Source organism: Amphiura filiformis, chromosome 13, assembly GCF_039555335.1.
Source record: "Amphiura filiformis chromosome 13, Afil_fr2py, whole genome shotgun sequence".
NCBI classification, from domain to species: Eukaryota; Metazoa; Echinodermata; class Ophiuroidea; order Amphilepidida; family Amphiuridae; genus Amphiura; species Amphiura filiformis.
Window position 1 is genome coordinate 54,587,191 of NC_092640.1, and position 126,203 is coordinate 54,713,393.

Below are 126,203 nucleotides of genomic sequence, written 5' to 3' on the forward strand. Positions count from 1 at the left end.
TCTATGGTGGATTTACTATATACCGTTACATGCAGGATACTTTTGAGTCAGTACTATTTGGGTATCATCTCTATGGAGACTACATATAGGATCCCATCAACGATTTTGAAATAAATCAAAAAAATACTTCACAAAATGTAAAATGTATAGCCTAATTTGTTGTACACATTGACACCAATTTATAACATCACATATTGTTAGATTCAGTCACTATGGTTCATTATGTGAAAATAGAGGCCTTTTTAAAAGTTGCATCTGAGCTAGAGTCAACTCTCAAACAATACATAGGCCAGGTCTTCATGTGTTTGTTAAGGAAACTTGACTTCTATGGACTCAGGTGCAATTTTAAAATGGCCTCTTTTTTACACAATGAACCATAGTGACTTAAAAAGACCCTTTCATTGATTTGCTCAACCTTAACCGAAGGATTATAAAAATCATCAAAATTCAGACTTTGGCACCTTTGTTATAGTGTCACAGATGTGCCAACATAGCCTGCTAGTGGTTAAACCGATAAAATGAGCTACTAAAATACACAAATCTGTAATTCTAAGTTGAGAAATTAACGACATGTATTTGAATGGGTTTCAACTTTGTCATTACTGCTGTTTTCCTTGGCTCTTTGCCAAATTTTTCAAAAGCAAAAATACCTAATTTTTTAATGATTAACCCTTCACTCTTAGGCAATTTATAAACAATTTTAATATTTTTACACCTTCGCTGAAATCACTGAAAATGCCTTTAATACAATGATGCTATAAATTGGTCCAGATGTATATAATAAACAAGGTTACAAATATCTTTTACATTTTGTAAAATATTTGTTTAATTTATTTAAAAAATCATTAGGGGAGCTTATATGTTGTGGATCCTGTCAAAGAGGAAGTCCTATTAGAGCAGTTTTCGAGTGAACCAAACCTGCCTGCTTATCATATTAATCAGTGACAAGGTTATCTCTACATTTGACAGGTACTAATTGATGTAATAACATTAACACCTGTAAAATTCAGAGATAACGTTGTCACTGATTGATTTGATAATCAGGCAGATTTGGTTCACCCCAGAAGAACTGCTCTGACAGGGTTTCTTCTTTAAGTGGGAATGTGATCTGAGTTACCTGTTGCTGCTGGTACAGCTGATGGTGCTGTGTCCAATGCAGCAATGTCAGAGACAAAATGGATAGGGATTAGTATACATATAATATTTATTAGAATACAAAGTAAACCTTTAGTGATTATTAATTTTCATACAAATAATAATATCTTGTCAAAATTAGAACCTTCTTAGTCAACAAGTCATCTAATTAATAATAATAATGTTGGTTCTTTTTTTAATTTGTGAGATTATTGGCCAATTGTACATAAATAGAACGATTTGATATCTTTTACTAGAGAGTGACATCGGAGTTACTTCCGTGTGTACTGATGTATGAAAATGAAATGAAATGAAATGAAATGTACCACTTTTAATTGCATGCGTGAACATGCCAGTTATTTGAGTCAATGTGTGCAATGGGCTATTTCATTTAAAATCCACACTCTCCCTGTGGAAGATTTTGGAAATATCTTCCACAGTGGGAGTATGAATTTTGAATGGAATGAACACATTAGCAGCTCCATTTGAAACTCACCCTCCCTCAGTGGAAGATTCAGGTTGAATCTTTCTCAGAGGGTATATGTAATTCTAATGGAGCTGCCTCGTGTGGTCTTTCCATTTGAAACTCATACTCCCCCTCCAAAATCTTCCACAGGGGTAGTGTTGATTTCAAGTGGAATAGCCCAATATTTTAATACTACATGCATTGGGGTAGACACTGATGTCACTCTTGAGGAAGTCAAGTGGATTATAGACCCAATAGAGAAGTTTTTAAACTTACACGTTGTTTCGCTAACTTTTCAAAGAGGAAACAAAACAAATGTGACCTGCTACCATAAAATGAGCGTAAAGTCTCAAGTTGGTAGTTTCGAGACATCCCTGGCTGCTGTGTTGGTGTTCTTTGTTTCACATGTACTTGATAAAGCCAATAGTAATAGCCATAGACGTACATGTCTGTATGTCTTTTGTGAATGGGGTAACAATGGGTCACGCTGCTGGTTTATACAGGTGCACTGCAAACAAAGAACTTCAACTCGATCAGCAGCCAGGATGTCTTGAAACTACCCAATTGTGACTTAATTCTCATTTCGTAGAAGCAGGACACAAATTGGCATTTGAAATTGGGCTAATCAAGCATCTTCTGCAATCATTTTGTTGCGATGTTCGATGGAATGCATCAATGACCCTAATTATCATAATTAATACAACTTCACAGTCATCTACACATGGATGTCAATGTGTTGAGCCAGCTGTTTTGTGCGCCCATCTATGCGATAAATTTATATTGTGTGTGTATGCCACCACTTTGTGATCAATGAAATGTGCACTGATGACATCACCACATGTTACTCGCTAAAATGAAAATTCTGCGGAGGTCTTAGACCCTTATGCGGGATCCAGGGGCAGCACTTTGCCAGAACTGGGATTTCAGTCCACATTTTTTTACTTATATTTAGCATTTGGGTGCTTATTTGAATTTTTTAACAAAATTGCACAAAATTCGGACAGAATTCTAAATTAATTCTGTAATTTGATATTCCAATGCATCAAAGATTTTACATAAATCACATTTTTTTTTCAAATCTAAGATGCCAAATTTAAATTTTATTTCAACCATGCAAGACTTCATGACTACAAGAGGTTATTACTACATATATATATATATATATTTTAATTAAAAATCATATTCCATTAAAATTGATAAAGAAGTTAAGATTAAATATATTAACTGAAGCTCAGAAGATTCCTCAGAATATACACATTAATGTGAAGGAATTTGATCAAGCATCAATTAAATATTAACGATACCTATATGAGGGAAAATGTTAACGATACCTAGTTATGAGGGAAAATTGAAGAAAATTAAAACATGATATCGATTTACGCTAGCAGCAACTTAAAACAAGGTGATTATGTTACATATTGTTAGTTAGCATGACAATTATGATGCAGCGTTAGAGGAGCCTCAAGACAGTTCCTGAGGAAGTGATTTTTAAGTTTAATACAATTTGGATTCAGAAATATTAGATTAAAACAGCTTATAAATTGTATTTTTTCACTGCTTGGTTAAGGTTTTAAAATACCAATCAACCCATCATTTCTAAAATCTATTATAAATCAAAATCTGTTTTCAAATGCAAATTTAGGGCTATCTAAAGATAATTTTGCCTCAGAAATATCAGATTAACAACTAATATTTTAAAATATATTAATAAATATTTCTTCACCGTTTATATAGGGTTTACAGACTAGCATTTCTATAACCTCAATACACAGATTTGGAGTAAAGGTCATTAAGGGGTCACTTCCAGTGTAAAACCAAAGAAGTTTTTTTTATTAGCAAAGAAACACATAGGACAGTCACACCTGAATTGTCGTTACCCAATGTATATGGGGTATTTTTTTTTGGGGCCAAAGGTCATAAAGGGATCACTTACAGTATAACATGAAATACATTCATTATGCCACTTCTCCCATAAATTATGTAGGACAGTGACAACACTTGCACACATGCATTACTATTACCTGGTGTCTATGAATCATACACAGATTTGGGGTCAAAGTACATCATTAAGTGTCTCTTTAGTACAAAACCATATACCTTCAAAAATTTATCATAGCACAGTGATGGTATGTTCAAACATGAATTGATGTATACCCAGTGTACACATAGTATTTTTTATTTGCGATTAAAGGCCATTAAGGGCTCACTTACAGTCCAAGACGAAAAACCTTCAAAACACCTCTTCTGCCATATGCCATACATTGCATTGGCTAATGTTTATGGATGGTTCTTAGACTTTGGGGTCAAAGGTCATTAAAGGGTCACACCACTGCTGTGTTCGTGGTCTTAGACCACAACCAGATCTAGTTCTTTTTTCTTTCTTCTGATGATCTTTACATTTGCTCTAAGACTCGCATGCTTACACGATTTGATATAAAATTGGATCGGTTGAGCCCATATTTATTAGTCGAGCTTTGAGTTTTAAAATATTGACGAGACATAGTCGAGTCCAATATTTTACAACTCATAGCGAGACCAATAAATATTGGGCGTAAAGCATCAATTTTATCATTATTATGTTTTGGATCCAATATTATCACAACTTGGATCCATCAAAACATAATAATGACCTAACTTGGTCACAACCATGACTGACCATGACCATACATGTCACATGAAACTTGTGGGATCAAAGGTCACACAGAGGTCATAGGGGTCAAAAAGGTGCTTTTGACTCAAAATGCTACTTCTCCCACAAATTATGTACGACAGTGACACTACTTGCACACATGCATTGCTATTACCCAGTGTCTACAAATCAGACACAGATTTGGAGTCAAAGGTCATGTGTAAAAGGAGTCACTCTGAAAAAAAACCCGAAATACCTAGCACAGTGACGGTATGTTCACACATGAATTGCTATTACCTATTGTATATGTGGTATTTTTTATTTGGGTCAAAGGTCAATAAGGGTCACATCTGGTCCCACACGAAATACCTCCAAAATGCTGCTTCTGTCACAAATAACATAGCAGAGCGATGCCACATGCACTGATATTTTGATGTTAGCATGGAATGTCCATGGGATGTTCAGAGATTTTTTGGGTCAAAGGTCATTAAGGGGTCACACCATGGCTGTGTTTGTGGTCTTAGACTACAGCTATGTCTAGTTTATGTTTTACTACCTCACACTCTGGATTCCCTGATTCTGACTCTGGATTCCATGATTCTCACACTCTTGAATGCAATGATTCCCTGATTCTCACACTCTAGATTCCATGATTCTCACACTCTGGATTCCATGATTCTCACACTCTGGATTCCCTGATTCTCACACTCTGGATTCCCTGATTCTCACACTCTGGATTCCCTGATTCTCACACTCTGGATTCCCTGATTCTCACACTCTAGATTCCATGATTCTCACACACTGGATTCCATGATTCTCACACTCGGGATTCCCTGATTCACACACTCTGGATTCCCATTCTCACACTCTGGATTCTGGATTCCCTGATTCACACACTCTGGATTCCCTGATTCACACACTCTGGATTCCCTGATTCTCACACTCTGGATTCCCTGATTCTCATACTCTGGATTCCATGATTCTCACACTCGGGATTCCCTGATTCTCACACTCTGGATTCCCTGATTCTCACACTCTAGATTCCATGATTCACACACTCTGGATTCTCACACTCTAGATTCCATGATTCTCACACACTGGATTCCATGATTCTCACACGGGATTCCCTGATTCACACACTCTGGATTCCCTATTCTCACACTCTGGATTCCCTGATTCTCACACTCTGGATTCCCTGATTCACACACTCTGGATTCCCTGATTCACACACTCTGGATTCCCTGATTCTCACACTCTGGATTCCCTGATTCTCACTCTGGATTCCCTGATTCTCACACTCTGGATTCCCTGATTCTCACACTCCCTGATTCTCACACACTGGATTCCATGATTCTCACACTCGAGATTCCCTGATTCACACACTCTGGATTCCCCTATTCTCACACTCTGGATTCCCTGATTCTCACACTCTGGATTCCCTGATTCACACACTCTGGATTCCCTGATTCACACACTCTGGATTCCCTGATTCTCACACTCTGGATTCCCTGATTCACACACTCTGGATTCCCTGATTCTCACACTCTGGATTCCCTGATTCACACACTCTGGATTCCCTGATTCACACACTCTGGATTCCCTGATTCACATACTCTGGATTCCCTGATTCACACACTCTGGATTCCCTGATTCACACACTCTGGATTCCCTGATTCACACACTCTGGATTCCCTGATTCTCACACTCTGGATTCCCTGATTCTCACTCTAGATTCCATGATTCTCACACTGGATTCCTGATTTCACACTGGATTCTGATTCTCACACTCTGGATTCCCTGATTCTCACACTCTGGATTCCTGATTCTCACTCTAGATTCCATGATTCTCACACTCGGGATTCCCTGATTCTCATACTCTGGATTCCCTGATTCTCACACTCTGGATTCCCTGATTCTCACACTCTGGATTCTCACACTCTGGATTCCCTGATTCTCACACTCTGAATTCCATGATTTTCATACTCTGGATTCCCTGATTCTCACACTCTGGATTCCCTGATTCTCACACTCTGGATTCCCTGGATTCCCTGATTCTCACACTCTGGATTCCCTGATTCTCATACTCTGGATTCCCTGATTCTCACACTCTGGATTCCCTGATTCACACACTCTGGATTCCCTATTCTCACACTCTGGATTCCCTAATTCTCACACTCTGAATTCCATGATTTTCATACTCTGGATTCCCTGATTCTCACACTCTGGATTCCACGATTCTCACACTCTGGATTCCACGATTCTCATACTCTGGATTCCCTGATTCTCATACTCTGGATTCCTGATTCTCACACTCTGGATTCCACTGATTCTCACACTCTGATTCCCTAATTCTCACACTCTGAATTCCATGATTCTCACACTCTGGATTCCATGATTCTCACACTCTGAATTCCATGATTTTCATACTCTGGATTCCCTGATTCTCACACTCTGGATTCCATGATTCTCATACTCTGGATTCCATGATTCTCATACTCTGGATTCCATGATTCTCACACTCTGAATTCCATGATTCTCACACTCTGGATTCCATGATTCTCACACTCTGGATTCCATGATTCTCACACTCTGAATTCCATGATTCTCACACTCTGGATTCCATGATTCTCATACTCTGGATTCCATGATTCTCACCCTCTGAATTCCATGATTCTCACACTCTGGATTCCCTGATTCTCATACTCTGGATTCTATGATTCTCACACTCTGGATTCCATGATTCTCATACTCTGGATTATATGATTCTCACACTCTGGATTCCATGATTCTCATGCTCTCCAAGGTTATGGAAAGTAGACAAGGAACATTCTAACTGATTGGTTTCCTACATGATTGTTTTTTTTAAAACAAGACATTTCACCTCTAAAACAAAATACAACCACTTAAAAAAGCCATTTTGTAACATTTGCTGAGGATGACGCCCTCAATATTTTTCATAATTATGTTTTTACACAATTGTAATATTTTAGTAAACTAACATACCCTGCACAAATGAAGACTTTAGGTGCTGTAGTTTTGTTAAAATCTAAGAATTTGAGTAAGCCGTCTAAACCAGACGGTTTATTATTACGATTGAAATGATTTGAACGCGTATGTGATGTTCATAACACATGGCGTAGCCAGCACTTTTTCAGAGGGGGGGGGGGCAAGACAAATTTTAAGGGGTCACCTTTTGGCGACAAAATCAGATAATGATAAACAAATGTGCTTGTGAAAGCGCGTGAAAATTTTTTGCCATATTGAAGCTAAACTGGTGAAATATGGTACAGAAAGTGAATAAATTTGTGCGGAAGCGCAAAAAATTGGCACTTTAGGTTAAAATGGCAAAATATAATGTAAATTTGGTCAGAAACACAAAAAGTCTTAAATGTCGGGCGGTCACCATCCCACAGGGGGCAAGACTTTTCACAGGGGGGCAGTTCCCCTGGCTACGCCACTCACGACCGGACGCTTAGTGACACGTATAGCGTCATCAGCACTGGTAGTAAATTCCAATTTTCTTGGCTTTACCTCAGGTGTTCAGCTCAAAATTAAAAGGGACCATATCTGTCAGTAAAAGCTAACATTTTATGGAAAAGAAATACTAAAATCTATTTTTTATGGAAATGTTACAATATGGCTTTAAAATCAAGCAAATATGGTCATTTTCAGGGGGAAAAGCTACAACAATAAATGACAAAATTAAGGAGGGGGCACCACAAAAATCGATGAATATGCATCTGTGAAGAAAAATCGGCAACACTGTCGCCTGTTACCTAGTTTTAGGATTGATGGTGGTGAGATATTGTTACCAGAAATAACATTTACGGACCGTGCTAAATATGACATCATTGGCGATGCTACGAGAGAAAGCAGATAAAAATACAGCAATAAATATAATAAATAGCAATAAATTCTGGAATACAGGATTGGAACAGGATAAAGTTTGAATCTTTGAACAACATAATCCGAATACCCCACAATTGAGTCTTCCAAGTCTTTGATCTCTTTCATCCCAGCTTACACCTTAGATCGTAAACCCAGGAAGTAAAGATTACAAGTCAAAATGCCATGTGTGATCGACATAATGCTGTATTTCAGTATGCATTTTTAGGATTTTATAGAATTCTTCTTGTTATATTAATGCCCACGCTTCTCCAGCTAGTAAAATTTGTGAGTTTCTTATGCTGAAAATGTAGAACTTCTCTTGATTACTTGATTAAAATGTGCAACTTCACTTGACACATACATGGAGTTCAACCTCCTTAACCACTTCTTAACCCTCTTCACGCCGGTGTTGACTGCAGACGACAAGTTTCAATTTTTTTTTAATTCAAAAATTTTGGAATTGTACATTTTTTATGACCATATTTGGAATCATCATGAAAAATGTGTTAAAATGAGTACAAACAACCCTAGTATTGGTTCAGCGGTTCTTGAGTTAGCTCTTGAATATTTTGAGAAAATATCTCAAAACTTTTTATTTTGAAGCCTATGACTAGCATGCAGAGCATTAATAATACAATGTAGTCTCCTTAAGGGATCTAAAATGAGCGTTTATTGCGTTTCGACAGTATTTTTTGTGTGACATGAGAGCACCTCAGACCTATCGAATTGCATTCTGAATACGAAGCATGTCTTTCTGATATCAAATAATTTTCATTTTTTGAAAATCACAATATAATACAAATTTTATGACAAATTATAAAAATTTGATATTTTTCAAATTTTTGATATATAACAGTCCTCGAAGTAAATTATATAAATCTAATGATATATTCTTAAAGTGTATGTAGCAGGAGGAAAAGCCGACGGTCAATTGAAAATTTTGACCTTTCATATTGAAAATATGGATTTTTTTTCCCAAAAGACCTAATTTTTTTTGATGTTTTGGGAAAAAAAATCCATATCTTCAATACGAAAGTTCAAAATTTTCAATTGATCGTCGGCTTTTCATCCCACCTACATACACTTTAAGTATAAATCATCAGATTTATAAAGTTTACTTCAAGTAGTACTGTTAAATATCAAAATATCAATTTTTAATGATTTGCCATAAAATGTGTATTAAATTGCGAATTTCAAAAATCAAAATTATTTGATATCAGAATGACATTCTTCGTATTCAAAATGCAATTCGATATGTCTGATGTGCTCTAATGTCCCACAATAAATACTGTCCAAACGTTCATACCCCAGCCCTTAAGTTAACCATTTATTTCCAGATCAAAATTGTCACTTTTTGTTATGGAACCATGAAACAATACTGATAAAATGTTACCTCAACTAAATCGTAAAGCTAAGAAAACAACACCTGCTAGAATTGGATGAAAATAATTAAATTGTAAAAATTTCTTCAAATATGAAATTACACCTTGTCATATTTTGTACTTGTTTTTTTGTCACTCAGCGTGTCATTATAGTGCAATGACTGCGATCTCGCAATCACACCGATCAGCTTACAGCTCGGTTTAAATTTGTCAAGAAAACTTTCACTTGTTTCTTGTGCTTGATGGCCGATATAAGGCGAAAGAGGTTTGTTTCATGGGAGGATGGAAATACAATGCGGATGCGTTTTTTTTTCGTGACTGTTTTTCGACTTTGGAACTTTTGGATGAAATTGCTGGATAATTTCTTAAATAACAACCACAATAACAACAACCAAAAAAAAAAAAACAGTGTATGTATTCAATAATTACATTTATAACACTCTAAACACAGATAACTAAATGTGACACGATCAAGGGAATGAGTCGGATGTCGCTAACATTGATTTTGAGATATTGGCAAAGAAAGTGTTAAAATTCTTTTGTTTTTGTTTTCAGTGATTGATAAAGTGATGTAACTTCGCAATGAAAAGTCGAATCAACTTGTGGTTTTCAGTTTCTGAAAGCTCTAAACGTCCTCTTTAGAAATATATGTAAAACTCATTTTCAACCAGGATTGACATGTGACTCATTCCCTAGATCATGTCACATATGTTTTTATTAGTAACATTCTCCATTAAATGAAATTTTTACTATAGTTACGTAACATTAAAAGAGGCTTTAATAATTCTCCTGAAAGAATTCAAACCATAAGACAGATGCATGTAAACACCAATATAATATCTACTATCAAGGCTGTGTAGCTTGAAACCTGTCATATATGATATCATCTATGTTTGTCAAATATTACTCAAATTTATAAATTAGCTTTTAAAAAATTATTCTCTCTACTTCTAATAAGTCTGTTTCCTATTACCTATATCACAGCAAATCTTCTGTCAAAATTGCCATTATATGCTGTTGGAAAGGTTAAATTTATAGAAAATTTTGAATGGATATCCCAACCATTTGGAAATATCTTTATAAAAATGCCAGGATTTCGCCAAAAAAACTGTGAGGTTTAACAAATTGGACACATTTATTGTGCACCGTTTCTATATTGAGTATATATCGTCTACATTGCACTCTGAAGCAAATTAATAATTTATCGCCATTGGACACACATTTACCTTGAATTAGGACTTATTTTTTAACCCTGAACAATAAACAATGCCAATTTCATAGAATATTCTATTTCAAGATTCCGAATCAATTTCACCGCTGTGGTGTTCCTGGTATTTTGTTATTTTTCATTGCTCCATTGACTTGTCATTTTTTTCCCTTCACCATCAGGCTATTCCAGTTGAAAACCTTACACCCTATAGAATGTCCTACACAGTTAACCCCATTTGAAATTCACACTCCCTGTGTCGAAGATTAAGGACATGTCTTTCATAGGGGGTGTATGGGTTTTAACCAGAATACCGCATATAGAACACAGTATGTAAGCCCATCCTTTACCATTAACTCTAATTAATGTTACATCTTCAACTTTCTCAGTTGAAAATCAAACAGTTTTCATCAATAATCAAGTGACGAAACAAGAAGAAACAGTCCCGGAAGATTTTTAAACATTAATATCCTTGTGAGCATTTAAAAAGCTTTTCATCAATTTTAATTAGCCTAATGTATCTGATTTACGTCACTTCTTTGAAAAGAAGACATCTTACGCTTCCCACAATGCATTTCTTTCATTTCAATTTTCAGAACTTATTTAATATCTAATATCTAGTGCAATTCAGATGGGTTGTTAGTGACAAAATGTACCTCAATGAACAGAGCATTTCCAGACCTTGCAAAATATGTTTAGGTAGTCTAATCCCGAGGGGGGCACTCCCACTTTGGAGGTGATGCGTATGTAGGGCTGTTAAGACCCTTTTTTCAGCGTCGCTGTCACCCAAAGACCCCATATTTTTTACAAACACATGCTCTGTCACCTGAAGACCCCTTATTTTTCCATTTGATCTGTCACCCAGCAAATTTCATTTATCACTGATTTTGTTACTTATTTTGAAAAAACAAAACAAAGAAATTTGAAGCCATTTAGAACTAGAAATTCAAGGTTTCTGTGGCGCTGTTTTGGCTCTCACCCAAATGTTCCATTTGCAAAAAAAGGTCATGTTCTCACCCAATGACCCCATATTTTTTACATTTTGCTTTCACCGAATGCCAAAATTCATGCTCTCACCCATTGACCCCATATTTTTTACATTTTGCTCTCACCGAATGCCCCTTACTGCGAAAGTGTCAGCCCTACACCTATATATATCCATTTCATATAGAATTGCCCCTCCCCTGGGTCTAATCTCAACATGAAAACAATGGGCACCTGTACAATGTAATAGCAGCGTCATTTGTTGTAATGGGTTGATGCAGTATGTTGCAAAGGATTCTGGGAAGGGTACAGTATATTCTCCGACTTCCTTGTATAAGGTTACTGTAAATGTGGCTATTTTAGTAAGGGATTTATTTTCAAGATATCATTATTTGACCTGACATCAATTCAGTTCAATTATACACAACTCACACAATTCCCAAAAACCTCAAAAATTCTCTTGAGTCCCATTTTTTTCCATTGAGTTTTTTATATAAAGTTTATTGCACCTGACATCAATTCCGCAAAATAACAACTTGCACAATTTCCAAAATCCTCAAAATCTCTCTCAAGTCCCAATTTTTTCCATTTTGGTTTGGTGCTCTGGTTACTGTTATCTGCCGCCATGCAGTTTGATTCCACCGTAGACTCTGAAGACAGAGTCTGTGAGTCTTTAATAGAGGTTATCCACTTCACTCATGTGTGACTTCTAACAAAAGATGCTGATTCCCGTAGTATTCCTCATTCAAAAGAATTCAATACACGACCTCGGAGTTACATGCATGACTTTGGCGGGCTATTTTGAAACAGTCATGGTTACACATGCAGGTACTTCTTTTGAAAGTCCTAAACAAGGTATAGCAGTCGCTGATAGGATATGCAGCTTATAGAACACGGATAACCTCTATTCTGCTCGCTCTCCACACAAACTGTCTGCCAATGATAACATCGCACACCCTTTCTGATTTATTTTGCCTGGGGAAACCCCATCAATGCAACCACTGTTTTCAGAGGTGCCCAGGGGTCAAACAAAATACATCAAAATCTTTTAAAAACACATACATTGAAATTAAATATGAAATACAGATAATAAGATGCGCATGTATACAATATACTGATTGGCCAATAGTCATGATCCAATTAGATTGTTACATTAATTGACTGTTGGTTTGCTGGCAGACTACTGATAATTTTAATTAATGAAAGGATTAAAATCCTTTCATCTCTGTGGCTTTGCATGTAGGATGGTAAAGGTTGATATAACATTACGCTGCAAAAAAAGGTCATAACGTCCTATTGATGTGTTGGGTCATCTTCCTGATGGTATCACACTACCAAATGACAGCCCACTAGAGATCTGTAGCCTTGTTTCAAGCACAGTGTTTGAGTTGAGGCACCAGGGCTCTGGGATAGTAATTTTGTCCCTTCCTTGATCATGATCCAATTAGATAGTTACATTTGACTGTTAATATGCTGGCAGACTATACCAAATTTAATCCTGTCAATCTCTGTGGCTTTGCATATAGGACAGGAAAGGTTGTTATAACATCAAGCTTCAAAAACAGGGTCATATGTCCTATTGATGTGTGGGGTCATCTTCCTGATGGTATCACACTACCAAATGCCCACTAGAGATCTGTAGCCTCGTTTCAAGCATATTGTTTGAGTTGAGGCACCAGGGCTCTGGGATAGTAATTTTGTCCCTTCCTTGATCATGATCCAATTAGATAGTTACATTTGACTGTTAATATGCTGGCAGACTATACCAAATTTAATCCTGTCAATCTCTGTGGCTTTGCATATAGGACAGGAAAGGTTGTTATAACATCAAGCTTCAAAAACAGGGTCATATGTCCTATTGATGTGTGGGGTCATCTTCCTGATGGTATCACACTACCAAATGACAGCCCACTAGAGATCTGTAGCCTTGTTTCAAGCACAGTGTTTGAGTTGAGGCACCAGGGCTCTGGGATAGTAATTTTGTCCCTTCCTTGATCATGATCCAATTAGATAGTTACATTTGACTGTTAATATGCTGGCAGACTATACCAAATTTAATCCTGTCAATCTCTGTGGCTTTGCATATAGGACAGGAAAGGTTGTTATAACATCAAGCTTCAAAACAGGGTCATATGTCCTATTGATGTGTGGGGTCATCTTCCTGATGGTATCACACTACCAAATGATTTGCCCACTAGAGATCTGTAGCCTCGTTTCAAGCATATTGTTTGAGTTGAGGCACCAGGGCTCTGGGATAGTAATTTTGTCCCTTCCTTGATCATGATCCAATTAGATAGTTACATTTGACTGTTAATATGCTGGCAGACTATACCAAATTTAATCCTGTCAATCTCTGTGGCTTTGCATATAGGACAGGAAAGGTTGTTATAACATCAAGCTTCAAAAACAGGGTCATATGTCCTATTGATGTGTGGGGTCATCTTCCTGATGGTATCACACTACCAAATGACAGCCCACTAGAGATCTGTAGCCTTGTTTCAAGCACAGTGTTTGAGTTGAGGCACCAGGGCTCTGGGATAGTAATTTTGTCCTTCCTTGATCATGATCCAATTAGATAGTTACATTTGACTGTTAATATGCTGGCAGACTATACCAAATTTAATCCTGTCAATCTCTGTGGCTTTGCATATAGGACAGGAAAGGTTGTTATAACATCAAGCTTCAAAAACAGGGTCATATGTCCTATTGATGTGTGGGGTCATCTTCCTGATGGTATCACACTACCAAATGACGGCCCACTAGAGATCTGTAGCCTCGTTTCAAGCATATTGTTTGAGTTGAGGCACCAGGGCTCTGGGATAGTATTTTGTCCCTTCCTTGCTTGGCTAATATTCATGATCCAATTAGATAGTTATATTTGACTGTTGGATTGCTGGCAGACTACCAAATTTAATCGTTTCATCTCTGTGGCTTTTCATGTAGGAAGGAAAGGCTGATATAACATTACGCTTCAAAAAGGTTATGTGTCCTTTTGATATATATAGGTCTATGTGTCACATCATCTTCTTGATGGTATCATGGACACGACCAAAGGTCAGCCCCATAGAGATCTGTAGCCTTGTTTCAAGGCATCATGGCTCTGGAATAGTTAATTTTGTCCGTTCCTTGATTGGCTAATCCCAGGGGGGCACTCCCACTTTGCGGTGACACGTATGTAGGGCTGTTAAGACCCCCTTTTTCAGCGTCGCTCTCACCCAAAGACCCCATATTTTTTTATGAACACATGTTCTGTTATCCGAAGACCCCTTATTTTTCCATTTGATCTGTCACCCAAAGACCCTTATTTTTCAATTTGAACAGCAACTTTCATTTATCACTGATTTTGCTACCTATTTTTGAAAAAAAACAAAGAAATTTGAAGCCTTTTTGAACTAAAAATTCAATTTGAAGATGCGTAAATGAGTGTGTAACGTAGCTCACAGTAACATAGTTCACTGGTTTTTAATGCTTTTAATGTGATTTGCGAACGTTAGAACGTTATGTCGGTTAATTCTAATATAAATGGGGTTCGACCACTGGTAGCTTTCACATATTATTAGGAAATACATGTAATACAAGTGCATACTATAGAATCCTGGTAACGTAGCTCACCAATCTTAACATGGTCGGTCGAAATTTCAATGTTTACAACATTTCTATGCCAAAAATGCTGCAGCATCATGATTTTTACTGTGATTTTTAAAAACCTACAAGTGTTTCCTTTCAAAAACCGCAAATTACATTGATACCTCTGTTTTACTTCTTTCCAATAACGTGTGTTAAAAAGGGGTAACATAGCTCACAGTGTTTTGGTGGAAAGTGCAATTTAGTTTAGAATTACACAAAGACGTTTTAATCACTAAAAAATAATGTTGATAAACAATATGATGGTGCGTTAGTCTAATTAAAAAACAACAAATATGTAAAGAAATCGCATTTATTCAAAGAAAAATATTCAGGGTTAGATGTGACACTTGAGCAGTGGAAACACATTTTTAGCGATTTTTGAGCCTTTGCAAGGGTTAATCAAGCTGAAGAAAGCATTTAAAAGTATGGAAAACTATATATGTCCGTGTAGATCTCGTTGAGTTCTACCAGTAAAACAACATATTTGATGCCCTAAATGCTCGACAAAGTGTTTGTGGACCAAAGAATGGAAAAAAGGCTATTAGCACCGGATTTTGTAGAATGAGCGATATTCATGATCCAACTAGATAGTTACATTTGACTGTTGGTGACATGTAAAACTGAGTCATTTTTAAGAAAAGTTGAACAATGATGGCGCTATTCATCTTAAATCTTGTTTGCATCTTTACAAGGGGCAGACACTTGTAAAATGACATTAGAACATCACCAAAAATAGTTAAAATACTAACAAATGACAAGGGAATTTTCAAAAACTTTTTATCATGAAATGTAAGATATAACTGATATTATTGGGCTAATTTAAATTTATAATATATGTAAATAGCGCCCTCAATTTGCACACAAATGTACAGTTGATAGAATAAAAATTACAAAAAAAGCAAAAGAAGATGCATAATTTGAGATAGAAACGAAAATCGATGTTAAAAATTGCTTCAAAATATATGTGCATATGTGACCATCCACCACAACTGAGCCCGGATGTCGCCAGTGCCACTATTGAGATATGCTCCATTGAACTTAATAAACAATAGGAAACAAAGGATTTATTGACTGTTTTATTGATTTTTCACTACTTAAATGTCAAGTACTATAGACATGATATACATCATTTTAAAGCTAATTTCAAGCAGAATATTTTGGTTGAATATCTCAAAAATGATGATTGGCGACTTCCGCAGGGCTCAGTTGTGCTGGATGGTCACATGTACAGTTTATTAGTGTGATAGCTGTTGGTATTATTCAGGTCTAGAATTGAACATTATATAATGTTTTGTAATTAAAATTAATAAATGACCACATTTAAACAACCGTGGCAGACTTCTAATTTGAATCCTTTCATCTCTGTGGCTTTGCATGTGGGAAGGAAAGATTGACATAACATTACGCTAAAGGTTATGTGTCCTTTTGATGTGTCACATCATCTTCCTGATGCTATCACCATCACTACCAAAAGTCAGCCGCATAGCTAATGTATAGTCTCGTTTCATGGCATCAAGGCTCTGGGATAGTAATTTTGTCCCTTCCTTAAGGGATCTGGAATGAGCGTTTTGAGCGTTTCAACAGAATTTTTGTGGGACATGAGAGCACATCAGACATCGAATTGCATTCTGAATACGAAGAATGTCTTTCTGATTATCAAATAATTTTCATTTTTTGAAATTCACGATATAATACAAATTTTATGACAAATTATTAAAATTTGCTATTTTCTCATATTTTTGATATATAACAGTCTTCGAAGTAAATTTTATAAATCTAATGACATATTCTTAAAGTGTATGTAACTGGGAGGAAAAGCCGACGATCAATTGAAAATTTTGACCTTTCATATTAAAGATATGGATTTTTTCCCAAAAAGACCTAATTTTTTGGTGTTTTGGGAAAAAATCCATATCTTCAATACTGAAAGGTCAAAATTTTCAATTGATCGCCAGCTTTTCATCCCACCTACGTACACTTTAAGTATAAATCATCAGATTTATAAAGTTTACTTCAAGTACTATTAAATATCAAAAATATCAATTTTTAATGATTTGCCATAAAATGTGTATTACATTGCGAATTTCAAAAAATCTAAATTATTTGATATCAGAAGGATATTCTTCATTATTCAGAATGCAATTCGATATGTCTGATGTGCTCTAATGTCCCACAATAAATACTGTCCAAACGTTCATACCCCACCCCTTAATTGGCTAAAATTATTTTTTCCTTTTTTTGTTTCTTTTGCTTCTCAATTTATTTTTATTCTGATCTCTCATGTCTTGTCCACCTACCTCTGATGTAACGTAAACATATCATATTACTAGCCATCTTGGTTGTCATGGTTTTGTGGCAGGAGAAAAGAATACTACAGGCAATCCTTGAAATAAGCGGGCGCGGGGAGCAAATTTGCTCTCGTAAAGCCACCAATTGCTCCTGGTCCTTGTAAAATTCACACGAACCAGGAGCAATTTTCTAAAACAAATTGCTCCTGGTTCCAGTTTTGCACTTGATGCAGTAGTGCTGGTATGCTGTACTGTTTATGCAGAAAAGAATTGAGTATTTGAAAATTGCTCCTGTTTCTTCAGAAATTGTTCCTGGTTCTTGTAAATCCCAGTGAACCAGGAGCAATGTTCAAAAACAAATTGCTCCTGGTTCCAGTCCGCTTATTTCAAGGCTTGACTACGGGGCTTATCATAGATTGAGAACTTGATTGTTGAGAGTTACATGATACAAATTGAATCAGCTATTTTCTCAAGTTATTTTTGTCCACTTCCTCTAGACTTGGCAACATGACAGCTAGTTATGTGATATATTTATGCTACAGAAGAGATAGGACATAAAAGATATCAAAATAAAAATAAATCGAGAAGCCGTTGCAGAACTATTTCTTTGTAACTTGTGCATCTTTACAAAATGAAAATGAGTTACATGTAAAACTCAAGGAATAGGGTCTAATGTATTATATAAAATAGATGTGACTTTATTTTTGCTTGTTCTCAGTTTTGAGGACTGAGATGGGTCCCCACCCATCAACATGGACCCCCTTGACAAAAATCCTAGCTACGACACCGAATATAATCCCTGTTGGAAAATTAAAATGGTTTTCTTGAAGGAATTGCCTTTAAACTCATATCCAACAGTAAAGGCAGTAGTAAAATTCCAAATTGTCTTAAGGTTATGATGGCATTAAATTGGTCAACAGAGTGAGCCCTCCTGATTTTTGCATTTGAATATTATGGCCTAATGATATTAGGACCAAAGGGACCGTTCACAAACACTTGTTGGGGGGCCTGATGCAAAAAAATTTCATCGCAAAAATTTTTCCTTTACAGATCTCAAAAGTTTCAGGCCCCCCTTTTTGACATGAAAACTATGGGTCAACCCCATAGAAAAGCATATACTCAATTTTCACAGGACAATTTGTGGTCATTTTTTTCAGGGCCCCCCTTAGGAGGATCAAAAATTTTAAGGGCCCCCTTTTTGCATCAGCCCCCCTTAACAAGTGTTTGTGAACGGTCCCTAATGATCAAAATTGAAAAAGATTTTTATATTAGTGACCGTTCCCTTCGTCCTCATTTATATTCAATTCAATGCAAGTTTGACAATGTATACTGCCCATGGGAAGTTACATGGCATATGCATGCATGCATGCCACGGAACACGGATATTCTTGTGCTGTCTGCAACCTTCCAAGCTATCACTAGGATCCACAACATGCTCATCTATCAGTGTGCAGTTCTTTAACCCCAATACATTTGCACATTCATTGAATGACCTTTGAAGATTTGGGTACAAATACTCATACTCTGCAACTTGAGGTCCAATTTTGCACTATAATTATGTAATTGATGTTATTGGACTATGCCACTGGGATGAGGCTCTTGTGGTCCATAGTGTATATTGCAGCATTGAAGACAAATTTACCATCAGTCACTGAGAGATGAGCCCAAGGGATTCTTGGTGGGCGGATAGGTATACAGAGAAATACGGCACATTTGAGGTGCATTTTCAGGCATTTTTGGTATAACTTTTTCCAAAAATTCTGGAAAAATTGTAGATTTATCATTGTTTTTTAGCAAAATTTGTAAAAATGTTTCCAGAATTGGGGCAAATTTACTGAAATTTTGAACAGAAATATCAACATTTTGTACTTTTTTGGGAATTTTTGAGGTACGTTTTCGGAATCCCAGCCGCACATCCTTACCCAACAAACTTATTTATTTTTATGTCTTTATTAAAAGTTATTGACAAATTCAATACCAGATGAATTACTAGCAAGCAAGTTAGAAACCACTGACATACATGTATGGAATACCATCCTGAAAAATAAACACAAATGAAGTTCCTCTCTTACATATATTCATGACATAAATTTAAACCTGCATGCTCATGACAATTTGATGACATGGTCATGTGCAGCGGATTGTTAGCTCCAATCTGATACCGCATTTTCTACCAAAACTCTAAATTGAAAACGATTGATACCAGTATATGAAATTTGGTACATTTTCAAAGGTTGCAAATCAAAATGATCCAGCCCCCTGTTGACCATTTCCAAGTGCCTGGTTCATTCAGTTGTTTTAAAATTTGAAATATTTGGATTTAATTGCTACAATGCTTTTCTTGCTGTATATGCAGGGATGATATGATCAATTTAAGCTAGGGGTCGTTTAGAGCTCTGCATGCTCCTTTTTAATTTGGAACTTTTAAAAATCCACCAAATTTCAAATACTGCATGGTATCAATCTTTGTCAATTTAGAGCTTTTGGTAGCAAATGTGGTATCAAATTAGAGCTAAACAAAATGCTGCACATGATTGTGACAACCAAATCGTCAAAACATATATTAAGTAGGTTTACATTTATGACCATTTACTTAAAGAGGAAGCCCCATCAGAGCAGTTCTTCTGCGGTGAACCAAACCTGCCTGGTTATCAAATTAATCAGTGACAATGTTATCTCTGAATTTGACAGGAGCTATTTAATGCAATAACTGATTATGCCTAAAACATCAATTATAGTACCTCAAATTCAGAGCTAACCTTGTCACTGATTAATTTAATAGCCAGGCAGGTTTGGATCACCCTAGAAGGACTGCTCTGGCGGGGCTTCCTATTTAAGTGAGGACGTTCTTTATGTGCTGTGTTTATAAGCGCATCATGTCATACCTCTTTCTAATAGTGGTGTGTCAGTAGTGGCATCCGAGTCTGAATTGGCTTCGTCATATTGTTTTTTGTGTCTCTTCCGATGATGATGGCGCTTTGCTGGCTTTGGCATGTGAATGCCCACATATGTGTGTTTACGATGACCTGCGAAAGTAGAGGAAAAAAAGAAGGAAAGATAAAGAGAAAAACCTTGTTATTTAACATGTACTGCTTTCATACCCTATTAGTTGGTGGAATGAACCAAGATAATGGATCAAGTGCACCGAGTCGGGCTACATGTAAATGAATATGCGCAAAGTGGCAAATTCCTTCTGTGCAATTCACACCTTAAATTAGATGCAATGTTTTATTTGAAGCTCAGCTAGATCTGCTTACACTCGCCCAACAATGACCAGACAGTTGGGGGCCACAGGCATTGGATAAAGGGGTAACTGGTGAAAATTAGCGTGGACAGTGTAGTAACTTCCCTTGAATAAGGCAATTCACACTTTAAACTTGATGCAATATTTTACTTACATCTTCAAGAATATTACATTACATCAAAATATATACAAATACAATACATATGGAGGAAAAGGCTGGAAGACCAAAAAGGCCTGAGAGTTAGCCTTTCCCTAAAATCAAATGAAATTAGCAAAACAGCAACTTTACAAAACATAACCAAAAGACAAGACAAGGGAAGGGGACATGCTCGCGGAAAAGATTAACTTTAATTAGAGATAATGTTCGACAGATTTTGAAGCTTTCAGATATTTATCTAAAGAATTCCAAAGAATGGGACCTCTCGTACGTATGGCATGATCAGAAAAGACTTTCTTACTTTTGGTTAAATTTAGGTCATTTACATATCTTGTCTTGTAGTTATGTGTCAGAATGTTTAGTAAAATAATTATCAAATGAACAAGGCAGCTCATTTATGGAGTACCTGTACATGAATGTACCTAATTCCAGTGTGCACATATCTTCAATTTTCAATACGTTATAGTTAGCAAACAATGGCACTGCGTGATCTCTATAGTGACCGATTCCCACTATTCTTATAGCCCATTTTTTTTTTTTTACAATTGTGACACGATCAAGGGAAATGAGTCGGATGTCGCTAATATTGATTTTGAGATATTGGCAAAGAAAATGTTAAAATTCTTTTGTTTTATATTGTTTTCAGTGATTAATAAAAGTCGTATCAACATGGGGTTTTTCAGTTTCTGAAAGCTCTAAATCCCTTCTTTAGAAACATGTGTAAAACTCATTTTCGCCCAGGGCCGACATGTGACTCATTCCCCTTGATCATGTCACAATTTAATTTAAGTAAGCTTTACTTCTATGCTCTTCTAGAATGGGCTATTTCAGAAATTAAAGGCACACCTCCTAAAGAAGACATGGGATTCCCAAAATTGTTCATTATTTTTTGCTCTGGGAATTCCCCAAAATATGGCCATTATTCTCATAACCCTAAAGAAGATATGGGAATTCCTAAGAAAAAGATGCCTTTTTAGGTTTGGGAATTCCCAAAAATTTGCCTGTCTTCTTTAGAGCACTTGGAATTCCCAATTTTTTAAGCATTTTTTTTCTTCTTCAAAATGGGAATTCCCATTTTTGGGATAAAATTTTGGTCTGGGAATTCCCAAAATTTATGGTACAAATTCACATGTCTTGGGTGAATTAATTGCCATTAATTTCTGGAATAGCCCAATACATGTAACCCTAGGTAGATCAGTTACAGTGGCATAACCAGGACTTTTTCAGAGGGGGTAAAGGGAAGTGGGGGAAATTTAACTTTCAAGGGGGCAAAATTTGATGAAAATGCAAAAAAAATTTGATGAAAATGCAAAAGGAGAGCAGACTTATAATTGCCTCCCTTGGCTACACCACTGTTCAGTTGGGAGGGGATGGGTAGGAATTTACAGTGGACCAAATGGTAACTGGGCTAAACCAATGTAGACAAGGTGGTGAATTCCTCTCTATACTGTGCAAATGAAATTGATACAATATTTGATTTACACACCAGGTATCTGCTTCCATACACCCAATATAGGCATGTACAGATGGTTATAGAATTCTCGAGGATCAGCGTCCCTGAGAATTGTCATTCCTAGGTCCATCCCTAACTGCATGTCCACACAATTCCAATAAAGAGGAAGTCCCACCAGAACAGTTCTTCCGAGGTGAATCAAACCTGCCTGGTTATCAAATTAATTAGCAACAAGGATATCTCTGAATTTGAGAGGTGCTAATTGATGTTTTAATGTTATTGGATCAATTAGCACCTGACTAATTCAGAGATAACCTTGTCACTGATTAATTTGATAACCAGTCAGATTTGGTTCACCCCGGAAGAACTGCCCTAGTGGAGCTTCCTCTTTAAGGACTAAAATCCTCGAGATGTCTGACGACATCAGCTTTGGAATTATAACTGGAAGCTTAACTGTGACCTACATGCAGTGCTGAATTGAATCATATAAATCAAGTTTGTAAGTTAACTTCAACAAATTGGCTCTTCAAATGGCAGTAGCACTCAAGGGCCACTTGAGGATCACTCTGGGAAATCGTGACAGTCCTTAATTTCTTGGGGATTATTATGGGGACAAACTTAGGGGTTGGCATTCTCAAAACAGTTCACACAGCCACTTTTGCTTGAGAACCATGTTGCTTAAGTGAAAATCCCTCCTTGAATATGCCTTATAAAACCTTAAAGGGAACTTGATCCACCTGATATTTAGACAAGACTAGGCCACAAGTCATACCTGTAATTTAGATACTGCCATTGATTCTCATTATAAATCCTTCAAGTTGAGAAGAATGGGTTGTATAAACTATAGAGTCAGGTCAAGCATAGATCATCTATGGATCAGGAGCAGTGGCGGCATGCAGGAAATTTTTTTCGGGGTTAGGGGGGCATTAGGGGGGGGCAAAGTGAATTTCAGGGGGGGGGCAAAATCAACAAATTTTGCACAAAATTACCCCAAAAAGTGGAAATTTTCTTAATTTTTTTTTTGGGGGGCAACATGGGGAGGGCAAGAGTTCTGACTGGGGCATTTTCCCCTCATGCCCCCCTGGCACCGCCACTGGTCAGGAGTTGATAACATGTGACCCAGGGGGTGGTTCATTCTGGTTGAAGGTATACAGGGATATAATGTAGAGACCAATTGGCCCAACTGGGTGCATTTGGGCAACAGCACCACACAATTTGGGCAAATATTGGTGATTTTTTGGGTTTTTTTTGTCAAAAATACTGATTGGATGCAAAATCAGCTAAAAAATAGGTACAGAAAAAGGGCATGTGACCAGTAGGGTTAGGTGTGTATGTACAGAAACCTGAAATTTGTAGCAAGATTTGACCAAAACTGGGCATTTTCAGTATGCATTTAGCAAAATCAGGGATATGAGACTCAATCGTGGTGAAATACACATGTTTTTTAGAGTTGAATGGTTGGCTCCAGCACTGCAATCACAGATTATAGAAGATATCTGTGATTTGATAGACTCCACCACCCACTGCCACCCACTGTAACTACGACCCTAAATGACCATCCGCCACAAATAGGACTTGATCCATTTAATATTTCCTACAGTTTTGCTAGCGAACGGCGTTGCTAAGCATGAAATCCCTCCATGTGGACATGCCTTATATAACCCTATTGGGAACTTGATCCACCTGATATTTAGACAAGACTAGGCCACACACAAGTCATACCTGTAAGATACTGCCATTGATTCTCATTATAAATCCTTTGAAGTTAAGTAGAATGGGTTGTATAAACTGTAATGTACATGTATTTAGGGTCAGGTCGAGAGAATGATGATTATGTGACTGGCCAATACAAATGAGCTGTACTGTGGGCATTTTCACTTTTTGAAATATTGGAAACACAAAACATTTTCAGCTGAATCCCTGAGCGATGAGCGATTGGTATTTGACCAATGAGGCAGCATGCTTGTCCAAAGCGCAACCAAAAGCCCTCTACCTCATTGGCTAGAAACCAATTGCTATCACTCAGCGATGTGGTACGAATTCAGATTTACAGAAAAAACAGAGTCATAGTGTTACACCCAAATTGTAAAATGTGCAAATTTTGTTGATTTGAAGCTTGAGAGTACACAACTGAATACTTGGGCATGATTTGTCGTACATTTTACCCCGGACTTTTACCCTCAAATTATTTTGATACAACCTATTAAGGAACTATTTTTTAATCCCCTCTTTTAAAGGAGGATTTTGTGATCCTAGCATCCTCTTTTTATGACATTTTTCAGTAGATATCCCCCCCCCCAAATAAGCTTATTCCCAAAATTTCAGTTGAATCCAATTTTGCGTAACTTGCTAGTTATGCATGATTATGTGTATTGCATTGCTCCATAGGTCACTGTTTTAATTTCTTTCTGGTATACCAGAACGAAATTCAAATTTGACGATATTTTTGCTAAACAAATTAATCTGCAAGAAATTTTTGGTACAAACACTATGAAGCCAGAGGTTTCCAGTGGTATAAAAATCTCAACTTTTGTGAGAAAAGTGGGGGATGAGGCTGTGGATCACGAAATGCCCTTTTAAGAACCCAAATTTTTTTTGATCCCCCATATTTTCCAACCCCTCCACCAAAGTATTTGTGAACACTCCCTTAAATGCATCACTATGACTATAAAAACACTCAGATGCTAAATTCATGTACCTCTAATTCAGAACACAAAAATCTAGTCAGAGCCCCTGGCAATAATTTCCAGGTTTTTTTTATTCAAGTCTTTCATGCTTTTATTATAAAACCTTATATATTTTTTTCAAAAATAGAAAAACTCATCATGCATGGATGTCACATCAAAATACAGAATTTGCTTGCCAATATTTTTATTTCAATCATTCCAACAGTATTTGTGAGTTGATCAGGCAAAAAATGATGACAATATTGGGGAAAGTAAATTTGATACAGAGCTTTGATTTACGATAAGGATATTTCATCAGCCTGAATTTATTGTAAAACCAGGAAGGTAAATTAACTCCAAAAATCATTGGGTATTTAATTTATTGTAACATTTGTTGAGGAGGACATCCTCAATCTTTCAGTTTCATTTTCCACACAGACTAAATTGACCATTCTCAAAACTGCAGACTGTCACTAGAGGTATAATTATCTCTAACATGAAAATACGAAGCACAAAGTTTGCCATTTGAGGAGAGCTAGAGCGATTGCTCCCCATCTCTCCCCTCAAATAAAGCTAAGGAGAGCTTTTTATTGCTTGCCTACCTTGTCAGAATTAATTATAGTGTAAGCTGCTATCTACTGAAGATAGCACAAAGTCAGGATTAATTGTATGTAGTATTAGCTGCTATTTACTGAAGATAGCACAAAGTCAGGATTAATTGTATGTAGTATTAGCTGCTATCTACTGAAGATAGCACAAAGTCAGGATTAATTGTATGTAGTATTAGCTGCTATCTACTGAAGATAGCACAAAGTCAGGATTAATTGTATGTAGTATTAGCTGCTATTTACTGAAGATAGCACAAAGTCAGGATTAATTGTATGTAGTATTAGCTGCTATCTACTGAAGATAGCACAAAGTCAGGATTAATTGTATGTAGTATTAGCTGCTATCTACTGAAGATAGCACAAAGTCAGGATTAATTGTATGTAGTATTAGCTGCTATCTACTGAAGATAGCACAAAGTCAGGATTAATTGTATGTAGTATTAGCTGCTATCTACTGAAGATAGCACAAAGTCAGGATTAATTGTATGTAGTATTAGCTGCTATCTACTGAAGATAGCACAAAGTCAGGATTAATTGTATGTAGTATTAGCTGCTATCTACTGAAGATAGCACAAAGTCAGGATTAATTGTATGTAGTATTAGCTGCTATCTACTGAAGATAGCACAAAGTCAGGATTAATTGTATGTAGTATTAGCTGCTATCTACTGAAGATAGCACAAAGTCAGGATTAATTGTATGTAGTATTAGCTGCTATCTACTGAAGATAGCACAAAGTCAGGATTAATTGTATGTAGTATTAGCTGTTATCTACTGAAGATAGCACAAAGTCAGGATTAATTGTATGTAGTATTAGCTGCTATCTACTGAAGATAGCACAAAGTCAGGATTAATTGTATGTAGTATTAGCTGCTATCTACTGAAGATAGCACAAAGTCTGGATTAATTGTATGTAGTATTAGCTACTATCTACTGAAGATAGCACAAAGTCAGGATTAATTGTATGTAGTATTAGCTGCTATCTACTGAAGATAGCACAAAGTCTGGATTAATTGTATGTAGTATTAGCTGCTATCTACTGAAGATAGCACAAAGTCAGGATTAATTATAGTGTAAGCTGCTATCTACTGAAGATAGCACAAAGTCAGGATTAATTGTATGTAGTATAAGCAGTATAAGCTGCTATCTACTGAAGATAGCACAAAGTCAGGATTAATTGTATGTAGTATAAGCAGTATAAGCTGCTATCTACTGAAGATAGCACAAAGTCAGGATTAATTCTATGTAGTATAAGCAGTATAAGCTGTTATCTACTGAAGATAGCACAAAGTCAGGATTAATTGTATGTGAAGATAGCACAAAGTCAGGATTAATTGTGTAAGCTGCTATCTACTGAAGATAGCACAAAGTCAGGATTAATTCTATGTAGTATAAGCTGCTATCTACTGAAGATAGCACAAAGTCAGGATTAATTCTATGTAGTATAAGCAGTATAAGCTGCTATCTACTGAAGATAGAACAAAGTCAGGATTAATTGTATTATTTATTCCATCATCTTTATTCAAGCAATTTAAACATACAAATTTAAAAGAATAAAGAAACCAACAAACATCCAAGACAACTGGGGCCTTTACTGACCACCAGGCATGGCGTGAACGAAATACAAATTACACATACACAATCATTAAAACACCTAAAAAAGATACAAAAAAAACAAATTAATGACATTGATCATCAGGCGACAGATACGCCACCCTGGTAGGCTATCTGAGGATATTGACATTCCACTCTTTTTCATGTCTTGCCTGAAAGATGGAAAAAGAAGACGTGAGAGCCATTTTGGAGATGTCATTCCTCAGATCTTTGTATTTGATGTGCGACTTGGCTACATGCAGGAGGCGGCGAAGACGAGTCTTGTTCGATTTTGTAATTAGACCTCTTGAACCAACCTCGAATGGAATGTAACTGCAATTGTAGCCAGTGTCAGAAATGTCGCCTACCAGGGAAGCATATCTGTCAACCTTAAGCTTGTGAGACTTATCAATGTTCGTTTCAAAAGGCACGGTGAGTTCTAACAGAATGATTTTTTCTCCTCCGGAAAGCGTTAACACAATATCGGGTTTTTGAACTGTGGGTATGGCGTCAGGGGAACCGTCCCCCTGCAGTAAGGTACCCTTCAATGTCCGCCGTGATGAGAACACGTTTATTGAGAAAAAGTTGGCTGTTCTCCAGAGCGGTAATTATGATGCAGATGATGTTGTTAAGACGCCAGAGGTACCGATCAAGCATATGGTTGCAGTTGTTCAAGATATGAAGAAGGGTACCCTTACATGCACAGAGGGGCAGTTCCCGTTCAGTCGTTTCCCCATTTATAGAGATTTGTGAAGGTGGGAAGGCTGTCAATAGCAGCATTGATAGCAAATTTAGCACGCTCTCCGGAAGACTGTACATAATAGATTTCCAAGTAAGATTTGTATTACATTCGTTTAAAAGTTTAGCTGTATCCCCCTGAATCACGAGTGGTTCCACAACCGACTTCCAGTAAATACTGGTGTCCTCTTTCAGAGTATGTTTGATCTTGGGTTTTGTTATTTTCCAAAGGTGGAGCTGATCGCCATCAGTAGATCTTTGATGGATCTGATCACATAAGGCGACGGTGGAAGATTTTTTTCCAAATAGCTTCTCTTTGCAGTTTCAGATCAAGAGCTTTGTTGGTTGTGGAGTCACCCAGACATCGGGTTCTGCTATACGCTAGGCAGTGCGATGTATAGTAGATATCAGATACCCTGGGGATATCAAGCCCCTCGTTCATATGGACCAGCGCTATGTTGGAACCGTTTTGGGTATCCCAAGCCATTTTTGACAAAATATCAGTCTTTCTATCTAGCATAGACAGATAGGACTTTGTGAGTTCGTTCAACCGTAAGGCAAAAACGCATAGATGGTAAGCAATATCTACTATAAATAGCAACCTTAAACTCATTTCTTACCGGACAATTGTCAATATTCAGAAGGCTATTTTCAAATTTGGCCTTGATCATTTCATAAGTATCAATTTGACTGCCAGAATGAGTAATCAGAGATCCCAAAAAGCGCTGAGGATCTTCTTTAACAGGAGTTACAAGCGCCCCATTAATATCAAATTCAACCACTTTAGGAACACCACTACATATTGACAGAGAACGACATTTACTAGGTTTTAAAGTCAAACCCATACTCTGGGTTTTGCATTGAAGTTCATTAATGATCTTTTGATGTTGAACTTTGTTACTTGTTAGGATATTAAAGTCATCCGCATATGGGGTTGTAATAACTTTAGTACCGTCTAAGTTAAATCCACGCTTGTCACTTAACATTTTCTAAGTATTCGAGGATGGGATTAAAACACATCAAGAAAATAATGGGTGACAGAGGATCCCTTGAAATGTTCCTCTCCTAAATTGAAATTCTTCCGAACTCCAGTCAGGGCATGAACGGAACCACTAAGGCGCAGTATAAATTTTCAACGTAGGTGATGGTATTTTCCGGAAGATTGAATCTTTTCATGGAATGAGTAATTAGAGTATGACTGACGCTGCCGAACGCATCCGCTAAATCAAAGAAGGTCACGTGCAAGGTTTTTTTCCTTGATTTAGAGAATGCGATGGCTTCCTGGAGAAGAATGTTATGTTCAATACAGCCGTTAATCCCCCTTAAAAACGCTTTTTGGACATCTGGGTTAATATAGCAATTTTTGGTTAGATATGCCCCTGTCCTGTCGGCATGTAGTATAAGCTGCTATCTACTGAAGATAGCACAAAGTCAGGATTAATTGTAGTGTAAGCTGCTATCTACTGAAGATAGCACAAAGTCTGGATTAATTGTTGTGCAAGCTGCTATCTACTGAAGATAGCACAAAGTCTGGATTAATTGAATACCTGAGTGGAAGAAGGGCCCAACTCCAATTTTTTACAAAAATGAGTTAGACCCAGCATTTTATTGCCAACAGACTGTTCTTACTTGTGTGTTAAAGATGAGCCAAAATCCACTCTCTAAATAGTCTTCCACGTACACTTAATCATGGTTTTCATGGAAGAAAGGCCCAACTCCATGGAGTTGGGCCCTTCTTCCACAAATATTGAGTTAAAGAGGAATTTTGTTCATTCATGAAATCTGCTTTTCACTACAATATTTTTTTCCCCTAACATATTACATGCTTCTACTTGCGCAATTAATGGATAATTTCCAAATTTCTGTAGCTATTTATAACACACCTGCTTACGGAACTGGCACTTGCAGTATATAAGTGGAAGAAGGGCCCAACTCCATCTCGTATTAAGACCTGTACCGTTGCCATGGAAACATTATACATAATTTTGAATGTATGTAATATTGTATGTTCATGTATTAAAGGTCCCCTGAAGATGAAAACATTCTGTCTATAAAACTTTTCCAAATATTAAGTTTTTTCTTAATATCTCAAAAACAGTTTTGATGGAGTTGGGCCCTTCTTCCACTCAGGTATTCAATTGTATGTAGTATTAGCTGCTATCTACTGAAGATAGCACAAAGTCAGGATTAATTGTATGTAGTATTAGCTGCTATCTACTGAAGATAGCACAAAGTCAGGATTAATTATAGTGTAAGCTGCTATCTACTGAAGATAGCACAAAGTCAGGATTAATTGTATGTAGTATAAGTAGTATAAGCTGCTATCTACTGAAGATAGCACAAAGTCAGGATTAATTGTATGTAGTATAAGCAGTATAAGCTGCTATCTACTGAAGATAGCACAAAGTCAGGATTAATTCTATGTAGTATAAGTAGTATAAGCTGCTATCTACTGAAGATAGCACAAAGTCAGGATTAATTGTATGTAGTATAAGCTGCTATCTACTGAAGATAGCACAAAGTCAGGATTAATTGTAAGCTGCTATCTACTGAAGATAGCACAAAGTCAGGATTAATTCTATGTAGTATGTAGTATAAGCTGCTATCTACTGAAGATAGCACAAAGTCAGGATTAATTCTATGTAGTATAAGCAGTATAAGCTGCTATATACTGAAGATAGAACAAAGTCAGGATTAATTGTATGTAGTATAAGCTGCTATCTACTGAAGATAGCACAAAGTCAGGATTAATTGTAGTGTAAGCTGCTATCTAAGAAGATAGCACAAAGTCAGGATTAATTGTATGCAGTATAAGCTGCTATCTACTGAAGATAGCACAAAGTCAGGATTAATTGTAGTGTAAGCTGCTATCTACTGAAGATAGCACAAAGTCAGGATTAATTGTTGTGCAAGCTGCTATCTACTGAAGATAGCACAGAGTCTTTATTAATTGTAGTGCAAGCTGCTATCTACTGAAGATAGCACAAAGTCAGGATTAATTGTTGAACAAGCTGCTATCTACTGAAGATAGCACAAAGTCAGGATTAATTGTTGAGCAAGCTGCTATCTACTGAAGATCGCACAGAGTCTTTATTAATTGTAGTGTAAGCAACTATCTACTGAAGATAGCACAAAGTCTGGATTGTAGTATAAGCTGCTATCTAATGAAGAAAAATATCAAAACTGTACAGCTCATCTCTTTCTACCTTAGGCCACAAACTTATCAAGCACCCTCGTATGATATATCAAGCTTGTAACTAGAAAACACTGTCCTCGTCTTATTTGATGCAATCCTATTTACTGATGCAAAGCCTGTCCACACTTGTCAATACTCACAAAAGGTATGTGCAATGTATATTGGCTGTTCACCATTTACATACATGTATGCCTTGCTCTTGAGTAGTTTGAGAGATTTGAATTCTGGATTGATTTCTTTTAAATCATTATTATCTGGATCCATTTTAAGACATACCCACATACCATCACATTGAAGTAGCACTGAAGTTGTCAACAGAAAAAAAGAACATACCATGTGCATACTAATCATGATGGTGATGATGATGATGATAGTGATGATGACAATGATAGTACAAGTGATGAAGATGATGATGATAATGTTGATAATGACGATGATGATGATGGTGATGACGACAGTGATAATGAATGTTGATGACAATGGTGACAGAAAAGACAATGACAATGAGGATGAGAATGAAAGTAATGATATGAAAAATTCAAAACAGAATACTCTCTCTCTCTGATCCATCAAGTTGATGGCTCTGCAGCAAAAGAATGTATATCCATTTGGGTGCTGTATCATTTTCTGTATGTGTTTTTGTTTAAGGCAGGCCTTGCTGTTTAGATTTTAAAGTCTAGTGGTTAATCACTCGCTAGCATGGCGCTAGACGAGTGGTCGAATTTTCTTAAATACCACTTATTTGGGTATAATCAAGTAGAGCTAATACAATATTTATGTATTTCTGTTGAAATGCGCATGAAGGGCACTAAAATGTGTGACTTTCTCTGTCTGGAGGGGGCACAGACTCGATTAAATGCTGAATTGGCTGATTCGATGGCTGATTTTGGGAGATTCGCAGCCAGTGATATTTAGTGTTTATGGTGAGTGGAAAATCGCTCACTAGAAATCGAGTTCAGGCGAGCGGTGGATGCAAATCACAGCCAATCACACACAGCAGCTATTGGAGATACACCTTTCTGCCGCTGAGCCATCAATGTGAATAATCCTCACATCTTGTATATAAGGAAACAAGTCTTTCCGATGTAAATGTCAAAAAGCCCCAAAATGCATGTGACAATCGCATCTTGTTCCTACAGCATAAACTTCCAGGGTCGTTCCTGACTTGCCAATTGCTTGCCACTACCTGTGATGCTTGTGACGTCAGAATACTACGCATGGAAATCCAACCCCGTAGAAATCAATACGGTTTGATGGCAAATTTTCGCAACGCTATTATTTTCACAATTTTCACAGTTAATTTCGAAACCACAAATTTCAAAATCTGCAAATGTATTTACGACTCATGGGTTTTAGCAAGTAGCTGTTTGATACCAGCGAATAAACAAAACCACAAAACGGTTGAGAACGGTTAAAATTATGAAAAATTCTTACCACTAAAATATCAGACTATTTGGCCTACAGCATTTGAACTTGTAATGTCTGATACTATATCATGATGTTAACTGCATAGCACATAGCCTATCTTGAGTAGATTTTAACTGAAATCGGAGACACTCAATACTATCTTGGATTTCACAAACTCACCCAATTACATTGTGTCACAGCTCTTTCAATTGTCAGACTACATGTAAGTTCAACCAATTTTGTACAGAAAAATATTTTTAAGTCTTTCAATTTTCCTTTCAGTTCACAAAAACATATGGCTAGATTTGTGAATCAAGGTAATTTTTTTTAAATTAAGGAATCGGATAGCAACGTTTGCACAGTATTTTTATGGGACCTGAGAACACCACAGATACACAGAGTTGCATTCTAAATACGAGGAATGTCCATCTTATATCAAATAAGTTTGATTTTTTGAAATTTGTGATATAATACAAATTTTATGACAAATTATTAAAGATTGATATTTTAACAGTCCTCGTAGTAAACTTTTTAGGTCTTTTGGGGGAAAAATGTACATCTTCAATAAAAAAAAAATGATGGAAGGCTTTCTCTCCCAGCTATCATTGGAATTATAAAGTTAAATTCGAGGACTATTAAATGTAAAAAATATCAATTTGAAATAATTTGCCATAAAATTTGTATCATATTGTGGAGTAAGTCACATAATTGTGGCTTTAAGGCTATCATCTGGCTTACTTTTGTCTCTTAAAACAATGACGTCATTTAAAGTTAATTTGATGTACATTATGGACAAAATAAAGTCCTCTGAAGATGCAAACACATGCATGAAAGATGGTTAGTGTACAAATCATGATGTCAACCAATTCAGTACCTGCGTATAATGTACGTAGGTACTGAATTAGTACGTCGTTCATGTATTTAAGAATATTCAAGTCACATCTCCATGATATCTCTCAACCAATTTCAACTGTATAACTTCAAGCAAACATTTACATCAGGAAATTCCAGTTGAAATCCATGCTACGAAGACACAATCTTAATCTCCCACACAGGGGGTGTAAATTTCAAATGCAGTACATCATCTATTCAGGTATCTCCATTTGAAATTCACACTCCCTGTGTGGATGATTAAGGTTACATCTTCCATAGGAGGTGTATGCATTTCAACTGGAAGTGCCAATTACAGGTTCTCCCAACTGATCTACAAACATTTCACAAACAAGGATAGTCTCTAAGAGTTGTGACATTTTCTCGAATGCACAAACATATCACATGGGAAATATTTCTCAGTATCAGACTTATGACATTTTCCCCAATTTCAATTTGAAAGAGAGAGTGAGTTCTTGAAAAAAACTTACTTTGTTTTTAGTTCTTGAAAACTATTCATAGGGGGTGTATGGATTTCATCTGGAATAGCCGATTACAGGTTCTCCCAACTGATTTTGCAAACATTTCACAAACAAGGATAGTCTCTAAGAGATGTGACATTTTTTCGAATGCACAAACATATCACATGGGAAATGTTTCCCATTATCAGATGAAATTTTCCCCAATTTCAATTTGAAAGAGAAAATGAGTTCTTGAAAAAAACTTAATTTGTTTTTAGCCCTTGAAAACTATTCATAACCTCATGAATATATATGCAAATATACTTAATCCACTCACAGATATTCAATTTTAAGTATACGGACGCAGGTTATTGAAAAGTAAAGTGACTGTGTCTATTATTGTAACAAAAAAAAAGTTATTTTGTTTATAGTTCTTGAAAACTATTTATAAACTCATGAATATATGTGACATGATGTAGGGGAATGAGTCACATGTCGACCCTGGTCAAAAATAAGTTTTACATATGATTCTAAAGAGGACATTTAGAGCTTTCTGAAACTGAAAACCCCATGTTGATACGACTTTTCTTTGCAAAGTTACATCAATTTGTCAATCGCTGAAAACAATATAAAACAAATTAAATTTTAACACTTCTTTGCCAATATCTCAAAAACAATGTTTGCAACATCCGACTCATTTCCCTTGATCGTGTCACATATATGCGATATGCTTAGTCCACTCACAGATATTCAATTTTAAATATACGAATGCAAATGCAGGTTATTGTGAAGTATTTTGACTGTGTCTTGTGATGCAGAACATAAAGTGTACGCTTCACAATGACTGTGTTGTGTGACGTGTTATTCGTTCCAACAATTTATGCAATGTAAAAAAAAGAATAATTTTTTTTTTTGAGGGCGTCCTCCTCAGCAAATGTTACAATATCGATCTAATTACTCTTGTATATGCTGTGTTTGTACTGTGGAAGCAGATGACACGGGGGGAATTTGATTACATGGATATGCAGCCAAACCCTTACTCATTTCTAAGGGGTCATTTTACCAAAAATGGAGACCCATATCAATGGTTTTTTTTCAAAAATAGGGACCATATTACGGATTTGAGCTTTAAAATAGTTAAAATAATGTATTTTTGGCAAGTAGCACAGAAATTTTTTTAAATGGAGAGCCATATCCGAGGATTTTTTTCTTCAAAAACAGAAACCAATGTCTACGGATTTGTTGTGAAAATCCTACCGATTGGAGTAGGACATCCGTGGCATTGTACCTTACATAATGAATACTCCCCCCGGATTCAAACACACCTGTCACACTTGTCTAAATTCCAGTTGTAATCCCTACACCCCCTATGGAAGACAGGACCTTAATCTCCCACACAGGGAGTGTAGATTTCAAATGGAGTCACATATTCAGGTAACCCAATTTTGAATTTATTACACTCCCTGTCTGGAAAATTGAGGTTATGTCTTCCACAGGGGGTGTATGTATTTCAACTGGAACAACCCATTTAGGAGCAAACGACCCTGAATAGGTGGCTCCATTTGAAATTCACACTCCCTGTGTACAAGATTAAGGTTATGTCTTCCATAGGGGATGTGTATTTCAACTGGAATAACTCATTTAGGAGCAGACGACACTAAATAGGTGACTCCATTTGAAATTCACACTCCCTGTGTAGAAGATTAAGGTTATGTCTTCCATAGGGGGTGTATGGATTTCAACTGGAACAGCCCATTTTGGAGCAGACAACACTGAATAGATGGCTCCATTTGAAATTCACACTCCCTGTGTAGAAGATTAAGGTTATGTCTTCCATAGGGGGTGTATGTATTTCAACTGGAACAACCCATTTAGGAGCAAACGACCCTGAATAGGTGGCTCCATTTGAAATTCACACTCCCTGTGTACAAGATTAAGGTTATGTCTTCCATAGGGGATGTGTATTTCAACTGGAATAACTCATTTAGGAGCAGACGACACTAAATAGGTGACTCCATTTGAAATTCACACTCCCTGTGTAGAAGATTAAGGTTATGTCTTCCATAGGGGGTGTATGGATTTCAACTGGAACAGCCCATTTTGGAGCAGACAACACTGAATAGATGGCTCCATTTGAAATTCACACTCCCTGTGTAGAAGATTAAGGTTATGTCATCCATAGGGGGTGTATGTATCTTAACTGGAATAACCCATTTTGGAGCAGACAACACTGAATAAGTGGCTCCATTTGAAATCCACACCCCCTGTGTAGAATATTAAGGGCATGTCTTTCATAGGGGGTGTATGTATTTCAACTGGATTAGCCCGATACACCACTGCTATTTTATATTCTACTGAATAGATATGTTGATACAAGATTCAAGAGATTCAAGATACTGTATTTTTACTTGCAATGAGCTATTCCATTTGAAATGTTCAGGGGGAGTATGTTTTTCAAATGTAATTGGTCAGAGTTAGTCATTTTGAAACCCATACTCCCTCTGTATTATGGCTTTACCTTTACCTTCCACAACTGGAGTGAGTATTTTAAATGGAAGCTACCCAATTGTCTATTTTATTTGAAACTCTTACTCCATCTGTGGAAGACTTTAGCGAAATCTTCCAGAAGTAGTGTGGATTTTAAATGGAATAGTCCAATTCAAACATACCCACATCCCAAGCAACAAGGCAGCATCTACCTATACTATATGTTACAGATACAGTGTTTATACTTGCTAACACACATATGAACCTTTTACATTTATGCAGACACAATAAAATCCATCTTGTCTCACAGTCCGTCTCCGACGCAGGTGAATTTCAATGCCATGCCTTCAAGTCTACACAAGCACTGATAGTGGGCTTAATGGTATAGCACATGTAGTGCTATTTATATTCCACTCATATAAAACACTCAAATTATTCACTGTCTAGCTTGGAATCTTAAAGCCATGTTGTAACATTTCCTTAAAAATAGATTAATATTTCTTTTCCATAAAATGTTACCTTTTACTCTCAGATGTGTGCCCTTAAAATTTAGAGCCAAACAACCGAGATAAGGCAAAGAATATTGGAATTTACTGTAGCTACCAGCGCCGATGTGATTAATTGCAGTATCACTCCGTTGGCCATGCTACGGCACGATCCTTTGATGTGTATATGACTGGCTTGCAATTGTCATGTAAGTACTGTGTTATGGACATCGCATATGCATTTGACTAATATTTCCAGCACGTTCACTTAAAACATTGTGTCCCGAGCCATTCATGGACTTTGGCAACTTAGAAGTTAGAGCCCACCACTAAAAATCAGGCTAGCTACAACCCTGTTGTATATATAATGAAAATTAAAAAATTACTACATTTTTATGCTTTTCTGGGACTTCACCCCTTAAGCAATCATTAACCATAAATTAAGCCATGACCTCTCAGCCTAATTGCTGTAGCATTCAGAGCTATTTTGGACATAAACGTGATGTTGTATCAGGGCAGTTTCCATTGTCCCTCCTACATCATGATCATGTAACAGTTGTGTGCGCACTTGTGAGTTAATTTTAGAACGTGGGTGGGAGATGAGCTATTCTGGTTAACTCTCTCCATGCAGGTGTCGACTGCAGACAATAAATTTCAAATTTTCTTTAAAAATATAAAAATTTAAGAATTGTACATTTCAATGACCATATTTTGAATCAGCATGAAAAATGCATTAAAATGAGTACAAACAAGCCTAGTATTGGTTCAGTGGTTCTTAAGATAGCTCTTGATATTTTGAGAAAATATCTCAAAACTTGGTCTTGTCATGTTGAAGCCTATGGCAAGCATGCAAAGCATTAAACCTTGCTACATGTATGTGTCGGGCAGATTGCTAAAACCACTGACTTGACCATGACGTAAAAGATTTTACAAAAATTGTTTGTAATGATTTTGATGGTGGACGTACAATGATGGCAACATTTATAGCTTGGTTGCGTGTGTTGTGGTTTGTGCTGACCTGAAATTCAAGTGATACCTCAAAATTGTATGAAAGAAGTCAAAATAAATGAAGTCAGTTGAGGCTGCTGGTGCTTGGAACTGGATTTTGTGCTATCTTCAGTAGATAGCAGTTTGAGCTACAAGTAATACTACGAGAGAAGCCAAAATAATTTGAATAATTTCAGTGACTTTAGTTTATGGTACTTGTAAATGGACTTTGTGCTGTCTTAAGTAGATAGCAGTTGGAGCTACGATTAATGCTATGAAAGAAGTGATTTTAGTGAATTTGGTTAGTGATACATATAACTAGACTTTGGACTAGCTTTAGTATATTGCATTTTGAGCTACAATAAAAGAAGCCAAAATAATTTGATTGATTTCAGTGACTTGTGTTTATGGTACTTGTAACTAGACTTTGTGCTATCTTCAGTAGATAGCACCTTATACTACAATGAATCCAGACTTTGTGGTGTCTTCAGTAGATAGCAGCTTACACTACAATTAATCCAGACTTTGCGCTATCTTCAGTAGATAGTAGCTTACACTACAATTAATCCAGACTTTGTGCTATCTTCAGTAGATAGCAGCTGACACTACCATTAATCCTGACTTTGTGCTATCTTCAGTAGATAGCAGCTTATACTACAATTAATCCAGACTTTGTGGTGTCTTCAGTAGATAGCAGCTTACACTACAATTAATCCAGACTTTATGTTGTCTTCAGTAGATAGCAGCTTACACTACAATTAATCCAGATTTTGTGCTATCTTCAGTAGATAACAGCTTATACTACATAGAATTAATCCTGACTTTGTGCTTTCTTCAGGTGATAGCTGCTTGCACTACACATACTCCAGACTTTGTGCTATCTTCAGTAGATAGCAGCTGACACTACCATTAATCCTGACTTTGTGCTATCTTCAGTAGATAGTAGCTTATACTACAATTAATCCAGACTTTGTAGTGTCTTCAGTAGATAGCAGCTTACACTACAATTAATCCAGACTATGTGCTATCTTCAGTAGATAGCAGCTTACACTACCATTAATCCTGACTTTGTGCTATCTTCAGTAGATAGCAGATTGCACTACAAATAATCCAGACTTTGTGCTATCTTCAGTAGATAGCAGCTTACACTACAATTAATCCAGACTTTGTGCTATCTTCAGTAGATAGCTGCTTGTACTGCAATTAATCCTGACTTTGTGCTATCTTCAGTAGATAGCAACTTGCAGTAAAATTAATCCAGACTTTGTGCTTTCTTCAGTAGATAGCAGCTTACACTACAATTAATTCAGACTTTGTGCTATCTTCAGTAGATAGCAGCTTGCACTACAATTAATCCAGACTTTGTGCTATCTTCAGTAGATAGCTGCTTACACTACAATTAATTCAGATGTTGTGCTATCTTCAGTAGATAGCAGCTTACACTACAATTAATCCAGACTTTGTGCTATCTTCAGTAGATAACAGCTTGCACTACAATTAATCCAGACTTTGTGCTATCTTCAGTAGATAGCAACTTGCAGTAAAATTAATCCAGACATTGTGCTATCTTCAGTAGATAGCAGCTTACACTACAATTAATTCAGGCTTTGTGCTATCTTTCTTACAATTTCTTACCCCAGTATGTATACACCTGAAAAAACTACCATTCTTTTTTGCTGTGTATTTTTTCAGATTTGCTTTGAAAAGCTGGAGTGTCCATTTCCCTGATGTCACAACTTTAATACAGACTTTGTGCTGTCTTCAGTAGATGGCAATTTAAGCCACAATTAATACTATGAAAGAAGCCCAAATGGTATACAAAGTACAAACAAATATTCAACCATATTTTGACCTACAAATGTAATTAGCACCCTTGCTGTAATTAGAGCACATGTGCACTTTCCTTACTTGCACCTGCTTGAGAGTGCCCCCTTTAGTACGTCTATAACTATCTGCCCCATAAATGTGTGCCAAAAATCTCTTGTCCTCCTCTTTCAACCAAAAACTGCTTGCCCCTCTTCCTTTGTCCTGCCAAAAATGTTTTTCCTCCCCTTTGCCAAAGTTGCTTGCCCCCCCCCCTGTCATGCTCAAATTTTCTTGCCATCCAGCCTTTTTGCACAGTCCAACTATATCACATGAAACTTAGTTTCAATGGATGTGGCATCTGTTTATAGTTATAAACTATCACTGTGATTTACAACACTGTTTATCACAAAAAGTGTTGTGCTAAAGAGGTTGAATACGGTACATGTAAACAATTGTTCATAAATTCAAACTTCATTAATACCAAACAAAAACACTGTGATATTCGAGATTAAAGGTATTTGATGCATTTTGCGAGAGTGCAAAATGACGACACCATCGTTGGAATATATATGCAAAACTTTTAAACCAAACCTACATACTACTTCTAATAGAAACAACAGCATATCTCAGCTTTTCCATTTAAAATTCACATTCCCCTGTAGAAGATTTTGAAATATCTTCCACAGGGGAGTATGAATTAAAATAGAATTAGCACATTTACCAACTCTAATTGAAACTCACCTCCCTCTGTAGAAGATACTCTAATTGAAACTCACCCTCCTCACGGTTGAATCTTTCTCAGGTGTATGAAGTTCAAATGGAGCTGTCAAATGGGTTAATTCAATTTGAAATTCCTACTCCCCCTGTGGGAGATATTTACAAAATCATCCACAGGGGGAATGTGGATTTTAAATGGAATAACCCAATGTGTTATCATCATACTGTTATGCCTCTGATATAATACAAATGTAACTAAAACGACTATACTGCTTCAACCTAGATTAGGAAGTACAAACCAAATCTGTGGCATCGGGGTCGATGCTTTGCGTCACACGCACTGCATATTAAAAAACTTCATGCATAAAGAGCATGGTGCGCTCGGTTGGCGCGCCAAAGAAGCATTTACACATGCATTGCACTGAAATTATTATTCTCATACCTTCAGTTTCCGAGGTCTATTAACTTTGTACTTCTTGAGTTGACGGACTATAATTAAAATTTCATGTCACTATCATGAAAAAGTGCAAGAAAACTACAGGTGTTAAAATACTATAGCCATTATGTGTTGAGGCCTCCTTCAGCATTTAACCACCTCCACACAAGTGTTGACTACATAATGCCAAGTTTCTTAAAAATTCAAATTCAAAAATTTCAAAATTGTACATTTTCATGACCATATTTGGAATCAGCATCAAAAATGCATCAAAATGAGTACAAACAAGCTTGATATTTGTTCAGTGGTTCTTGAGATAGCTCTTGATATTTTGAGAAAATATCACAAAACTTACACTTTTTATGTTGAAGCCTATGGCTAGCTCGCGCAGAGCACTAAACGCTGTACATATTATACAACAGATCTGTGTAAAGTCCATGGAACTCTAAGCCATTCTAGCAATAATTGGCATGCATAATGCATGGCTATTTCCTTGTCGTTTGCAGACATTTCTTTCCAATTACAAACACAGCCTTTATAATCCTCACAATGTTATTCTGTCCTGACACTATCACCAATTCAAGATGGCCCTCCAGTCATCTAGCGCTTCGTACCAGCGCTATCTGTTTATATTCATAATACAAAGCCTGTCTTTGGTTAATACCTCATAGCGCAACGGGTTTGTGCTTTGAATACTGATTTGTATTCCTGTCTCAAAGTCAGTGGCATAGCCAGGGGGCTAGAGGGGCCACTGCCCCCTGTGAGAAGTCTTGCCCCCTTGTGTTGACTGTAACTTGTAAGATACTGGCCACCATGATAGTTAATATTGTTATGGTTTTTTTATGTTTTGCTCATTTTCGACCATTTTTCGTCAAGTTGTGCCACCCTTGAAACATGCCTTGCCCCTATTTGTTCCCCTGTGAAAAAGTCCCCTGGATACGCTACTGCTCAAAGTGTGTGTAACTCAGGAACCACAGAACCTATACTTGCCATGTCCCGGTATTTACTTTATTCCCACCAGAGAAATTAAACAGGGAGATTTTGAAATCCGCCATTTTGAGCTTTGAAGCCATTAAAAAAAGTGCACTCTAAATGCAGTAAGTTCAGTTATTCATGGCAGGAAAAGGGGTGCCCCCCCCCCCCCTTGTTGGGGGAAATAAACCCAGTCGGGGTAAAAACCATTGGGCTATGAATTTTTGAAGCGAGTCAAAATATTTTGAGCAGTCGGAGGAATAGAGACTCTGTCTCCCTTTTGAAAACTTGTGCACACCACTTATTTTATTTCCATCTTCCACAAGAAATGTCAGCTTTCAAATTGCCTGTTTAAAATTTTACCAAAATCCGACAATCAGTGGCATGATCTCAAGATTGGTGTCTGCATGGTTAAACACAGCATTGTTGTCGCATTTTACATGGAGCCATGATTGGTTTGAGATCTGAGATGATAACAGGCTCCGTACAGCTTTTGTAAACACCAATTTGAACGGCACACAAGCGATAAATCACCCCAGTAATTAAGTTTAACCATGGATGGAAAAATATACAGATCAGTCACCAACAGGGAAAGTCCCCATATTTGTTGACTTTCTCAAAACCATGACAACCAGGATTGTTGACTTTCTCAAAACCATGACAACCAAGTATTAATAATCTGATGAATTTACAGCAGAGGAAGGTGGACAGGGTATATAGATATCAGAATAAAAATAAACTGAGAAGCAAAATTTTTTTTTGTTTTAATGGAAAAGAAAAGACAAAAAAAAGGGGGAAAAAAGAGAAAAAACTATCGGAGAGCCTTACACCTGACGCCTTGAACCAAGTCAAATTCTTCAAAAGAAGAGAAGAGAGGCATGCTTTGACAGTTCTTACTTGAAAAATGTGATGAGGCACTGATTTATATGGGAGGGGTGCTTTTAGGCATCCCATCAAATTTGGTCCCATAGCGCTATCGGTACCCAGTTAGGTACTGATGACTCTCTCTATTGTACCCATGCACTAAATTGTATCAAGCATAATAGTTAATATTTGCATAGTGTTAGTCCAAAACAAAATAGATTTGTCTTGTGTTCCCCATGCAGGTTTCTTTTTTTTACATTTTAACCAAATTTGGCCGAAAATTGATTTCTTAGTGAATGCAGGCTAGTGGAATGCCTACTGCAAGCTATCCACTTTGATAAGGTCAGCTGTAAGATCAATGTTCAATTTCAATTTTGTTTCTGATCGCAGAAATTTGTAACGTTACGTGCAGCCTGTATTCTAGCTAAACATATTTATAAAAATATAATCAAAAACAGCATGACCGCATTATATTTCAAACTCCCAAGGAACTTGAGACAAATCTATCTTTTCATGGCCTTATCAATTTTGATTAAAATTGAAAACGAAAGCACTGTGCAATTTTCATGGTATGATAGCTTAGCTAGTGTGCGCAAGCATGGGTGTACCTCTCAAGAAATCATATACCCTCTCCAAAATGGTGTCGACTCAAACTCCCAAGACACCCAAGAGAAATGTCAAGTGGATCCCTACATGTTTACAAATGACCTACCTATACCTCTCAAGACAGCAGAAGCTTTAAATAGCTGCGACACTATTCAATCGGTAAATATAGGGATATATTTTCTACTTGCACTTGACAATGATTTAGGACCTGTCATCTAGTTGCTAACAAGCAACTCTTGGTGCTTGGCTGGTATGCGCAAGGACGATTTACCTCTCAAGAAACCATTAACCCACTCCACATTTGTGTCAATTGCAGATGACGATTACTAAATTTTCTTGAAAAATATTTAAAAAATTTAGAATAGCATATTTTCATGATCATATTTGGAATCAGCATGAAAAATGTTTTACAATGAGTATAAACAAGCCTAGAATTGGTTCAGTGGTTTGAGATTTTTCTTGATATTTTGAGAAAATATCTCAAAACTTGGACATTTTATGTTGAAGTCTATGGCTAGCATGCACAGCATTAACTCTCTCCGCGCGGGTGTCGACTGCAGACGACAAGTTTCAAATTTTCATTGAATTTTCAGAAATTTCAGAATTGTAAATTTTTATGACCATATCTGAAATCGTCATGAAAAATGCATTTAAATGAGTACAAACAAGCCTAGTACTGGTTCAGCGGTTCTTGAGTTAGCTCTTGATATTTTCAGAAAATATCTCAAAACTTTTTATGTTGAAGCCTATGACTAGCATGCACAGCATTAAGCTGCCAGCCTGCCATAAGTGTTATTTCACAGATACATTATTGTAGGGTTCCTTCAAGTATCTGTGAATATCAATATTTGCCACACTTATATTTTCGTTCAACTACATCAAGAAACCGGGCTGATATGCATCGATAACATGTTTTTCAAGCAATCTTCCTGGTTAGAGGAGCACTTAGTCCAATAAGCTTGAATAATGTGTATTTGGCATCTCTCTTTTAAATCAACTGTCTTAAAGGAGTAGGCCTATAATATTTCATGATTCTAGCCTCCTCTTTTTTTGGTATGTTTCAGTAGATATAAGCTTGTTCCCAAAATCTTAGTTGATTCTGATTTTGCATAAGTATGTGTGTTACATTATGCTCCATAGGCCACTGTGTTGTAATTTTGTTCTGTTAACAGAGCAGAACATAAATATAAATTCGACAATATTTTTGCAAAGTGAATGAATCAGCAAGAAATTATTTGCACCCAAACATTATGTAGCCAGAGGTTTCTGATGGTATAAAAATGTCAACCTTTTTTTAGATTCGGGGGATGAGGCTATGGATCACGAAAGGCCCCTTTAAGTCTTGTTGCACTATATGAATCTATTTCACACACGTATCCGTTTTAAAATCATCATCATTTTGTGCTTCAGTTATTTTGCTGTGACTTGTTATTTGATATTGAGGTCATGAGGATCAAAGAATTAAAATGGGAGAATAAGAGTTCCAAGTTGCCACTTTGAAATTGTCCCTATTGGATTGTCACAGAGTACTAAAGATCAAAATATATACCGTGAAAACTTGATAGTTATAGCATATATGCTTACTATCGAGCGCTTTTATACATGCAAACACGAAGAGCCCCATCCACAAAAGTATAAATGGTTTTGAGCAAATCATCGATACACATATAATTATATACAAACAAGCAAACCTGCAAATGTGTGTCTCAACCCCATTACATGTAGCTCAGTTGGTAAAGCGCTGGACTTTGGTAAAATTTCAGGTTTTCAAAAGTGCTCGGTAGTAGGCACATCAAGTTTTTACGGTATCAACCTAGTAAAGTTGAAATAGCATTAAGACATGCATCTTGGAAAACATGTCCGCTGTCGAGGGTGAGCCATCGGCCGGGATAATACGATCTGCGTGGGTTCGAGCTTGGTCTTGCCTTTATGGTGAGAATTCATTTGCCTATCCAAAAATATTCCTAAAAGGCAAATGTTCCTAAAAGGTCGGGAATCCTGCAATTATGTTCGGTTACTGAAGTCAAACCCTGTGCACATTAAGTTTCAGAGCAATTCGAAAAGAGAAGGGAGACCATTCCCGGTTCTGATATCTGCGATCAATCCTAGATTCCAGATTCATGCTTCTATAGATAAACTGTACATGTAAAGCTCGTGCGACAGTTCTCAAAATTGAGGGCACAGCCCGTACGAGGGGGTATCAACAAGTTTATGAAATCACCCAGAAGTGAAAGAGCTATATCGATGAAATTTTTGTCAGTGTAATCACTAGTCTTTATGTACATTATGGTACAAAAATGGTCTCATAAGTACCGTATTATTTGTAATAAACGCCCCGGGGGCGTTGCATTTTTCCAAAAGGGGGGCGTTTATTAGAAGTGAATTGTCAGTGAAAAAAGATTAAAAATCGGGTTCAATTTCCCGATGGTGCTCCTGTTAAAAGAAGGGATTTACGACTATACATGATGGTGGCGCCCATGGAAAATGATATTTTCGTGGGAAATACAACAAAATTACACCTGTAAGTTCATGGAATTAGTGAAATTCTACCATAACTAGGCAATGAAATGGACGGGAGTTGAGTCATAATAGGTTTTGTCAATGCAATTTAGCGATCGTGACTGACATGACCAATGCAAGTTTTAAGCTTACCTACACGATATGGCATGGAAATGTTTGCATTTTGGTCAAGTTTTCACAGAAAAATTGGAGGGGGGCGTTTATTAGAGGGGGAGCGTTTATTACAAACAATACGGTATGTTTATTTTCTTTACAGGTGGTGCTAGATGGGTGGTAAGTGCATAACCTGCTAGATGGAGATATTTCTGGGTGATTTAAAAAACTTTTTGATACCCCCTCGTATATAGAAAGAAGAAGAAAAGGTTTGCAGATACGGATTATTGTAATAGTGAAAATGTGTGTGTGGTAATTTTTTGTGCTTTGTCAAATATGAACCGTTTCCCTTGTTTTTAAGTTTGTGAATCTGAAGTTTCTTTACAAAAGTTTATATTAACCTGTACACAATTGGAATATTTGTGTGTTGTTATTTTCACAGTAGCAGCTTTTGTTAAATGCAAAAAGCACAAAAATAAATGCCAATTTACATGATATGCAACTGTATGCATATTATTTGCCATATCTTATTTAAGCAGTAAAGCCTTTTTTCAATTTCTTATTTAAGCTATGTGAATCATTCAATGTCAGACACTATTATCCCATGATGCCCATGGTATGGTGTACATGTACAGCACAGAATTCTATATACACAAGAACTGGTCATCCCTATACAAATGCGTGGCCGCAACCGTAACCTTCCCGGCTGAAAAATGAATCAAAAAAGGTACGGCAAGAATTTTTCGCATCACGTACGCCGAAGTTCACTTTTCAATGTGCAAACTGTAGTTAGGATAATGAAAACGACTGGTAAGCAAGTCTACTAAATGACATCAAAATCTGAAGAAAAAAAAATGGTGGAAATCGCGGACCCTTTCCAGAACTAATACAGCATATTTAGCCATTGTCAACATGGGGTCATCGGTTTGAATATTTTCCTTATATAAAAACTAACACCTCCGCTTATATGGTATTTCATGATATAACATTAATGGGAAGAAAAGTGCAAATGCTTTTTGTGTTTCTAATCGGACGAGTAACAAGCTCTATGACGTCATGATGTAAACAACGTCCGGGTCATTAATAATTAATTAGGTAAACCCAAATATGGAAACCTCCAAACTATGCAAATTAGGTGTTCATATCTTAATCAGAATACGATCAGCCCACCTCCAAAATTATGCAAATGAGTTGAGGCGGTTACATGAACACATATACTTATTCTCATCTAGCTTTACTAAAAGATCTTTGGTGTACAGACAGCAAGGTGTTATCCTGATCAAAACTGGCTGTCAGGTTTCTATCATACACTGCATCTGTCACACATTTTTTAAATATTTTGCTTCACAAGAATGTGATAAAACCAAAGTTTAGTACGTAGAAATATGATGCAGTACTATCCCTTCCTTGTTTTCAATCACTTTTTGCGATATTTTCAAAAAATTGTTTTAACCTATTGCTATGGTTGTTAATCCTGTTACATCATCACTTCTATGGCAAAGAGTCATTTACATTTTTATTGGCCATTGCAATTCTGTTAAAAATGTGATTTCTTGATGTGTACAACTTCTTATTGGATGCTACTGTACAACCAAGGTCAAAGGTCTTACCTTCCATATTTGGCATTGTTCTGCGCCTTATTGCTTCTCACTTCTATATGGAGAGGCAATTATAGCACTAACTTGGCAGACCAACCACACCCTCTTACATTCCCTTCCTCCCCAGTGCAGTTCCCCATCAGTCAACATACTGTTCATAGCCGCTTTCGCCAAACATTTGACACACATTTAGCGACCACAAACGTTTTCCAAACGTTACAGGCATTTACGAAAATGGGTGACAAATGTTTGTGATCAACAATTGTTTGCCAAACGTTTGGCAAAAACTGCTGTGTACTGGGACACAACTGACCAAAATTTGTGATATCCACCATCTTTTTGTCCTGTTGGACAACTTTGCCCCCTCCTTGGAAATTTTGGCTGGTTCACCACTACATCTCCCTGAACCTCACCCTTCCGTCCAATTAGTTTTCATTATATTCTTTTCTTCGTGCAATTTTGATATTTAAAATGCTCCTTCACTATAATTATGTGCATCTAATGTAATCCCAGCTGGCATGGGTATTTAAATGTATTTTTACATAGTGTTTTATTAAGTATGTTGTATACATGTGCAATTCTATCTTCTGTATTTCATATTTAATTTTAATGTATGTGTTTAAAAGATTTTGATGTATTTTGTTTGACCCCTGGGCACCCCTGAAAAACAGTGCTTGCACTGATGGGGTTTCCCCAGGCAAAATAAGAACTAATAAAATAATAAAATAAAATAAAAATAAAATATATCAATTGGACCAATCAGCAACATTGTTAGAATAATTTCACCACGCAAAAAAAATTGTTGTGAATTATTTACAAAGCTCCATTCTGATTGGTGATTAAAGTGATGATATCATGTAATTGACCAATCAGAGGCAATGTTAGATCGGCATGTAGTGCTCAGGGGGTTAAAGTCTTACCTTCTATTTCATCTTCTATTTTATCTTGATATTGCGGACTTGTGATGTTTCTCTGTGGATCAACCACTACGTCTGACCCTTCCATTTTCTGTTCAAAAAGAAGAGACAAAAACATTGAAAAGGAAATCAGTTAACAACAACTAACTAAGGAAAACAATGAGCAAGATGCAGAATTTTTTATGTCAAGCATATCTAAGCATTCACAGCTGAAATCTAGGAGAAAATGCTGACAAAACTTCCGACAGACACAAGTAACCTGGTGAAGGGGGTCGCCATAGATAGTTGGTCGGGCATTTTTACAGGACAGGCAAGTGAAGCCAACAATTTGAGATTGACTGTAACAAGCTCTTTTTATCATGGTTCATCTGCCCGCTTTTTTCATCCTTGATATCTTGAAATAATGATGTTTCCAAAGAAACACAAGTTCCTAAGTCACACCATAATGAAGCCTGTTCCCTCAAAATACGAGAGAAAAGTTGCACATTTTTATTTTTGAATTATAGCCAAATTCATAATCCTGGATCATAAGCTTTAATAAATTGATATATCTTGCCAGGATTGTTCCTTCACTTGGTATTCAAACCCAGGGGGGATAAATCCCCCCAAATATTTTGCCAGGGGGATGGTCCATGCAATCATTCCCCCCCCCCCATGTTGACTCCTCTATGTAGGTTTCTGACCAAATTGACCTCATATTTGGCCATTTCAGCCCCCAAAGTGCTTTTCTTTTTGCGCTATGCACAAATTTAATCCACTTTTGCACAATATTTCATCAGTTTAGCTTCAAAATGGCAACATTTTTTGTGCGGTACCATAAACTTATTCTGTCCCAAAAAGGGGCTGGATTCACTACATTTCGAAAAACATTTTCAACCCCATCCCCCCATGTCAAAAAGAAATCTACGCCACTGTTTGTGAGACCAGGTCTTTATAACAACATGTCACTACAATTTTTCATTTTCATGGTAGAGAACATTTCAATTTATGATGCAGTACCATGGTAACTGTGAACAAAATTGCCAATGGCTATGAAGGCAACTTGAAATTAAATTACAACCCTCCCTGATGGATTGTAGAAAGGATGCCTGATTTTTCTACAAGCCTCAAAATAATGCAGTGATATTTTTGCGGCATTAAAATTTGGCGTTTTGGAGAGAAATTAAAGAAATTAATTTTAAATATCATACATTACAGCTCATGTTAATTGTAGGCTGTGTATAACTTTATGCCAAATTTTTTTAAAAAGTTTTTAAACACATTTTATTTCAGGATGTACATTATGGCTTTAAGCTTAAAACTCTCCTTCCAACTGGTTGCTTGGTAACCAGCATACCCTCAAGACAAACTAATGTATATGGACAGATACATGGTATGTATTTATGTAAGTGATACAAGTGTCATTTAACCCCATAAGAACTACCTGCCGATTGGCCAAAATGAATATTGTTGTCCAATTTTGAACCAACCAAGGAGGGTATTAATAAGATCATCTGCAAATGCAAGTTTGACCATAGTTTAAAGCCCAGTCATAATTGGCAATTGAAATGAGTATTTCAAGTTATCAACCAATAAGAAATGCTGTTAGATGACCAGTAGTGACCATGGGATTAATGTTGACAGCTCAATCAATTTCTTTTCCTTTTCATACATTTCTTGAAAAAACTTCCATTTCCTGATAACGTTAATCCATAAAAAGTATAAAATGTGCAAAATAAAGAGCTCCAATCCTGGGGAAAAAGTCTACGGGCACTTCACTACTATGCATTAAAATTAAAATTCATGTCAACAACTCTTCCTATACCTTTGTACAGGAGCCAACCGTTGTTAATCCGTGATGAATCCACAGTCCAGTAGCGTATACGCGAACGCAAGGTTACACGTACGCGTTACGCATGAGCACGTAAAATTTGTCATGCCTGGAACGTATGCGTAAACATGAAATCTCTTGTGTTGGTGGTAGCAGCTAAATATTATTGTGGATTAGTTTTATTGCCGATATCAACAGAAAAATACCGCGATCTTTTTGTAAGGTTGAGTGGCAATGACAAATGGACATTCCGAATGAAATAATCATTTGAATTAGACATCTTTAGCTTGATTCATTGTTGAAAGGGATTCAATCATGTTTCACAGTTGTTCATCACCGATTAACAACTTGCGTCCGGCGCGTCTGCGTGGTTTACTTCGCTCGGGAAGCCGCGGGAAGCTAAAGCTCCCCTCGCGAAATAAACCACTCAGACGACGCGGACGCATCGGTTTTAATCGGTGATGAACAACGGTGAAACATGATTGAATCCCTAAGTCCCCAGTTGCATGCACACTCACCCCAACATAACACAACACACACAAAAGCTTATTCCTCCATTTTATATTAAGTTCTAACTTAATGCTTTGCATGCTAGCCATAGGCTTCAACATAAAAAGTCCAAAAGTCTCAAAATATCAAGAGCTATCTCAAGAACCACTGAACCAATACACATCATGTTTGTCCTCATTTTAATACATTTTCCATGCTGATTCCAAATATGGTCATGAAAATTTACAATTCTGAAATTTTTGAAATTTTTTGAAAAAAATTGAAACTTGTTGTCTGCAGTCAACACCCACGTGGAGTGAGTTAAGTTCTAACTTAAATTCCAATTGAATGCATAAGTACAGAGCTATTTCAGATTCCATCAACTCAAACATCACATTGTGTTGATATTCAAAACATGCGTCGCAATCTTACTCTTACTTTCCAATATAAACATAACATTTGAGTATGTTGGATGATTGAGAAAACCAGGTTGGCTTTGCATCGAGCTACATGTTATATAAGACAACAAATGTTGTCTGCCTACAGTACATGCCCTTTCCCAGCCCCAATTCAATCAGACATACAAATCCACTTGGTTGGTCTACTTTTATTTTGGCTGATTTTAATCTTAAGGACAATATATTATCTATAAATGCAATCAGAACTTTTCTTCTTGGGATAACTCAATTATATAAAGTGATTAAATACAAGCAAATTGGGTCAATGGTGGTCGTGACAGCACTTAGTGATGCTATCTTCAGTAGATAGCAATATGAGCTCAAATTAGAACCAAATGAATTGGGTAAATGCTTGTAAATGCTTGTAGAATAAATGCTTGTAGTCAGGTCGTTGTGTCGGTGCAAGAATATCGTAAATTGCATTTTGGGCAAAATTTTCTTATAATATTACTGGATTATGAAAATATAGGTAAATGCACACATTGGGCTATTCCAGTTGAAATCCACACTACCCCTGTGGAAGATTTTGGGGAGTCTGTTTTTCAAATGTAATTGGTCAGAGTTATTCATTTTGAAACCTATACTCCACCCCCCACCCCCTGTATTGTGGCTTTTCCTATATCTTTCACAACTGGAGTGAATATTACCCAATTGTGTATTCTATTCAAAATTGATACTTCCTCTGTGGAAGTCTTTAGCTACATCTTCCACAGAGGGAGTGTGGATTTTAAATGGAATAGCGCATTTTAAGTCTATGAAGCAATTATGAGTAAATAAGCACAAAATTGCTGTGTGGATATTTTCACTCGCTTATTTTTTTGCGATTTTACAAATTCTGGAGAGTTTAGTTGGTGTTTAATTCTAAATGTATCTAAATATATTCATATTAAGTAATTAATATTTTTGCGACATAAAAAAATTGAGGAAGTCTGTTTGACGCCAAAAGCGCAAAAATTAAATCTCTGCAAAAATTTCCCACTGTAAACTACTTGCAATAAACACCTCAAAGTCACATATATGTCATGGCCAGGTACTGTGCTAGCTTTAGTAGACAGAAGTTACAGATACAATTAAAGCCATATTATAACATTTCCATAAAAAATAGATTAGTATTTCTTTTCCATAAAATGTTAGCTTTTAGTGTCAGGAATGTCCCCTTTTAATTTTAAGCTTAACAACTGAGGTTAAGCAAAGAAAATTGGAATTTACCACCATCGCCGATGTCATCTATGCGTGTCACTCTATCTGGTTGTGCTACAATCCTTTATGTGTGTCGCCATGTACATGTACGTATATGTGTTATGAACATCGAGTACATGTTCAACTAATATTTCCATCGTAATAATAAAACAACAGTTTCTGCGTTTTATTCAAAATCTCAAATTGTGACTAAACCACAGCACCTAGAGTCTTGATTGTTTTTGCTGGGTATGTTAGTATGTAAAGTATATTATAATTATGTAAAAAACAGAATTTTGAAAAATATCGAGGGCATCTTCCTCAGCAAATGTTATAATATGGCTTTAATAGCTTGAAAGAAGCCAAAGTGGTTTCATTACAACAAGAACTAGGTCAATGAGATATTGCTGCATAATTTTTTATATCCAATTTTTTGCTGCTTTTTCTGTTTGTAATTTGTTGATGATTTCCTTGAGTTGTTTTGTAAAAATTGAAATATCAATTGTTATTTGAAGCAATATGAGTAAATTTTAGAGGCTGTAGCACCATGGCTGCCGAAAGATAAAAAAGAACTGGGTCCATGGTGTTTATAATCAGATTGTGTGCCATCTATGATATTAATACCACAAAAGGAACATTTGGTGAAATTGGGTTGAAAGAGTTTATGGCACTTGTAACTAGACTTTGTGCTATCTTCAGTAGATAGCAATTTGAGCTACTACAAATAATATGAGAAGCTAATATAATTTGATTACGTTAAGTTATTTCATTTGAGTTGATGGGGCCTGTAAACTGGAACTGGACTTTCTGCTATCGATAGCAGATATCATTTTGAATTACCTTTAACTATAACAGAAGGCTAAATTGTTTACATCAATAAGTGAATTTATTTGGGTTACTGAGACCTGTAAGCTGGAACTGGACTTTGTGCTATCTTCAGTAGATAGCAGTTTGACCTAAGATTAACACTATGAAATAAGCCAATATTTGATTAAATTAAGTTAATTGTGTAAATTGTATGTGTAACTAGACTTTGTGCTATCTTCAGTAGATAGCATTTTGAGCTACAATTAATACTATGAAAAAATACCAAATAATTGTGTTAATGGTAACTAGACTTGTGCTATCTTCAGTAGATAGCAATTTGAGCTATAATTAACACTGTGAGAGAAATTAAAATAATTTAATTAAATTTAGTGATTTTATTTCGAGTAATAGGGCCTGTAAGCTGTAACTAGACTTTGTGCTATAGCAGATAGTGATTTTATATGGGTTAAGGTAAATTTGTTTCAAGACCTTACACAACAGATCTGTAAAGCTGTAATGTAGTTTTGTTTCTTGACTATAATTATATCATTGGATTTATACAATTTACATCGACGACTGTTAAATATAAATTTTTAATCATTTGCCATAAAATGTGTATTAGATTGTGAATTTCCAAAAATCAAAATTATTTGATATCAGGAGGAGGACATTCCTCGTATTCAAAATACAATTCAATATTATATCCAGAAAAAATACTGTACAACCGTTGCTATCTGAGATCTGAGCCTTTAATAAAGCCTGCAAACTGCACTTTGTGTTATCTTCAGTAGATAGCAGTTTGAGCTAAGATTAAAACTGCCAAAATAATTTTGTCAATGGTACATGAAACCAGACTTTGTGCTATATATAGAAGATAGCAGCTCGCTCTAATAGGTATGCAATTTATTTATTGATCAATCTATGTGTGGATTTGATGATGCCTGTAAACAGACTGTGTAATCTTTAATTATATAGCATATTCCATGATTGGGTTGTTTCAGTTGAAATCCATACACCCCTATGGAAGACATGACCTTAATCTTCCACACAGGAGGTGTGTATATTTTAAATAGAGTCAACCATTTAGTAACCCTATTTGAAATTCACACTCCCTGTCTGGAAGATTAAGATCATGTCGTCCATAGAGGGTGTATGGATTTCAACTGGAATAGCCACAATGTTACAATGACATTAATTATATGTGCATTGAAAACATCCCTTGTAATTGACATGAAATGTTCACAAATATATTGCACATTACTTATGATATTTTTGCCAATATTTTCCACCCTGAAAATATCCCATGCATGCAAATATAGTTTACTTAAGCCTTAATTACTTCCTACAATTACGTACAAGCGTTTGCAATTATATGAGAAGCCCTACATTGAAAAAACACATGTCAAGGAGAGAGTGGTAAATGGTTAAGTTCAACTATATACTGTATATGGATATTTTTATTTATATTTATCACTTGGCGCTACGCTTAGATTCCTTCGCTTGCTTTAACACATTTACACACAAGGAACATATTTCTCAGTTGTCAGGTTTCTGACAGCCGATTAGAGAGCAAAAACCACAAAAATAAAAGCGTAAAAATTTCCCACTTTTTATAGCACTCAGAATAATATGTGCACAACATACATACTGACCCATCCATACTTCACTTAATGCTCTGTATGCTAGCCAAAGACTTCAAAATAAAAAGTCCCAAATTTTGAGATATTTTTTCAAAATATTGAGATCAATCTTAAGAACACCTGAACCAATACTAGGGTTGTGTAATGCATTTTTCATACTGATTCCAAATATAGACATAAAAATTTACAATTCTGAAATTTTTTGAATTAAAAAAAAAAATTGAACTTGTTGTCTGCAGTCGAAACCTGCGTGGAGAGAGTTAAGGTCAACCAGCGGATAATATGATTGCAGACAAGATAGCCTTCCATTCCCAGAATCTTTTGCAATATGATGCATTACCTCATTACAGAAAAATGACACTTTGTACATAATTCCCTTGTTTTCATGTTGAGAAAAGACTGGCTAAATATGGATTGATAGTCAAGAAATAAATATATTTTGATGTGCTCCGTTTATTAAAGCCATAATGTACAATCTTTAATATGAAATTATTAATTTTTTTCAAAAATGATTTTTGGCATATTTGTAATGTTTACACATGTATGTCCCAACTTACACCAAACTGGAATCAGCCAAATTTGTTATGTTTGCAGGTCAACAGAGCAATTTTGACATAAAGTCGTAATTATGACTTTATGTCCACCATAGAAATCCATGTTAAAGAACCAAAATAGCCAGTTTACTTTCCCTTGTTAATTAAGCTAAAAATGGACGGACACCTTCCCAGCAGTTATTACCGTACTGACTTGTGTATAGTCCCACCCCATTTTTGGGTGAACATTTGTCAAAACTGGGGGTGGGAGTGGGACTATACTCGAATTTCAACACAAAAAAAACTTGGGTGGGACTTTACTCGAAGGTGGGACTATACTCGCGTCAGTACGGTACTAATATTGTTTCAGCATTTTGGGTAATAACAAAATTAAAATGTGACGGAAATTGTACATTATGACTTTTCAAATGAAATTGAAGAAATGCATTGTGGGGGAAGTGTAAGATATCATATCTAATATGATTGTATCATTACTGGCTAGCATTGCTATTCTGAGTATTCATACGGTAAGAGTTAGCATAACACCTGAGCAACCTTATATAATGTAAACAGGAAATTGGGCCCTGGAATCACACTGTGAGAACACACTTTTGGGACCGTCGACCACAAATCTCTCGTAAAGTATATGTCATAAGCATTAAAGGAGTATTTCGTGATCCTAGGATCCTCTTTTTATAACATTTTTCAGTAGATATCCACAAAAAAATATTATTCTCAAAATCTTCAGCAGATAGCAGTAGAAGGTGAAATCATTTGATTATCTTTAGTGATTTTATTTGTGTTGATGGGGCCTGTATGAAGCTGTAACTAGGCTTTGTGCTATCTTCAGTAGATAGCAGTTTAGATAGCAGATAGCAGTTATTTCAGTGTTGACGAAATATTTGGTAAAAATATTTGCATAAAAATATTTAAAATAACATTTTGACAACATTTTAAAATTGTAGTTTTAGTGTGTTTTCATACAAAATTTTAAAAACATTTTCATGACCTTTATAAAACCCAACATTTAAAGTTATTAAAATATTTGATCAATACAAAGACCCAAACATTTTTTGTGTCAAATTCGGTTAATTTTTGCCAAAAAACTGCTCAATGATATATTCCATGCATAACAGAAATATGCAAAATTTCCAGGCTTGAAGAATAGGTTTTTTTTTGGTTGCCAAACACTAGTATAGTCAAAGCTATTTCATAAAATAGTGTCCTCATGATGGTGATATCTTAAATGAATCAAGGGACTACAGTGAACCTTAGCAGATGAGCACATTGTATCCATGATTGGTACTCAATCATGATGGCTTCTCTAAGTGGTCTCTAGAAAATACTGGTCAACAACTCCTCTGATGCAATGGGCTATTCCAGTTGAAATCCGTACACCCCCTATGGAAGGGCGCCGGTTTGCTATCTGTAAATTTCACTATCACTAATTTTATATAAAGCTTGCTATTTCTAATTTTAAATAAGGCCCGCTAACTCTAATTTAATCAATTTAAATTGCTTAAAAGTGAAGGATAAGTCATTAAAATTGTTATTTGGTATTTTTAGAATGAAAAATTTGAAGCCCCATTCAAATACACATAGCTAATTTATATACTGTCAGTATAAATGACAGATTCATGTAAATGTCTTATTTTGTCTTAAATATGCGGCTTTATTAGCACATCTATAACAAAGACAAAGGTACCAAAATCTTAATTTTGATCATTTTTACGATCGTCCGGATGAGCAAATCACTGAATGGGCCTTTAAGTTGAAAATTGTGAAGCTTGTGGACATCAGTGTTAATTACAGTCAACTAATCGCTTGTTTCCGCGGTGATTAGCATGATACAGAAACTATAACAAGGATGTGAATCAAGGCAACTGAAAGCCAGAAAGCGACCTGCGAACCGGATTTGCATCCATCCTCTCTCAAGTCAAGATGTAAACAAGATTCCTTTTACAGAAAATCAATAAACAGCCATCCCTATACATTGTGAATAACAGAATTCTCTCCAACCGGTTAACAGTACAACGGCAAAACTAATTTACTTGATACAAGTTCTTGTTTCAAATTTACTGCTTGGCAAAAATGCGACCGCTGCTATTTGCACAAATACACCTACAGTGCTTAAAAGGTACATCCAATTGAATGACGATCTAATATTACCCTAGCGCTGTAGCTTCTAGGTCGTACGTACGTGTGTGTGACCTCATCTTCAAAATCAATTATTCAAACAGGCCCAGGTGGGATTGAGGTTTCACACCATCTTATCCGAAGTGGAAATGGGAAAAGGGGGACAAATGGGTAGCAGGGCTAGGTGCCTATTTTTCGGAATAGCACGGTCGGAGATATTGACAAGGGGCGAACCACATGGCGAACCTGGACTGAAATATTGTTTCCGGACAAAGTCCAAAATTTGTTACAATTTTTTCTGCCACGATCGAGAATCTAACAAGTGATGGGGGTTGGTATCCAGCAAAAAGTTAGGAAAGGTTGCCAGAAAATATTTAAATGTTGGGTTATATTGAGGGCATATAAAGGGTATAAAACGTTTTCATAACGTTTAAAAACATTTTATGAAAACTTACTGCGAAATATTCTAACACAATATTATTTATGCGTTGACAAAATATTTGGCAAAAAATGTTTACAAATATTACTTTATAACGCATCATGTCGCGTAGTTGCTCAATTCATTAATGCATTGATACGCTACACCTATACGACTCTTATCTGCATGCGTGGGGGAAACTTTTGGAAGCACTGATCTCACAAGAACCTTGTGGTTGAGTGGCTCTGATTTAGATGATAAAATGTGTTTTATCAAGTTATTAATAGATTTCAATCAAAGGGGCTGTGGATTTACAAAATGTTCACATAATGCGAGGGATAAAAACAAGAATTGTCGCATCTATCTTGTGAGCTTCTATCAAAGTGCAAAATGGGACCACTTTTAACTCCCAACAGCAATTATTTCCATGTTCATTGTCTTGGTGAAATGACGATCTAGGTACACGATAACTCAATAAATACAGCATTTATAGGTAAGCAATTATGCTCATCGTAAGTAGAAAGATCAGCACCAGAAAGGGTTTTCTCATTTAAAAAAAATTTTGGTCTATTTCCAATTTTAGGCATCATCTTGGGCAGATTGGTATGTGTGAATCTAAAAATTTCATTTTGATGCCATATAATTATGGTAAATATCTCAAAAAATAAGGCAAAAAAAAAAAAGATTAAAAAAACCCTTTCTGCAATGGAGTCTCAGATTTAAGAAAAAACAAAACAAACAGAGTGTTTTTTGTTATGATGTACCCAATAAAATTTCCAAAAATTCACTGTTTTGTGGTTTTCTCCATAAATGTTGTTTTCACACCAAATTTGTATTTATATTTAGATTCCTCGATGTCTAGCCTTTAAAAAATGTATACTTTTATATGTTTTGCATCAATAATTACAAAGTTATGGCAGTTTTCCTGCATGCATGTCTGAGAGTGTACTTACAGCTGCCCCATTATCATCAATTTTAAGCAAGAGAAAGGCTGAAGACTTGTACATTGATTTCTGCAGGTGATTATGCCGGGGCAATTATATGTCTGACATTTTCAAGCTATCCTGCTCCTAGGTTGTTCAAATAATTTTGTCATGGAAACCAACAATATTACGGTTTCTCCCTACTAATAGCTTCAATACGCAACTGATTCAAGTGCAAATTTAAATGCTGCAAATTTTCAGTGCCAAATAACATCGGGTAATATTGATAACAAATTATTAAAAACAAACATGTAATTCCATAATTAAAGGATGACAAAAAATATTTTAATAAAGAGATAAAAATCAGATTAAAGGAGGATTTCGTGATCCTAGCTTCCTCTTTTTATGACATTTTTCAGTAGGTATCCACAAAAAAAGCTTATTCCCAAAATTTGAGTTGATTCTGATTTTGCGAGTTATGCATGATTATGTGTATTACACTGCTCCATAGGCCACTGTTGTAATTTCGTTCTGGTATGCAAATTTGACGATAATTTTGCTAAACGAATAAATCTGCAAGAAACTTTTGGTACATAAACATAATGTTTATGTACCAAAAGTTTCTTGCAGATTAATTCGTTTACAGAGGCTTCCAGTGGTATAAAAAACTCAACTTTTTTTGAAAAAGTTTGGGGATGAGGTTGTGGATCACGAAATGCCCTTTTAAATGACAAATTATGCACATGTAAGTGACAAATGATCCGTTATATCCAGCCCTGGCCAGTGGATAGGCTTTTTTGTGGGGTACAGATTTTTTAAATGCAAACCTTTTCAAGACAGATCTTCATTTGCACCAAAAGCCAGGGGATCTTAATGGAAATGAGGGTACAGGGATGTGCGGCAGATTTTGGGTTCATTTTCAGTCATTTTTAAGATTCATTTTCAGTCATTTTTAAGATTCATTTTCAGCCATTTAGTTAAGATTCAGGGTGCATTTTTAGCCATTATGGTTTATTGATGGCCCTCAATGAAAATTTGGTTTCAGAAAGGATCATGTTTTTTTTCAAAATTTTCTTAAGAAACACCAATTTTTCATCGATTTTTAGACAAATTTTTATTTTTTCCTAAAATTGGTGCAATTTCAGTCAAATTTGATTTAAGGCCAGGTAGTGCACTGATTTCTTGCAGCATATACTATGACCAGCTCGTAACAGGGGAGAATTATTCGGTTTTTGTTAGTGCGCATGTCAATAAAGTGCCAAATTATGCCTGTGTAAATTCACAAAAGCATGCGCCAGTGAAGAAATACGCAAGCGCAGTTCGTGTAGGTAGTGCGCCAAGCTGTTTGTACGCTATTCTACATCTATCCACAATGTTGAGTCTCGGCGATTACGAGCTGATCAGAATATACATGTACATACATGTACAGTGTGACTATAAAAACACCTGTTGTATGCCTCTCCTAGAGTTGGAAGCCCGGGATGCACATGAAGGTGGTTATTATGAGTATAACATCTTTCTCTAACTAGCTTTACGCCCCATTTATGCTCTATCTATGCCTTTTACACATTTTGGAGGTGATGCGTATGTAATGTAGGGCTTATTCAGCATCGATGTCATGCTGTCACCTGTAACCATAATTTTTTTTTAAATAATTTGAACAAAATTTTGTAATCATTTAGTACTAGAAATACAATGTTCGGGGATGCTGTGGAAGACTGTTTTTAAAAAGTTATGCTCGCACCCAATGCTCCCTAATCTAGGTCCAAAAAGGCCGTTGTCAACCCAAAGAACCCATATTTTTCTGTCACCGAATGCCACAATTACTGTTCAAGTCTCAGCCTTACCCATTTATTAATTTCATATTGAAGTGTGCCTCCCCCGAGGATCATCATCATCATGATATCACTCGGAGCATCGTTCCAAAAATGCCTGTTGTTTGCCTCCCCTGGACAATCACAAAAGGTGTTTATGTGCATCATCATGACGTCTTTCCCTGGTTCGTAACCGGCCTTCCTTTTGATCACCGCTAGATGCACACCATTTAACATGTTGTAGATAATCATCATAATATTACATGTATATGAGCAAGTAAGCGTCCATTACACCCTGGAATCGTTTCCCAGGGTCTATATAGCGCATCATTGGGCTATTCTCTTTAAAGCCCATACACCCCCTATGGAAGACATGACCTTAATCTTCCACTCAGGGAGTGTGCATTTCAAATGGAGTCACCCATTCAGATAGCCCCATTTAAAACCCACACTCCCTGTGTGGAAGGCTAAGGCCATCATTGTTTTCCATAGGGGTGTATGGATTTTAACGGGAATAGCCAATAGCATGCAATAGCTATTATATATAGGTCATGCCCTGGCAACGCATTTGAAATGCTCTGATGGGTGGATAACAGAAATAATGGATGAAACAATTCATACACAAGTTTTGTTACGCTAACAATGGCTGACATTTAAAGCTATCAGCTGTTACAACAACAAGTATGGAAAGCAGCGATAATTGGGCTATTCCATTTAAAATCCACACTACCCCTGTGGAAGATTTCGGAAATATCTTCCACAGGGAGAGTATGAATTTCAAATGGAATGGACACATTACATGTAGGTAGCTCCATTTGAAACTAACCCTTCCTCTGTTGAATCTTTCAGAGGGTGTATGAAATTCAAATGGAACTGCCTAATGTGTTAATTCCAAATTTATACTCCCCCTGTAGAAGATATTTCCAAAATTTTCCACAGGAGTAGTGTGGATTTTAAATGGAATAGCCCATTAAAGTCTAACAGGTGAAATATGATATTGTTGAATCAAATTTGTTTGCGTGGTCAGTGAAAATTGATCCTTTTTTTTCTTCTTTTTTTTGCGGAACGAATCGATGCTTTTATTCTCAGAGGGTTCGACCAGAGAGTATATGGTTTGACTGACCAGTCATTATGTTCGTATGCATGGACACCTTTTGTTTGTCACAGATTGAAAATTGATTTCAAAAAATTTACTATGTGTGTTATATCCTTCATGGAGCTCATCATTATATGCTATCTATTACGTAATGGAATCATCATTTACAGCCCTAACTACTATGGGCTAGGGCCGGCGGACGGCACCGTTTTTTGATGTCAACATGTCGACATACATGTATTTCATATCTCGACGTCAACAGTGTGTCAACATACAGAAAACAAGGCAAAAACTTGACGAAAGTATGACCCCTGAAGGCAAATAACAAGAAAAGTTGGCGAAATATTAGGTATAAGATTTGACATTGCATTTTTTGAAAATACACTGGAAATGGCCAATAATTTGAGTGAAAATGAGCTTGTCTGACAAAGTTTTACTGGGCCATGTCCTGAGCACTGAACTTATATGTTGCCATGGAAGAAGTTCTGTCCACAAATTGACATAATTCACTTTGTTGACAGGATTCTGACAGAAGATGTGTACTATGGGTTATTTGCGGGGAGGAGATAAGTTTAAGTGACCGCTGTTCGAAATTCAACCAGCCTAATCACAAAGCTCCCTTGGCCAAGTGGTTAAGGCATAGGTCTTGTAAACCTGAGGTCCTGAGTTCGATTCCCAGACGGGATCACTTTTTCTACTTGTCTCCTTTATTATTTGCGATTAGGAAAAAATTTGTTTATTTACATAATTCCTGTCAATCATGCCACTGTTTTTCCATGGAATTATCATGCTTTGCCAATTTTTCTCAGTTTTGTGTCATAAATAAAGAAATATAGTCCCACATTAACACCAATGTGGCACCACTTTGCTTGAGCCTGGTCCCATCAGGACCCAAGTATGTCTCTACATGGAGGGACCGTTTAACCCTCTGAGCACTATACCTGCCGATCTAACATTGCTTGTGATTGGTCAATGACATGATATCTTCACTTTAATCACCAATCAGAATGGAGCTTTGCAAAATTCACCCCAATTTTTGTGTGTGGTGAAATTATTCTAACAATGTTGCTGATTGATCCGATTGATAATAAAAACTTATGTTTGGCCAATCAGCAGGTAGTTCTCATGGGGTTTAACAAACTCACTGCCTAACAACCTGATATATTTTGCAAATGTGGCTATAGTTCTATGCCAAACCTGCTTGGCTAGAGAAAAACCCGAAAATAAATGCAGCTTAAGTCATAAATACCTCTTATCTGTACCGACTATCAGATGACATGCACGCACATACACTTCATAACAAAACCCACGTTTATTGCAAATTCCAGGCCATTGAATTTCCATTTGAGTGTGAAATTTTACTCCGTGTTTGAAAGGTCAATCCTTTTGACGAGCAAAATATCTGCTGGTACCCTTGAATATATTTTCTCTTTTTTTCCATTTAATTTAGGACTGCACTGTTGTTTTGATTTTCAAAACTGAAAATCATCAAATCATTTTCTGCCCCAAATTCTTTCTATGAAAAAGTGACGGCAATACAGATAATCACAACCCATGGGAAAGCTTTTAAAACTGGCAATTACTACATTTGCTGGAAATCACTCATTTTGGCTTTTGCATTTAAAATCCACACTCCCCCTGGATGATTTTGAAAATATCTTCCACAGGGGAGTATGAATTTCAAATGCACATCAGTCATGATCAGCTCCATTTGAATTTCATACGCCCTCTGATAAAGATTCAACCTGGATTTTTTACGGGAGGGTGAGGTTCAAATAGAGTTAGTTAATGTGCTAATTTCATTTGAAACTCATAGTACTCCTGCTTTGGAAGATATTTCCAAATCCTTCCAAAGGGGGAATGTGAACTTTAAATGGAATAGGCCTTTGTGTGGACAAAACCTTTTATAAAAGTTAGCTTTTCCATCCAGATCATTAATTATAGTAGAATTTTAATTTAAAAAAGAAGCAAGTAAATGGGGTTTTTTTTGCATGAAAATACAATTTTGTAGTGATAATGTTTGTACTGTCCCGGGGCAGGGGGGCACATAACGCAAATTACCATACGGGTATGTTCCCCCCGGAGAGACTCCCCCTTTTTGGATTTCACAGCACTGAAAGACCCCTAAATTTGACCAATATAGAGCTCCGAAAGACCCTTGATTTTGATAATTTCAGCTTTAAAGACCCCTAAATCGCTTATTCCTCACATTTCTGGATTTTTCAGTTGATTTTCAACCAGAAAGCCTTGATTTTAACTGTTCACAGCTCCAAAACACGCCCCGTGTTCGCAGCTCCAAAAGATTCCTTTTTACCGGAACGCCGTCAGCTCCCAAAGACCCAAGACCCACCACCTCAACATACCCACCAAAAATTTATGATGTTAATAAAAGGTGAGATACATGTAGATATCTACGGTTAGTCCCCATGGGGTAACTCATCTTAATTTTAAACTATCATTTTTAACTCACCTCTTGTGTATCACCCAAAATGTGCTCTAATATGTGCTTTAATATTGCATGAGTCCAAATAATAATAATAATTTATATAGACAAATATGAACTTTATCTAAACCCTTTGTGCTACTTTTGGGCTCTGTTGCTAATAGTATACTATCCAGAGAGGTTGCATCACATGCTCGGTTGAATGCCTCGTTCTCGGTTGCTCGCGCTATGTGCTCGATAAGTCCAGGAGGATCACAAACCAAACTGCGGCTACTAAACCCAATATTAAAACCCAGGTCAAGTTCTAATAGACAATGAGCTAGCATAAGCCCTAATTAATCATCATAATACCATTGCAAAGCTCATTTTAATTACGATTTGTTATGTCAAGTTTCAATTAACAACTTCCTCTGCTTGTCACTTCAAAGGACAGAATTAATGAATTAGGCCTATTCAATCTTATTGGTTCACAGGTTTTTCATATACATGTTGCTCAGTGGCTTTGGAAGATTTCCAACATGGGGTGGGGTGTGTGTGTGGGGGGGGGCTGACAAAACCAAATGTTGTTGTTGACCTGTTCTGATGTTGGCCTGAGGGGGGATTTGCCACTCGGGGTCAGTTAATTTGGTAACAAATAGGTCAAACACAGCAATTTTTCCAGTATCTGGTTTTCGACTTCACCTGGAATAATTAATAGGGAGGATGATGGGTACTCGAGCCACAGCAGTGACAGCACCCACATTATTGGGGGGGGGTGAGCCCCATTAGCCCCCCTGTTCCGGAGCCCATGTTGCTGCCCCCAAACAGGTGCACAGTGCAGTTGTGATTCAGCAGTGTCACAACCGATCGACGGTGAGGGCCCGGGGGTGAGGGGCACCAGGGTGAAGGGAGTGGGGAAGGGTGAGGTGATTCGAAAGAGTGTAAGGGTGGAGTAGGGTGATGGAGAAAAATGATGTCTGCCATAGAAACCTCTAGACCATTTAAATAGACACCTGTATATACTGCTAGCCCATTTGAGGGGCACTGGGGAAGACATCAACTAGGGGTTTCATGTATTCCCCCATTGTTGTGCCTACAATTCAGCCCTGCCCACCACTGTGCAAGACTAAACCACCTTCGAACCGGGGTTGGTAGCTTCAAGGCTAACATGTGGAAATGGGGGCATGTCTGACAGCCCAGCTTGTGACTGTGGAGCGAACCTGTCTCACTCACACCAGGTAAATCATTTCTAAATATGCCCCTCTTCCGGCTGCCAAATGGAGCAAATGGATTCAGTGAAGTTGATGCAGAAACAAGGGCCTCGCAGAGACCTAAATATCTCATGTTTATAAGGGAAAAAAGCCTCGCTTAGTGGGGTTCAGAATGGGTGACTCCATTTGAAATCTGTACCCCCTGTGTAGGAGATTAAGATCATGTCTTGCATAGGGGGTGCATGAATTTCAACTGGAATAGTCCATGTTATTTCTCTCCTACTGATTCATGTTTAAATATTTTTGTAAGAATAAATATTTTGTTTGAATCTACAAACTAAAACTTGTTTGTTTTCTCAAATTCCCCCCAAAACATTCTACAAACAACATCGCAGTATACATAAAGATAGATTAAACATTCAAGCCTGTTTACCCTTTGTTCCATTTTCTTTAAGGATTCGGATAGCAACATTTGCACAGTACTTATTTTTATGTTTGTGACATTTAACAGTCCTCAAAGTAAAGTTTATAAATCTAATGCAAAACCTATAAAATTTTTAGGTCTTTGGGAAAAAAATGTTTATCTTCATACAAAAAGTCAAAATTTTCAAATGACGGACAGTTTTTTCTCCCAGCTATATACACTTTAAGTACATATTATTTGATTTATAAAGTTTACTTCAAGGACTGTTAAACATCAAAAATATCACTTTTTAATAATTTCACTCACCGGAGCACTTTCACCGGGTCAACCGGCGTCTTCAGCGGATGTTATTGCTCTGAAGATTTGTTGTTGCTAGTGATGTTATTGAAACACCTCCTTCTATTTGATATCAGAAGGATATTCCTATTACCGGTATTCACAATGCAATTCGGTGTCCGATGTGCTCGCAGGACACACAAAAAATACTGTGCAAACATTGCTATCCGATCCCTTAAAACAAATGTATACTAGTATAACGTACCATATTTTCTCTCATAAATACCCCTGGGGTGACATTTTCAAATGGGGGTATTAAAAGCGAATTTTGGATTAAAAATTATGTTATGCGAAGTTAGAAATTGTTTTTTTTTAGTTCTATTTTTATCGCTAATATTATATATTCAGGTCCATTCAATAAATGCCAGTTTTTAGCTTTCAAAAAGCCATATTGTAACATGTCCATAGACACAAATTATTTCTTTTCCATAGAATGACGAACAACTGAGGTAAATCAGTTTACCCTTTTATGCACATATTCGTGCAGAACTTTCATGTCACAAAGACATATAACTTGTGTTCACCAGACAACAGAGTATTCTAACCAGGTAATTAAAGCTTTCTATTATAAAGTCAATTAATACATGATTACTACTTAACGAAGACTTTATTCTAGCTAAAATTACTCGGTACATCCGCCAACGCATCTCTAATGAAAGTAGTAATCTTTAATTTATTGCCGCTTTAGATTATTACAACTACAGAGATATTACGAGTGTAGATTATTTCTTGTTATTTAAGAAAAATCCAATTTCAACTCATTTACTTCCTTGATTGAAATTGGCTGTTCCATTTAAAGTCTGCACACCCCCTGTGGAATATTTTGCTACTATCTGGAATGGGCTAATCCATTTAAAATCCACACACCCCTGTGGAAGATTTTGCTGCTATCTCAATTTCATTTTTACATGTTCAATCAACTGAGCTGGCACCCGGGGGGGGGGGGGGTCACTCCCATTGTCGCCTGTACACCATCCGCAATAATCAACTTTTGAAAAGCACCCTAAACAAGGATTTTACCCTTGGCTAAAACAATACCCTAAACAGGTGTTTTCACACCCTAAACAAGGATTTTATTCCTTGCATCAAATTTCATACCCTAAATTTCATTTCACAGCGTATTAGCAATTGCAATTTTGCTACCCTTTTTCCAATATTTCATGTTTTTGACACCCTAAAGCTAGCGTTACATGCCGTGATCGTGCCTACCCACGAAAAACTACCCTTTTTACACGTTTTTATTATCGCGGATGGTGAACAGGCCACAATGGGAGTGACCCCCCCGGCTGGCACTCTGCCCCCTGCCCCCCCCGCTGGCTACGCTTACTGCCCCCCCCCACACACACACATAATGTAACGGTGTATCATAACTAAGGATGTGTAAATTTCCATTTCAATGCACCCAAGGCTAACATCACTAATTTCATCCCTATTAATTTCTACCATTGATTATAAAAGCAGACTGTGTTTCAGTTCTCCAAGCTAATAATTATTATTTTCTTTTTCAATTTAAAAAAAACCACCTACAACAGAGCATGGGATAAGAAACCGAGAAACTAAGATAGGTTTACAAAATAATGACCTACGAATGCCTATACAAGACCTCTTCAATCATGATCATAATATAGATTATGTAATACCGTGTATACCGGTGTTTTAAAGTGATGTAATTACTGCTCCTACCTCCTTGGTCCGCATCTAAACATCATCATCATCACACGTATATCTAGGCAACACACCAGCCGGTATATGCATCACATACTACTTAGATTGAGTTTGCAGGAATGCACCTGCAACTATATCATGAAATGAGCTCTTACATTTAAAATCCACACTACCTCTGTCGGAGATTTTGGAAATATCTGCTACAGGGGGAGTATGAATTTCAAATGGAATTAGCACATTAGGCAGCTCCATTTGAATTTCATACACCCTCTGAGAAAGATTCAACCTGAATCTTCCCCCAGGGGGTGGAGTAGGTTTCAAAATGGAGCTGCTAATGTGATAATTCCATTTGAAATTCATACCCCCTGTAGAAGATATTTCCAAAATCTTCCACATGTGGAGTGTTGATTTTAAATGTAAGAGCGCAATTTGAGATAAATATATAAACCAACCTTACCAGAATTCAAAATAAATAAATAAATGAAAACAATCCCTTACCTTATTTCTACCTTTCTCTGAGAGTGCCATCTTAAATAATCCAATTTATTAAACTCCAATTAATTAAGTAATATCCACGTGTATATCCAAAGATGCAATATCACGGGCAATTAAATCCAAAATTAACGTCAGAGTATCGGTGTGATTTACAGACAAAAATAGCATCAGAAAAAATGACTGGACACTAGTGAACCAGGACCACACTCACCATGGTTGGATAGTGAGTGAGTCGGCTCCAGGTATAGAGAGCAAGAAAGATGCCAAGCCGGCTGCTTCTCTGTGTAAGTACTGCCACACAGAGGATGCTAGCTCACGTTATTGCTGGCATAGACTGTTTGAGCTATAAATACGGACTATAGCGACTTGTAGGAGTTGAACATGTACATTGAGGCACGAGGTAGATATGTGTGATAGACTAGTAATAATAAAGCATCAGATTGAATTGAGACTGCTAGGGGTGAGATCTAATTATAGTACTCCACTCTTTGATATTTTAAGGTTGGATATTTTCACAAATGAATAAAATATACCGTTTTTTTATATTTATTTTTCCAGCCTGTGAATACATGCAATTTCTGTATGATGCAAAATGAAAATCGCAGCCTTTTATATTTTTATGAGCTGTATCTCTTAAAGGAGTAAAGTCCGATTCTTACTCCACATCGCAGCGCGATGCGATGCTGCGATGCTTTTGAAACATCGCAGCATCGCGCGATGAAATAAAAATGTACATTTTAATTTCATCGCACGATACTGCGATGTTTTAAAAGTATGCGGGCCTGCATCTCCTTTTATGGTCAATCTACCGACCTTCATTTTCCAGCAGCCAATCACAAGCGTGCACGGCTGCGATATCGCAGCGCGATGCTATAAAGTTGAACAAAATCCAACTCCATCGCGGACCAAAATTTTCACCGCCAAGCTCGTAAAAACCTGGCTCAGATTTCAATTTTTATAGCATCGCATCGTGCCGCGATGTGGAGTAAGAACCGGACTTAATGCGATACTTACATACATGTATGAATGTTTGTTTGTTTGTTTTAGCGGTCGCTCCGTGCGGAGTCGCACTTGGGTGTGTATCCCAGGGACAAATTTGGGGCACCTTTTTCGATATTACATTTGTAAAAGGCATAGAAAAACGGTGAATGCATTTATTGCACAGCCCCAGCTAATTTTTCACATTTCCATGTATCGCAAGTCAAAATAATCATATAATAATCCTAAACTGTAAGTATGATTGTGAAGATGTCATTCATCCAGGTAGTAATAGTTATGAATTTGAGATTATAATCAGATCTGACTTACTTTTTATGAAAGTATGTCCATTAGATCACATTATAATCTCAAATTCATACCTAAACTAAAGCTTTATAAAGAAAATTTATAATTTATGACATTTGATGGACTGCAATTGTACAGGTACATTAAAACATAGGCCTTTGATTAAAAAGAGGCCGCTTAAGACAGTTGTCAGTGACACTTTATTGAACAGGCGCTAATTAGGGGAGCGGCGTTAATTAGATTGAATAGAGTACTGAGAATTTATTATTGTTGCAGGAACAATTAGAGAATAAAAGATAGGATTTTGTCTTTTGCCTATCCAATATTGTGTCATAATGGATGGGCTGGCCAATATTTTGAGTAGTGGATGCCGGCGCCTCATTCTTATTCAGTTTTAATGTAATTTTTGTGAGAAAAACTGCCTTTTTTTAGAAAAAAATAAAGTTACTTTTGTGAGGACATCCCGTTGTTTTAAATGAACGAAACCATCACGAACATCTAAGCCGCCCGAATCGCGTTCTTAGTTCTCATGACGTGTATTACGCTGAACGCATTATCGCGCGATCATTGAGGAGCAACAAGCGTGCATTGCGTTGCGTGGCGGCGCGCCCTGACTAATATCACTATCAACTATTGTGAGATATTATACACCAGAAAACCAATCAAATTACATGAATTCTTTACAAGACGCACCCATTGAATAACAGTCAGACGGACTTGCATCAGTAGCGTATAAGTCGGGTACAATGCCCCATCCTGAGGCCCATCATTTGAAGGCAACTTCCCCTGAAATGACCTTCCTCCAGATTTTTCTAAATGTTTTACCCACCAAATCATGCCCAAGACAGTATTTACTAATTTGCTCAGCTGACCCCTGGATGACCTTGGATGGCAAATGATCAAAATTGAATTTAAATGTTGAAGTACCAAAGTTGACACATGTAATTGACAGTTTAATTATTTGACCTGATGACCCCTGGGTGAGGATGACCCCAAATGGGCAAAAATTTGACTTAAATGTTTATTGTACCCACCAAGTTTCATGCCCATACGACAGTTTTAAGTTATTTGACCTCAGATGACCTGTGGGTGACCTTGGATGACCTCAAAATGACCTTCAAAAATTTGTTCTAAATGTTTACAGTACCCACCAAGGTTCATGAACTCATGCCCACAGCGGTTTTTGCTAATTTGACCTCAGATGACCCCTAGATATGGGTAGACCCATAGACCACCTACTGGAATTTGAAAGCAATGACCATCCCTCCACCAAATGCATCACTAACATCTTACCAGTTGGCCCATATGGGGTGACTAATTTGACAGATGACCCCTAGATGACATTAATGAGTAAACATAAAAACCTACTGGAATTAAACTGGAGTGACCATCCCTGGCCAGAAAATTGCATCATTGAACATCTTACCAGGGTGAAAACTTTAAACTTGACTGTTTTCCCGGACTGAATGTACGGACAGATGGATTCAGACGGACGGACAACCAGGAAACATAATACCTCCGGTGGAGGCATATAAGGATAGATGCAACAGTCAGACTGACTTGCATCAGTAGCGTATCAGTCCGGGGACAGAGTGCCCTATCACTCCCATCTGTGTAGCCCATGATTGTCCCTCAATTTTCACAGAAACAAGCATTAAATGTTCCCATCATTTCACAGTTGAACCAACCAGTTATCTACTGAAGACCAAATATGCTTATATTTAACATGTATAATTAAAGATTCTCCTGAATGTGAGGCTATAATGTTGGCAATTAGGCAATAGGGCTACATACAATGTACAAAATGACATTCATTATCTAGATCATATATATTATGCTTTTGAAAAATGAAGACCAAGCACCTTGATATTTTGCTAAAATCCCCTCAAATGGGAGTTAAATGTTACCACTTGGGGGGGGGGGGTGACAAAGCTGGACAGCTGCCAGAGATAGTTAACATTAATGAGTAAACATAAATGTTAATCCCAATTAAACTGGAATAGCTTTTGGCACGAAAAAGGTCATTGAACCACAGGGTAAAACTTTAAACTTATCAAACTGTTTTCCCATCAAATGTATTTTACATTAGTCAAAAGGATTCAGAAATTGATAATGATCTTTTACCACCAAAGCTCACTCTCGTTCATTTATGTAACATGCTGTGAATTACCAATCTTCAACTACCTTGAAAATAGTTCCCCCTCCCCACCTTAATAGGGTTGAAGGGACAACATATTTTGAACAGAAAATAATGATTGCCCCTTTAAAATATGACGTTGCAAATTATACAACTTGCATATAAGTAATTGTCTTCAATTTGTATGTTGAGAAACAAAGTGCTTCACCCACAAATTTAATTAAGGTACATCATGCATCTTCAAAGCTCAACATCCAACATCCTCAGTGGGCCATTCTAGTTGAAATACATACCCCTATGGAAAACATGACCTTAATCTCCTGGAGATTTCAAATGGAATTACTTGAATGGAAGAGTCCATTTGAAATTCACACTCCCTGTATGGAAGATTAAGGTCATGTCTTCAATAGGGGGTATGGGTTTCAAGTGGAACAGCCTGATTTTGTTGTATACAACTGTATATAGTGGGATTTTTTCGCTGGGTGGAAATTTCACGATCTTATCAATTCTGGACAGTTTAGTGGGTGTTTAATTTGTGTTTCCAAACAATATTCATATTAATGAAGTACTACATGTATGTGATATAAATATATTCACAGGGTTATAAATTCACGGCTGCCTGTTTGACGGGAAAAGAGCAAAAATTAACCCCCACAAAAATTTCCCCGTTATACAGTACTTGATCTACTTCCAATTTCTCCCAATCAGACAAGTCTACACATAGATTTGTTCCTAGCTCTGTACATCCATGCAGCCAACAGGAAAACCCTTCTTTCCACTCACATAATTCCATTTAACCAATTCAATTTACTTATAGCAAGATATTTTATCGCTATTTATTTTTCACAATTTTGAACAGTTTACAGGCGCGTTTACAGAACTTCAGCAACAGGGGGCGCAAATTTCTTGGAGAGTTAAGACAGGATCAAGAAATTTGTAAATTTAACATATTGAAGCTTAAACAGTCAAATATGGTTTAAATAGGAACCCGCACCTAAAAAAATCTTAGCTGTTTGAAGCTAAGAATAAATGAAACCGAAAACTTGTAATAGTTAAAATCACAAACAAATAATACCGCTAAAAAAAAGCCTGTTATATAGTGTATGTCGGCAGGACTTGCATGTACATCATTAAAAACAGCATTTATTGTCTTCATTGGCACTGCCAAACAATTTCTGCAAGATAGCCATGTGGTCTAATACCTGACTTCTGCAAGATAGCCATGTGGTCTAATGCCTGAACACCCCCTCCCCATGATCATACTTAAACTAGGGTGCAAGAACTCTTGTACGTACATCCCCATCTACGTCATTCTAGTATTATGTAAGAATACTGTCTGCACCAATCAGAGAGCAGATTGTTTATTTGGCACTGCCAGATGATTTCTTCGCAAGATAAGATGCCATGTGGTCTGAACCCGGCATGATCACGCTATAGCAGAGTGCACTTAAGGTTTAATGTAAACATCTCAAAAAAAGTAACTAACCCCCCTTAAATAATGGCCATTATTCAAAAAGGGCTATTGTATTACAAATCTGTAAAATGCGTTGGAAGCAGAATTTATTTCTGCGCATTTTGACACCTCATTTGATACGATAGCCTAGAAAACAATAAAACACCGGTCAATTTTATGTAGTGAGGTCCAGATTTGAAAGTTGCACTTACATACAAATTTTTACAATACAAAAACACTCGGATACCATTACACAGATTTCCTTCCATAACACTGAATACAAAATCAATGCAATTTACTGCAACTTTCAAATCTTGGGTTACGTTGATTTAAATGTACGCTGTGACGTCAATACTTAGTCAATTGCTACAAATGAGGTGTCAAAATGTGCAGAAATAAATTCTGCTTCCAACACATTTTTCAGATTTGTACTACAGTTACCCGTTTTTGAATAATGGTCATTATTTAAGGGGGTTAGTTACTTTTTTTGAAATGTTTAGGTTCATGACAAGTGCTTCAGTAGTGTGGGTTGATTGTGTATTGAAATGTTGTGAATGTTATGTAAAATGTAATAGCAGCTCATTCAATATATTTTTATTATAATTAATCATCAGAAAGACATATTGTTCTTCTATTGTATTAGAATATTACTGGTACCGTATCATTTCTCTTACGTATTTTGGAACAAATTGAATATACTGTAATGGCTCTTGTATTGCAAATCTAACATCCATCAGTTTCATGATTTCATCATTTCATATTAAAATTTTGTCAAAAAATTACTCTGAAAAGAGTGCATGAATCAAATTTGATTCTCACACATGTATATAATAAGTGCCAACTTCATGAGTTCGTGGGAATCGATTCATACAAATTATGAGAATTTTTGGGAGAATCAATTTGTGGATTTCTAAAGCCATAATTGAGGGCAAGTGAAATAGCTGCCATGTCTAGCTGCCATGAGTAGATGCAACTACAATAATAATATACTGTGTGTAAATTGCCAATGTATTGCACTTACCCACTTCTGGTACTGAGCAGTCAATTTGCTGCAATCTGTATTCATTTTGCAATTGTTTGTAGCTAGGGGCCACACCGACATCGACTGCCTAATAATTACTTTGTCAGCATAGATACTAAAATAAATACCCGGGATCGATACACATGAATTTGCTATGCACGAGTTTGATATGAGAAGAAAATCTTTGGATACCGGGGTAGAAAATGATGAATATCTCCCGTAAATGATTTCGTATAAAGAAACCAGATGTGGTTCCTTGCACTTGAATATATATTTTGAACAGATATGATAGTCGTTAACTTGCATCTTGAGAGAGTAGCTTGCGTCTTGAGTCAAAAACTGACAATAATTCTGATTTATATGTGCCGAATTATATAGCGCAGTGTATAGGCCAATCATGTAGGTAATCTAAAAGCATATGACCTATGGTGTACCATGCTCGACTGACACACAGCGAGGTCAGTCACCAAGCTAATCGGGGCTATTGTCAGTAGCCTTAGTCAGATGTCCTTTGGCCCATTATGCGACTCAAAACTATTAAACAGGTCGATACAAAATGGCCATGCGTGGCGGTGGATTCAACCTACCATGGCGATTTCTGCCATGAAGATATCGGGGCGATGACACTGTGGGGGCCCTACATGCTGGTTTTAGTTAGCGTGGCAGTGCTACGCAGGGGGGACAAGGGGATTTCCCCCTCAACATTTCCCCAGTTTCCCCTAATTTTGAAGCAAAATCCCTCAATTACGTAAATTTCCACTTTTGCACAAAATTTGTCAATTTTGCCACTCCTGAAATTCCCTTTGCTCCCCCTCCCCCCGAAAAAATTCCTAGTGCCGCCCACTATTTAGTTAGTCCACAAACATAGGTTTGTCTCAGACAGACAGCTGCATGCATTGCATAGATAAGTGAAATTGGATTTTAAAAAATGTAGTGGGCCAAAAATGCAATAAAAAATCCTGTATTATTATTCCCCAAAAAAAAAACCCCGAACTGCACAGCGCATAGCTTTTTGACTAAATGTTTCTGAGAAAAACCCTTTTTTATGGCCTTTAAAATTTCTTTCCCAAAATATTTTAATATCATAGCACAAGTATATTTACACTATCCAATTAATTGTGTCCCTTCAAAAATGAATTACATACATAGAGAAACAGAATGCGATTTTTGTATTGAAACTTCTGCAGCATATTGCTCGCAAGGTTAGCAAAAATTACATTTTCCTTTTTCGTACCTCAAGGTGATGAAAGGGTGAGCTGCACATATGATATGGAATACTAACTGCTATTGATTATGAATTTAACGATGTGAAGGACCTTTGTAAATTCAACGCATCAGTTCAATACAATGCCATCAAGTAAATTTTATCATTTCAATTAAACTGTAAACGGTGTAGCTTTCACATTTTAGAAGTTTTCACAAATATCTTCCATGGGGGAGTATGAATTTCAAATGGAATGAGCACATTAGGCAGCTCCATTTGAATTTCATACACCCTCTGAGAAAGATTCTACATGAATCTTCCACAGAGGGAGGTGAGTTTCAAATAAGAGTTGGTTAATGTGCAATTCTATTTGAAATTCGTACTCTCTCTGTAGAAGATATTTCAAAAATCTTCCTCACTAGTCAGGGGGAGCATGGATTTTAAATGGAATAGCCCATTCTTGCTTGTATTTTCCAAGAGCATACTAAATGCTTGGAACACAAAAAGGCCAACTCTGTAGGCTGCCTGGAGCACAAAAGGTTTAACTGCCTTTGTTTAACCTTAGCAGTTAACCTTTTGTGCACCAGACAGCTAACTTCATTAGCTGCCTGGTGCATAAAAGGATAACTGACTTTGTTTAAAGTAGTTAACTTCATCAACTGGAGCACAAAAGTGTTTAACCTTTTAACATTTTGTGCACCAGATAGCTACCTGCATTAGCTGCCTGGTGCACAAAAGGTTAACAACCTTTGTAGCCTTAGCAGTTTAACCCAATATGCACCAAGTACCACATGAGTAAACATATTATGTGCTGCAAGCAGTTGATATGATATTATTTTACTAAAATGAAAAAGGGGAGTGAAGAAAATTTTGCTGAATTGGGATTCAAACCGGGCGACCTCTGCAGGATTGGGGAACAAAGTTTGACAATGTCCTATAAACGAAAGTGCTTTCATTAGTAAACTAACCCCTCCTTCCCTCTAATGAAAGTTTGGAATGTTGAAAATTCTACCACGAAAGATCAACTTTCACGGTTCACCGATATTTTAACTAGGTATTTACAAAATGTATAGACTTTTTGACCACCTCATCCCCTAATGAAAGGACTTTCGTTTATTGGACATCATTGAACTCATGATAACAGGTTTGATCCCTTAGCTAAATGCACATCTCAAAAGTTCAATTTTTAATGTCGGCTTGAACAAAACAAAGCATTTATATACGATGTGTTATTTATTTGACATTTAGAATTGAAGTCAGATTGAACATGGCTAACATTACAGTTTGGTTACCTGTATGTAATCTTATACAGTCTGCTTGATAATGCTTTAAAAGGCACATTCACGCTGAGGATCTTATGCTTAAGTGATGCTATTCTTGAGCAAAACTTGGGGAAATATGTTGTGTGTACTACCTTGAGGATTCCAATCCCTATGCTTTTCCCCAAAATATCCCAAGAAATGTAGGGGATTTGATGATATCAATGAGTAATCCTCAAGTTATTCTCAAGTGTTACTGTCGTGTGAACACACAATTCTCAAATGAGCTTAAACCTATGACCTTGGTTCAATTATATTTAATATGTAATTCCAAAGCTGTCATCATCACGCATCACAAAACTCAAAGATTCCAATCTTCGATTTAGTCGTGTGAACACTCAGTTGGGGTTTGACTTAGGCATTGCACTTCTCGAGTAGTACACCAATTCTTGTGAATTCTATGATTGTGTGAACACCCCTTTAAAACTGCAATGCACACTGTAAGGTGATGCATCTATTAATGAATACACAACAGGTGATGTCATGCAACCCAACATGATAATTTGAATAAATAGACAAGTCACATTGAATATGGCCATGCAACATCTTCTGGTCTGATTCATCACTACGGGCTATTCCATTTGAAATCCATACCCCCTGTGGAAGACATGACCTTAATCAGTCCACGAGGGAGTGTGAATTTTAAATGGGGTTGCCTGACTCCACTTGAAATCTACGCCCTCTGTGTGAGAGATTTTAATCTCTGTCTTTCATCCAGGGGTGTATGGATTTCAACTGGATAGCCCAATTATTTTTATTGAAAAACAGCGTCAAAAATCAGGGTAAAAACACCAAATATGGGCTGAAAATACGGTAAAAGAAAACACATGAATTTTGGCAATAAAAATAGCTGTTGTTTCTTGACTTTCTTCTTTTCAAAATGATGATAACCAGTACAGTTTAGAAGTTTGAGATTGATGAAAGGGCAAAAACTGCAATACAGCTATCAGCACATAGCACATCATACTGTGCTATCTACTGCTGAAAGCAAAATATTGAAAAAGGTAAACTATACATTTTTGTACATTAGCAATTAAGATAACAATTGCAAGTGCCTCCCGAAACCAAACTTGAGACCCCCGATAGAAATACATGCTGTAACTTCAAATTTAGAGACATATTTCATGATTCTTCATCACACTTTGCTTGCAGACTATTTCATGTCTACGCATGCTGTCTAATTAGATGAAGGGGGCTAAGGGACATCACTTTGTCTACATTGTACACTAGCATAATATAAGCAAAATATTGCAGCAATGATTTGACGTCAACAACAAATCCCCATACATCTGGGAAAGCGGGCAACGCAGGGTGAACTGCATAAATTTGATCACTTTTGCCCTGTGCATGGGGTCTCTTGCAGGTTTGACTGCTGTATAATAGTGCGATATTTTTGCTGGGTTAAATTTTCATGATTTGATAAATTCTGGACAGTTTAGTGGGTGTTTAACTTGTGTTTCCAAATAAATTCACATTATTAAAGCCATACATTTGCTGAGGAGGAGGCTGCCCTCAATATTTTTCAATCTGAAAAAGGTCTGCTTTGTCTGTAAAAAATAGCAAATTTGGGCCAAAAAGGTCAACAATTTTGAGAAATACAATGTATACCCCAAAACTTTCGGCATGTGAAATTTCAAATTTGTCGAAAATAGAATCTAAAAATCAACTGCAGAAGGTCTACTTTTGGCCAGAATGAACATTTCTCTCAGTAAGGTTTGATCCGCACCCCCACAAAAAATTCTGGCTACGGGCCTGATTGTCACTCAAAATATTCTGTAGGCGGAGTGTTAATTAGGTTGGATAAGGCACAAGTCTGAGTCATGCAAAAAGTTATTTTGTTGCTGATAAGCAGTGTTGCCACACCAAAGAATATAGCCCAATGACCAATTTTCCTCCCATGAAAAAAGAATGGTTAAAAAAAAAAAAAAAATTGGGCGACTTTTCATCAACTTTCGGTAGTTTCCTATCAAATAGAAACCAATCGTTGAGAGAAAAATTAGGTGATTTTTCAAATACTTGACCTGCGATTTGGGCTGAATTATTATAATTTTGTTTGTTTTTTTGGTAACGCATCAAAGAATGATTCGGACTTTCCACGGCATGGCTACAATGTAGTACGTAGTACAAATGCATCACTATTCCAGTAATTGAGTGAATACTCTGAATTGTATGTTACAATAATGTATGAACATCAAGTCTACTACAATAATTTACAACCCATTTGCTGGCATCAACGCCAACTGCAGACAACAAGATTTAATTTTTTCATTAATTCAAAAATTTTAGATCTGTAAATTTTAATGACCATATTTGGAATTAGCATGAAAAATACATCAAAATCAGTACAAGCAAGCCTAGTGTTGGTTCAGTGGTTCTAAAGATAGCTCTTGATATTTTGAGAAAATATCTCAAAACATCCACCTTTATTCAGATAAGGTGCAGCATGTGCAAGGGTAAAATACAATTATTCAACATTTATGGTTATTGTGCACAGCACATCAATCACATCAAATTGGCTATGTTCACTAAATTGTCATTACTGTAAAAGTTGAACATTTCGCTCTACATTTATTTTTGCGCTTTTCGCTTTCCAACCTGCTACCACTAAAATAATGCCGCGTGAATATATTCCTTTTTTGTATAGTCTCACTATTGGTCAATGTAAGGAAACTGTGAATCATGAATCTAAAATTAATGGAAACAGATCAAATTGGTAAAGCGCAAAAAATTAATCATACGAAAATTTCCAGTATACAGGCATACAATATAGCATTTAATTTGTTTCACAAGTATGCCGTTTTCAGTGTACCTTGTGGCATGGAGGATGCGCAGGCAGTTGTATTGAACTATAACGAAAAGCACCTGACCACCTACACCAAAGGTCTTTGACCTCAATGGTTGCAGACAGAAATGTTCAGTTTCATCAACTTTGCGCAGCAATCAGATGAAAATCAATAAATGCCACTTTAATTTCCTGCATGTGTATACTTGCAGAATGAGCATGATTTACTGTGAATAAATTAAGGGCTTCAAGTGGCCCCTTGCAAAAAATATGGACATTTTGAAAAAATATAACGAAAATATAGATAAAAGAGTACAAAACTCACTGCCTTTTTTTTCAAAACAATTTTGCTCATGCAGCATACCACTCAGGGGCAGGTATTTTAATAGATTAAAATCTTGCAAGTTTCATGATGAAGAATACAGTTAAAGTTACCAACTAATGTGCAAAGAACAAGCCAATCGGTCATTTCAAACAATAAGTTTGGTATTGGCTTTGCTTTTGATTACCTTGTAGAGAAGCTCTTGACCGACTTTATTAATACCTTTGTCTGTACCTTTGTTAGAAACTTAAAACTTGAAGAAAGCCATTTCGGTTTTCATTTCAGTTTATTACATACTCGTGTAACCGCAGGCCTTTCTGTGCTTGAATTAGAACATTTTTTAACAATTTTCATTAAATCCCCCCCTTAAAAGTTGCCTTGACCTCCTTTGCCCCCCTCCCCCTGCAAAGGTCCTGGATACACCACTTCCAGTCTTTAAGTAACATGTGCTATCCGTTCCCTATATTTCACACAATGGTTGAGGCCAATGCAATGTTCTTTAACCTTTTCCCAAAGCTCCCAAGATGATATGGAATCTATAACGCATTAACAGATAGACCATCCTCCCTCCGAGGAATTTTCATCTACTTCCCTGGTCCAGAAGAGGATAAAATAGGTCAATCTAATACTATTAAACATAACACGCTCTCTGCCTCTGCCACTTAGCACATGCCAAGCTTAAATCACATCATCACCGAGGCACTCTCCGATTTCTACACAAATATACAGGCTGCTGCCAATATTTTTAACCATTTACATTTATATCCCACGGTTGGCCTCTATCCCAACATAAGACCCATCAGATTATTGGTATCTTTGTAAATAAAGCCTGGACGTCAAACTTAAGAGGCAATCTTTTCGATGTAGGCTATTACCATTTTTATCATGGATTGTGAGGAGTGTTCAAAAATCTACTTTCCCCGGCCGTCTGGTTCTACTCCATGCTTCACAAAACTAGAATAAGAAATAGTACTCTGTTGCGTTTTTAACAGATTCAACATGGTAGTTAATAATAGAATAGCAGTTAATTAATTAATTAAATAAATAATTATTAATTTTATCAATAAATCAATCAATAAATGAATGAATATAATATAAATATAAGCAAACAGAAAGAAAGAAAGAAAGAAAGAAGAAAAAATAAAGAAGGAAAAAGAAAGAAAGAAAGAAAGAAAGAAAGAAAGAAAGAAAGAAAGAAAAAAAGAAGAGAAAGAAAGGAAGGAAGGAAGGAAGGAAGGAAGGAAGTGTGTTATTGTAGAACTGGTATATAAAATCAGACACCAAACACTCTAAATATAGAGAATATTATAGATACCCAACATGTTTGGTGGCAAATTAAATTAATACAGGCTGTGAAGAACGCCACATCTTGCACGCTTCATTTTGTGTGTGTGTGTGGGAGGGGGGGTGTGCATAGTGTACATTGTTGGTATGTCTACATATATATATGTGTGCACTGTTGTAGAAATCAGACAATACATTTGGTGAAAAATTCAATTAATACAGGCTGTGAAGAATGCCATTCTTGCACGCTTCATTTACAAATAGTGTGTAGGGGGTACAGGGCGTCTCTGAAAGAACTGTATCATTGGAAACTTAATTGTTTGGGTATTTAACGCCACAATTAAACATAACTAAATGCCTGGTGTGGTTAAGGAATAAATCGGCGATCACATACTTTTTGAATTTTGACAAGTGACCATACTATTCTTGAAATATAAGAATTTTACGAAACTCCCTCATTTTCAAGCCTTTCCACAGGTTCAAATATGAATGAATGCTTAGACTTGTGCCAAGTCTTAGAATTAGGTGACCACCAATATTTAAAAAAAACACACACAATCGGGTTTTGATTGAGCCAACTTCAATCAAAACCAAAATTGTCATTGGCGTAATAAGCCCTGGGTTGTTGAAAAGGGTTTCATTGTCCTGTAGATCAATAAAAGGTGGAGCTATGCGTGTTGTGACATCAGGCCGACACCTGTTGTGCATCCATGCCCTGGGTCGAGTCGCGTGCCAGTTAGGGTGCATACGTAGCCCTCATAGTTACCAATTAACTTCTACCTAGTCTTAAAATGTTCCATTGGTTAAAAAAATCCCCCCTATGAAATTTAAACGAAATTGAAAGTCGTTTAGGGGTCCCACGGGGAGCCCGAAGTTCGGAATCTTCTTCCTTGCATATGTTCATAAGGCAGCTATTTGTAAATGCTTCATTTATGTATTGCAAATGTAATAGCTGCCTTCTCTGTGTTATTTGAATAATGCTGTGAGTTCATTAGTTATCACTTGTTGAAATAGAATAAAAGGAAAATACATAAAGCAGCTTTTTTGGGCTATTAATATGTACAAAATAATAGCTGCCATATGTATTTTAATAGGTTTCATGGGAAAAGTGTGATTGTAGCACATGTAAGTACTGTTCATAAAGTTTTGATTTCCTGTTAATTTCTCTGAAAGTTAACATGGTATTTGACACCACTGGAAGTAACAGAGTCTAACATGTGACAGCAGAAAAACATCCACGCTCTTGAGAGAATACAACGTCAAGCAGCAAGATTCTGCAAGAAAGTGTACACCCGCGAGAAAGGAATTGTTACCAACTTACTCCGGGAGCTTGGTTGGGACACTCTCCAGTCAAGGCGGCAAGCCAAGAAATTAACAACTCTTTACAAAATGGATAATGGGCTCATTGACATCAAATTAGACGACTACATACACCACACCACACACGGTCTTGAGGGGACACAACAAGAAATTTTTCCAGCCAGGATGTAAGACCACCATCTACCAGAAGTCATTCTTCCCATCAACCATCGTTAGCTGGAACCAGCTTCCTCCATCTGTTGCTGAGAGCCCTGACCTGAATACTTTCAAAGCCAACTTAGTTCAACACCTCAAACCAAAACTGTAACTGCTCTGCCATCCAACCGCTGCGCAAGTTGGTGTGATGTATCCTCGAGATATTTTTGCCAGCAGCGACTTCAGGTTCAGAGCAGCCTGTGACCATTCAGCAACACCTTAAGCGTGCACTGCTGTGGTCAGGTTGTAGGCATCAAATTGGCGAAATTATACTCAAGTTTTCAATGACTGACTATAAAGATTGAGGTCTCAAAGTTACCTCTCTTTTCTCACGATTTCGCAAGTACTTTGAATTACTGCCATACAAGTGATCAGCATCTTTACTTAGTTGAACCTTTCCCTATACAGAAAGCACAAGATGGTAGAAGCTTGGAGACTAAACCTTAACCCCTGAATTAGGCCTTCAAAAGATGATCATCATCAGGAGTTTGTGGAACTATATCTTGTATTTTTAGGTGGCAAGGACAAAGTGAACTTTAGGCAACCCAAGTACTGCACTAAGCATGTTGGATGGCCAAGCTTCTATGATGCCATAAAGATCTGTCTGCTGGAATCTCCAATTTCTCAACTTCCCCAAGGAACAATAACAACAAGACAACAATTGGCAAGAGTGAGGGACTTTAGTGATATTTGTTACCCTTATCTATAGCAGATTGTCGTGGTTTACATGCAAGTCTGCTATCAATGCACCATGGAATAACTTGAAAATGTACCACTTTTTGTTAATGTTTGAGGCCGTAGATCCTGTGGTTTCAAGAAGTGAAATCGGAGCTTTCCAAAGGCATCTCTGCATCTCAATGCAGAGATAGTACCATGTGCACTTTTCAGTAGTGTTGTACCAAAAGAGGAGAAACAAGCATTAGCTGACATTAGGCCTTAGGAAATAATGCATGCACCAAGTGATCATTATGGTACTGGGTTTGGGAAGCCCAAATTTCCCAAATGCATAGACCAGTGTACTACCCTTGCTGATAGTCAACGCAAGATTCACGGTTCACAAAAGGTTGCAAGTTTTACAAATAAACCATGAGTTTCTCACAGAGAATGTTAAAAGCTGGCCTAACTTTACTGCATACCAAACATTTGCTCATATTCGTAATGTTGATACTTTGAATGTGATAAACAAGACTTATGCCAAAGAAAAATGGCAATAAAATGTAAAACATGCAAGTAGTCAACCAGGTATTTAAAGCTTCTTTTTAAGTTAGTACTTAGCAGCAGCATAGTACCATTTCTGACATTGTTCGGCCTTTGGGTGGAAGGTTCTGTGACTTCAGCGTAAATTCATGTAGCCATTTCGCCATATATTACTGTGTACGTGAAGCTCCTGTGAAATATAGCATAAGGCAGCTATTGGTAACTATGTAGTTTATATTGCACAAAGCTGCTCTGCATTTAATTTTGTGAATTAGGACTCTGAAAAACTCTCAGAAACTATGAACAGGGCAGTTATGCAGAATAAATCATAAAGCAGCTATCATTTTCTACATAAAATGTATTGCATTCCAAATAGCTGCCTTTTGCATTTAGTGTTACAGTAGCAAAATACTTTTGAACGGCCCGTGGGACCCCTAGACAATGATCGATTTCAACCAAATTTCACATTTGGGGTTCTTTTAGGAAGTGGAACACTATAGGGGTAGGTAGAAGTTCAATGCTTACATTTTTGAAAATTAGGGGGCTACGTATGCACCCTAGTGCCAGTAGCCAATCATAGGCAGCGGTTCTGGGGGCGTGGCCGTTTTGTCAGAAAATATTGCCGGGAAAATTCATAAGCTGTTTTGATACCATCCGAAGAGGTCAGGAAAATTTTAAAATGAATTTTATTGAAGGAAGCCTACGGACACGTCACCAAGTGTTTTGGAGACAGAAACTGGAAATAATGATTGGGATATCGTGTATTAATTTATAAAATTAAGAAGGATATAAACCGTAAAATATTGCGAACCGAAATAGAACTTGAACTTCCGACGGTATCCATCGTGTACAATGGGTCTGCGTGAAAGATGTACGAGAAATCAATTTTCTTCACATTCGTTACAGACGTAAAAAGTGATGTTGTAAAATCGACATTTATTCATGGTGGTTGACTAAACAGTGCCGTGACTTCGGGGTTTAACAAGTTGACAATCTAGTATTTATCATCGTGGATTTGGCGTATCGTCAGCGGAGAAGTGAGAAGAAAAGGCGCCATCTTGTATTCAGACGCCGAGATTGGACAACTTTAATCATGGCGATACTTGGAAAACAAGGGTGAGAAAATTATAGTACTTTTTAGTAGACATGATTATGAATTAGATGCGGTAATTTGATGGGAATTTGATGTGTTGATATAATTAATCTAAGCTGTTAAATGGGTCTGTATACATTAATCAAAGGCCCGGGTGAAAACTGACTTCATATTTAGCAGCGCGAATAATTGTTTATTAAATCCAGTGAATCAATTTACTGAAATCCAGGTTGAGATCATGTGATCGCTCTTTTTATGAATGTAACAGGCATAGAATCTTTGACACGATTATAATTGAGGTTGTTTAGGTTTAATGTACCGTAATAAAAATTGATCAATAAATTTGACTATCGAGCTATAGTAGTTACATAATTCACCTATTTGGTGAAAATAATGAGCAAAATATTGATGTAAATTTTGACGACGCTGCTGCGCTGGGATACTGAGTTTGTTGTTGTCACAAAACTTCCGGGTTGCATTTCTAGATTTCCGTACGTTCATTCCCAAATTGTAGATCAAAAATTGTTATTTCATCCGTAGTGGGTTTTCGTTACTTGTTATAATTGATACATGGTTTTTCTAACAAATAAGAAAAACTGATTGAAAATTTCACAATTTATGAGTTATAAATTATCACAACACAATTTACTTTAGACATTGCATTAAAAACACAGCTAGATCGCGATCATGCAAGCAGTTTGATGTTTGTCCTCCAACATGGGGGTGACCTTAGTTGCTCAGTGAGGCGGGGCTTACATATTAATTGGGTGTGACGTAGGATTGAATACCTTGGGCTGATGGCTGTTCAAGGTTATTAAAAATAAATACATGAATATAGATCGTGGGTTTTTCAGGAAAGCGGTGAATATGAATAGGATTGCATAATACATTTAAGCAAAATCCCGCCTGATCGGGAGTGAGGTCAGGAAATGGAACACAAATTATTGACAGATGCAATTTTTGTTGGTCATCTCAGTTCAAGGTCATGCTGAAATCAAATAAGATGTTGGTTATTAAGATGGAAAAAAAAGCACAAGAATGTAAATTAATAAATGGGGAAAATAGGTCCGGAAATAAGGAATGGGTGTTAGAATTCAGAAAAGGGGCAAAATAAAGGTAAGAACGAAATATAATAATAATAATAAATAAAAAAAAAAAAAATAGGGGAAAATAGATAAATAATTAAATAAAAGCAATAAAAAAAAAAAATGGAGATAATATAGATAAAATAAAATAAAATAAAAAAAAAAAATAAAATAAAAAAAAAAAAGAAAAAAAGAAAGGGAGAAAGAAAAGAGGAAAGAAAAGAAGCAAAAATGAGAAAAAAAAAAAAAAAATTTGAGAAAAAAAATAATAATAATAGTTTTGAAAAAAAAAAAAAAAATAATATTAATAATAATAATAATAATTAGGGAAAAAAAAAAATATAGATGAATAAAAAATAGAAAAAAAATAATAAAAACTATAAATAAATAATGATTGGAAAAAAAAAAAATAATAATAATGATTGAAAAAAAAAAAAATTTCTCGGAGGTTAAATAGACATCATCGGAGGTTAAATAGGCTAAGATTTTTGGATTTCAGAACTGCAAGTCAAAAAATTTTATGTAAAAAGTCATCACAAGTCAGGTGAAGAATTTTCATGAAATATGGTAACATAGAACACAATGGAGAGGCACAATTTCTTGAGGGTCAAAATATATATGGCAAGATCAATGGAATTGCAAAAATCTTGAGGTTAAAAAAAAAAAAAAAAAAAAAAAAAAAAAATTTTTAAATATTAAAAAATAAAAAATAAAAATATAGGTCATCAAAGGACATCGAATGGCAAATATATAGCTAAAGTTAAATGACATTTTATGAAATATGCAGTTTCTTGTGTTCAAGGGTAATGTGAACCTATAAGATAGCTAGCAAATTCTATGACTATTGCAAGGCTAGATGGGGGGGGGGGGTCACCTGATGATCAAATAAGTATTTATATAATATCAATGAATGTCAAAAAAGGGTTGGAGGCCATGAAAGGTGGTGAAAGGGTGCAATAATGAAGGTCAATTGTGATCATTGGGATGGCAAATTAAGAAACTTTGGGAACTCATGAGATTTGGGTATATCATGCAAGTTAACAATTCAAAAGGTAAATTTAGGTTGCAAGTTTAATTGGAAGCAGGAAGTAATGAAGCAATCAAACAAGTAAGCAAAAATGGAAGGAAAAATGCAATGAGAATTAAGTAATGGGTTGGGAAAAGCAGTGGCAAAGACAGCAGTGACAAAACACTTTTTCTCCTTTTAATAATAATACTTTTTAGTAACAGCAGGAGCTCCTACATGTTTCCTAATAGGAATAAAATAACTTTATTTTCATTCATATTCATGTCATTCATATTTCATTTTGCTAAATCACCAATCAATAATACAATGTACATATACATATAATGTTTACATGTGCATGTATGGCAAGTTAGTTCCCTTTCTGTCTTTGTTTTTTTCTAATTTATTTCAGAATATGGATATCTTAATGCTGGTGATTAGAAATGGAGGCTCTACGACAGCGAATTACAAATGTATGACTGACAATAATGGCCAAGACTATGTAAGATCCGAGAAGAAAAACACATGAATTGTTACAGTATTGAGACTACGGACAATTAATGCTGGTGATTAGAAATGGAGGCTTGTCATGTCCCGGAAACTTGTAATTAATTGTGGCTTCGAAACTGGTGCAAGACTGTATAAGAATGCAGGGAAGGTGATACATTGAACATTTTGTTATCGGAAGCTATCAGATTCAACACCTAGTATCTGAGTCAACTCATGGCTACGATAAGTTGGAAGTATCAGTATCTTTATTACGAACCATTGATCAAAATGAGCACAACACAAAGCCTATGGCATATCAAAATTGGGAACAGGCGTATGAACCCAAATTACAATAATGGTTACTATGTGCTCTACGACAGCTTAATTACAATGGATGGCGAGAATGACTGACAACAATGGCCAGGGCTATGTAAGATCCAAGAAGAAAAACACATGAATTGTTACAGTACTGATGTAAAGTGATGTTACAAACAACGGATATTATACATCGTAGGCGACTAAAGCAATTGCATAGGAAAAATAAAAAGATAGTCGTATAACTTGATATTGGCATTTGACAATTTATCAAACAATAAAGCGATAACCGAAATAAAACTTATTGCAGTATAGAAGATATCACTCTTGAGAAGTCGCCACACTTAAAACACCTAAAACTCTGTAATAGGTGGCAATTATAAGAAGAAAATAGTGATTGAAAAATGAACATTGATTAATTAAATATTGATAGCAGAAATGCATGAAATGATTTAAAGGCCACAATTGAGTACTACTGCACCACTTTAATAATGAAGAGGGTAATCGTGTAAATGGCCCAGATGAATAAAAATTGCAAACATTGGATTTAAAAAGGCAAAATATACAGGTATCATATCTATGTTAACGTCTTAACGAATCGGAAATTTGCTTGGGATTGATATTTGCTAGCCTATTCTACAGGTTATAATAAACACAAATATGTGAAAAATGGTGTATATATGTAAGTTAATATTTTCTTGACCTTAATAAAGGCTAAAAATGTCCAGGTAAAGGGGTGCAAAATGCAGGTCAAGAATAAGAATATTGCTATGGACAGCAAAGTGGAGTGCCATTTAACACAATACTTCATATTGTTAGATTTACTGGGGCCATAAATATGACCACAAAACGAGCAGAACTGTAAGCTCATATCATTCAGCCCTGATCAGTTAAATGATTGGTTCAATTGAAATAGAAGCCGGGATAATGCATTTTCAAATTAATGTAAAATGTGCAGAGGTCTGTGGGTTGGCACTGCACTATATATCCCAAATTTAACTGATCAATGCATTCCATGGCATGTTCCTGGTAGGGATGCTCTTAGTAACTAGAACAGATACACGCTGCCATTGGGAGGTTTTCCTGTTTTTTCTCACACGAGTTTTTTTTGTCCAGGTTTTTTACTTTCCAATTTTCAGCTATCCGGTATTGTTGTTAGTAAATTCAAGGGAGCACCAACTGTTCTCAATGCTTCAAATGCTTCAAAATTCAGTAGCCTTGTACACCCTATGTCTTTGCAGTAATGATAAACTGTGGATGTGGGCCTTCCTCTTTACGAGAGTTAGGCAAGTCCTAGATTAGGTCCTTGGTTGGCATTGTTTCTTTTGCTTTTACCATTTTGTCCAATATATGAATCAAAATGGAGATACATTGCTGCATTTGAGGAAGTCATTGGGAATGTTTTCACATACTTAATATTTAATGTCAATTCCAAATTCCAAATTAGGCTGTTTGGAAATTGAATGGGGTTGACCTAATTCCGGAAATGAGTAATGATTAGGTCCAAGCCAAATTATGCTGTTTGGGATTTGAAGTGGGTCGTCTCACTTCAGGACCGTAAATGGCATCAGATGATATAGCTGTCTGATTGCGTAAAAAGGTATCAGATGATATTGCTGTCTGGATACATATATGATTGCTGTCTGATACATAAAGCTCAGATGATATAGCCGTCTGAAGTGATATTAAAAGTATTAGATAATATAGACAGTTGATTTCCTGTCAACTGTGTATACTCTCAGATAATACAGCCGTCTGAGGTGATATTAAATGAGTAATTGTTTAAATCCTAGCCAAATTATGCTGTTTGGAGAATGGGACAGGTATCAGATGTTGTAGCTGTCTGATACATCTGAAGTAATATACCTCAGATGATATAGCTGTCTGAGGTGATACAAAAATGTATGTGATATTAAATTAAGTATGAAGAACACAGTTGACACTTGATCAACTGTGTAAATGAAAGGAAATAAAAGATTCGGATGGTAAAGATCCAGCTCCGGCAATAGTTGTGTTTGATCTACTTATTGCGTCCATAGGACAATCGGGTTTTGATTGAGCCAACTTCAATCAAAACCAAAATTGTCATTGGCGTAATAAGCCCTGGGTTGTTGAAAAGGGTTTCATTGTCCTGTAGATCAATAAAAGGTGGAGCTATGCGTGTTGTGACATCAGGCCGACACCTGTTGTGCATCCATGCCCTGGGTCGAGTCGCGTGCCAGTAGCCAATCATAGGCAGCGGTTCTGGGGGCGTGGCCGTTTTGTCAGAAAATATTGCCGGGAAAATTCATAAGCTGTTTTGATACCATCCGAAGAGGTCAGGAAAATTTTAAAACCCACCCACCACTCCCTTTATGAAAAATATGATATTAAATGGCATTGTTTCTTTTGCTTTTTACCATTTTGTCCAATATATGAATCAAAATGGAGATACATTGCTGCATTTGAGGAAGTCATTGGGAATGTTTTCACATACTTAATATTTAATGTCAATTCCAAATTCCAAATTAGGCTGTTTGGAAATTGAATGGGGTTGTCCTAATTCCGGAAATGAGTAATGATTAGGTCCAAGCCAAATTATGCTGTTTGGGATTTGAAGTGGGTCGTCTCACTTCAGGACCGTAAATGGCATCAGATGATATAGCTGTCTGATTGCGTAAAAAGGTATCAGATGATATTGCTGTCTGGATACATATATGATTGCTGTCTGATACATAAAGCTCAGATGATATAGCCGTCTGAAGTGATATTAAAAGTATTAGATAATATAGACAGTTGATTTCCTGTCAACTGTGTATACTCTCAGATAATACAGCCGTCTGAGGTGATATTAAATGAGTAATTGTTTAAATCCTAGCCAAATTATGCTGTTTGGAGAATGGGACAGGTATCAGATGTTGTAGCTGTCTGATACATCTGAAGTAATATACCTCAGATGATATAGCTGTCTGAGGTGATACAAAAATGTATGTGATATTAAATTAAGTATGAAGAACACAGTTGACACTTGATCAACTGTGTAAATGAAAGGAAATAAAAGATTCGGATGGTAAAGATCCAGCTCGGCAATAGTTGTGTTTGATCTACTTATTGCGTCCATAGGACAATCGGTTTTGATTGAGCCAACTTCAATCAAAACCAAAATTGTCATTAGCGTAATAAGCCCTGGAGTTGTTGAAAAGGGTTTCATTGTCCTGTAGATCAATAAAAGGTGGAGCTATGCGTGTTGTGACATCAGGCCGACACCTGTTGTGCATCCATGCCCTGGGTCGAGTCGCGTGCCAGTAGCCAATCATAGGCAGCGGTTCTGGGGGCGTGGCCGTTTTGTCAGAAAATATTGCGGAAAATTCATAAGCTGTTTTGATACCATCCGAAGAGGTCAGGAAAATTTTAAAACCCACCCACCACTCCCTTTATGAAAAATATGATATTAAATGGCATTGTTTCTTTTGCTTTTTACCATTTTGTCCAATATATGAATCAAAATGGAGATACATTGCTGCATTTGAGGAAGTCATTGGGAATGTTTTCACATACTTAATATTTAATGTCAATTCCAAATTCCAAATTAGGCTGTTTGGAAATTGAATGGGGTTGTCCTAATTCGGAAATGAGTAATGATTAGGTCCAAGCCAAATTATGCTGTTTGGGATTTGAAGTGGGTCGTCTCACTTCAGGACCGTAAATGGCATCAGATGATATAGCTGTCTGATTGCGTAAAAAGGTATCAGATGATATTGCTGTCTGGATACATATATGATTGCTGTCTGATACATAAAGCTCAGATGATATAGCCGTCTGAAGTGATATTAAAAGTATTAGATAATATAGACAGTTGATTTCCTGTCAACTGTGTATACTCTCAGATAATACAGCCGTCTGAGGTGATATTAAATGAGTAATTGTTTAAATCCTAGCCAAATTATGCTGTTTGGAGAATGGGACAGGTATCAGATGTTGTAGCTGTCTGATACATCTGAAGTAATATACCTCAGATGATATAGCTGTCTGAGGTGATACAAAAATGTATGTGATATTAAATTAAGTATGAAGAACACAGTTGACACTTGATCAACTGTGTAAATGAAAGGAAATAAAAGATTCGGATGGTAAAGATCCAGCTCCGGCAATAGTTGTGTTTGATCTACTTATTGCGTCCATAGGACAATTGCATGTTTTAGGCCCAGTTTCACTCAAACTGCAAAAACTATTAGCATTTGACTTTTATAACTAGTTAGAACTACATTTGTAACTAACAGGATTAGGATTTATATTTAGCTATGTTTCATTTGGCAAAAAACAAGATAATATTTGTTAAATTCCATAAACTATGGTGCCCGGGCGGTACTCAGTACAAATGACCATACGGGGACATGCCGCAAACATGGGTAGCATTTTCAGCCTTCTGGTATATCAATGACCCCTTTTGCAAAGCCTATTTTGGTATATGAAAGGGTCCTTTTTTCAATAGTTTCTCAATTTTTTCGGAAAACAGCCAAATTTTTCCTTAATCTAGCCAACATTTTCAAATTTTCCCCAAAATTTTGGGAAAATTTGTACAAACTAAGACAATTTTGATATAAAATTGGATCGGTTGAGCCCATATTTATTGGTCGAGCTATGAGTTTTAAAATATTGGACGAGACATAGTCGAGTCCAATATTTTAATACTCATAGCGAGACCAATAAATATTGGGCATAAAGCATCCAATTTTATCATTATTATGTGTTGGATCCAATATTATCACAACTTGGATCCATTAAAACATAATAATGGGTAAATTCGGCCGAAAATTTTGACTTTTGGTATATCAATGGATCCAAATTTCTTGAAAAATTGGTATATTTATGTGTCTACTTCCAAAATCTCAGCGGCACGTCCCTACCAAAACCAAACTTGAGTACCCCCCGGGCTATCATGGTGCTGTATTTTATTTTTCTGGAATCAGGAGTAGATACCGTACATGTATAAATGCATGTGCATTATTGTCACTGCTACAATGTACATTAAATTTAAATCAGACACCAAACAGTCTATATGTATGTAGGGACAGACAGGAATATACCTAACATGTTTGGTGTAAAATTATATGAATACAGGCTGTGGAGGAGAATGCCACATTCTTACACGCTTCATTTACAATGTATAGTTTATTTTGGTATCAGGAAATAGACCAATAAATGTAAAATTGAAACCCATTATTCTTTATCTGTATATTAAATACATATGAGGGAGTGTTAAATCATAAATCAGTGATGCCTTTTCCTGGTAATAATTTGATCATACTAGTGTAATATGCGCATACACTTCAGTACACAACTTTGCTTTATTTTTACATCAATTTTAGAACATAAGGCCTAAATGTGATGTGGATGCACCCCTTTTTTGTGCAATTTAGTATAAAAAAAGTCCAAAACATCCCAATTTACAAGCACAGCAAGCAAAAAATATCATGTTTTGTATGCTTTTTTGATCAAAAAAGTCCAGAGAAATGCCCACTTTTCATAAAATCCCCCCTTCCCCAGCTACATGATTGCAAGACAGAATTTGTAAATGGAATTGCTTGCAATGGAACTGCTTTTGTACTGTAACATATAGGTTTCTCTTTGTACATAGAGATAAATTATTTTCCCAAAATATCAAAAGTTATTTCTAGAACCACTGAACCAGCCCCGTAGCCAAGGGGCTGCAGTGGTGCGACACCCCCCCAAAAAATGCCAAAGGCCCAAAAAGTCCCATTTGCGAGTGTAGTGAGCAAAAAAATCGATATTTATGCCTTTTTGGTCTAAAAATGTCCCGATACGCCCCCACTTTTTCAAAATCAGCACCCAAAATAAATCCTGGCTACGGGCCTGCACTGAACCAATACTAAGCTTGTTTGTACTCATTTTAATGCATTTTGCATACTGATTCTCAATATGGTCATGAAAATGTACAATTCTGAAATATCTTATTTTATGCATTAAACAGCCATATTGAGACGGTTAATAATCCAGATTCCAGACTATACAGAAAATTATTCATGCTTATTTGCTTGAATTAGAATCACATCCTATCTCCTTATATAAATTACCTGAAATTAATTTGCCACAAAATCACAAGGGATTACATATAATGTAATCATTGGCAATTTCACAGAACAGCTCATATCACCATGGTAACACCGCATGCATTGGAAAACAAAACAAATAATGCATGTGCTCAGACTGAGGTAATCATGGTAATGCTTTTCTCTCTAGGAATATGAGAGCCCAAAATGTCACAACTGAGATAACAATGATAACTGTTTGTGATAAAACAATGTAAAGGCAAAAATTTATCATTTTGCATTTGAAACTGAAACTAGAAATGTTTGTTTGTTTGTTTTTAACAGTCGCTCCGTGTGGAGACACGCTTTGGTCCTGATGGGGCAAGGCTCAAACAAAATGCTCAAGCCAGGCTAAAAAGCCTATGCTGGCCTGTATGGAAAGAGAAGTAAGAAACAGATTTGAAGACAAAGAACAAGGAAAAGAAGGCCACTCCCAACAATCAAGTTAACAATTTTACTGTCAGCCTTTGGTTCAAGAGAAAGGAAGTGCTTAATCCAATCTCAACTGCCACCGTCCCATACAATTTAATTAAGCTCTGGAGGAAAATATGATTACGGTATTTTGGGTGCGGTTTTTCAACAATTTTTTCATTTTTGCAATAACATATATGTGGGGCTTATGTTATCATCCAAATGGTTGCCTGCCTGGTTGTTTCTTTCTTTGTTTCTTTGCTTGGCTGTCCGGGCGGAAGCAAATTCATTAATCCACTGTGCAGCCTGAACGCAATAACGGATCAACTTCAAACTTGTTACGGTGATAGGATATGGTAGCCTGATGTGCTGTATAGTTTTGTGTCATGTTATTTGCATATTTATGAATATTAAATATCTTATTTGCAAATTTTGCCTAAAGTTTCATTAATCCACTCTGCGGCTTAAACGAAATAACCGATCAACTTCATTATTATGTTTTCAGGGTTATTAGGAGTTAAGAAAACCTAATAATGATAATATTGGATGGCTTATTTCGCATAATACCATAACATATCGGATTCATCATACAAATATCGAACTCGCCGTTGGCTCGTCCGATATTTTTATGACTCATCCGATATGTTATGGTATCATGCTCAGCCATCCAATATTATATCAAACTTTGTTTGGTGATTGGTCATGGTAGCTTCATGTGCTGTATAGTTTTGTGTCATGTTATTTGCATATTTCTGAATATTAATGAGCTAATTTGCATACATTTTGCCTACATTCTCATTAATCCATTCTGCAACTTACACTTAAATTTCAGTTTTATAGGATAGTAAAAACCATTTACAAATCGGAATTTTGCAGAAAACACCGCTGTAATTGAACAACCAGTTCCAAAGATATAAGCAATTAAAGAATTTCCAAAACAACAGGAAACAAAAGGAAATAATCCTTTGTATGGCTATATCTCCTAATCAATATTTCTGAGTTCCGACTAATTTTGCTTGATCGCATCACATATAGACGAATCCAATTTCACGCATTCCTACACCTCAATGGCAGCCAAAGCTGGGTCCCTGTCGGCTCCATCTCACCCAAAATGTGAAATGATGCGGCCTTGGAGGGTATTTTAAACTGCATTCTATCACTTGTGTTACACGTTGACAAAAGAATGATGACAGCTTACAACACAAAAGAATCTAACACCGAATTTTAAGCGGATTTAATCCACCCAATTGGGCAGTCACAACACCAGTTAAGTGCTGCGGGGACCCAATAATGGCCGACCAAATCCTGACCATGACTTGGCTTGTTGGATTCGTCTATACATGTGACACAGCCATGTCCTGCCTTGTACGTGTCACATGTTTTGAATACATGGAATCATTACATGATATGATATAATTGCCCACCTAGGTACACCTGGGAGCTACACGGTAGCCCCTTCTGATGACCTGTCAGGCTGTCATCATATATACATGCGACACAGGCATGTCCTGCCTTGTACGTGTCACCACAGATTTGGAATATCTGTGGTGTCACATGTTTGGAATACATGGAATCATTACACGATATGATATAATGTTGTATAATACATTAGGACCCACAACATGCTCATCTATCAGGGGCACAGTTCTTAAACCCCAATACATTTGTACATTCATTGAATGACCTTTGAAAATTTGGGTACAAAAACTCATACTCTGCAACTTGAGATCAAATTTTGCACTATGATTATGTGATTGAGGTTATTGGACTATGCCATTAGGATGAGGCTATTGTGGTCCATAGTGAATACACAATGCACATACCTCGTAAACAGAACTCATGATGATATCTTGCGTAATCTCAACTCATGAACTGACGGACAGGTGTGATGCTAGACGCTGATTATCTTGTGAATATCCTGATGATAGAAAAGTAGAAAAATTCAAATTATAAACTATATCAGGGCTTTCCCTACTTTTTTCCCTGTGACCCAAATTTCGTAAGAAAAATATGATGCAGCCCACAACAACTACATGCTGGTACTTACCAAAACTTATCAGTTGCTGTGTCGAATGAATAGCGTGGCTATTAACACAAAGTCCACTTATTGACATCATCGTTGGGCAGGAAAACCCTCCTTTGTCATTGGCCCCTGAACATGTTTAAAGCAAAACTTATGTAAACTTTTGGCAGTTTTGTTTTAAACATTTTCAGGGGCCACAAGCACAAAGGAGGTTTTTCCTGCCCAACGATGATATAATTATCACTATTTTATTCATGAAGATCAGCTTTTACATTTCGATGGCGTTTAAAATCTTCTTCAATCACCTCAATTAGGTGCTCTCTGAGTCAAGTTGTAGACTAGACTAATAAAGACATCACCTACAGATAATTAATGCTATCCGATAGGAAACTCCTTGAATGTGATTGGTATTAACTTTGCTAACCAATCATAAACTTCTAAGAAGGTTTACATATTAACTTTAGACCAATCACAGGACTGGTGTGATTGACAGATCATGCTCCAATTAAGTGGGTGATTTCCCTTATTAGCTTGAGATGACCATGATGACCTGAATCTTGGAAAGGGGGCTTTCCTTAATTAGGCTAATAGGATCAATCAAGTACTGTATAAGTGGTAATTTTCACGAGGGTTTTATTTTCGCAAATTTCGCGCTTAAAGCTCCAACCATGAAAATAACACGTTGTGAATATATGCAATAATGTATTACAAGTATATGGAAGGAATGGGCAATCGCAAAAATAACATTCGCGAAAATGTGTCTCTCACTGCAAGTCACGAAAATAACTGTATGCAAAATTAACCACTTGTTCAGTAATCAGGAGGTACATGTAATTGGACTAATATGGTTAGTCTAATTAAGTTGGAACACATGATCCACTTGACAATGAACTCTACATAAAGGTGAAATTTTAACTTTCTCTTTGAATCCTCTTTTATCATATATTTATCATTTAAAAACAATAAAGTTTAAGGTGGTAATACACCCCCTGATAAAGTTTGTGACTAATTTTGCATTTTTCTCAAAAAATAACTACACACTGGTAACAAAAGTTATGTATATTATAGGGGCAAGGAATCCAATTACTACACTGGAATTTCAGTGACTCAAGACAAGTAGTTATTGATTTATTGATTAAATATTAGTTTTCCCTCATTTTTGACAGTAACTCCACATGCACAACTGTTGTCTGTGCTGAAATGAAATTTCCAGTGCAGTAGTTGTAATTCTTGCCCCTGTAAGGCCAAATACAAAAATAAACATGTTTCACGTCCCCTCCCGCTTCCTTTTTGAGGTTTCCTGAAATATATTTTTATTTTTTGAAATTCACTTATAACTTTTCAAAAAATATGTCTAGGAAGTTGGGATGCTTTCTGTAGCCTTGTTAAGATACAAGAAACATTTTAGGAAGGTTTTGTGATCATTAGAGGGGGTGTAACTCTCAGAACAACAAATAAAAAAGGGCCTCCTCCTTTTTCCAGGCATTATTGTACATGTGTATGTACGCTAAAACAGCTCTAATTATGTGTATTTACATCAATTTTGCGATAAAAAATAGAAAATAAAAAGCCCCCTCTTCCTCCTTTTTTTTGAAAATCCGGACGTGAAACATGTTTTATTTTTTACTTGGCCTAATATACATATCTTATTTGTCACCAATGCGCTATAATTTTTTAGAAAAATGCAAAAATAGGCACAAAATTGGCCAGGGGTGTAGTACCACCTTAAACATGAACACATTATAAAGAGTGAACAAAATATAAATAAGAAAGTAAGTTATTTATCAAATATCTCCCTCAATTAAGGATTATACTAATTACTATGTCACTGTGGAATACTGGGTAAAATTTTCAATGGGGGCACAAGTCATCCTAATGACTGGCTCCCAGTTTACTGGGATAAATTTGGCGCGAAGCACACAAAAATATCTACTTTTAATGCTCAAATGGGCCAAAATGGGTATTTTACATGACCAATACGATGGTACCCTGCACTTTAATACACAGAGATGGAATTTTTAAACTTTTTTTATCCCCCAAATCCTGTGACCTCTTTTTTCCAAACCAATTTTGGTATATATTGATGGGTCTTTTTTCAAAATTTTCTCATTTTTTTGGAAAATAACCCAATTTTGCCTCAATCTAGCCAAATTTTTGGGAAAATTTGTAAAAACTAAGACAATTTGGCTGAAAATTTTGACTTTTGGTATATATCAATGGGTCCAAATTCTTGAAATTGAAATTCTCAAATTCTCAGTGGCACACCCTTACTGAAACCAAACTTGAGTACCCCCTGGGTGCATAACCCAAATCCAGTTTTCTATATTCAGTTCCCCAAAGTGCCCCTTTGTATGAACATGATCATAGTCAACAGAAATTTATAAGCTATTAAATAATAAGCTTGTTCAGATGAGCGCTTGTAAAGTCACTTGTAAGTACTTTCGAATGTATTAAAAACTTGCAAGTAGTGCGCCCGTCTAAACACACTCGCATGTAGCGACAGTTACTTTTGACGATTTTACATGCAAGATATCTTACATGTAGCGAGCTACATTCGAATGTAAGGCCATACACGCTACACAATGTAAAATTCATTAACATGAGTTGACTAATTGATTAAAAATTGGTATATTTAGGCGAGGACGAGGACAATCAATTTGTTTATATTATATGTATGATTTGACCTGTCTAGACTGATGTAATCCAGGGATATAATGCAATCACCTGTTGCAAGACAACATGAGCTAAACCACTTAAAACAAGTGACTAATTAGTGGGTTGAATCCCACCAAATATTCAATTTTATGTACATTTATAAAAAAAAAAAAAAGGTTTGTCTCAAAGCTTGTGCGCGCATTTGTAAAATTGTGAGATTTGGAAAAAAAGAAATGCAGAATTTTTTTTTATTCAAAAAAAAACAAAATTTCATTTAGTTTTTCCAGAAAAATTTGGCGAATATCAGATTTTTTTCTCCAAATACCATGAAAAAAAAAAAAAAAAAATCGCATTTCGCATTTGTTTTCAAACCACTCGTGAGCTTTATGACAAACCATTATTTTTTTTTGGCCTTAGAAGGAAGTGGGTCATGAATATTACTGGGGTGAATTAAGCCAGAGATTTCATTTATACCCTGGCAGGAAATTCCCTGCCCGGGTGCCCGGAATTAAAAAAATAATTTTTTTTTCCGGTTTTGTAGTATGAACCTAGACCTAAATGCTAGGATCATTCATGGTTGACCTAAAAAAAAAGATTGCATATTGTTTGTGTTTTTAATATGAAAAGTGATAATTTATATTCATGTCACACTCTATTTTAATGATTTCATTCAAAATGCATTTAATTTGAATACATTTTGAAAAAAAATCACACCCCTAGGGTGAATACAGTAAGCCAAAAAATTAAGGTACCAGTTTTGTTCACCTCCTGTATATCCTAAACAAAGACAGATATGTCATAATTGGAACCTGCAGCCAATAGCTACATCTATTAGCTCAAATTTATGACCTCATTTGTTGAAATTGTTCAAGAAATAAAGACACGGCGATCCCAAAACCCAAAGAAGATACATGTACCAATGTAAAAGTTGCAGTTTCCTTCATTGCATGTGCTATTGATTTGTACACAAAGCGTTCGTGAACAAGAGAACTACATGTAGCACCGCGCTTTCATTGATTAGCACGTTAAAAGTAGCGTTGTGCTTTCATTGATTAGAACACAAAAGTGCAACTATTGATTCATTGTTTCTTCATTAGGTTTTAGACTACCGTTTCTTCAATTCTCAACCAATTTCAACAAATAAGATCTTAAATCAGAGCTAAAGAGTGCAGGTATTGGCTGCTTGTTTTAATTTTGACATATTTGTCTTTATTTAGGATATACAGGGGTGAACACAACTGGTACCTTAATTTTGTGGCTTACTGTATGTCATTTATGTTAGAAGGAAGTGGGTCATGAATATTACTGGGGTCACAGATTTTCTAAAACCAAAAATAGGGGGGGTTGTATTTTTTACCCCAAAGGCTACATGTAAGTAAACAAAATATTAGTTTCTCATCCTAACTTTTTTCAAAAAAGAGGATGAGGGCAGTTTTTTTGCCTTTTCCAAAACTACAGTTTTTTCCCCAAACACGATAGATCTAGTGTCTTTTCGGCAAGACTTCAACTTCAATATGTGCCCCGCCATATGTTTTAACATGTAGAGCTGCAAAGACAAGAAATTGTGTCATTTGTAAACAACAAAACTTTTTTTTTTGATGCGGCAGTAAAAAACGATGCGAGAGAGGACGAGAAACTAGTATTTTTTTACTTGGCCTAAAATAGGAGACATTATAAAATTATCAAGGGCTTGTAACTCAATATTTCTGTGCACTACATGCGCAATCTTTACAGTTATAATCAAACTTTTTGCAAGCTGTGTGCACTTTATAATTACAATCACAGTTTTCAAAGAGGGGACACATTTCATAATATCCTTTTGTGATAATTTATTTTGGGTCTATGTGTGCAGAAGGGAGGGGCTCATAAAATTTTTCCACCCAAGATAGGTGGTCAGGGTGCACAAGAAATTGACTCCAGTCACCGACATATATTCATAACCCACCCCTTATGAAGACAATTACATCCCCCTTTAGGCCTTAGTACTTATTTTGCCCCAACTTCCATGTCTGTATTAAAGCCATATTATAACATTTCTGTAAAAATAGATTAGTATTTATTTTACATAAAATGTTAGCTTTTACTGTCAGATATGTCCCCTTTTAATTTTGAGCCGAACAAGTGAGGTAAAGCATAGAAAATTGGAATTTAGCGCCCATGCATATACTCCCGCGGTTGTAATACGGTACGATCCTCAGGGTGTGTGTATGTGTATCCCGTACGCCGTGTACGTACTGTGCATACATATTCGACTAATAATTTCCATCGTAATCTCGGATTTTGACAAAACTACAGCACCCAAAGTCTTGATTTTTGCAGAGTATCTTTATTGTACATTACAATCGTGTAAAACCAGAATTCAAAAAAAAAAATTTTGAGGGCGTTCTCCTCAGCAAATGTTATATGGCTTTAACTCATTATTTGTTCTGTGCTGACAGGTATGTCCCAGGTCAGACTTTACTCACTTTAGGCAAAATCCTTATATAATTTATTTAGCTACATATCCTAAAAGTGTCTGTCTGTTAAATAAGTGTCTAAGGCCCTGTACATATTATGGAATTTCTTTCTTCGAAAAAGATTGAACGAAGATTAAAAATGCTATTTGTCAGGAGTATATCGTCGGGCGGAACTTAAGCTGACCATCACACTGCCATTTAACTCCTGGCAGCGCCTACTGCTACTCCTAGCAACTTGCGCCAACATAGTTCCGCCGCGTGTACGTCCAACAATGTGAACATAGCTAATGTGAACAGGGTCTTAGTCACATGTATTCTCATGCGTGGTCATCATTTCCATAGCTTCCATCAATCATCACAATGGACAAATATAGCATCACCACAGGTGCTCACACTTTAATTGATCATTTACTTTAAAACTGTCTCAAATTGACAATAGACAGCCAATCAGAGAAATGGCTCATTTGGATGAATCACGTCAATACCTCTGTTTTTTCCAAGATGGTCCCAGTGAGCCTAGGACCCCTGGATTGGCCAATTTAATGAGCTCTTTCAGCTGATCTACATCACAACATGCTATACAGGATTTTCCGGGGACTCCCACTTTGGAGGTGACGCGTATGTAGGGCTATTAAGACCCCTTTTTCATATGCCTAGTTCCCAAGGGGTGGGGGACAGTGTTTACTCAGAGGCTGTATATGTCTCAATTTTGGCCCAATGAAAATTATATTTGGCTCACACAAATTTGCAATGCTGTATTATAAGTAAGTCAATTTAAGGAATTAATGAGCCAAAATTGCTTCGTTTGGCGCATCCAATTTCCAGAGAGAGTAAACACTGGTGGGGGATACATCCCACCCCAATATTTTTGCCAGATGGGATGGGCCATACAATCATCCCCCCAATGTTGATACCTGTATGTGGGTTTCTGACCAAATTAACCTCATATTTGGCCATTTTAGCCCAAAAGTTAGCCCAAAGTGCCAAATTTATTCTGCTAGTTTAGCCGGTTTAGCTTCAATACAGCAAACATTTTCACACGCTTGATCAGTACCATAAACTTATTCTGTCGCCAACAGGTGCTGGGTTCACTATACTTTAAGAAACGTTTTCAGCATCGCTGTCACCCAAAGTCCCAATATTTTCTTTCAAACACATACTATATCCCCCAAAGACAGCTTCTTTTGCATTTAGTCGCCTTAATAGTGCAAGAACTAGCTATGTCCACAATTACATGTTACTCATTTCGGCAACAAATGGCCGGCTAATTCTGCCCTCCATGATAAATGCAAGTGACTTTGGGGTATATGCATGGTCACTTAAACAGTTAGCATGGTTAGTTAGACGCAAGTGACCATGTACATACCCCCAAAGTCACTTACATTATATTATAGAGGGCAGAATTAACCGGCCATTTGTTGCCGAAATGAGTAACATGTAATTGTGGACATAGCTAGTTCTTGCTCTAAGCCCTTGATTTGATCTGTCACCCAAAGGTCCTTGTTTTTCAATTTGAACTGCAACTTTGATGTAGAAAACACCATGTTACAATTGGATTACCCACCTTTAATATTACGACAGATACATGCATGCATACTGCATAGACCATGGTCTATGATGTATCTTTTAGAGGAGGCTCCCTAACCCTTCCTATTTATATAAGGTAATGCATAATATGTCTGTGTGCATGGAAATGTCACCAATTTTGTAAGTGCAGTTAGGGACTGTGCAATAATTATGAGCCAGGGGGGGGAGTAAAATTTCCAAACGGCCCATCAAAAATCGCTTGCCTCTCCTCTCGGCCCACCAAAAAATCTTTGCCCCCCCCTTTACACATGCCAAATTTTTGCGATCCCAATTTGCAAACCTTAATGGTCTAGATACATGTATGTTGCGAGTGTAGCACTAGCAGGAAATTTTGGATATTAAAGCGTTTCCGTACTGTTTTCCTAAGCCTTTTTAGAGTGTTTTATTTAAAAGGCACCCCATGAATGTGTGCCAAAAATCACTTGCCCCCCTCATGGTTGGTCAAAACTTGCTTGCCCCCCTGTCGGCTCGCCAAAAATGTCTCCCCCACTTTTACCCCCTGGGCTCATAATTATTGCACAGTCCTTTAATTTGCTAATTTTGCAAAAAATAGTTTTGATCCTATTATAAGCCTTTATAGGGAAATGTACAAATTAGCGAAATTTTTCCATCCAAACAATAAATAAAACAGGTTAACGCTCTCTAAAACATGAAATTTTAATGCTGCAAAAATATCATACTTGCTGGGGCAGCAAATATTGGTGTCAAGATGATGGAAATAAATTTAGCATGGTATAGACTAAAGGGGGCTCTCTGATGGTTCTTATGGTATGACCTAACAGCAGATTCATGCATCTTGCATTTTACATGATCAAATTATGACGACGAAAAGCTTGCAATAAATCGCTTGGAAAAAATGGGGGCTCTGTCCTACTTTCTGCTTTTATCATATGATTCAGTTCACAGGCTATACCGCTATAAGTAGTATAAGGAGAGAGAAGGCCGGACTTTGGAAGTGATGGGGATATGCGGACAGCAGCTCGGAACTAGGGGTCTTTAGAGCCTAGACACCAAAAAAGGGTGGTCCTAAAAAGGTGGTCTTTCTTAGCAGCGTGGTCTTTATTCTTCTTCTTGCTATCCATGAGACTAGGGAAATCTGACCAAAAAGCCTGGGGGTCATTCAGTGAGACTGGGAAAAATTATGGGTCATGATATAAAAGTTAACCCCTGGTTACGGGCCTGTACCCCCTGGTTACGGGCCGGTAATGCCATGTATACATAGAGACAAGCTTAATGATTCCATTTTTTTTTCATGTTCAACCTTCAAAATACATTAACATCTTCCCACTTGTGGGATACTTTTAGCATGTTAAAGGGGTACTACACCCCTGCCCAAATTTGTGCCTATTTCTGCATTTTTCTCAAAAATTATAGTGCTTTGGTGACTAGTAAGATATGGATAATATAGGGGCAAAGACTACTACTACTGCACTGGAAATTATATTTCAGCACAGACAACAGTTGTGGAGTTACAGTCAAAAATGAGGGAAACCCAATATTTGATCAATAAATCGCTCTTGTGCGTGTGAGTGTACTTGATGCACGCGATTCACTGCTTAGGCCAAAAAAATACGCACATACGTCACTACAAAACTTGAGGTGAACCAAATTAAAGCCTACATGTCCAAGGTTAGGGCAAGAAGGCTCTATCTGCAATAGCTGCCACTATTGCCGATAGGGCATTCTGGCTCTAATCCCTCAATGTATCCACAAGCCGAGTGCTTCCCAGCCTACTACACATGTACGTACATCCTACATAGAGACCACCTAGGTTTCATTATCATTGAGGTATAGGACTTTTTATTTTTTCGGAGAAGAGCAGGTAGGGCAACTAGTTGATTATATTTCTACATGTTCATACTACATACTCTGAAAATTTTAGAAAATTCGCACAAGTCCGTTTTTTTTTAAAATCACATTTTTGTTCCTAAAATGGGGGTTATAGCGCCCTCAACAGGCACTCTCTCCATAGGGCTACATGTAAAGACCAGTTATAGACAAACGGCCCTAAAATAAAACGGAATCGTGCAAATTTCCTCAAATTTTGCATATGATGTAGATTTAACATCTGGAATGTAATGCAAGTGATGTCGTTGCTGCTCTTCTAAATTCATTTTTAAAATGTCCACCCCAGACCAAGGTGAGACAAGCTTAAATGATGCATTGATTCTATAGCTCTCATGTTCTACCTTCAAATAACATTCACAACTTCATGCAGGGGCGTAGCCAGCTTTTTTGGTCGGGGAGCAACATAAAATTTCGGGGGCACAGACAAAAAAAATTGCAGTTGCATCACACAATACGTAGAGACTGTATGTTTTCGAACTTTTATTGGGACGATGTGTGCGCCTAACGGGAATTGACACTATTTTGGCCCATGATCGGTCTGAATTTTGGTAGAAAGGGGGCTCCTTGCCCCTATTCTTTTCCTTTGCCCTCCTAATGTTCTCTTTCATTTTTTGTCAGAGGGGCACTTTGCCCCCCCCCCCCCAGCTACGCAACTGCATGAGCTTGTCACTTATATAGCCTGTTAAAACATATAGAGTGATTACAAAATACACACTTGCGTACACTTAGCCCTACAAATTGCTTTAAAATTATTAAATTTAAACATGATATATATACTTCCCCCATGCCAGTATCCCTATTTTGAAATGTACGCACTAATACACAATGTGTACCTAATGGTCTAATGTTCAGAGCTTTTTCCAAAAATAGCTGGTGTTTTTACCATGTTCCTAATTGCTTTTTTAATTTAATCAGCTAAGCATAGAAGGAAAAAAAAAAGAAAATTACAAGTACCATGTGCTCCATATAGTCCAAGGTTGTTTGTTTGTTTAAACGGTCGCTCCCCGTGTGGAGAAACGCTTGGGACATGAGGGGACCAGTCTCAAACAAAATACTCAAGCCAGGCTAAAAAGCATATATATTATTGATTAAAGATACAATTAGATATTCATCCAATGTCTTGAATTGGTGCATTTAGGGGCTGTGCAATAATTATGAGCTGGGTGTAAAATTTTCAAATGGCATGCCAAAATTTTACTCCCCCAGGGCTCATCAGTTTTGATGGTTACTGAAAAACCTGCTTCCTCCAAATGTAACAGGATCTTCTTAAAATGACAATTAATGACATTTTTAATCAACAAATTATAATTATAAATGTGGATCCTATGTTGCATTTTGAAGTGGCAGTCGGGTGGGGGGTGCGACCCCCCAATAAAATGCAGAAGTCTAAAAAACATCCCAAAATTTGCGAGCGTACCAAGCACAAAAATTCATGTTTTTTATGCTTTTTTGGTCAAAAAAGGTCCAAATTTTGGGAAGAAAGTCCACTTTTGACAAAATTGCCCCCCTGGAAAGAAGGTCCACTTTTAAAAAAATCAGCACCCCCCAGAAAAAATCCTACGGGCCTGATGGCAGTCATGTCCATATCACTGGAAAATGATGGGTACCAATCAAATTTATTTACAATCTGTATATTGCACAAAAAAACAACTCAATTTTGAAATACACATACAATCCAGATTTATACCGCACACATATTCACCCTCCAGGGCACGTGGATTCAGGGGCGTCGCTAGACCAATATGATTCGGGGGGTGTACAGTATGGTTTGCCGACGGAAATTTTTTGTAATTTGTTGACCCAAATTTTTTTTAGCCAGTACGGCGCTCAGAAATCTAAAAAGTGGGGGGGGGGGGGGGGTAGGAGTCAAAAAAATTAAAAATTTTTTTTTTGGTAACTAGTAACTACTATACGATTACGTTACAACAACACAATTACGTAACACATGGTTAATCTGTTATATGGCTCTCACAATTTGCCGACAATCACACATACCTTTGACTACATTTGCCGACAGTCACATACAGCAGTCAAATTTTGCCGACAAAATTGTGTATTGGGGGTGTCACACCCCCCATACCCCCCCTCTAGCGACGGCCCTGCGTGGATTACAAGTTTTTTATCAACTCACATTTCAGTGGGGGAAAATTCTCTGTGTTCTATTAATTTTGAACCAAAGAGAACTCACTTTTTGTATTCAAATGTTGCACTTATTCATCAAATACACCAATATTTATTAAACAAACATGTATGGCTTACCTGATCATCAATGCAGAATACAGTGAGTGCATAAATAAGTTCCGTACTCAAAATGTTTTACAATGAAGTGACACAAATCACAGACTAGCAGTTCAGCTGACTTTATACTTGATCGCCGAGCGATTGCGATGCACCTCTATTGGAAAGCGATGGGCAATCGCTGAATTTTGTGATGCATCGCTTGTCGCTTTTGCATTTATACTTATCAAGGTAATAGCGATTGTAGACGACAATTAAAATATTCTAAATGCCTCAAAATACATTTTTAGAACATCCATTGCTCTCAATAATTATTGCTTTGAATTAATTTGGTACCAAAATAATTGAGAAAGGTAAATTATTTTGCAAAATAATAGATCCAGTTGATAGGAAATTGTTGGTGGATTTATGTGTCAAGCGATATCACTCGAAAGTTGAGATTTCTTAAACTCACAAAAGCTGCATAGTTTTTGCTTTGAGAGTGGTTTGAAATGATTGATTGGCTTGACATTCTGAAAATGGAAGTAAACATTGAGCATGCGTGAGAATCACTTTTCTGCAAAAGCGAGCAAGTATAAATTTAGATTTCACAATAATAATACTCACGTTTGCAATGACTTGGCATTCAAATCACCTAGTACAAACCTCAAGCATACAACTAGGCGAATTTAAAAATCACAGATCTTTGGCTTCACTCAAAAATGGAACGAAGAGCAGGATTAATTTACATCATAATTAGAATCAAATATGATCGCTTCAATCGCTTCAAAGTGGCTAACGAGTGTTAGAAATAATTAAAATTAATATCAGTTGACATCTGCTACAGATGATGTTCCAATATGAAATTGAGATGTCAATATTCAAAGTTAAATTCAAGATACAATACTGCAACTAATCCTTGAGTATAATTGTAGAAATTTCACCACAAAATCAAAAAAAGTTTTCCAAAGACAGAAAACTGTCAAAATTATGCCTTCAAAACTCAGGCATACAACAAGATGACTTTGAAAATCACAAATCCAAGGCTTCACTCCACAAATCAGGGAAGTGCCTCAAATGAAACGAAGAGCAGCACTTATTCATATCATAATTAGAATCAAATATGATCGCTTCAAAGTGGCTAACATTTGTTAGAAATAGTAAAATCAATATCAGTTGACATCTGCAATAGATGATATCCCAATATGAAATGATGTCACATTCAAATTCAATGTTAAATACCATGTGTAATGCAAGACGCTGCAAGTAATCCGTTAGTTGTAGAAATAGCACCACAAAATCAAATTTGAACAAGTTTTCCGAAAACAGAAAACTGCTTGCCTTCAAAACCAATGATAAATATGCACAATGCATTCAGTGTAGAGTAAGCAGCATATAATAGTATTCCCATGTCATCAGTAGGATGGACAGAGCTGACTGGCTGCTGATGAAACTTGTGAAAACACATTAATATTCATTGTTTTAAAATAAAGTCCTCGTTCCAAATGACACCTGAATTAATTAAGCATGTGACTACGTATGAAGGTCTGAATTAGAATGAATCAACATAACGAGTCTCTAACCACTCATTGGAGGAAATAATAAGAACGCCCAATACCCCGGCCAGGGTAGGTTGTAGGTTGTGCTAGGGCAGGATATAACTGCTGAGATATCAGGAAAAGGTTAATGATCTTCATGAAATTATGTTACTTGGTTTATCAATTAAGCATGTCTACAATAATCCTACATAAGGTACAGTAAACTTATGACAACCAGAGGAGAGTATATAATGAAGCTAAAATCAGGTAAAATTAATTTCCTCTTTTCAGCTGGGTCACGTTCAAGGCATAAAGATGCTTTTTACAACCCCGGGGGGTTCTCAACTTTGGTTTTGGTAGGGACGTGCCGCTGAGATTCTGGAAGTGGACCCATAAATATACAAATTTTTCAAGAAATTTGGACCCATTGATATACCAAAAGTCAACATTTTCGGCCGAATTTAACCAAAAATGTCTTAGTTTTTACAAATTGTCCCAAAATTTTGAAAAATTTGGCTAGATTAAGGAAAAATTGAGCTGTTTCCGTCAAAATTGAGAAAATTTTGAAAAAAGGACCCATTCATATACCAAAATAGGCTTTGAAAAAGGGGTCATTGATATACCAGAAGGCCGAAAATGCTACCCATGTTTGCGGCACGTCCCCGTATGGTCATTTGTACTGAGTACCCACCCCCCGGGTTTGTTACAACCTGCCCCAGGTGCACCATCCTAAGTAATGTGACAGGTGCAACAATTTGGCTTTAAAAAAAATGAAATAAACATATCCTGTACCTGACAAAGAACTCTTCTAATCAGGTGATTGAGCTTTTGCAGCCTTGCACTAATTAATTACACATAAAACTAATTAGTTGACAAGTTAGTTTCAGGGGCCAAAATCACTTTTTTTACAAGTAACGCTTCCCAATGACACTCAAGCTGTTTCTCTGTGCACAAATACAAAGTCATGAGGGCATTGGTATACATGTATGCAGGGACTGTCTTTTGAAACTTGCAGGAGAGCATTAAATAGCTCTTCTGGAGCCTTCAAGGAGAGTTGTTTAGAACATTTACAACAGAATGTAAGGAGAGAATGGTCAACTAAGGAGAGCTAAAAATCACTCTCCTAGATCAGATTTAAGGAGAGCAGTAGAGAGCGATTGCTCCTCAAAAAGCAGTCCATGGTATGAACATAACCATTGACCTATGACCTTTTGGAACCAAGAAAAATGAGATGTTACAACCTACACCTGTTGCATCCATCAGCCCCGGTCTCCCCCACTTCAAATTTTTGTAGGTTTGGAATTTATATATCGTGATCTTTATCCACTCATTTCAGGAAATAATAAGACACAAGTTGCCTGAATGATTATATAACTAGTATATACGTGTATATTACTTAAAATTGTGTAGGTTTAAAATGTATTTATATCTTGATCTTTATCCACTAATTTCAGGAAATAATAAAAAGACACAAGTTGCCTGCTAAATGATAAATATAATTACATTTATGTATATTACTTCAAATTTTCTAGTTTTGAAATGTATAATGAACTTTGCCTTTATAGATGAGGTAATGTGATGACACATAGCCAAATCACATGTCTCGTTGTCATCATCATAAGAAACCGCAAAATAGCCTCAATTTGTTGGCCACATTACCAGTGCCGCCGACAAGGGAGGGTAACCGGGGGTGTTACCCCAGGCCCGGGGTCCTAGGGGGCCCGTAAAAAGTGAAGAAAACATACTTTACTATTGGGCAGTAAAAGCAAAGAAAACGGACCTCGGGGGACCGTAAAATGTAAAGAAAGGATACCTTGTAATTAAGGCATACTTTCTTTGCTTTACTATTCGGGCCAACAAAGGTCTCTTTGTTTGTCCATTAGGCCTATGGTATCTTTTGCTTTTTACAGGCCCTCGGAGTTTTTGTTCTCCTTTTCTTTTTATGGGTCCATTAAGGTACATGTATCTTTTCTTTTTTATTAAGCTTTTTTACATACTCACTAAGGTCTCTTTTCTTTCGTGTCCAAGGACATATTGTCAACATACCTGAAGTTGATGGTGGATCAAATTGTCTGACATTGGTTTTCAGGGGGGTCAAAATGTACAAAAAATGTACAATTGGGGTTTTGCATGGGTAATATCTCAGCTAAAAGTATTCTAATAGGCTCAATATTGGATAAGAGTAATGTCCTACCAAAGGGCTCTGACTAGCAAAAAATGGACAATAAAATTATTTTTACTTTTGGAGTTCTGACCTCCCAAAGTTGGTCCTGGATGGACGAAGGTGCATTTTGAGGGCCCTATATCGTGTAAGGTAAAGGAGTTACAAGTGTTCTGATGCCAGATTTGCATGCTACACAAATAAGTATCCCAGGATACATTTTTCAAAGTTGTAAAGGGTTCCCTTTATACATTTATGGACCTCAAACATCGTTTGTTTCAATACAGTTTTTATGCTGACCCCCTAAATTTCAAATTGATGACAGGAAAAAATAGAGTATGAAGCTCAAATTTGGGATTTTACTTTTCATCAATATCTACCACCATACAAAAAGACAAAAATTGAAGAGGTGCTTTTGCATCCCTGGAGTTGACATGGAATGGGTCTTAAGAGAAACTTAATCTGGGAGCAAAATGCCACTTCCAAATTACAAATTTATGGGTGCTTCGTGCCCATTTGTCTCCTTCAATGTTCATATTTGGTTATTTGCATCTAAACATGCTACTTACGCTCGGCTTCAACATACGTTGAAGGATTTTACACCACCCTCCCTCCTCCATGTCACAAAGAAATATACGCCACTGCTGCCCCCCCCCACACACACACACACTTATGAAGTCCTGCACAAAGGGGCCCGTGCGTTCACATTTCCCCCGGGCCCGTAATGGCTCTCGGCGGCACTGCACATTACTAGTTCAGCAGTGCATATTCACGTATGTCTTCATCAGATGAAATTCTATTTTAAAGTATAAATTGTTGATACCCATGCATACACACCCGGGATAAACACCCAAAGTTTGTGACTCAGTCACTTGTACTGTCTGTGAACTGTGTCCTCTGGAAGATGAGCATACCAGCAAAATGTCTTCAATGTGCACTATATATATTTAAAGGGGTTTTAAGGAATCGGATAGCAATGTTTGTACAGTATTTTTTATGGGACCTGAGAGCACATCAGACACCAAATTACATTCTGAGGAATAATCTTCTGGTATCAAATAATTTTGATTCTTTTTTTTTTTTAAATGTATACAAATTTAAAAACCAATGAAAAAATTATATTTTTTACATTTAAAAGTCCCCAATATCTAATGATATGTACCAGGTACTTAAGGATGGGTATGAACGTTTGGACAGACAGACATATCGGACATTAGACATATCAAATTACATTCTGAATATGAAGAATGTCCTGATGATATCAAATAATTTTGACTTTTTTTAAATTCGTAATGTAATAGACATTTTATGGCAAATGATTTTTTAAAAATTGGTATTTTTGATATTGAACAGTACTCAAGTAAACTTTATAAATCTGATGATAGATATTTTAAAGTGTATGTAGGTGGGATTTTGATAATTTGACGATCAATTGAAAATTTTGACCTTTCAGATATAGCAGATATGGATTTTTTCCCCAAAACACAAAAAAATCCATATCTTCAATAGGAAAGGTCAAAATTTTCAATTGATTGTTGGCTTTTCCTCCCAGCTACATACACTTTAAGAATATATCATTAGATTTATAAAATTTATTTTGAGAACTGTTATATATCAAAAATGTGAAAAATATCAAATTTTAATAATTTGTCATAAAATTTGTATTATATCGTGAATTTCAAAAAATGATATCAGAAAGACATTCTTCGTATTCAGAATGCAATTCGATATGTCTGATGTGCCTCATGTCCCACAAAAAATACTGTCGAAACGCTCAAAATCTCATTCCAGATCCCTTAAAAGTGTATACACTGTTGGGATTAAAAGCCATCCATCATATGAAAATTTTGACCTTTGGGTTTATAGAAATAAATTGTTTAATCTTCAATATGAAAGGCCAAAATTTTCATGTGATAGACAGCTTTTCCTCCCAGCTACATAAACTTCAAGTACATATCATTAGATTTATAAAGTTTACCAGTTGAGACTGTTAAATATCACGTTTTATGTTAAATATCAATTTGTGGTCATTTTTTGTCATAAAGGTTTTTTTTTGTATGCTCATTTTCTGGTGGACCAATTTTCAAGTTTTTTCAATCAACTGTTTGGGAGGGGGTTAAGAGATTAACATAACTGGATTGAAATTTTCTTGGAAACATTACTTAATTAGCAGACATAGAGTCTCTATTAACCCTAACACGGATCATGTTTGTTTGTTTGTTTACCCAGGTTGGTCCGTGAGGTACACCTGCTAATCCATGGAAAGCCATGGACTGTTCCAAGCTCACACTAAAAAGAGCACAAGCCTGGATAGCCAGTGTAGGCTAATAAAATGCATACTGACCTGGATAGCTTTGATAAACAAAGCAAGAAATGGAAGAAAATAGCAAGGAAAAGGAGAAAGGAGAGAAGGCCACTCCCAAACACAATTGTACAATTTTACTCTTAGGCCTTACTTTGTAAGAAAGGAAAATGGAATTCCAATCTCAAGCCCCGATGCAAAGGCTTAATCATGCTTTTTTGCTATCGGAAGGCAGAGAAGGAATGAAAAAGGAGAGAAAATTAACAAAGATTTCAAGATCACCGACCTCATGCCACGGGGGAGTCACTTGCCTTGCTGGCGATTTTAATAGTGGCCATATATGACTTTAGGTGGTAGCGCAATGGCATCACTTGGAATGCATGCATGCTCAGTGGTTTTCCTTGTAAGATTTATATTTGTCAGGGTTATGAAACTATTTTTGCTGAGATGATGTGTAAGATATCCTCATTTCCCATACAAGTCAAGGATGAAAACTAAGACATATGCTTTCACCTGCTGAACATTGAGTGAACATTTGCCAACATTTCTAAGTCATTAATTAGGGATGATTATTCATTTCTAAATGTAGTACAAAAATGTATTAATGTTTCAACCCTTGCAAGTTATGCATGCTTCATTATTCGCTGAAAAAGAGTGACGTAACTTCCTCCTCGGCTCACGCTCACTTCCTTGACAATGGTTCATGCACTTTCCATAACAACGCATCACTCATACAGTTTACACAAATGCTCAAAGATGGCATGTTAAGAACCAAAATTTATCATATTTTTATTATACTGATGAATGTGAATTACAGGCCTGTGTGAGAGTCTATATATTTATGATGTCCCATGCACACAAATTTGAAGGATACAATGCATATCTCAAAATCAATATTAGCGACATCCGACTCATCCCCCTTGATCATGTCACATATGTTTCAACCATTGCTAGTTTAGTAAGTTATGCATGCTTCATTATGAGATTATACTAATGAATGTGAATTACAGGCCTGTGTGAGAGTCTATATATTTATGATGTCCCAGGTACAAGAATTTGAAGGATACAATGTACATGTATAGTGTAGACAAGGAAACCGCATGATGAATCATCTTGATAATGCTCACATAACCAATTCGACAGTTTCGGAGGGGTTCTCCCTGGTTGAAGGTGTACGGGGATGTGCCATGACTTTTCAGTGATTTTGGTAGGCCTGCTAAGAATACGCGATTTTGAAGGCCAAAAACGCACCCCGATTTTCCAAAAACATAAAAATCTGTGATTTCCGCCAAAAACGTAAAATCTAAAAAATAAAAATAAAATTTCTTTCTTTTTTTTTTTTTGCGATTTTTAATTTGGAGAGTCCCTGGGCCTAACATCAAGTGCTACCATCATTAAAAAAATTTGAAAAAAAAAAAATAAAAAAATAAAAAATAAAAAAATAAAAAAATAAAAATTGCATTTAAAAAAAAAATTTTTATGGATTTAGAGAGTCCCTTGACCTAGAGTGAGGTACTGCAATAATTTGTGGTTGATTAAAAAAAAAATTGGAAAAAAGATACACAAAAATTACAAGTTTGTATCCAAATGGGACCGATTTGTAACTTGTGTTCACTGCATAGTCTATTGAAGATATAAAAATGCATTGGTTTTGTACACAAGTCTATATCTTAGATAGATTTTGAAGTGAAACAACAAATTTTTTGTATAAATTTTTTTCCAATTTTTTTTTTTTAAAAAAAAAAAATTTTTTTAATGATAGTAGCACTTAATGTTAGGTCCAGGAACTCTCCAAATCCGCGAAAAAAAATTAAAATGTCAAAAAAATGCATTTGGAGCCAAAATACGCAAATTGCTGCGCAAATAACGCAATTGCGTATTCTTAGCAGCCCTAGATTTTGGTATATCAATGGGGTGGGTTTTCAGTGAATACCTATGCACCCAATTGGGTGTATTTTGGCAAAAGTTCTCAAGGGGCGCAACACTAAATAAGCGTCCCATAGGATAACGTGTGATTTTGGCCTACTTGAGCGCCATTCCTGGCGCCCCTGCAATACTTGGCAAAATAAATTTGGTATCAAATTAAAGCTCTGTTTCTGTAGATTCCAAAACTTTTGTCGGCATATAGCGATGATAGTTGACTTTATCCGCTATTTCGCGGTGCAAAAAATATGGCCTAAAAATATACTAAATTCACCACTCACATTTCAAAATCGGAAGTTGTCTTCATCCGCCACAGAGAATTGCTTTTGAGATCAAATGTCCGGTTTTTCTGCATGTTATCATTGAAGACACTTGTCGAATTCATATGAGCTGATATTGAGTGATTTAAAGTGAACATGTCGGTAGATATGGTCGCTACAATCTCATACTCACTATGGACTATATTAGCCGAATTTCGTTCTTACATAAAATGCGTAGTCATTTAGTGTTGCGCCCCCTTAACATCACCCAATTTAGCTTGGCTAATTCCAATCAGGCTGGAATTAGCTAAGCGGAAAATTGAAAACAAGGATGATTGTGTAATCGGGAGCCAAAATGTCATCAACGGCTAGAAACCTGGGCCAATTATTATAGAAAACTCTATTGGACAGCTTTTCTGTATTGGAGACCATGGACATACCAAGCCAGAGGCACACAGTGTTTGATGACTGCCAAACATTGTGGAATAATTCTGGTATACCCTCCGCACAAGTATAACCCTAACCCTAAAAATAGGGTATGCAGGGTGTAAACATTAATTGTTACACTAGATACATGTACCAATTGCCCCCAGGCCTGCCAAAAATCATTGCCCCCCCCCCTTGCACATTCAAAATTTTTGGGATACCAATTTGCAAACCTTAAATGGTCTACTAGATACATGTTGTGAGCGCAGCGAGCATTAAAATTTGCATAATACTAGTAAGCATTTCCATACTGTTTTCCTAAGCCTTTTTAGAGCGTTTTATTTCGTATACGTTGTCATCCACCCATAGATCCCTGTTTTTTATTTGTTTTTATTTTTATGTGAGTCTTAAATCGCTTGCCCCCCCCCACCCACCAGGGCTCATAATTGTTGCACAGCCCTTAACATGGTAAAACTAAATTTCAAAGTATTTCCCTCAGTCACCAGGGGGGTGTACTCCATGTACTCTGCACTATGTGCAAGTGTCTGTAGACCCACTTTTTCAAGATCTTTTGCCGTTCCCGGGATCGACCCCCCATTTGAAGTTCCCAGGGCCTTATGGCTAAATTTCTCAAAATACGCTACAGCTAAAAAGGTGAAAAGCACTATTTCTACAAATATTATATTTCTATTATTTCTGAGGGAAATTTTGCCAAAAAGGGCACTGAACAAATAAGCTCCATTTTAGTTCAGGCGGGAGCTCAGGAAACCCCATGTTTGTCCTCAAACTGCGGTCTGTATCTCTCATGTTTGAAATGTGTTACATATTATGTAGTTACATGTAGCACCTATATCTACCAAAAGATTAGTTGAGTAGTCCCCAGTTTGTTTGTCCTAGGCTTAAGGTAAGCACGGAGAAAAACTGCTATTAAAAAAAAAAAAAAAAACTGTAACTTCTGAGGTTTTTATTCAAAGCTGGATGAAGTTGTACATTTTAAATACTGTTGCTTCTATTGAACAGCCTGTTATTGTTTTGGTTTTTTTTAAATAGCAGTTTTTCTCTGGTTCCAAAAAGGTTTGTCTCAAAGCTCACGAGAAGCTTTAAAAACAAATGCTAAATGCAATTTTTTAATTTTTTTTATTCCCAACTTTTTTTCTTGGTATTTTGAGAAAAAAGTCTGATTTTCGCCGATTTTTTCAAGCAAGCTTTGAGACTAACCTTTTTTTTTTTTGTCCTAAATTTAAAAAAACTAAAAATTAAAAAAACTAAACCTTTTTTTAAATATAAAAAAACGCACCCAAAAAATGCAATTGCGGCCGAATTTTGAATACGAGGAATGTCCTTCTGATATCAAATAATTTTTTTTTTTTTTTTTAATTTGCGATAAATACAAATTTTATGACAAATAAATTTGATATTTTTCAGATTTTTGATAATTTTAAAACAGTCCTCAAAGTTAACTTTCTAAATTTAATGATAAAAGTGTATGTAGCTGAGATGAAAAGCTGACGATCAATTGAAAATTTTGACCTTTCATATTGAAGATATGGATTTTTTTCCAAACACCAAGGTCTTTTGGGGAAAAAAAATCCATTTTTCACACATGAATGTTAAGAATTCAATTTTGTATTCTCAATTTTTAGCTAATTTTAGGTAATTTAGCTAATGAGTTAATGACATACATATTTATGACCAGTTTCTTTTTAGGGCATGCAGGGGGGGATCAAAAATTTTTAGAGAGCGGTTGCCGAATAGGGTGCAACTCTACTCTTTTGTTCAGACTCCCCTACCCCACCCCTAAACCCTAACCCTTAATTCTGTAAACGAGGACTGGACTCAAGTCAAACAAGTTGCACCCTATTCGGTAATTGAACAAAATTAAAAAAAAAAAAAAAAAAGGGGGGGATAAAAAAATCGATAGTTTTCGATACAATTACCGAATAGGTTGCAACTTGTTCGACTTGAGTCCAGTCCTCGTTTACGTAGTTTAGGGTTGGGGTTTTAGGGTTGGGTAGGACAGTCTTGTAAAGACTTGTAGAGTTGCACCCTATCCGGTAATCGCTCCAAAAATCCACCCTTTTTTAGGGTATAAAAAAAAAATTTGATTTCCAAGGTTCCAACTTTTCAACCACCCCCACCAAAGTATTTATTAACACTCCCTAAATATAGACTTTGCCCCCCCACCCCCTTTATTTACAATTGCACCACCTGTACCCCTATGATTATGTTGCATAGTACCAGTGGCGTAGATTTCTTTTTGACATTGTGGTTGGAAAAATTTCTTGAAGTAAAGTGAATCCAGCACCTTTAGGCCAGAGAATAAGTTTATGGTACAAATGCGATGAAAAATTTTGCCATTTTCAAGCTAAATTGATGAAATATTGTGCAAAAAGTGGAATAAATTTGCACGTAGCGTGAAAAAGGGCTTTGGGAGCTAAAATGGCTAAATTATGAGGTAAATTTAGTCAGAGCCCACATATAGGCGCCAACGTTGGGGGATGATAGTCCGAGGTGTTCTGACGATAACACTCCGATCGCCAGGCAACCCACGTTTAGGCCAGTGGGACAACGAAACCGCTACGTGAACGAGCTAGGGGGATGATTATTTGGACACCCCCCCCCTGGCAAAATATTGGGGCCATTCCGAATTCCCCCAGGATCTACTAGTACAAGGAACTTATACGATGTCCTCATTCACAAACTGATACTAGCGGTCCGAATTTTGAGCCATACAAGTTTTACGTGGTGAACTAAGGATCTACACACCTATGATTGTACCAGAAAATATGTATAATTCGATCTTCTCTGATTGTAGCTACTACTTTACGGAAATGCATGAATACTATAAAAATGTACTATCATCATCATCATGTCTTAATACCGTGGTACATACTATCATGGCAGTCTACTACAGTACTACCTGAGAAGGCGTTGAACACTTAAAATAATTATATACGGCATGACATTCATGCATTGACATGCATGATATATCATTATATGTTTCATTCAACATTATTTATTATTATCCCCGTACTTACAATTTTACAAATCATCGATAACCAGTGAGAGTTACCAGCTCAATTTTGCATCCGTTGCTCTTGATGTGTGTAGGAAAACGTGTGCCGATCACTGACTCAAAAAGAGTCTGATTTAGCCGACTATCATCATAAAATAATGCAGCATCTTCATCTGTCACATCTTTTACTAAAATTAGTAATTCCCACTGTACATCATCATCTACTCGATAAACTTTGACCTCTACGAAGTTCCACAGTTTACGTGAAAGTAAAAGGATTTTGTTTATTGTTTAGACAGTAGCTACTGAGATGATGTTGAAACAGCTGTCACGACACATGCGCAACCAACTGGTGCGGCGTACGCCGTCCTCAGCAGGTGGTTCTCCGAGTTTATATGGAGATAGGGGTAGGGGAGGGATTCCTTTCAGGTATCCTTTCGTGGTGGTGGTGGTGGTGGTGGGGTAGGGGGGTAGGGGTTATGAATTAAAGTCCGATTTATACGTTTGTAAAAAATTTTAAAAAATCACAATCAGCTCCAGTTTATCAAAAAAGCTCAAAAATGTGCCCCATGGCCCCGTCCCGATTGAAATTGTAGTTTGATTTTTAAACATTATTGTTTCCTTTTGATTGAAATGCGTGAAGAAAGTTCCCTGGCTGAAATTTGCCACTTTTGATACACCACTGTTGATACGTATGAAAAATGTATGAAATAAAAAGTATTTGAATTGGAACCCTCATTTCATACACTTTTATGTATCAAAATTGTATCAAATTAACATTGCATACACATTTTATACATATCAAAAGTGTATCAAATGCCAAGATAATGTATCAAAAAAGTATCAAATGAAATGTATCCTTTCATTTCATACATATTTGATACATAATTATATCAAAAGTGTATCATATATGTAACTGTATCAAATCAGGGCTCCAATTTAAACTAGGCCTATATAGTGTTGAAATTTTTATGCTTTCATTTCATACACATTTCATACATAATTTATATCAAAAGTGTATCGAATATGTTACTGTATCAAATCAGCGTTCCAATTTAAATTGTATCAAATTAGCATTGAAATTTTATCCTTTCATTTCATACATATTTCATGCATAATTATATCAAAAGTGTATGAAATATGTAACTGTATCAAATCAGGGTTCCAATTTAAACTGTACCAAATTAGCGTTGAAATTTTTATCCTTTCATTTCATACACATTTCATACATAATTATATCAAAAGTGTATAAAATATGTAACTGTATCAAATCAGCGTTCCAAGTTAAACTGTATCAAATTAGCGTTCAAATTTTATCCTTTCATTTCATACACATTTCATGCATAATTATATCAAAAGTGTATGAAATATGTAACTGTATCAAATCAGGGTTCCAATTTAAACTGTATCAAATTAGCGTTGACATTTTCATCCTTTCATTTCATACACATTTCATACATAATTTATATCAAAAGTGTATCGAATATGTTACTGTATCAAATCAGCGTTCCAATTTAAACTGTATCAAATTAGCATTGAAATTTTGATCCTTTCATTTCATACACATTTCATACATAATTATATCAAAAGTGTATCAAATATGTCACTGTGTGAAATCAGCGTTCCAATTTAAACTGTATCAAATTAGCATTGAAATTCTTATCCTTTCATTTTATACACATTTTATACTTAATTAGGACTCATGATATCAATAGTGTATCCTATATGTCACTGTATCAAATCAGCGTTCCAATTATAATGATGGCCAGCGGGACCGCCCTATTTTTGATACATGCCATTTGATACACTTTTGATATAGTTTTTGATACACTTTTGATACAGTTTTTGATACACTTTTGATAGTTTTTTGATACACTTTTGATAGTTTTTTGATACACTTTTGATACAGTTTTTTATACACTTTTGATACAGTTTTTATACACTTTTGATACAGTTTTTATACACTTTTGATACAGTTTTTCAAATTTCAAAATTGGTCCAATCAAGCTCAAATTCAAAAAGAATTATCCTTACATGATCTAAACATATTTGCGAACATTAATGACCCCAAAGCTCAAAGTGAAGGGGTCAAAGGTCAAATTTTGAAATCTAATCAAGCTCAAATTCAACACTGCCCTCTACTGCCAATGCGGAGCAGCTCAATGCACTTTCCCTATCAACGTTCAAAATTACAACGCAATAGGATAAATGTGTGAGGAAGTATTGCAAAAAAGAAGCAAACCCCAACCAAAATGGAACATACATAAATTCAGAGGGCCTGCTTGGAAAGCAGTGCTTGTCACTGAAGGTGTTACCCTCAATAAAGAGACAAAAGGCTACCAATAACAATTAGATTCAGCAGGGTTTTTTACTTTTCAGGCATGTGCTCTATTCATGTACCTGGTATACATAGGCCCTATATATAATATATAGTAGGCCTAAGCTTACCTTATCAGAACAAAGTCAATAAAATATCCTCTTTAATCACAGTCCCTGATTACAACTACATTGTAACCTAATGTGCAGTCTACAAGCATGTTTGTATCTTCATCATGATAAATAAAACACCATAATTTGCTCTAAAATACAGTACATTTCCAAATGCAAATCCTGGTGTTAACTGCATGCATGCCACATGGGCAAATTTGAAAATGATCAGTCATTATCCAGACATGTGATCAGTTATTGATACAGTTTTGATACACTACAAAAGGTCAGTTTATGAAAGCCCAATTTGATACACTTTTGATATACCTCTAGCCACCCAAAATAAACTAAGTCCAAAAATTACAACCAAGTTCAATTTGATACACTTTTTTACATACACCAAAAAAAACAGTTCAAAGTCACACATTTAATACACTTTTGATACAATGTATGCAGCCAGAATTTGACTAAGTCCAATTTGATACACTTTTGATACACCACAAGCATGGCCAAAATTAACTAAGTTCAAATTCGATACACTTTTGATACATTTTTGATACAGTTAGGTGGTATTTGATACAGTTTTGATACCCTATATTTTCAGTTGATACATTTTCAATACACCCTTTCGTATATCCAAACTGTATCAAATTGCCGTTTGATACAGTTTTAATACACTTTGATACACTTTTGATACACTTCTTGCTGTATAGAATTTCTGCTAGGGTTACTGGCTCCAATCCAGTTCTGCACACTATTCAGTGGATCACAGTCTTTAGCAAAAAAACCGTACACTTTAGGCCTTAAAGCCATATAGACCCCCTAATGTATACTACGATCCGCTTACTGTATTAGTTGGTTAATTTTTTTAAACTTGATTTTTTGTCATATTTGTAATGTTCACACATGTCCCAACTTTCACCTAAATTAATCAATTATAACTTTATGTCCTGCATGTTAAACGGCCAAAATAACCAGCCAGCAGGGTTTCGCTTTCACTTTACCTTGTTATTTCAGCTCAAAATGGACAGAAACCCTGCACAGCAAACATGATTCGACCTTTGCAGTATATACTTAAACCTGGTTAACAGGAAACTACAAATCAATTGATAAAGTCCTGTCTATAACCTCCACATTGAATGCTGGACTGCACTTATGCCCAAATATGGCACTTGCCAATCAATAATCACCCACTTGAAATCCCTGACTCGCTGCACTGACCAAAGTTATGAATAGTATCTGTTTTTGCTGTTATCTGTCATTTACATATCAGGGAGGTACGAACATTTGCAGATGCCCCACTCATACTATTACTCAGTTTTTAGTCTACTATGTAGCTTTATGCATAGGCCTACATTATTCTTGATTATCAGTACGAAAAATATCCGTCAAGTGGTTTAGCTTTAATAATGCCCTTTTGAAGAGAGCGGCCTACAAGTGAGTGATAGTCACTAAAAGTTGCATTCGATTTACAATAGGGAATTTTGCAGGCCATGCCGTGCCCTACTTACTAAAACACCAAAGTGCAAAATTTCCAATTAGCTAAATTAGCTAAAAATTTAGCACATTCAGAGAGTACAACAAATATTGGCCGGTTATTTTTCACACAGTGACGTTAACTAGGAAATGCCCTGCCTCTAACATACACTGTTTGTAGAGGTCACACCTCAATGGTTAGAGCACCGTGTATTGTGTATAGGAAAATGAACAGTAACTGCAATATGCCTATAGTAGTAGCCTATTATTTCAGCATTTTGAGTACAGAATAACAAATTTAAAATTTGAAAGAAATCGTACATTAAGGGATCTAAAATGAGCGTTTCGACAGTATCTTTTGTAGGACATGAGAGCACCTCAGACCTATCGAATTGCATTCTGAATACGAAGCATGTCTTTCTGATATCAAATAATTTCCATTTTTGAAAATTACAATATAATACAAATTTTATGACAAATTATAAAAATTTGATATCTTTCAAATTTTTGATATATAACAGTCCTCGAAGTAAATTATATAAATCTAATGATATATTCTTAAAGTGTATGTAGCAGGAAGGAAAGCCGACGGTCAATTGAAAATTTTGACCTTTCATATTGAAGATATGGATTTTTCCCAAAAGACCTAATTTTTTTTGGTGTTTTGGGAAAAAAATCCATATCTTCAATACGAAAGGTCCAAATTTTCAATTGATCGTCGGCTTTTTCACCCCACCTACATACACTTTAAGTATAAATCATCAGATTTATAAAGTTTACTTCAAGTACTGTTAAATATCAAAAATATCAATTTTAATGATTTGCCATAAAATGTGTATTAAATTGCGATTTTCAAAAAATCAAAATTATTTGATATCAGAATGACATTCTTCGTACTCAGAATGCAATTCGATATGTCTGATGTGCTCTAATGTCCCAAAATAAATACTGTCCAAACGTTCATACCCCAGCCCTTAAGGCTTTAAACACCCAAATGCTAGATAGCGCCTAAAACAGAGCTAACTGATTTAAGTTGAGTCTGAACCCTGAATTATGGACACTTTCGGACTATAACTGCTAAATTATTAGTCTAAAGAATATAAAAGAATACATTTTTAGAATGGAAATGACTTGATAAATTCATCTGTGAGGTCCAATTTGGGCCAAAATGCTCATTTTTGGAGAAAATCCCAAAAAACAGTTTTTTTGGCCCAAATTTTTTCGTGCAACGTAACAAAAAAATAGTTTGGCCAAAATTTTTTTAAAATTATTTTTAAAAACTAGATAAAAAATATCTAGGACCCGTATTTTTATTTTTTAAATTTTGACCAACTTTGAGAAATTTGCACAAAAAATGGTAAAAAAAATGCAAAATTTTCAAAAAAATCATAAAAAAGCCTGATTTTCGCCCAAATTTCAAATATTTTTGGTGAAGTTGGTCAAAATTCAAAAAAATAAAAATACGGGTCCCAGATATTTTTATCTAGTTTTTTAAAAATAATAAAAAAAAATTTTTGGCCAAAAACCGTTTTTTTGGGATTTTGGGCCAAAAATAAGCATTTTGGCCCAAATTTGACCTCACAGATGAATTTATCAAGTCATTTCCATTCTAAAAATGTATACTTTTATATTCTTTAGACTAATAATTTAGCAGTTATGGGGTCCGAAAGTTTCCATAATTCCAGGGTTCAGACCAATTAAATTAGCAACTTTATCAGTGGCTCACGAACGGGTGGCCCCGGCTTTTGGTGGCTACAGGAAAAGACCATTGGGCCAGGAGTCATTGCCCCCCCCCCCCGGCATATTTAAAATCTTTTGGAGCCTCTGTTCACGATGATGCCGATGGTATTAAAACAACCGTTCATTTAGTGAGTTATCTTCAGAAGATAGCACAGAACAAAGCCGTTGAATGTGATGACCTTATTGCATCAAGTGTTAGGGAAAGCGACGATGTGAGGTAAAGCTCAAGAATAAGGGCTTCTTATTGGATGTAGGCCTAGTACCGTAGCCCAAATTCCAGCAAGGATAACAATGAAGATCTCTTTGATATGATCAACAAAGTTGGAGAAAGGAAAGATACTCACTTACTGAGTCATGATAGGAGATCTGAATTACCCTGAGCCTGGATGGACTGGAATTCTTATTTTCTTATTGCACTAAAGAACCATATTGACAAATCAAATATTGCACATGTTAGAGCTTCTTGACTCTTGGTGGCAACGAATAAAGGAAGATGGCCATTATAGAGAGGAACATAAGTTGGTGAAGGCATTTCTGCACGCTGTATCATCATAATGAAATTGAACTTGCCTTCAATTTTTGACTTGAATTTGTTGTTTGCTTTATATTTTGTTGTCTGTCCCCGAAGAAGAGCAGTTTATCTGCTTGAAACGCCGGTTGTTTTTTGTCTGTTCCATACTTTGTCTTCACTAAAATTCATCACGAATTTGTATTACTAGCGGTCACCCGTCTTTCGCGGTCAGAGTCTTTCGCGGTTGGTAAATTTTGTGTACATGTAAATATTTTATTTAATGAGATTAATTGTACGAGAGGAGATTATCATTTAGAAATATAATATTTAGTATCTTTTCCATATAAATCAATGGCTTGAAATTGTTATTTAGAATTACACGTAGATCATGATTACTATTTCCATGATTGAAGCAAGTCTTCTTGCCACCATATCATATCCACCGTGAGAAGTCTTGCCCTGTGGGATGCTGGCCGCCCTGATATTTAAGATATTTATGCATTTACAGTACTTTTATCCCATTTTGGACAAATTAGTTGTACCTTTTAGCCCATTTGTTACCATTTTCGTCCAAGATTGCCCCCCCCCCCCCACCTTGAAATGTACCTTGCTGCCCCCCTGCAAAAGTCCTGGCTACATCACTGAGCAGATGAACACAATTTTATTCACTTCGCTCTTAGCCCCCGGTGGTAAGCTGACTGACCTGATATTTAAGATTTGTATGTATTTGTTGTACCTTTTATTTGTTGCGCATTTTGGATAAATTTGTTGTACTTTTTACTTTTTAGCACATTTGTCACCACCCCTCCTCCCGTCATATATTTTTTTCTTCTCCCCCCCCCCCCTCTCTCTCTCTAAAAAAGTCCTGGCTACACCACTGTGCAGATGAAACAATTTTATTCACATTTCCTTACACAAAGTTATGATCATACAATGCTGATAACATAGCATTACCGCAAAGCAGAGTAGGCCTATTCATGGTAAATAAAATTTAGTGGTTTGATATTAAGGCAAATAGGCAATTATAATTAGCACTACAATACCCTGCTCACTTTGCTCAATGATTTGCTACACCAACAGCCCCTATGGACGAATCCAACGAGCCAAGTCATGGTCAGGATTTGGTCGGCCATCTTTGGTTTCCTGCCAGCACCAACCTGGGGTTTTGAGCGTTTGATTGTGCAAATAAAAGCCGCCTAACACCTGGAGAAGATGCAAAGACGAGGAGGGTTAATAGAATAATATATAAAATAGAGGTAATCCTGTCGCATCTATTCATACATTGTCCTTT

At 36.4% G+C, this 126,203-nt stretch overlaps 1 protein-coding gene and 1 non-coding gene across 2 annotated transcripts; one reads left to right on the top strand and one right to left on the bottom strand.

The window, feature by feature from the left end:
* Positions 1–1,091: 1,091 nt before the first annotated feature.
* LOC140167768 (uncharacterized) lies at positions 1,092–68,676 on the bottom strand. The gene is made up of 4 exons (XM_072191059.1): positions 68,344–68,676; positions 48,488–48,575; positions 20,491–20,631; positions 1,092–1,144 (listed from the first exon to the last, which is right to left on the bottom strand). Exons 1-4 carry the CDS (start codon positions 68,371–68,373, stop codon positions 1,092–1,094), a joined length of 312 nt encoding a protein of 103 aa, XP_072047160.1. The 5' UTR covers positions 68,374–68,676.
* Positions 62,402–62,475, top strand: Trnat-ugu (transfer RNA threonine (anticodon UGU)). Its single transcript has one exon. It is a non-coding gene; the product is annotated as a tRNA-Thr (tRNA).
* Positions 68,677–126,203: the final 57,527 nt, after the last annotated feature.

Bases quoted from the DNA above. Each gene is read 5' to 3' on its own strand.
- LOC140167768 (XM_072191059.1), bottom strand. From the start codon at position 68,373: ATGGCACTCTCAGAGAAAGGTAGAAATAAG. The intron at 20,632-48,487 runs GTAAGACTTTAA...CTACTTTCGCAG, and splicing joins AATAGAAGATGAAATAGAAG to GTCATCGTAAACACACATAT. The intron at 1,145-20,490 runs GTATGACATGAT...CATTGGACACAG, and splicing joins CACACCACTATTAGAAAGAG to CACCATCAGCTGTACCAGCA.